This window comes from Canis lupus, chromosome 5, assembly GCF_011100685.1.
Source record: "Canis lupus familiaris isolate Mischka breed German Shepherd chromosome 5, alternate assembly UU_Cfam_GSD_1.0, whole genome shotgun sequence".
Classification (NCBI taxonomy): Eukaryota; Metazoa; Chordata; class Mammalia; order Carnivora; family Canidae; genus Canis; species Canis lupus.
In genome coordinates, this window is record NC_049226.1 from 30,840,122 (window position 1) to 30,958,655 (window position 118,534).

At 56.4% G+C, this 118,534-nt stretch overlaps 4 protein-coding genes and 1 long non-coding RNA gene across 15 annotated transcripts in view; 4 read left to right on the plus strand and 1 right to left on the minus strand.

The window, feature by feature from the left end:
• LOC119871836 overlaps positions 1-4,417 on the plus strand; it is a 9,666-nt gene extending 5,249 nt beyond the window's left edge. The window contains exons 5-6 of one of the 2 annotated variants that reach the window (XR_005359415.1): positions 1,913-2,123; positions 4,152-4,417. This is a non-coding gene — a long non-coding RNA (uncharacterized LOC119871836). The remainder of the gene's footprint in view (positions 1-1,912; positions 2,124-4,151) is intronic. The other variant, XR_005359414.1, reaches the window with a different exon arrangement.
• A 10,035-nt stretch (positions 4,418-14,452) lies between these two features.
• On the plus strand, positions 14,453-36,729 carry SLC13A5 (solute carrier family 13 member 5). Of its 4 annotated transcripts, XM_038536427.1 has the most exons (13): positions 14,453-14,585; positions 15,028-15,133; positions 20,143-20,271; positions 20,452-20,588; positions 22,132-22,319; positions 22,881-23,049; positions 24,037-24,159; positions 25,074-25,289; positions 25,903-26,003; positions 27,005-27,123; positions 29,404-29,565; positions 31,836-31,973; positions 32,703-36,729. In XM_038536427.1, the coding sequence occupies exons 2-13, from the start codon at positions 15,032-15,034 to the stop codon at positions 32,832-32,834; spliced, it is 1,716 nt and encodes a 571-aa protein (XP_038392355.1). In that variant the 5' UTR covers positions 14,453-14,585; positions 15,028-15,031; the 3' UTR covers positions 32,835-36,729. The 4 variants fall into 4 exon arrangements, 3 of the variants coding, with proteins under 3 accessions (XP_038392355.1, XP_038392354.1, XP_038392356.1); XR_005359417.1 differs by lacking the exon at positions 32,703-36,729 and adding an exon at positions 30,213-30,379 and having other exon boundaries at positions 20,143-20,588; positions 31,836-31,970; XM_038536426.1 differs by having other exon boundaries at positions 20,143-20,588.
• Positions 36,730-53,236: 16,507 nt separating this feature from the next.
• MED31 (mediator complex subunit 31) lies at positions 53,237-60,242 on the plus strand. The gene is made up of 4 exons (XM_038536429.1): positions 53,237-53,392; positions 54,091-54,168; positions 54,456-54,552; positions 59,806-60,242. The coding sequence occupies exons 1-4, from the start codon at positions 53,365-53,367 to the stop codon at positions 59,996-59,998; spliced, it is 396 nt and encodes a 131-aa protein (XP_038392357.1). The 5' UTR covers positions 53,237-53,364; the 3' UTR covers positions 59,999-60,242.
• Positions 60,243-61,305: 1,063 nt separating this feature from the next.
• Positions 61,306-63,657, minus strand: TXNDC17 (thioredoxin domain containing 17). The gene is made up of 4 exons (XM_038536430.1): positions 63,411-63,657; positions 62,907-62,988; positions 62,086-62,161; positions 61,306-61,485 (listed from the first exon to the last, which is right to left on the minus strand). Exons 1-4 carry the CDS (start codon positions 63,553-63,555, stop codon positions 61,417-61,419), a joined length of 372 nt encoding a protein of 123 aa, XP_038392358.1. The 5' UTR covers positions 63,556-63,657; the 3' UTR covers positions 61,306-61,416.
• Positions 63,658-64,032: 375 nt separating this feature from the next.
• On the plus strand, positions 64,033-108,781 carry KIAA0753 (protein moonraker). 7 transcript variants are annotated; one of them, XM_038536434.1, is made up of 18 exons: positions 64,033-64,134; positions 68,823-68,985; positions 73,328-73,934; positions 76,446-76,552; positions 77,209-77,271; positions 77,659-77,874; positions 79,342-79,552; positions 87,682-87,905; positions 90,190-90,356; positions 91,714-91,833; positions 92,683-92,772; positions 95,160-95,238; positions 96,064-96,147; positions 99,278-99,388; positions 100,204-100,285; positions 103,787-103,907; positions 104,204-104,428; positions 107,658-108,781. In XM_038536434.1, exons 2-18 carry the CDS (start codon positions 68,893-68,895, stop codon positions 107,773-107,775), a joined length of 2,718 nt encoding a protein of 905 aa, XP_038392362.1. In that variant the 5' UTR covers positions 64,033-64,134; positions 68,823-68,892; the 3' UTR covers positions 107,776-108,781. The 7 variants fall into 7 exon arrangements, with proteins under 7 accessions (XP_038392362.1, XP_038392360.1, XP_038392363.1 ...); XM_038536432.1 differs by having other exon boundaries at positions 64,034-64,138; XM_038536431.1 differs by lacking the exon at positions 64,033-64,134 and adding an exon at positions 67,531-68,079.
• Positions 108,782-118,534: the final 9,753 nt, after the last annotated feature.

Sequence of the window (118,534 nt, forward strand, 5' to 3'; positions counted from 1 at the left end):
AGAAAAAAATGCATGCCCCAGGCATCTCTTAATGACCCAAAATAGGGTGCACCTCGCTTGGGTGAGCAAATGGCAGAGTCGGGCAGGCGGACAGCAGGCCAGGCACCAGGCCCAGCGGGCGGGGTATTATTTCACAAAGGGTGCAGTCGGGGGTGAGCTGCTCATCCCAGTTGGTGTGATGAGATACGCTGGATAGGGGATAGGCCGCTGCCTTTTCCACGTCATGGGGTAACTTATTTGACACTGGGGTGGCCCATACACACCTGCTTCGGGGTTATAGTCCCAAAGAACATCACGTGTCTGCCCTCAGTGCACATGGGCCCCAGGAGTGGAGCCCAAGGGAAGGGATGCACTAGAACTTTGCAAAAACCAAGTTGTAATGTCACTGTAGAGGTGACCGGAGCTGTGGGGGTGGTCAGGTTGGGGTGCCTTTGTGGAGCGGTGAGGCCTGAGGGTGCGTGTGCATGCGTGCGCGTGCTCGTGCTCGTGGGAGGGGAGTCGGGCAGGACACGGGGGGAGACCCCCACCTACCCGGCTGGAGAACGCTGTGGATGAGTGAGGCTCCACAGCCGTGGGCACCTTGCAGGTCAGGTTAAGGGCTGGGAGAGGGGAGCTGGTCCCAGGTGCCGGAGAGGGCCCCCACAGATGCTCCCAGCTGTTCTTTGATGAGACAGGCAGAGGAGGAGACAGGCACATGGTGACCAAGGACAGAGATCCAAAGGTGTCACTGCTGGTGCTGGGAGCAGCCCTGGGGATACGCCAAGCTGCGGCCAGCTCGAGGTGGGGACAGGGGCCCCTAGAGCCCCAGGGAGCAGCTCTGCTCACATTGCTTTGGGGCTCCTTCTTCTTCTTTTTTAAGATTTTATTTATTTATTCATGAGGGACACACAAAGAGAGGCAGAGACACAGGCAGAGGGAGAAGCAGGCTCCATGCAGGGAGTCTGATATGGGACTTGATCCCGGAACTTCGGGGTCACACCCTGAGCCGAAGGCAGATGCTCACCTGCTGAGCCACCCAGATGTCCCCACATTGGGGTCATCTTGGCGCTGGGCTCTGCTGACCATGCTTCTGACTGAGAGGGGGCCCCCACCTGCCAGTTCATACCCGGTGTGGAGCCACTTGGGATTGAACCTCGGGCATCGTGACTGTTATGTGTAGATTCCGGATTCTGTGATAGTGTCTGAAAAGCACCATGTCAGGTTTTGGGGTTTTCTTGCTGTTGTTGTTTTAAGCAGGCAATTAACTGACTGGATACAGATGCAGACTTTGGATCTCAAATCCCAGTTCCCATTTTCATGTGCAGCCGAAGAGTTTATGCACAGAACCAAAGACTCCATTCTGCACGTTGTCATCACTCGGAGACTCCCCGTCACTCTGGTCACCGTGGTTGTTCTCTGGTCCTTGGGGCCAGAAGGACCAGATGTCTTGCGTGTTAAGGTGGCATGCCTGTCCTGAGCACCCTGAAAACAGAAATCGCTCCGGGCTTCTCCTCCCAGAAGTGAAGTGACTTGGGGCTTTATCTGTGGGTTGGGTAGTGCTAGGGCTCCTGTTTTCCCTCCAGTGTCGTTTTGTTCCTTTTTTGTTTTTTTAATCATTTAATTAATTTATTATTATTATTTTTTGGTTTATTTTTATTGATGTAGACTTGCACACAATGTCACCTCAGCGTCAGGGGTCCAGCATTGCAGTTCCACAGGGCCACCTGCCACCACTGACTGTACTCCCTGCACTGTCCCTTTGGCCCCCGCGGCTTAGTGGATCCGTAACAGGGAGCCTGGGCCTCCTCCCCTCCCCTGCACCCATTTTACCACCCCCTCCTCTCCTCCTTTCTGGCATTGGTTTGTTCTCTGTATTTATGGCTCTGTTTCTGTTTTTTTGTTTGTTTGTTCATTTGTTTTTGATTCCACATAGGAGTGAAGTCATGGCATTTGTCTTTCTCTGATTTATTTCACTTGGCATCATACCCTCACGATCCACCTGTGTTGTTGCAAATGGCAAGACCCCATTCCTTTCTATGGTCGAGTTGCATCCCATCCGTCACATCTTCTTTATCCACGAATCTAGCGGTGGACTTTTGGGTCACCTCCATATCTTGCCTGTTGCAGACAAAGCAGCAGTAAACGTAAGGGTGCATCTATTTTTCCAGATTCGTGTTTTCCCTTTCTTTGGGTAAATGCCCAGTAGTGGGATGGCAGGATCACATAGAACTTCTATTTTTAACTTTTTAAAATAAGATTTTATTTATTTATTCATGAGACACACATAGAGAGGCGGAGACACAGGCAGAGGGAGAAGCAGGCTCCCTGTGGGGAGTCGGATGTGGGACTCAATCCCAGGATCCCAGGGTCATGCCCTGGGCCAAAGGGAGACACTCAACCGCTGAACCCCCCAGGCGACCCTATTTTTAGCTTTTGAGGCACCTCTGTGGTATTTTCTGCAGCGGCTGCCCCTGTCTACATTCCCAGCAGCCATGCACAAGGGCTCCTTTCTCCCCGAGTCCCCATCTAAGCATTGTCTTTCTTTGGTGTCCAGGTGTCCAGTCCTCACACCCGTCTGGCCACACTGGCCTCCTTGCTGTTCCATAAACTATGTATTCATGCTTCCCCAACCACAGGCCACTCACTCTGCCTGGAAGCCTCTCACCCGGAATCCACGAGGCCAGCTCCTGCACTTCCCTCAGTGGGGGCTATGTGGGCAGCCCCACAAAGCGTCTCTGCTTTGTCCTGGGATACTTCCTATTCCCCTTCCATCTGGTTTTCCCCTCATTGTGTCATATTTGCTTTTGCCTGTCTTCCATCAAGCAGGCTGTAGCTCTGCAAGGGACGGAAGGGATTTTTGTCTGCTGTTCCCTTCTTCATCCCCAGCCATCAGGGCGTTGCTTCACGTGCGTCAGGCTCCCAGCAGAAGCGTGCAGAGTAAACACTTGCTCTCATCCGCACCCCACACGCAGGCACGTCTGTTTGTGCCCAGTCAGCCCCTTCTCTTCCGTCATTCAAAGCCAGTTTATTTTCTCTTCTCCTCTGCGGTTGGGACTTGTGAGTTCATATTATTATTATTATTATTTTTACCTTATTTCTATCATTTTGTTTTTTTTTTTTTTAAATTTTTTTTTATTATTATTTATTTATGATAGTCACACACAGAGAGAGAGAGAGAGAGAGGCAGAGACACAGGCAGAGGGAGAAGCAGGCTCCATGCACCGGGAGCCCGACGTGGGATTCGATCCCGGGTCTCCAGGATCGCGCCCTGGGCCAAAGGCAGGCGCTAAACCGCTGCGCCACCCAGGGATCCCCTATTTCTATCATTTTGATAGGAGTTGAGGAAGGTACAGAATTAAACACCTGTGAGGGATGCCTGGGTGGCTCAGCAGTTGAGCATCTGCCTTCGGCTCAGGTCGTGACCCCGGGGTCCTGGGATCGAGTCCCACATTGGGCTCCCTGCTAAGCGGAGAGCCTGCTTCCCCCTCTCCGTTCCCTCTGTTTGCGCTCTCTCTCAAATACATAAATAAAGTCTTTTAAAAAAAGAAAAAAAAGAAATACAGAGGTCAGTGCTGGAGGAAAGTGCAGGACGAGACTTATTTTCACCTGGACCGAAGCCTTGGTGATGGGAAGAAATACCAGATGTTCAGAGTGACGGAGAAACCCTGGCCGTGCGGGTCACATGCAACGAGCCCCGCTGTCCTGCTGTCTCTCTGTCCATCCCCACTCCCGGGGTGTCTGCATCATTCCTGGGGCAGCCAGAAAGAACCTCCCATCCACCTCCAAGTCAGGTCCGTACATCCGCCCAGGGGTTGGCGTGCTAGGAAAGCTGCCCCCTGCACATTCCACCTCCCTTTACAATCCCTTCTTGATTGTTTATTGTATGGTTATGTTCAGGGCACTGTCCCTTTTTGTTAAAAATAAGCAAAACTAGATTATTTATTTACTCACATCCTATAAGTGACAAAATGGCAACTGGAGTTCTGTTGATACTTCTCTGCTATCCTTGTATTTTATTATTTTATCTTATTTTATTATTTTATTTTATCTATTTAATTTTAATTTATTTTATTTATTTTTTATTTATTTATTTATTTTTGCTAACTTTTCTAAGCAGAGATGTGACCTTCTGGGTTACCTTTCTATTTTAAATAAAATTTCATCTTTTCTAGGAGGGGCCTGGCCGACTCAGTTGGTGGAACATGTGACTCTTGATCTCAAGGTGATGAGTTCAAGCCCCACGTTAGGCGAAGAGCCTACAAAAAAAGAATATTTGTCCCTCCTGTAAACTTCAAGTTGTTTTTGATTTAATCTCCTCACTTCATATAAATGTAAAAATTATGAATATTTAAAAATGCCAAACAGAAAATCTGTTTACTCACTCCTCAGCTTTAGAATGAAAATATTTTTTTAAAAAAGAAAATATTAGAAACAATAATTGAAGTCTCCTGTTTCCTTGCTCCTCATGTGTTACCTGAATATAACTAGTCTTCTGGACTTATTTATTTTTATTATTATTTTAAAAATATTTAATTTATTTATTCATGAGAGACAGAGAAAGAGAGAGAGAGAGAGAGGCAGAGACACAGGCAGGGAGAGAAGAAGGCTCTGATGTGGAACTTGATCCCAGGACTCCTGAATCACACCCCGGGCCAAAGGCAGGCACCCAACCGCTGAGCCACCCAGGTGTCCCTAGTCTTCTAGATTTAGAGTTTATTATTCCCTTGCATGGCCTTTAGATATGTACTTCATATGCATGGACCCAGAAACTATAATGTATAATGCTATTTTTGCATGTTGCTAATTCTTGCATAAATGAGGTTAGGAATGTATATATTTCTACTGGTTATTTCCCGTTTATCCACATTCACGCAGGCCACCCTGGTTCACTCAGTTTAATTGCCAAAAGACAGCTACTTGTGTGGCTATGTCTCATGCTGTTAATTCATTCTCCTGGGAATTTGGATTTGGGACTTCCCATTATTTTGCACCTGTGGGGGAAACAGTGTCACAATGCAAAGTTTCCAAAAGAATGAGATTTTTGCAAAGACGCTTTATGAAACAAGGAGGGAACGCTATGCAAAAGGCTATTCTGAGAACAAAAACGCATTCTTGGAAATTAAATATGCGACAGCAGAAATAAAATCGACTCAGTAAAAGCCTCGGAAGGTAGAGTTGAGGAAAATGGAAAGGAAGAAACAACCAGAGAAGTGACTTGACTAGAATTTCCTGAATGAAAGAGTGTCAGTTTGCCAAGCTTCCAAGTGCTCCACATGCACACACACATGCAGAGTATGGACCAGAGGACGTCGGATATGACATTTCAGAGCATCAGGGACAACGAGAAGCTCCTGTTGGTTTCCGGAGGGAAACATATGGCAGATTTCCCCAAAATAATCAAGAGCAAGAATGGATGTAGGCTTTCTAATAAAGTTTGATTTTGAAAAGCCTTGGAAATTGAAAAGACAGGAGAAAATTCTTTTACGTTTCTGCAGGAGAGCAGTTTCCGGCACAGAATTCTCCGCTCAGCCGAACTGCTGACTAAGGAGGGGCCTGACACCGAGGCATTTTTGGGGCTTTGCTGGATGGGATTTGGCATCGAGCTATCCAGGGCGTGTGTGCATCCCCCTGGGCGCTGGGCATCTGCCCTTCCTTCTGGACCCGGTGCTGGAGTCAGGCCCACCTCCTGTGTTTTCAGCAGCGACGCCTATGAGATTGGGCTCACGCCTTCATCCCACGTTGGCATGTGTTGGGGAACACGCAGGATGGGTGATGGGCCAACACCCACCTGCGGTGTCTGAGGTCAGAGCGGCCGCCACCTCAGGGGGCAGAGGCTCACCCTCCCCGGAGGGGCCCTAGCCCAGCAGATGACACTGCGACCCAGCAGTCACCCAAGCCAGAAAGCTGGAGTCACATTGGCTGAGGCGTGGAGAGCTCGGTTGACAACGTGGGGGGTGATGGTGGACGGGGCAGCCAGGGCTCTGCTGGAGCTCACCTTCCAATCCAGGAGCTGGGCATCGAAACTAAAGGGGCCGTACCCTGTCTGTTGGGAAGGGTTGTGAAAATAAACGAAGCTCGGCAGGGGGTTGCCAACGGTGCCTGGAGATGCTATCTGAAGGGGGTGCAGGGAGAGGCTGTCCTATCCCGGGGCCTGGAGGAAGTGAGGGAGCCACTCCCGTAAACATGCGCCCGAGAAAGTTTTCCAGGACGAAGGAGCCTGCATTTGCCAAGTGCTGGGGTGGGAGCAGGTGCGCTCTATTGGAGGGACAGCAAGGGGGGGCAGCCAGGGAGCGAGTGAGGCAGAGCAGGGTCAGGGATGGGCCAGAGGAGCCGAGAGCGTTCCCAGGCACGGACGTCCCGGTGAGCAGGGAAGGGTGTTCATCAGAGACGGTCCCTGGGACCATGCGGAGGGTGCCCCCCAAGGAGGGAGGGATGCTGCAGAGTGTGGGGAACACACCCAGGGCTGGGGGCAGGGATGGGCCATGTGGACAGTAAAGCCCGAGGATGCCACCCACGAAGACAGGGACACCTGGAAGGAGTTCAGGGGTCATCTCCATTCATGTGTGGAGTCCCTGAGAGGAGGCCTGGAGGGCTGCTAGGCACCGCTGTGCAGGTGAGTGTGGGGCCAGGAGGAGGGCTGGCTGGTGGTGGGAGGATGGAGAGCCATCAGGTGACCCAGGGCCCAGAGCCCAAGACGTCAGGAGCAACTCAGCCTGTGGCTCCTCACGCTCCCAGCTTCCAAAGAATGATTGGCAGAGCCCAAGGATGAGCCACCAGGGAGGGGGGAGGAGGGCTGGGGAGGGGTGTCCTAGGGGTCCTGTGGGGCAGGGAGCTCAGTACTGGGAGTCCTCAGGGTGTTGTAGGGAAGGGAGCTCAGTACTGGGGGTCCTGGGGATGCTGTAGGGCAGAGCTCAGTAGTGTTAGGTGCTCAGCAGGCCCCCACCCCCCCAGGGCCAAGGACCGGCCTCCAGGACCCATGAGGTAGCTCACTGTCACCCTGTCAGCCTAGTTGTGGTGGTGGTGGGGCTGCACTGGTGTAGGATCGGGAGCAGCAGGGGCAGCTTGGGTGGCGAGTGTAGATGACAGGGCCTGGTGCTGTGTTCCCTGGACACAGGCATGTAGTGTCTGTGTGGGAGGTGGGGACTCGCGGTGACAGGAGAGATGGATCTGCAGACACGGGGGCAGTAAGCACACACGGGACCCCCACAGAGAGGGGCAGGTGTCAGGGCCGAGGTCACAGAGGTCACCACTTGGCGTCCCTCCATCCCGTGCAGAGGCCTCACTGGGGATCCTGAGCACCTGGGAAGAAAGAGAGAGAGTGAGAAACAGCAAGCCCTGTGTGGCATCCTCAGCAATGAAATGCAAGGTGTGATAAAAAACACTCACACTTGGGGCACCTGGGGGGTTCAGCAGGTGAGCATGTGCCTTCGGCTCAGGGCGTGATCCCAGGGTCCTGGGATCGCATCGGGCTCCCCACAGGGAGCCTGCTTCTCCCTCTGCCTGTGTCTCTGCCTCTCTCTGTGTGTCTCTCATGAATCAATAAATACAATCTTTTTTTTTTAATAAATAAAATCTTTCAAAAAAGAGAAATTCCACATTTTCCTGGTGAAAGGCTCTCCCCGCCCCCCGCCCTCCCACCATGTTCCCCGTTGCCAGGCAGCCGTATCTGAGCCAGAGGAAGGAGAAGTTGAAGGAAAAGAATTGCGGGCCTTTCAGCAAGAAGGGAATGGGAAATTATAGCAAAGGGGCACTGTGATCCCTGCAGCCTGGCGGCCAAGGCAGCATCACTATTCCCGGACACAGGACTTTGGACGCAGCACGAGCGTGGAGGACAGATCAGAGTTCACATTTGAACACAGGCGTTGGTGGTGTACACAGCGCAGAAGATAAGCACTGCTGGTCTTGGCTCAGACACACAGCAGGGCTTCTCGGCCCAGTAGGCCCCACGCCCCGACCCAGCCACCCTGGGGTGGGACTTCAGGGCACCAGTGAGATGGTGGCCATCCCAACCTTGTCAGAAATACCACTCCCTTCACCTCCCCGGGAGCCTGGCTCCTGTTTCCCCGTGTACGTGCGCCTGCGGCCCCTTTGGGAAACATCATAAGCATGTATTTTGCCACATTTAAGATATGGGAATGAGGGCAAAGGATGACGTGACTCCGGGACCCAGTGACATCATACCCACCCCTGCCACCTTCCCACCCGTTAATTTTTTCAAAGATTTTATTTATTTATTCATGAGAGACATATATATATATATATGTATATATATATATATATACATATATATATATATTTTTTTAAACGTCCTCTTGCGCGTATGGGGAAGAGAAGGTGCTTTTCTAGGGCAGCGGGCTCTTGACTTCCTGGCTCCTATAGTCCCCAAGATATTCTTGGAAAAATCACGTTTCTCTTCCCACATTGTTAACACCCAGATCTTTTTTGTTTTTTTAAGATTTTATTTATTTATTAATGAGAGAGACAGAGAGAGAGAAAGAGAGAGAGAGAGAGAGAGAGACAGGCCAAGGGAGAAGCAGGCTCCATGCAGGGAGCCTGATGTGGGACTTGATCCCGAAACTCCGGGGTCACGCCCTGAGCCGAAGGCAGATGCTCACCCGCTGAGCCACCCGGACTGCCCAGCACCCAGATCTAAAACTTCTCTATCATAAGCGTCAATGTCGGCTTGAGTCACATGAATTTGCCACATTTGTCTGTTGGAGCCAAATGGTTGAATATTAGTGACTTCATAAGACTTAAGCTCAGTGTCACAAAGGATGTTTCATCTGGTTTATTGTAAATATCATTTAAAAATAAAAGTGCTGCCTCATTTCCACGTTTCCAGATATACCCAGTGAGCTCCAAATATAGTGATTTAATATTTGCTATGATCCAGTTTAAAAATGCTCCAATAAGGGGCACCTAGGGGGCTCAGAGGTTGAGTATCTGCTTTCCACTCAGGGCATGACCCCGGGGTCCTGGGATCGAGTCCCACATCGAGGAGCCTGGGTCTCCCCTGCTTGAGCTCACTGTCTCTCTCATCCTCAAATAAATAAAATCTTAAAAAATAAAAAACTAAGTGTAATCCCCTGGGCTTGATAGTCTTTGTGCCATGTGCACTATTCACACTGCCGCCCTGCGCTGGACCCGGGGTTCATTTCCCACCCCCCAACTTCAGGCTTTGCTGGGCCTGTCTCTGGCACTCGGCCCTTGGGGGTCAGCGGTGTGAGGCTGGTTCCTGCGGAGGTGAAGCCCCCTGGGTTGTGCCCTGTGGCCCAGAGCAGCATGTCCCCGGTGGTGTGTAAGTCCTCAGCCCAGCCTCAGGGTGGGGGGAGCGTGTGGGGCAGACCCCCAGCCAGGCGCACCGTGGTGAGGCCACACACCGCCTGCGGTATGCGGCACTGGAATTAATATTTGTCGTTGCAGGACTGACCTATGGGGAGGGGACCACACTGTATTTTAAGCGGCCACGCCCTGTGGGGCTGACCGGGCTTTTTAGCAACCAAAGCCCAAAGCACGCTCACAAACAAAGCAGTGTCCCTGAGGGACCACGTGGAAACAAGGGACACCCATTCTGTGACCCGGCATGGGAGACGCCCTCCCAGGAGGAAGGTCACGATCCATGCCCGTTGTGTGCAAGCAGGCTCAAGAGGAAATACCCAAAGCCTAAGAAACGCTGCTCCTAGCTCCTTTCCCATCTCACCAGCAGCGCTGGTTCTTTGCTGTAGTGTCAGCCATGCGGCAGGAACGGGGACAGAGTGGATGTGTCCATCCCTAAAGTGTGTTTTTTGTTCACCGCAATTTTTAAAGGATTTTTAAAATGTTGAAAGAGCCTGATTCGTAAGGAGGACTTGCAAAAATAGTCCAGAGGCTTCCCCAACACTGTCCCCCAGACGGGTGCTGCTGAATGTCCTGGGAGCAGGTGTCGCCCTCACGGAGCTCGACGGGCACTGGCTGGCTCGTTCAGCGCCATCGACTTGTGTCTGGCGACCCTGACGCCAGCGTCCGAGGCTGCCGTGACTCTGGGAAACGCACGTCTCCGTTCCCTCTTCGGTTCCTGCAAAGTTGTTTTGACTTTATTAGTGTCACCTCCCAATGTTCCTTTGTGGATTCTCATGATTTACAGTCACCAGGTCAGCCTCGGAAGGTTCTCGGTGACACACGTATGTTTTGGTTATTGATTGTTCCTCTGGGCCGCGAATACCACCCCTTCCCTCCTCTGCCTGTTGGATCTATCACTTGTTCTGGTTTCACACGACCCGCCTGGACTCCCATAGGGTAGGGGAAGCCCTGGCACCAAGGACGGCCTGGTGCTGCCCTGAGATCGCAGCTGTGCTCAGACTTTTCCGCGTGATTTCATAGTGTTTTCTCCAATGGCTTCACGTCAAATTCCCACAGCTCCCTTTCCTTTTGTGTGAGACTCATTGATATTGTAAGATGTTGCTAATTGTACCCAATGATGTCAGTGCAGCCACTGTGCTGTATGCGTCCGACACTGAGATCGCCTAGTTTCAAAAATTTTAAACTTTATTTGATCCATTTGGATTCGGGACAGAGTGGCTGCCATTGGGCCTCCGAGGAAACCCCCTTGTGGTCCCACAGGAGCCATGAGGGTTTGTTTCCTGCTGTAGAATCCGTTTCCCACCCCGGTTGTAAACAGCGTAGACGCTGATGGATAGAGTGAGCAAGCTCTGGAGATCTGGCTTTGAAGTCCCGTGTATTACATTTCAGGCCACAGGGTACTGATATTGTAAACTCCGAAGTGAGCAGGAGAGGCTTGATGAACAGAGCTTCCCGTCTCCTTGGGGTAGAAATCTGTGGTTTGAGATAGATGCCACATGTATACCACCACCATACAGAGTGCATTAGATGCTACACTTTTTTAAAAAAGATTTTATTTATTTATTAATGAGAGACACAGAGAGAGGCAGAGACACAGGCAGAGGGAGAAGCAGGATCCCTGTGGGGAGCCCGATGCGGGACTCAATCCCGGTCACGACCTCACCCGCTGAGCCCCCCAGGTACCTCCACACACTATATTTCTGACGTGTCGTCTGTACACCTTATGAGGCATCCATGTTGTTTAAAAGTCAGGACATAGAGTCCACACATCTCTTGCTCAGTTTCTTTTTTTTTTTAAGTTTTTATTTATTTATTTATGATAGTCACACAGAGAGATAGAGAGAGGCAGAGATACAGGCAGAGAGAGAAGCAGGCTCCATGCACTGGGAGCCCGACGTGGGATCCGATCCCGGGTCTCCAGGATCACGCCCTGGGCCAAAGGCAGGCGCCAAACCGCTGCGCCACCCAGGGATCCCTCTTGCTCAGTTTCTAATTGACTGATAAGGGATTAAACAGTGTAAGTCGAGAGTGTCGGAAATAATCAATTTCTGGCCTATTTATATCTAAATAAATTAAATAAATGCCAATTCTGTGTATTTAACAGCTGCCCTTCTACAAAATGTCAGCTCACAAAGTACATCAGGAACTAAATACAGGTTATTTTCATGGTCCAGCGCTGCGCTCGGTTCAGTAAGGTAAGTTGGTGCCGCCGGCAGACTCGCTGGCCGTGTACACACTGGGCCGCGATGCCAAGGGCCAGCGAGTCATTCAGGCCAGTCTTCGCCGTCCAGGTCGGAGTCCGAGAGGCGAGGCTGTGCAGGATCCTCGTCGGCCCCCGTGGGGAGTGAAGGGGCAGCTCCACTGCGGCATCAGCTTCCCCAGGAATCCAGCTCCGGCGGTGATGGGGGCTTTCCCTGGGAGCAGGAGGTGCCGACAGCGGAGGGCGGGGGCAGGCGCCGGGAACCTGGTGGTGGCCCGGGGGGCACGCAGCGATGCCACCGAAGACAGAGCTGGGCTTGCACCAGAGCGGGGCCTCCCACTTAGGGGGGCTGGAGGGTTGCTCATGCCGAAGCTGTCGGGAGAGCATCTGTAGCAGATTCCGGCTGTTTGCTGGGGCCTCGGCTTGTGTGGCTGAGTCAAGGTGCCAGCGCCTCTTCCTGGAGGACACCCCAGCCAGCGGGCCCGACCCAGACTTCACTCTACCCCCACGGCCTGCACTCTATCCCCCAGCCTCGTCCGCCAGGGCCTCTCCAGCCCTACCTGAGTGGCCTCGTGGCTCAGTGTGTTTTATTTTAGTCGTCCTAGCAGGTGTGCAAATAACGGCCGCTTTGACAAAATTTGCTAATCAGTGACATCTGCCTCTTCCGCCCTGAGTAGAGTGCAGCGGTATCTGCCAAGGAGGCAGATTTTTTTTTTTTAATTAGTTTTTTTTTTTAATTAGTTTCTTTTTAAATTTAAATTCAGTTTGCCAACATATACTATAACACCCAGGGTTTATCTCATAAGGAGGCAGATTTAGTTGAAAAAAAATGAACTTGGCATCAGCGGTGTACCACTATGAATATTTCTTTTTTTTTTAATTTTTTATTCACGAGACACCCAGAAAGGCAGAAACACAGGCAGAGGGAGACGATTCCTAAGAGCATTTCAGGCTACGTACGGAGTGACACTAGTCTGCACGCATTTTCCAGAGCTCACTGTGATGACCCTGTGAAAACGTTGAGCTTGCTTCACATTCTTATTAACATTCTCACTCTTCCTCATAAAAAATTTAACAGGTGTACTTTCAGAAGCTGACTGCTTTGCAAACTGCTTTTGCTCAACAGATGGTTTTGTGAATCAACAACTTTGCTCAAGAGGTAGCGCAGAGGACCCAGTAGGGCACCCGTTTTGCTGTGGTTGTGCCTGGGTTTTGTGGGATTGAAAAACTGTTCCTATAGTTGTATAGTTTCTGGAGTCTGCCTTTATGAGAAATTGCATTGGTGGCCTTAGTGTACCTAACAGAATTCTCACCTCTAGTCTCATCAACATCCCCATTTCAGTTTATTAGAAATTCGCCCATAGGTTGGTGAATTTTCAAAAACTTAAATTGCATACGATACTAATTAACTATGGTCCATAATTCTGTAATGCAACTTTCATCCCCATGTGAATAATTTAATAGAATTTCAATCTTAAAACTGAGGTAGTAGAAGTCTACCTATTGGTATAAAAATTTTTTGATTAGGTGTGTTTCATCAATTTCATCTCAGTTCCAATTTGCAGTTGTTTTTTTCTGATCAGAATTATGACAAAATAGTCCAAGATGATTTTAATTATAATTAAGAACAATTCCAAAATAATTTTAATTTTGTGTATATCAGTAGCATATTTTATTTTAGTAACAACATGTTTTTAGGTAGGGAACTATTTATTGAAGAACTGAACATAAATTCAAGAAATATAATCTAAGGTTTGATTTTGTATTTTGAGGAACATGATTCAAAAGAAAAAAAAAACAAGAAAAAAATACAGAACACATTCTGATGACTGATACTACAAGCAGCCACATCCCAATACAATGTTTGACACCTAATATAATTAATTTTTTGATAAGTTATCAATAAAAGATATAAATTGATACGCTTTTTTCATTACTTTATTTGTTACCATGCAATGTAAGAGGCCAAAAGTACATTACATTCTTTGTAAATGAAAATTTGATAAAAAATATAGAATGTTCTTTTGGTATATATGTTTGCATTCAAAAATCAAACCTTTAGGGGCACCTGGGTGGCTCAGCTGGTGAAGTGTCTGCCTTTGGCTCAGGTCACGATCACAGGGTCTGCATCGGGCTCCCTGCTCAGGGAGGAGTCTGCTTCTCCATCTCCCTCTGCCCCCCCTGCCCTGCTTGTGCTCTCTCTCTGTCTCTCAAACAAATAAATAAAATATTTAAAAATTGAAACTTTATGTTTAGTTTTGGGGAATAAATAAAACTCATGAATAAACAATAAATTTCATTAGTTAGATATTATCATCAAACTGTTCTTATGTATTAACCATATTTTGGGAAGGAAACCTCTCTCCACTGCTAAAAACTACTAGGGTTTAGGCTCTGAGTGGACCAGGCACGGAGGGGGCTACGGCTAGATGAGTCAGGCAGACAGTAGGTAAGAACCACACCAATACATATACGGCTACTGTTGTGCTGAGGTGGGGGAGGGACACGGTGCAGTGGGGAGGAAGGGGCCAGGGGACCTCCTGGGGTCACAGGGAAAGTCATTCAGTTGTTTGGGTCCCCGCAGCACATTCAGGCTGGGAGAGCTGCGGCTCTAGCAGCAGGGCCACCTGGAGACAGGCCGGTCACCACTAAGGGGCAGGCTGGGGTTCACTTACGGCTGGGCAGACTCTCCAAGGGACAGACCCGGCTGAGAACAAGTGCCCAGTACCTGCATGCGACACACCCGGCGCAGCCTGGGGCAGGTCCCTTCCTCTCTGGACGCCCGTTTCCCTCTGCAGGGCGGCCACGGAGCCCAAAGGCGCTTGGGCGGCCCGAGGACCTTGGGCTTGCCCTCCCTCTGCGATGGCTGGAGAGCGCGCGGGGCGCGCGGGGCGGGGGAGGGCGCGCGGGGCGCGCGGGGCGCGCGGGGCGGTTGTTGGGGGGATGCTGGGCCCAGAGCAGCGCCGGGTGACCGACCGGGTGACCGGCAGGAGTAGGGCCTGCGGCGCGGAGGACGCGGGCGCCGTCATCGTCTCTGCCGGACACCCTCCGGGACACGGGAGCGGAGGTAGGGGCGGGAGACACGGCGGGAAGAGAGGGAGAGGCCGGGATTCGTTCTGAGGGACCCAGGGGCCGGCGGAGGGGTCCCGAATGGCCACCGCTGAGCCCAGAGGGCGGCAGGTGCGGACGCGGACGGGGGCGCACGCCAGTGGAGCCCCGCTGACCCGCAGCCCCCGGCGCGCCTCGGTCTAGGTGGAGACTCTGGGAGGTGCCAGGGCCCAGGGCGCGCCCCGAGCGCCTCCCGCAGGCGGATGCCCGGTGGCGGGTGGAGTTGGGGGCAGGCGCGCCCCCCTGACCCCGGGGGTGGCCCCGCCCCGTGGCCGCGGGGAGGCCTCGGCGCGGGGGGCGGAGTTGGCACGGTCCCCCAATCCGCGATGGCTGCGGCCCCGTCTTAAGCCCGCGGAGCTGCGGGCCCCCCTCACTCGCCTGTCCCGCTGGCCTCCCTCCAGCGCTATGGCCTCGGCGCTCAGCTATGTCTCCAAGTTCAAGTCCTTCGTGATCTTGTTCATCACCCCGCTACTGCTGCTGCCACTCGTCATTCTGATGCCCGCCAAGGTCAGTAGGAGCTCCGCGGACCCCGCGCGCCCTATGCCAGCAGCGGCCCCGGCCCCGGCGCGCAGAGGTGGAGCGCTGAGCTGGGCGCACACCGGGAGGTTGGCTGCCAGACGGGAGGTGCCGGCACAGACTTTGGAGGGGCGCGGAGACCCGGGGGTGCACCCCACTGGGGCACACAGATCCCAGGGCACAGGACCCGGAAGGTGGCATCGATCTTGGCCACGCAGCTGTTCGCAGGCTCAGCCCCATCTCAGAATCTCCCGGAAGTGAAGCATCGCATCCCTGACCATCACCCCCAATGTCTCCTGGTGCCCATGGGGAGCCTGGGCACCTGGCTTTCCCTCTGTCTCTCCCTTTAGCAAATGGAGACTTGGCAGCCATGGGTAGCTTCCCAGGCCAGCCGGGGTCCCAAACGGAAAGATCTCCCCCTGAGTGGATCTGGAGTGCTGTCTTTCCACCCCCCACCCTGCCCCCCTCGGGTCTGGTTCCCTATCCAGGATCTGCTTCTTCCCTGCTCCAAAGCCTTGGAGGCCACAGCCCAGCCCAGAGCCTCTCCGGCTGAAAGGAGGTCGGAGTTGGCTGCTGGGCCGAGGTCGGCAGCGGCTGGGTAGGAGGCGGACGAGTTCCCAGGCTCACGCCTTGGGTGGCACGACCCAGGGCTGCAGGGGAAGCCGCATCCGTCGCCTGCGCCCAGCGCTCCCAGGAGGGAGGGAGGCCCGGGATGAATGGCCTTGGCCGCCGGGCGGGGGTGGGCCAGGAGCCCTGGCCGGGGCTGGCTGCGCTGGGCTTCCTGGCTGTGCTGGCTGGTGGAAGCTCCGTTGGCAGAGGCCCGAGCCCTTTGAAGCCTTTTGTGGCTGCTGGCTGCTCCGGCCTCCTTCCCTCTTTCAGCGCCTTCTCTCTGCGCCCGGACAGGAAACCTCCGCTGCCACCCCCACCTCCCACCCCCGGCCAGGTTTGGGGAACAGAGGAGCTCTTCAGGGGATGCTCTGTGGGTAGTCCTGAGGCGGGGCGGTGGGGGGGTGGAGGGTGTCGAGGGCCCACCTGCATGAGGACTGCACTCCCACCACTCACACGTCCCCGTGGATTTAGCCACGACCTTGTCCTTTCTCCACCTTGGTGTGCTCATCTGTACAATGGGTTTGGTTCTGACACTTTTGACTCTGGGTGCCATAAGTCCTAGGGTGGGGGAAGGAGGACCCTTGGGCGGGCTGAGCATGACCCTGGTGGGGCCGAGGACAGCACCTGCCCCCTTGCCCCGTACCGGGGCCGCCCCTTATTTCCATAGACACAGAGGGAGTGAGGTTCCCTGGAGTAATAGTGTCGGCTCCGGCTCCATGGACCTTCTGGCTCACAGAGACCATGACCTAGAGCCCATTCCCGCCCCGACACATGCACACCCATGCACACATGCATGCAGGAGGATCCGTGCTGGGACCCTCAACTCAGGCTGTGTCTGCCGCTCCGCCGCATGCCCTGGGAGTGAAGGTCAGGCCAGGCAGGCCTGGCAGGTCAGGCCACCCTCTGGGAGGATCAGTGATTGGGCGCTGGAGCCCCGTGGTCTTATGTTGGGGTCGCCCCTCCCGAGCTCCCTGCCCCCACAGCTGTGCCGCTGTGTAAGGGAACCCGGGGCTACCGGCAGCGTGGGGGGAACCCGGGGTACCCGCGGCATGAGGCAGAGCCTCTGGGAAGCCAGTAGCACCTGGCAGTGTGGGCGACGGGCTGAGTGGGGCGCAGCAGCTCCTGCGTGGCCATCCTCCACAGCTATGGGGGCCTCCTCCCTGGCTTTCCTCCCATTCCACCTGGTCCCCTCCTGGATTCAGTCCTTTCTCTGGGTCCTTTCTTCAAAAGATGGCTCTTTAACAGACCAAGATGGCTCATGGTATCGGTGGTTTTATTAAAACTACTTGATAGTTCTTATTTCCCTGAAGCAGGAAGGAGAAACGAGAAAGCCCTCAAATACCGTGCTCGGACCCCCACACGGCTGCGCTCCGCTGCCTGCATTTTCCCATTACGCGCTGTGTCCTGGACACCCTTGCCTGTGAATAATTAGATAAATAGAGAGCCATGGGTTGTATTCGGTTGTGCCTTTAACATATAGTTGTTGAGTCATCGCGGGTGCTGGGGTTTGAGTGCTGGGTGCTGCCCTGTCCACCCACTGCCCGCCTGTCTCTGCATTAAGCGCCCTTCCAGACATACTCCTAGCTGGTTACGTTTGGTGCCTCCAGGGACCGTGCTGCCAAGCACTTCCAGTGCCCAGGATGTTAACTCTTGAGGGAGCAGGGCAAGGGAGGACTGGGGCTGCGCGTGGGGCGAGTATTTTGTGGGTGACGTTGTTGGGAATAGCAACAGCACGATGATGATAAAGAGGATTTGTGGACAGTGTTGCTGGGTTTTTTAAAAAATTTATTTATTGGAGACAGAGAGAGAGAGAGGAAGGGGCAGATGGAGAAGGAGACGCAGATGCCCTGCGGAGCAGGGAGCCTGACGTGGACTCGACCCCAGGATCCTGGGATCATGACCCAAGCTGAAGGCAGACGTTTAACCCACTGAGCCACCCAGGTGCCCCTGTTGTTAAATTCTCTGTAAGCCCCCCCCCCTTATTGGCTGTCCCTGGAGGGGATCATTTCTACTTCCCTCCGCCCCCAGCACCAAGGTCCAGGGGCACCTGGGATGCTGAAGATGCAATGGCAGGCAGTGGACATGGGTCAGGTCTGTCTGGTGCCAAAGCCGGGGCTGGTAGCTGCACTGCTGTCCTGCCCGGAGGCCATGGGTCCCACGGGTATGGACACTTGCAGGCCCTGAGCCCTGTGACCTTGGAAAGCCTGGGGGTACTCTGTACGGTTGCAACCAGAGAGGGTTCTCCAGGCGTCCAGTAGGGCAGAGGCCCCATAGGCTGCGCCCTACCCAGTTCCCGCCTGCCCCCCCGCCCCCATGCAGAACCATTGGGGCCAAAATGTCAGGTTTGGACAGTAGGGAGCCGCCCCGGGGTGCCCCTGGGAGGCCCAAGGGAGGTTTCTGCTTTATGACTGATAACAAGTACCGACGAAGAACTTCCAGGGCTTTGTGCAGTGTTCCGTGCACACAGTAGGTGCCCTTCTGAGTGATGGGAGAGTGAGGGGTGCAGGTGCATTGGCTTTCAGGCAAACATCTTGGTACTGCTGGCCCATCCCCCTCATGCACACGTGAGCAGTGTCTGCTGAGCGTCCGGCCCGTGCCAGGACTCCCAGGTTGCTCACTGTTTGGGTGTGTGCTGGGGTAGGGTCAGATGGGGGCAACCCAAGGCGGGAGCTGCCAGGGGCACAGGTGGGTGGAGGGGCACAGGGCTGGGCTTTGGGGAGCTGGGCGTCCAGTGAAGAGAAGAGCCCAGGCTCTGCCACAGCTGGTGGGGTGCGGGGGCTCGGGGTGCCTGTTGGCAGGGAGGGGACAGCACAGGCCTGCAGGACCCGCTCCTCCCAGAGGTTCCCCGAAGCCATACTGAGGCCTCTTGGCTTTGTCCTCAAGGTGGCAGACACAGGGAAATGCCCCCAACAGATTTGTAGGTGGGAAGACGGAGCCCCGTGGTGCTGGACGGGGAGATCAGACTGGGAGGGTCCGGGTGGAAGGTGGACGGGGAGGCCAGATTGGGAAGGTCCAGGTGGGAGGGTGGAAGGGAGGTCAGGTTGGGAGGGTCCAGGTAGAGGGTGGACGGGGTGGAGATGCACAGGGATGGTGCTGGGGAGTGAGAGGAAGGAGCTGCCGGTATTGGTGGCAGATTTGTGGCGGGGCTGGGAGCCAGGAGAGGCCGGACAGGCAGGTGCTAGTGCTGCCTTTGAAAACGCTGGGGACGCACAGAACAGCCCAGGGAGGTGGCCAACATTACCCACACCTCCAGAGGTTCCCAACTCAGGACGAAGACCTCGCATCAGGAACCCAAAGCCCGCCAAGCTAGGAAGCGTCCAGGCATGGGCTTGCACAGGAACCAGGTCGGTCTCCTGGCAAAGCCAAGGTCCCGGGGCTCCTGGTGAAAGGGTGCAGGAGGTGGTTCACCGAGATTAAACACAGGGAACGAAGGTCCAGGCCTGAGTGAATGGAGATGTAAATGAGAACACTGAGTGCCATCTTCCCTGTCCGCCCGTCCTCCCTGTCCCCTCTGTCCCCTCCATCATCGTCATCATCATCGTTGCCGTAAAACCGCTGCTGATGCTCGGGAGCAGCACTTTCTGAATGAGCAGGTTTGTGGCTGCACGTCTGGGAGTGGGATTCCAGGCCGTGTCTGAGCGGCTCAGAGTAGTGAGTGGAGCAGGTGGGGTGACCCAGGGCAGACACAGCACATCCCCCCAGGAGGCCGCGGCAGTGGGGAACCTGTCTATGGAATCAGTGGAGCACATGCTGCTCTAAGAGTGACCCACGTGGGACTAAGAACGGCACAAGTCCTCCTGGATGCCACGGGGGCTGTGTCCCTGTCAACTCACCGCATGTTAACGTATCTAGGCAGAAAATGCACGCAGCATGCGTGCCCTGGGGCGCCTCCCAGACACTCAGGTCATCCTGCAGTGATGCGTCTGCACGAAGGCTATTTGACAGTCAAGCGTCTCCTGTGACTGCTGGAGTCCTGACCCAGGTGGAGGTCAACAAATGGAAGGGCGGGGTGGGTGCTCTTTGCCTGGAGAGCGTGCCGCTGCCCAGCACCATGAGGCCAGCGCACCGCGCAGAGAGCCCGGGGAAAGATCCACACTCAGGATGCCCAGGTGGCTCCTGCTGCACGCAAACCGCTTTGGCGCCACCGGAGGGCGGAAGAACCGCCAAGGGGAGCCTTCAACGTGGGGGCTTCTGTGTTCAAGTCCTCCCGGTCCCCGTGCACACTCTCCTCTCCTCAGGGCTGCACTGGAAGTCGAGGGTCCCTAGTGGGCAGGTCCTGGGCCGCAATGCTGTGCTGACAGGGGCGGGGAGGCGACGGCGCTCCCTCCAACGCTGCGGCCCCTGTGGTGGACACGCCGCCAGCACGCGAGGTCTCAGGGCTGGCTCCTCAGTTTGTCAGGTGCGCCTACGTCATCATCCTCATGGCCATTTACTGGTGCACAGAAGTCATCCCTCTGGCAGTCACCTCCCTCCTGCCCGCCGTGCTCTTCCCGCTCCTGAAGATCCTGGACTCCAAGCAGGTGAGCATCCCCCGCCCCAGCCCCTCTCAGAGCCACCTAGGCCCCAGGGGGGAGACACAGACCACCTGCCTGACCGTCCGTCTCTGCGCTGAGGGGCCCCCATGGGCGACATGTGGTCTTCTCACCTATCCTGTGGTGGGGTGGCCGAGGTGGGCCTCACAGGCCCCATGCTGTCCCCAGGTATGTGTCCAGTACATGAAGGACACCAACATGCTGTTCCTGGGTGGCCTCATCATGGCCGCGGCCGTGGAGCATTGGAATCTGCACAAGAGGATAGCGCTGCGCACGCTCCTCTGGGTGGGAGCCAAGCCTGCACAGTGAGCGCTGTCCTATGTCTCTGTCTCTGTCTCTCTCTCCGTGGGGCCCCAGGGACACAGGCAAGGGCGGGAGACCCCTGGGTGAGCAGTGGTGGGTTCTCTCTGAACGCTGGGGAGGTGGGACAGTGAAGACTGCCCCCACCGGCTCCTTCAGAAGATAGGTTCCCCAGGAAACAGGGTGGACGGAGGCTGGATCAAGCCCTGCCTGACACCCCTGGGGGTTTTGTGGGGAGAGCACAGGGAGTGGCCCAACAAGCCAGCTCAGGGGACACAGGGAGGTCACCCCTCCAAAGCTGCATACCTACCCCCCCACACCCCCATCCCGCTCAAAGGAGCCGCGGCCTCGTCTTCCCCCACGTGGCTCAGCCCGGCCCTGACGTGAGCAAACGCCCTGGTGTGCTGAGCACCCGCGTGCCTGGGTGCTGAGCAAGATGGGGCCGGATGACGTGCTGACGGCTCACAGGCCTGAACCTCTCCCCCCACTGGGTTCTCGGGCTGCTCCTCTCTGGGGGGGTACAGCGAGCTCGCTCAGCGATGGGCCCTGCGCACCTGGACCCCCGTGGACCCCAGATGAAGGGCTCGTGAGTCCTCCTGTGTCGGGGCCCAGATGCTTCACAGGGTCGAGGGCAGAGCCACTGTGCGTCCTGGGACCTCAAGGCCTCAGCAACGTCCTGCCGGGGTCCTGGGAGGGTCTCCGTCCTCTCTGCCACCAGGTCGGCCTCCTTCTGGGGTGTGAGTCCAGGGAGGTCACACACACTCCTCCACTCCCTGTGCCCCGGCTCCTCCTGGGACCCTGCCTGTGGCCGTCCATGGCACTGCCCATCTGGGGCCGGGGGTCTTTACCTGTGCCTTGCGGAGCCCAAATGTGTGTGTCACTCAGTCCTGCGGACCCTGGCTGAGTCCTGGTCTCTGTTCTGACAGGTCCCTGCAGGCCACCCACCCAGGCAGCAGGCTGGCCCCCAGTTCAGCCCTGGGCTCCCCTGCCCCAGGCTGACCAGTGACCCTGAGTGGGTCCCACAAGCACCTTGTGCTCCTGGCCCTGAGCCATGGAGAAGAGTCAGACCCTGCCCCTACCGGGGACACAGCTCCTCTGGATCCAGCCGGGGACAAGTGTCCATCCCAGGGAGGATGGACGGTGGAGGGTGGACGGTGGAGGGTAGACAGTTCAGGGGATGCTCCGCCCTAGCTACCAGGGGCTGGGAGGGAGGCCGTTGGACAGGGAGTAGGTCGGGCGGGTGACAGAGGTGGGCCCTGGGGCCGACTGCCCAGCCCTGGACGGCACTGGGGCCAGCTGTCCCCACCGGGCCGGCACCTTTGGGTTGCTATGTGGTCCTGCCTGGTGGGAGCCCCTGATGGCCATGACTGTGTGGCATCAGGAACATTTGGAGGGGAGAGGCACAGGGGCAGCCCTGCATGGCTTCCCTCCATGACGTCGGGGCAGAACGGGCCCCGGTGCCTGGCATCCCCGCAGGGCCACAGAGTCCACCCCCACTGTTGCTCCCTGCGGGACTCTCTGGCCTCCCTGCCCACCCCTCCTCTGCAGGCTGATGCTGGGCTTCATGGGCGTCACGGCCTTTCTCTCCATGTGGATCAGCAACACGGCCACCACGGCCATGATGGTGCCCATCGTGGAGGCCATGCTGCAGCAGATGCAGGCCACCAGCCCAGCCACAGAGGCCGGCCTGGGGGCCCTGGAGCTGTCGGACAAGAACAAGGCTGGAGAGCTGCCAGGTGAGCCCAGGGGCGCGACCACGAGCCCCCCTCCTCTCTGCAGCCCGAAGCTCTGTGCCTGGAGCCTCCTGAAAACAGGCGTTCAGATAAATGCTCAGAAAGCGCTGTTTCTGTAAGTTGTAGGAACATGACTGTTGCAGAAAAGTTAGATCCTGCAGTAGAGCTTGCGGCGAGGTCCCACGCTCGAGTCCCAGGGTCCTGCCAGCCACAGAAATCGGTGCCTGAGCACCAGATTCCCCACTTGGACCTGCTAGGTGTGCCTCCCGCCGTCCACGCCGCTCCCATTTGGGGGGCCAGCGGCTCTCCGCTTCCGCGGGTGGTGGGGTGGTGTCCCCACCTTGGCTCCCCGACGAGGCCCTGAGCTCAGGGACGGCAGAGAGCAGTCCCTGGGCCGGGTTCCTGCCACAGAGCTGCCGTGGACAGACAGACGGGGACCGTGCAGCCCAGGGGAGCAGTGGTGGGCTGGCCCGTCCCCCAGCAGGGCAGGGCAGGGCAGGGCAGGGTCGGGAGCTGCGGCTGGCGGCCCGCCCCAGCTCAGCCCATGACGTGCTGCCCCCACAGGGAGCCAAGTGACCTTTGAAGGCCCCTCTGAGGTGCAGCAGGCCGACTGCGACAGGAGGCGCATATGCAAGGCCATGACTCTGTGCGTGTGCTACGCGGCCAGCATCGGGGGCACTGCCACGCTGACTGGGACGGGACCCAACATGGTGCTTCTGGGCCAGATGCACGAGTGAGTGGTGGGTGAGCCTTCTGGGGATGGGAGGGGCCCCCGGGGGAAGGGGGCCTGCAGCAAAGCAGCTGTCCAGGACCCCGCAGGGGTGGGAGCTGCTGTGCACGGACCTGGACACTTCTGCCATGGGGCACGTCCAGCCCTTCTTCCCTGGCTCTTGCTCAGACTGGGACCCTATACCCATCACAGAGCTCAGGTCGTGGGAAAGCCTGTGGGGCTGGACGCTGGTCCCGGGTCACTGCTTGCAGAAAACAAACGTCCCTACAGCTGGCTCACTGCCCTTGATAACGGTAGTGCCCCGTGGTGGCCGCTTACTCTCGGTGGACCCTGGCCGGAGCCTCGGGGTGGTCTGCACCCTCCTGCCGGGACCACACAGGGTCACAGGCCTTGGGGGGCGGCTGGGATCATGGGGAGCCACCCCGCCATGGGGCAGCCCTTGCAGAGTCCCTGGTTGAAGGCGGAGGAGCCGGGGCACAGCGGGTGGGGCAGCTGGGGGTGGGCAGGAGCCCAGTCCGCAGACACTTGAGGCCCAACATGCTGGCGGTTTTGATCTTGAGAGGACTCTCCATAATGATAGCCTGCGGTTTTCCCTGACGCTGGCTGGGGCGGTGTGGGGACGGATGTGCCCACATCCACACCCAGGGCTGGGCTGGGCTGTAGCACGAGGGCTGCTCGACCAGCACCAGTGGGGGTCCCCGTCCACCCTGGGGACCTCCACAGGGTCTCTTTCCTGTGACCCCCCAGGTCCCTGGGGTGCGGGCTCTGAAGTGTCTAGGCATCCAGCTCCCGTGTGTAGGAAGGCGTGTTCCTCTGGAGGGAGGGGCCTTGACTTTTGCAAGGCCCTTGGTGGGGTCTGGACCCGTAGGCAGGGTGATTGGCCGCCCCCCAGGCTCGTGGTGTGTGTGTGGGGAGGTCTCTGGGCCGGGCTGCCACTGGGCATCCCCTAGGGGCCGGGCCGGGGAGTCGGACCAGCATCTCCCTCTCTAGGCTATTTCCTGCCAGCAAGGACGTGGTGAACTTTGCCTCATGGTTCAGCTTTGCCTTCCCCAACATGGTGGCAATGCTGCTGCTGGCGTGGCTATGGCTTCAGTGTGTCTACATGAGGTCCAGGTGAGCACTGCCACTGCGCCGCTACCACCCGTCACCCCCGCAGGAGAGCCTCTAGCCCGCCCACTGCTGCCCTTCCCACAGGGGAGTAGGTGTGGGCCAGTGGGTCAGAGCAGCTCAGAGGAAGCCCTGTGCACACATCTCTGCAGGACAGACTTCCACATGGCTGCTGTGCCCGTTGGTCCCCTCAGATCTCCAGCCTCCTGACCTCATATGAACCTAATTACTCTCAAAGGTCCCACTCCTCATGCCAGCACTTGGGGGGGGTTAGGGCATCAGCGGGTGGATGTGGGGGACACAGTCCTATCTTGGGGGGCCCAAGGTGCAGCCAGGGGTCAGGGGCACCAGGTGTGGCCTCTGCTCAGGTGGGCGGCTTCCCCGAAGCCCTGAGGCCCCTGAGCTCCCTGCAGAGCGAGCAGGGGGCGCTGGGCTGGCCCCAAGGTCACAGGGGTCTCACTGTCAGGACCCCCAGCCGTGGCCGCCCAGCCCATGGCCGCTCAGCCCATGGCCATGTTCAGGGCTGCTGTTCACTGATGCTGCCCATCAGGTGCTCCAGCTCAGGGGCCCAGCCAACCCAATGTGGAGCATGGGGGGGGGGTGGGGTAGCCTGGAACAGTGGGGGTGGCCAGGTGTCCTCCGACCCAGATCCTGCCTGCTATGTCCGGGGCCCCAGTAGGTGCTGCCCCTAGGTCTTGTGGATGCCCTCACCGGGGCCAGGGAGGTCATCCTCACTTGGGTCCCTTGTCTGGGCGGTCGTGGAAGCAACGTCAGGGTGGAAAGTACCCTCCTGAGTTCATGGGTGGCCTTGGAGGCCATGTCCGGCCATGGGATCCAGGACCAATGGGACGTCGCTGCTGGCTCACACCTGGCTTTGCTGACCAGCCTGCCCCATTGGCCTCTCACTTGGTCCCCCCTAGTTTTAGGAAGTTCTGGGGCTGCGGGCTGCAGAGCAGGAACCACGAGAAGGTAGCCTATGAGGTGCTGCGGGAGGAGTACCGGAAGCTGGGGTCCTTCTCCTTCGCCGAGGCCAACGTCCTGCTCTGCTTCCTCCTGATGGTCGGCCTGTGGTTCTCCCGGGACCCTGGCTTCATGCCCGGCTGGGTGTCCCTGGCCTGGGAGGACGGCAAGACCAAGTAAGTCGGGGGTGCATCTGTGCTGCCTGAGTCCTGCAGCTCTTTGTCATCTCCCTGTCCCCACAATAAGCCCGTGGACATGTCCCTGCTGGGCAGGCAGGGTGGCTGGGTGGGGATCGGGAGTCAGGAGCTAAGCTGGGAGCCCTGGCTTCCAAACCTCCGTGCTGCCGTCCATCCCCTCCGAAGGCAGACGCCGGGACCCACAGCCTGTGCAGAGACCCGCGGAGAGGCCGCTTCTCGGCAGGTTGGCCACTCTGTGGTCAGAGGGAACGAGGCCCCTCGCCAGGCAGGCGATGCAGGGGTGGGAGGTACCACCCGTTATACCTGTTGCCTTTGATGCACTGCGGGGGTTAGGACCCTGGGGAAGCAGGACCCTGGACAGTCTGATGAGAAGAGGTCAGGACATGCCTATGGAGCCACACAGACCTACGGGGAGGCTGGCGGGTCAGGGTCACCCCGCTGGGGGCAGAGCTGGGCCAGTGAGTGGCTGTCCTGGTGTTGGCTCTCGAGATCCCAGTCCTTGCGCTCTGCCCCACCTGCGGACACAGAGCAGGTGTGTAGACTGGTGGCCCCCAAGCCCAGCTGGGCACGTCCTGCGTGCTGTCCCCTGTAGGTACGCAACTGACGCCACCGTGGCTGCCTTTGTGGCCACCCTACTGTTCATCATGCCTTCCCAGAGGCCCCAGTTCAACTTCCGCAGCCAGACGGAGGAGGGTAAGGTTGGGGGCTGGCCCGGCGCATGTCAGGATGGGACCCCAAGGGAGAGAGCCCCCAGCCTGGGTGGAGAAGCCTGGCTAGGCTGTCAGGTCAGGGCAGGGGTGTCCCTCAGTCCTGGCCTGGGGACTATCTAGAGCCAACCCTCCTCTCCTGTGCTCTGCACACATTGGGAAACTTACCAGTCCTACAACAAGCACAGCAATGCCATCAGTATTTGGTGTCTCTCTTCCCGTTTTTATTTTTTTTGAAAGACTTTATTTATTTATTCATGAGAGACACACAGAGAGAGGCAGAGACACAGGCAGAGGGAGAAGCAGGCTCCATGCAGGGAGCCCGATGTGGGACTCAATCCCGGGACTCCAGCATCACACCCTGGGCCGAAGGCAGGCACTAAACTACTGAGCCACCCAGGGAGCCCCTGTCTTCCTGTCTTTGCAAGGATGCATGTGCGTGTGTGTGTGCATGTGCATGCGTGTGTGACTGACACCCACAGAGCTCAGATTCCTTGTGGGTTTTTGTGTTTTTAGGCTGTGTACCTGTCAAAGACACAGCCTCCAACTCTTATTTTCTCATAAGAGCCTCTTGTCGCATCAACTGGCTGTGCTGTTCTCTTATGGAACATTCTGGCTCTTTTGGATTTTTCATGTTTATAAACGCGTGTTTTCATGAGCACGCTTCTCTGAGAGTGTTTCTTTAGGGTGAGTTTCCAGGAGCAGGGCTGTTGTGTGAGTGTATATGTCTCGACGACTCTCAGATGTGATGTGTTGCCAGATTGCTTCTCAAAGAGATGCTGCTGATGTCTCTGCTACTGGGAGCATGTGTGGGTTTTACCACGTCTTCACCGCAGTGGGGGCAGTGATTGCTTTGAGTTTTGGCTGATTTATGGACGTGAGAGGGGCGCCTGTCGTCCTCACGGCTTTCGTTCCCCCTGATTAGATCTCTCTTGCGTCCTGGTACTGCCCTGGGTTGTGCATGTGCATTCTATGGTTTCTTCTCAGAACGTAAAGCTCCGTTTTATCCTCCTGCACTGCTGACCTGGAAGGTGACCCAGGAGAAGGTGCCCTGGGGCATTGTGCTGCTGCTGGGAGGCGGCTTCGCACTGGCCAAAGGATGTGAGGTAAGACCCCCTCCCCACCGCCTGCTGCAGGCTGCCGGGCCCCTTTTACAGTAGAGGGCATCACAGAGCTGCTTCGTGCCACGCCCCCCTGCCCCCCCCCCCCCCCACCCCGGGCCTGTGTGTTGTGGCTCTGTGTCTGTCTGCTCCAGATAGCTGCCGGTGTCCTGAGGGCAGGGACTCTTGTCACCAAGGAGGAGATGGACGGGTGGATGGACCTGGAATGTAGAAAGTGCTCCTTGAGTGGTTGCAGCAAAGAGTGAATAAGAGACCAAGAGGCTAAGTTAGCCCAGAGATGCAGAGGACGCTGTGAGGTCTCCTCTTGGGTTTGGCGGCAATGATCCCTGCTTTGATTTGTTCTGGGAGGTCTCTTTCTCTACTAGATCTTGTTCTTCTATTTGCTGGACTCTTTGTTGATACAGTTGACATTTAACATTTTTTTCTCTATCTAAAAATATATTTCTAGAGAAAAATATTTCTCTAGGTATATGGCAGCGCAGGAGGAGAGGAACAGCTTTGGGGAAAAACACCCAAAAATGTAACCTTCTTACTCCAGCCCCCCCTTCCTCAATAGCAAAGAAATGAGGCAGAGAGAGGGATGAGCCCACTGGTGCTACGATCCTCCATCCATCCATCTGTCCATCCATCTGTCCATCTACCCATCCTTTCATCCATCCATCCATCCATCCATCCATCCATCCATCTGTCCATCTATCCATCCATCCATCCATCCATCCATCCATCCATCCATCCATTGATCCATCCTTCCATCCATCCACCCATTGATCCATCCATCTGTCCATCCATCCATCCATCCATTGATCCATCCATCCATTGATCCATCCATCCATTGATCCATCCATCTGTCCATCCATCCATCCATCCATCCACCATCCATCCATCCATTGATCCATCTGTCCATCTACCCATCCTTTCATCCGTCCATCCATCTATCCATCCATCCACCATCCATCCATCCTTCCATCCATCTGTCCATCTACCCATCCTTTCATCCATCCATCCATCCATCCATCCATCCATCCATTGATTCATCCATCTGTCCATCTACCCATCCTTTCATCCATCCATCCATCCATCCATCCATCCATCCGTCTACCCATCCGACTTTCCATCATCCATCATCCATCCACCCATCATTCTGTCTGTTGATCCATCCATCCATCCATCCATCCATCCATCCATCTGTCCATCCATTCATCATTCCATCCTTTTGGTCCCTCATTCCATCCACCCATCCATCTATCCATCCATTTTTTCATCCCTTCATCCCTCCATCCAGGAGTAGAATGTCATAGACAGACTTGGTCTATCTTGTTTCTGCTGTTCCTTCTGCATCTAGAATGGAGCCTGATGTATCACAGGGACATGAATATCTTTTGGATGAACAAATTCATCCATCTGGCCACCTCTCCATTCAGTCATTCATCCATCATCTCTCATTCTTTCATTCATGAAATGTTCCTATGTTAGATCAGGCCTGGGAGTTACAGAAGAGGTTGAGAATGTTCCTGCACTTGAGGCCTTTGCAGACTGGAGAGGGGGTCATATCTGGAAGAGTGTCAGCAAGAAGTGACTTCCTTGTGATGGAATAATCGTGCAGTGTCAGGCTCAGGAGCAGAAGATGAAGCTGGTGTGGCTCGAAGAAGCCACTTCACTGAGAGTCAAGATGGGGGCATGGACTTTATTCCAGGGGCAACCACTGGAGGGTTGAGGCCAGATCTGCACTTGGGGAAACACCCTGATGTGTGGAGTAGAGATCCGGGTGGCAGGGGAGGGCTGAGAGAGTCCTGGGGTGCTCTGTACCTTCATCTAACTGAGTCTTAGCATGAGGCTCCGCGAGCCACGCTCTCCTTCCTCAGACTCCCTCTTCCTCTGAATCCTCCATTTCTGGCTCAGATCCCTCTCCTGAGCATCAAGAGCTTCAGGGGGCTGAGAGGAGATGGCGGCAAGGCTCTTGGGGTGCCTCGGTGGCTGAGTGGGCATACAGGCACACAGGGTGACACCCAGGTCCCAGGTTGGAAGGCAAATGGATGGGGAGCCCCAGGAAGCAGGTTCTGGGCCAAAATTCTGTCACTAGACCATCCAGGCTGGAAACAGATCAAGGAAACAGCAGGGTAAGGATGGAGCTTGAGTCTGGGATGTGGCAGAGAGAGGGTCATGGGTACAGGAGGGGCTGAGTTCCCTGGAGAAGGACCAGGGCCGTCTCCCGCCCCGGAGATGCAGGCCCGCCACCCTTGGTGACTGCCCTCCTGTGCTTCCCAGGCCTCGGGGCTATCAGAATGGATGGGGAAGCAGATGGAGCCCTTGCACTCTGTGCCCCCCGCAGCCATCACCCTGATCCTGTCCCTGCTCGTCGCTGCGTTCACCGAGTGCACAAGCAACGTGGCCACCACCACCTTGTTCCTGCCCATCTTTGCCTCCATGGTAAGTGACCTGCCAGCGAGATAACCCCTAGCCATCAGGTCACAGGAAGCGGTCAACCTGTGACCCTATCCCATGGTCCCCTGGAGGGACCATGAGTTGGGGGCCAGAGCCTGACCACTCTTCTGAGGTCCTTCTTTGTACCCCGCTTGCTCCCCAAGGTCCAGGCAAGAACCGGGCACTTAGCATTCACTTTTAAAGGTGGCTGATTATTTCTCGAGCCAAGCAGACGGGATTCGCAGTGAGGAGGGGTGGGCCAGCACCGTGGGGGTGATAGAGGGCCTGGAGTGCATGGGGTGCAAGGCACGATGGCCGGAGCCCACCCGGAGGCGTACTGGGGAGCCAGGTCTCCAGGGTGGTGAGAGGCGGAGATGTCCAGGGGATGGAGCCGCCCAGGGCTCCGGGTGGTGGTGGTGGAGTGGTTGGCACTGGGGGCCAGGCTGGCATGTATCTGAGGTGGAACAGAGCCGAGAGCGGCTTTAGCAGAGGAGCAGCTGTGACCTTTCCTTGCACTTGCTTCCATCACTCGCTGTGGGGTGTTCCGACCTCGGGGGGGGGGTGCAGCCAGAGCTCTGGGCGGGGGGTCAGAGGACCTGAGTGTGAGCTGTGGGGTCCTCGAACATGTCGCCTCGGTTCTCACTTGTCCTCAGGGTCCAGTGAGGGACAAGGGGCCGTGGAAATCCCCATGAGCGACAGCACGGGCCTGGGAGGGAGCCCGACGCACAGTGGTCTTGGCTCAGGGTTCAAGTTGCCAGATTTCTGTGCAGCTGCCCCACGTTCATGCATGTGGACGTAAAACCTTCTGTTCTCGGTGAAGGTAAAAGCATTGGCTCCCTCCGTCCTAAGCAGCCCCCGCCCACCCCACCCCCCAGAGCCACACAGATGGGGCTTCACCTGAGGCTGTGGCCAGGCCCTTTGAAAGCAGACTTTTCTAGAAGTAGACCTCACAGTTACTGCCCCGGCCCCCCTGGAGCCCCTGCCCCAGCGTCCGCCTGCGGGAGGGGACGGGAGCCAGCTGCCTGGCTGGGTCACAGAGGTACACAGGGCATGCTCACTGGGCACACCCCGGACCAGGGCAAATGGGGTGGGCAGGAAGCAGACGGAGACCCTGCCCGGGCCTCTCCACTGCTGCCAGACGGCATGCGTTTGGGAGCAGCCTTTCCAGAGGGTGGTCATAACCCGGAGCCGCTCATGCTCGCCCACCCGGACTCAGCAGTTTCATGTCTGGGGATGTACCTCAGGAAGCTGGTCGGCGGTGCTCACAGGCATATATTATAGGATTGGTGGTTGTGGACTTGCATTCACAGCTGCGGGTGTGGGCGGGAGGGGACACAGTCATACGCTGCAGTAGTATCAAGGGTTGAGGGCAACACAGGTTTTTTAAAAAATATTTTATTTATTTATTCACGAGAGACACAGAGAGAGGCAGAGACACAGGCAGAGGGAAAGGCAGGCTCCCTGCGGGGAGCCCGATGCGGGACTCGATCCCAGGACCCCAGGGTCATGCCCTAAACCAAAGGCAGATGCTTAACCACTGAGCCCCCCAGGTGTCCACATGTTCTTTATCAACAGTGTCATTCTGTGGTCCTGCTCTGCACCTGAGTGTCATTCTCCTTGAAGTGTCTGTTGTGCTAGCACATAGGACACCGCTGTTTGTACACGCGTGTCTCACCTGACCGCCTGCCTCCGTAGTAGTTGCTACACTGAGGAATCTGTCCCCGGGGGTCTTGCTGCTGTAATGTCACACGGGCATCTGTCCTCACATGTGCAAATCCGCACGGCGGGCTGTTGATTCCGACAGAGACGGGAACGCATTGTGAATCACATCGCTCGCTCACTGAATGAATGCGTCGTGCATGTCTGGTCTGCACCCGGCGCTGCTGGGTGTGGCTGGAGGGTAGAAAGGTTAGGCACCGCATTCCCCAGGGCGTGGATGCACCCATACAGGCAGGGGTAAGTGGGCTCTGGAGGCCTGTGGCAGGGCGGGCAGGCGTGAGCACATGGTGGCTGTGGGAACAGGTCCGGTGTGGTCCCAGCACAGCGTGGTCTGTGGCACATGGCTAGCAGCTGAGTGAACAGGGCGTTCGGAAGTGCCTCCCCAGGGAGGTGGCTCTGAGGTTCAGCCCTGGGAGGCTGGCATGGTTATTGTTCAGACCCAGAGCGGAGAGTCCAGGGGCCTGTGGGGCAAAGGCATGGGGCCGGGATGCACGCAGGGCACAGGGGAGTGTCTGCCTGTGGTGCCTGTGACCTCGCAGCCCTGTGTGTCTCCCCAGTCACGGTCCATCGGCCTCAACCCGCTGTACGTTATGCTGCCCTGCACTCTGAGCGCATCCTTTGCCTTCATGCTGCCCGTGGCCACCCCACCCAACGCCATTGTCTTCACCTACGGACACCTCAAGGTTTCTGACATGGTAAATGCAGCCCCTCCGCCTGCGCTGGGGCTGGATGGCCGTTTACTACGGACGTGGGATGTTGGGTCCCGTGCTCTCGATGGGCATCTATGCACAGCTTCACTTCTCTGTTGATGCTGTCTCAAGATCTGCAGATGGTGGCGTCTCCCAGAGCTGAGAGGCGGGCTCTGGAGGCTGTCACCTTGGGGAGCCCTTGATGAGCCCCCGGGAAGGCATGAGGGCAGGGGGCCCCTGGGGGCTGGGATGGGTGTTGCAAACTAACGAGGACCCATGAGACGGGTCCAGGGCAGGTAATGGCGGAGACGCAGGAGCAGGGATAGGGACAGGGGCCCTGCTGGGAGCAAGGGATGTCTTAGAACAGATGCAGACAGAGGAAGACCCACCCCCTCCTGCTGTGGCTCCATCACCTGTCACCACCAGTCACCACCTGTCACCGGAGGGGGAGGGGGAGGGAGGAGGGGGGCATGTTTGGGGATCCCAGGGGCTCTGGGGGTTGTCTCACCCCACCTCCTGTGGGCTGTTAGCGGTGCTCATGGGGGCTCAGGGGACCCACCTGTGCTGCCCATTTCCCAGGGGCGCTGGTGGCACCTGCTCTGCCTGGGGGTAGGGTGAACACGAAGCCAGCCAGGCCCAGGACGGGCTCCCTTCCCTGAGGGCAGCGGCTCCCCATCCCATTCCGACAGCCCGGCTGCCCAGGGGGTCCTGACGCTGACCCTGGTTCTTCCCCAGATGAAGACAGGACTCATCATGAACGTAATCGGAGTCTTCTGTGCCTTTCTGGCCATCAACACCTGGGGACGGGTCATATTTGACCTGGACCGTTTCCCTGCCTGGGCCAACGTGACGAATATCGAGACCTAGGGAAGAGCCCTGTGACCGCCGAGTATAGCGCCCCCGCCCTCCAAGGAGCCCCACACCTTCCCGCACACCTTGCAGCAGAGTCTTGGGGTCCACTCCCCAGAGTGGCCCAGTGATGCCCACACCCCCACGGAGACTGAACCCAATGGGCCGCCTCCTCCTGCAGGCCCATGCCCAGCATGGGGAGTGGGGGATGGGCGGCGGCTGGGCAGAAGAGCAGGGAGCCCCTTGGGATGCTGGGGGGATGTCTGCTTTTCCCCAGGGTTGGGAGGGGGGCTCCTGCCAGCCCCAAGCTGGGCTCTGCTGTCCACCCACCGAGGCCCACAGTCGTCGGTGGAGTGGGGGTTGGATCCCAGCTCAGGAAGCAAGAGAACAGCGGCCACCGAGAGCCTGTGCCTCCCCCAGCTCTCTGTGGCCCCATCCCATCTCTCTCATTACTTGACAGGGGACACCCCCCCCAAGGGGCAGGCTGTCTGGTCCCAGGCAGCTTCCCACTGCTGGGGTCCGAGCCTCCTGGAGCCGCAGGGAGCACAGTGCTACCCTCGAAGGCTGACACTGGGGCTGCTGACTTCTGGATGCTGCGGCCCACAGCTCCACGCCGGCTGACATGCTCTGTTGTGAGGGACGACATGTACCCCTCCACTGTCGGGGCCATCGGGTGGCCATCGGGGCTGTCGGCTCCTGCCTGGGGCCCTCCAGCGCCCTTACTTCCCCCAAGTGGCTGGGCTGGGGTCACATTCCTTGTGTGGGCAGTGATGGCTGCTCTGGGGCCCCCCAGCGGCAGGTGCAGAGTGGACACAGCTGTGCATGGCAGAGCCAGAGCGGGGCCGCCAGAGCTGGTCGTGCTGGGGCTCGGGCTCCCCTCATTGCCAGGCTTTGGCAGCCATGCCTGGCGGTAACATGGCTTCGCCGAGAACGAGCCGCGCTCGGCGGCCCCCGGGCAGTGTGGCTGCGGGGACGCCCGCCCCTGCCTACCAATGCCTTACCTGTCCTCCTGGGGCTGCTCTGAAGGCCACGCAGGAGCAGGAACACATCAGGTTCATTGGTGGCACTTGTCAGGGCCGGAGGACATCGGGGCTCAAGGAAAGGCCCCCCGAGGACTAGGGTGGGATGGTTCCCCTGGCCCATGGGACACACTGGGCCTGGCTCTCTGCCGTGCAGCAGGCAGTGGCAGGTGCCTGAGCGAACACGTGCTCAGGGCCCACCTCCTATCCATGCTGCTCCCCCTGGTCCTCACAGCAGCCCCATGATGTGGGCTCATGCTCTGAGGACACAGAGGCCCCAACAGGCTGAGCTGTTACAGGATCGTTGTTGCCCTCACACCCATGGGTTTTGGTCGCGGCCATCTGGGAGTGAAAACGTGGGGAGGGGAGGGGAGTGGGCAGCAGGGCAGGCATCCTGGGTGATGACACGAGGCCCCTGGGGATGGAGGGAACCTGAGCACGTGGCCCCCTCGGCATTCAGGGTTTTAGAAGCTCCTTTGAGGAGCTGTCTGGGGCCGTCCAAGAGTGGGCCCCGTGGATCAGCCACTGAGTGTGCTCGTTGGGCCCCTGATCACACTCCTATGTCCCCAGCGGGGGCCTCTCCGTGTGCAGATGGCCTCTGGGCCAACCTCTGGACACTGACCCCTCCATTCCTAACACTGACCCTCACATCACAGCTCGTTGTTTAGCTTCAGGGACGTCTTGGCAAAGTTGCTCCCGCAGAGGCCATGAGATGGGATGCTGCTGTGGTGTCGTCTGCACCGTCCAGTTCCCTGTGTCCTCGGGGGGACCCTGGCCCTGGTGACCCGTGTGTCCTTTTAACACCTAACCAAGTCATGTGTCCAGACTTGTACATTAAGTGAGTGGCTGTGACAACTCCAAGTAGACTTTCCACCCTCGCACCCGCTGCTCCTTGTGTACCCACCAAGGGCCTTGTGCACAGGCTGGCGAGGGGCCATGATCCCACCTACCCCAAGGCCTGTGTGCTCAGGGAGGAGCCCCTGCAGATGTGGGCTCGGGGACTGTGGGCATCTGGCCCTCCCCTCGGAGGAGCCGGCCCGCTCCCGCTGTGGATGTCTGTCAGTGCCCGAGGACCCGTGCTGCCTACCTCTCTGGGGCGGGGATGCCAGCTAACCCCGAGTGGCCCACAGCGGGTGTGCAGGGAACAGGACTGAGCCATCACTGTGGTCGTGAGTGAGGTCATGATGGCCACCATCCAGGGTGCTGGCAGAGGGTGGGGGGGTCCGGAGAGCAGACTGCCAGCCCAAGGACTCGGACCACAGGCTCTTTCCAAACAGCTTCTCCTAAAGCCACTGCTGCTCTGACCGTTATGGCAGATGGGGACGGTGTGTGGCTGCAGGTGATGGCGGTGCGAGCGTCTGGGTGTTCACGGTCAGCGGGACAGGGAGTCTGAGGTCCGCAGGGTCCTGAGGGCACTGAGCTCGAGCTGTGTGCACATGCAGATCTACACCAGAGGCAGCCGGAAGGGTTCCCTCCTTTCAGGACAGCAAACGCCTTCTCTGGAGGCCAACTGTCTGCCCTGTGTGTGTATCTGGCCAGTACTTTGTCCTTAGCCACTGGCTGGCTGGTGGTGCGCAAGAGGTGATCCCAGCACTATTGCCACGGGCCCATCAGGATGCATCTCCTGGGCTCGGCGAGTTGGCCTGTCTGTTGAAACCAGGAAACATTCTACCCCCAAACCTAGAGAAATGTGGGGGTGCTGCTGGGTGGGCAATGTGCAAGGCACGGGCTCCTGGCGGGGCCTCAGCTTCTATCAGGAAGGGTCCCCAGGCTGGCCTGGTGTGGAGTCAGTTCCCTGGCCTCTATCTGGGCTCAGTTGTTTGCCGGAAGCCCTCCCACACCTTCTCCCCCGTTGATGTTGTGCCTCTAATGTCTTGGAAGGAGGTTGTGCCCAAGACCCCGTCCTCTCCTCTGAGCACCTGGCTCAGGTGGCTGAGGTCAGCTAGGGTCGTGATCCTGTGACCAGGACTACTCTCCAAGCTGCGCTGCCAGTGATAGAGGAACCCCACCAGGGTCACAAGTGATGCCAGAAATCCTCATCCTCGGCCCTGGAACTGGGTGTCTCGCTGACGTTCTGAGCCCAGACCCTCCTTAGGGGAGGATCCAGGTTCTTGCTTCCCTGGCCAGCCTGCCCAGATGGCCACGTCCACCCCGGAGACACAGGCTGCCCCCGGCTGCCTGCCACCCGCCAGCGCTGACGGCCCAGGGCAGACGAACATCGGGACTCAGCTTCTGAGACATGGCGAGTTTTTATATTTAAAAAGTGAACACTGTTAACCCAGCATGAGAAATTCCATGGGCACAAAGCCACTTCAAGAGGCCCCCAGCGGTTCCAGAATGGGATTTGCTGGCAGCATCTTTCTTGTCCTTCCAGAAACAGCCCGTCTGCACGAGCTTCTCCTGTAGACATGCATCCTCTCCATCACACAGGGGCTGCGTCCTGCACGAAGCACCCATCCATGTTTCCGCCCCTCCCCTTAATTTATTTGGAGAATGTTCCATTTCAGGACATGTGAATTTTGACTCTTTTCTCATCCAATAGCCTGTTTTATTTTTAAATTGAGGTAACGTGAAAATCCAGCCAACTGCGCGGGTTGTGAGCACACTGTTCCATGCATCGCTCACAACTGTGTGCAGCTTGTGAGCGACACCCACCCCCGCCTGTCCCCCGTCCCCATCTCCTCCTCCCTCCCTGTGCTCCCCCCCCCCCTCTGGCCACCACTGTTCCCCTAAACCTCTGCATCTGCTGAACAAAATGCTTGTGATGTTTGTTCCTTCGCAATTGTTGCTAAGCGGCTCCTAGGGCACGGCCGCGGTCTGGCCGCTCCCCCTGGGTGGCCTTGAGGGGTGTTCCGGTCTGGGGCTGGCCTGAATAAAGCTGTGTTCTCTCTGCAGGAATGTGTTCGTGAGCTCGTGCTTGCGTTTCTCCGGGTGAGGGCACCCCCAGGGTTAGAGGCCCCAGGTAGTTTGAAAGCTACATCGTATTCCAGGGAGAGCGCAACCCGGCAAAGACACAAGCCCTGGGGACGGGCAGCCGGTCAGTGCTGGCCACGCCAGGCTTCTGCTAACACTGCAGTGACTGAGTCGATGAGTCTCCCTGAACCCGTGTGAGGAGAGTGCTTTCCAGAATGGCAGGCTGGATGATGGGGTGTGTGCATTTAAACCTGGGGCAGGAGCACCTGGGGAGTCAGCAGCATCTGCCTTTGTCTTAGGGCGTGACCCTGGGGTCCCGGGGTCAACTCCTGCATTGGGCTCCCCACAGGGAGCCTGCTTCTTCCTCTGCCTGTGTCTCTGCCTCTCTCTCTGTGTCCCATGAATAAATAAAATCTTAAAAAATAATAATAATTAAAAAATAAGCCTGGGTCAGATACTGACCCTCTGCTACCCAAGGGAGTGGTGCCACCATTTATTATCAAAAACTGCACACAATGCCTTATTCTTGCACATCTTAGCAACATTGTGTACCATCAAACTTCTCAATCTTAACTTGAAAAATACTAAGTAGTTGAAAAATATTATCTCATGATTTTCATTCCATTTATTTAAATTACGTGGAACAAGAAGCATCAAAAAATTTTTTTTCAGATATTTATAATTTGTTTGTGTCTCTTTTTGGTGAACTCCGTTTTCTCCATTTTTCCTCCCCCAGAGGTCTTTTCTTACTCATTTGTAAGAACTCTTTATATATTAAGGAAACTAGTCAGTGAGCAGAGGACTAGTGAGAGTGTCTATTAAGATCTGGTGAAGATGGTTACTCTCTGTTTATTGTTTATAACCTACCCTCCCCCCTGGCAATTCTCACAAACTTTTCATAAGAATTTCTGAATCAGCTTCTCCAGTTCCAAAAACAACGTGGTCAGCATGCACCTCTCGGGCCATCTCTCCTACGCCTCTCCCTCCCTCTGTAGGGTTTCCTGGCCTCTGCGCTGGGGGTGTCTGGGGCCAGGATCATTCTTTCTGTGGGGAGCTGTACTGTGCGCTGTGGGATGTCCAGCAGCGTCTTGACCTCTATTCACCAGATGCCAAGAGCAGCCTCCATCCGCACCCCCTGGCTGCGATGATTAATACTCATTGCCAAGTGTCTGGGAACCATGGACTCAGCCTGACCTGGCAGCACGGGACAACTTGCTGCTCCCAGTGCCTATGGGGGGTGCTGTCCCACCTCTACCAGCCCCAAGCTGCCCTAACCAGCCTTGAGATGCTGTAACCGGCCCGAGCTCCCCTAACCAACCCTGGGCTCCCCTAACCTGCCCCAAGCTCCCCTAATCAGCCCTGAGCTCCCTGTACCAGCCCTGAGCTCTCCTAACCCGCCCTGAGCTCCCCTAACTTGCCTCGTGCTCCCCTAACCCACCCCGTGCTCTCCTAACCCACTCCGTTCTCTCCCAACCGGCCCCGAGCTCCCCTAACCCACCTGGAGCTCCCCTAACCTGCCCCAAGCTTCCCTAACCCACCCTGAGCTCCCCTAACTTGCCCTGTGCTCTCCTAACTCACCCTGTTCTCCCCTAACCGGCCCCTAGCTCCCCTAACCCACCTGGAGCTCCCTAACCTGCCTCGTGCTCCCCTAACCCACCCAGTGCTCTCCTAACCTACCCTGTTCTTCCCTAACTGGCCCCAAGCTCCCCTAACCCACCCGGAGCTCCCCTAACCTGCCCCAAGCTCCCCTAACTTGCTCTGTGCTCCCCTAACCTGTCCCGTGCTCCTCTAACTGGCCCTGAGCTCTCCTAACTTTCCCTGTGCTCCCTTAACCTGCCCTGAATTCCCCTAACTTGCCCCGTGCTCCCCTAACCCACCCCGAGCTTCCCTAACCACTCTTCCTTTCTCCCTGTGGCTCTGTCCACCATCCAGCTAGGACATAATTTACTCCCGACATCCTTCCTCTGTCTCTCCCCCGCCTTCAAGAGTGGAAGGTCTTACTCCCACGTCCTCTGCACCTAGAGCACACCTGGTACATACATAGTATAGGCTGACTCTTTGGGTTTTTCCCATTTAATAGTTTTGTCTTTAAATTGGATAAATGAGGGATCCCTGGGTGGTGCAGCGGTTTAGCGCCTGCCTTTGGCCCAGGGCGCAATCCTGGAGACCCGGGATCGAATCCCACGTCGGGCTCCCAGTGCATGGAGCCTGCTTCTCCCTCTGCCTGTATCTCTGCCTCTCTCTCTCTCTCTCTCTGTGTGTGTGTGTGTGTGTGACTATCATAAATAAATTAAAAAAAATAAATTGGATAAATGAGGCTCACCTGCATGGCTCAGTGGATGAGTATCTGCCCTCAGCTCAGGTCATGATCCCGGGGTCCTAGGATCGAGTCCTGTGCCGGGCTCCCTGCTCAGCAGGGAGCCTGCCTCTCCCTGCCCCTCTGTGCTCTCTTGCTCTCAAATAAATTAAATCTTTAGACATTTGGATAAATGAATAGATCAGAGCAGGCTCATAGATTAGGTTAGATGAGAAATGACTACTGATTCATTCTGCACGAAAAGATGGTATTTTCCCTCATATTAAAGTGTCCTCTTCTGCCCTCCTGCAAAGTGGGCAGTCCATTGTAAATAAGAAATACTGAATGATTTTTATAGTAAATGTCTTGTCCAGCCTGTTTTTTTTTTTTTTTTAATTTCCCCTAAAATTTCCCCTATTCCCTATTTCCCCTTCCCCTTGGGAAGCTTGGGAAGCACCGTCTGCTCATGGGCTGTGGGGCCAGGCCTCAGCGATGTCCCGAGCCCTGACCCTGGACCTGGCGTCATGTGTCTGGGAGCTCTAGCTGTGTCTCTCCCCAGCTCTCCCTCAAGTCTGGGGGGGTGGGGGCACGTGTGTCCACCGTCCTTCCTGAGGGCCTCCAGCCGACGGCCATGCTTAGGCCCCCATGTGGCTTCTCCAGAGAACTGGGGCTCATCTCTGAGCTCCCTGGGGGGCAGGTGACAGACCGGAGAGTGATCTTTGCTTTCTTGGTCAGTTCCCGAGCCTAATGGCAGGGGCTTGTGCCAGGGACAGACTGTCGGGGGTCAGGGTATTACAGGAGGGCAGGGCCCTGCCTCCCATCTCTCTGTTTTCCCCACACCTTCTGGACAGGCCTGTCCCCCACCTGATCTGCAGGGTGGGAGTGGGGGGAGGCCGGGCACGGCCACTGCAGAGCTCTGGCTCTCCTTCCGTCATCGCTGCCTCTGCTGGGGCCTCCTGTTCGGCTGCTCCTGGGAGGATGCCTGTCAGGGCCACATGGGCCCCGGGTCCACCCGAGGTCACCCTGAGTGTGCACGAGGTGGCCTCCAGATGGGTCTGAAGCTGTTACCTGGCACCTCTCCGGGCAAAGAGAAGGCCCACAGAAGCACAAAGCTCCAGAAATATTACATAAAACAAGCTGATACTTGGTGGGGGTGGGGTGGGGGGTGGGGAGCTGCAGGGGGGCTGCTGGGCAGAGGCCCTGACCATGGGCACACCGAGTGCCCGCCAGCGTACTGTCCATCCTGCCCCCAGCCGGGCTTTACCCAGGCCCTCCCTCCAGGGCCCCAGCAGCCTGGACAGAGCCCAAGCTGGGAGGCCGGCTTCCAAAGGCGGGGGGCTCCTGCCCACGGTGGGCTCTGCGGTGTCCGTGGTTGGCCACTTGACATTTATAGCTCCAGTGCTTCTCAGCTTACTGTCCCTGCGGTGGGGTCTGGCTCTCGGGACAGCACCGCTGCGGTGAGCCTGCTGCTGGCCCCAGCCCAAGCCTGAGCTGGGAGGGAGGCCTGGTTCCTGCCGCTGGTTGCCCGGGGCCCTTTCCAGAACCTGGCTGGCTGCTGGAAAGCTGCCGGGATGCTGAGGGGCCCCTGGGACCCCTGGCCCAACAGGATCTCCCCCTGGCCTGTGTGGCACTCTGGACCAAGGCATGCTAGTACAGGGGTGAAGGAGCAGGAAGACCAAAGAAGGGCTTGGGGCAGGGCTGGATGGCCAGGGGCAGGGGTCTCTGTTGGGGGCAGGGGTCTCCGTTGGGGGCAGGGGACTTGAGGAGCACACAGGAAGCCCCCGTGTGTGTGCCACTCCCCACTTGCAGGGTGGCCTACACAGCCCTTCGGGCAGCCAGGACACTCTCCCTGCTGCCTAGTGTGACCCTCTCTCACGCGAGGGAGGGCTTCTCCGTCCAGGGGTCTGAGCTAGGAGGGACTGAGGAGGTGGGCCGGGTGTCCCCAAACGCTGCAGCCCCAGTGCAGCCAACCCGGAAGGGATGCTGACTCCAAAGGCCCACACTTCACTGTGCCATGTGGATTGGGGGTGTCTGAGGAGGGAAGGGGTGGGTGCTGCTGCCCCACAGAGACCCGGGAGGGGCCGGGCCTGGCTCCTGGCACCCATTGTCCACTCTGCTCTGCTATGACTCAGGGAAGGGGCCACCGTGTCACAGACCAACTCCCTGCCCTCCTGTCCCCCCACCCCCTCCCCCAAACCCAAGGCCTGACTCTGGCCTGCTCTCTGTGACCTCTGGGATTGGAAGATCACGTTGTGGAGGGAGGGAGGGAGGGAATGAAGGAGGGAGGGAGAGAGGGTCAGGCACGAGACAGGCCTCGGGTGTCTGGAACTCACACCCTACAATCCAGGGAAACCCCAAAGAGCAATCAGGGCAGAGGATGGGGGCAGGTGAGCCCTGATTATGGGGTGGGGTGTGGAGGGGGCTGTGGGAGGGCAGGGCCCGTCTTGGGGAGGTGAGGACAGCTACCTAAAAATGGAGCTGATTTTCATATAAATAGAACACCTTTTGGGCGTGTTTCTTTTTTAAAGTCAGGATTTATTTCAGTGCCCCCGTCCTAGCAAATACCCCGTGATGGGCCAGCCCGTGGTGGTTTCAGCCTGATGACATGGATAGCTTCTTCCTGGGCTGCCCTCAAGGATAAGCCGGTTCTGTCCCACAGTGAGGGCTCAATGCCTGGTGCAGGCTGAGAGATGGGTCACGGGGGTGGGCTCCAGTCAGTCCTCCAGAGCGCATGAACCCGAGGAGACAACCTGTGGCAGCTTGTGTGGACTGGCTCCTTCACTCAGGGTGTGTGAACCCACAAAGCTTCCGCCACTGATTTGAAGCAGTTATGAAAGATGAATAATTTTGCAGGTTCTCCTTCCTTCTTTCTGTTTTTTTTTTTTTAAGATTTTATTTATTTATTCATGAGAGACACAGAGAGAGGCAAAGACACAGATAGAGGGAGAAGCAGGCTCCCTGCGGGGAGCCCGATGTGGAACTCGATCCCAGGACCCGGGGATGACACCCTGAGCCGGAGGCTCAACCACTGAGCCCCTTGGATGTCCCTTCTTTCTTTTTTTTCTTTAACACACAGTAAGCACTTGCTAAGAGACGAAGAGATAGACACTGATCCTGCCCGTAGAATTCCTCCAGCAGAGTCAGGAGCATGTGCAAGAGGAGACTGGCCAAAGGTGGGGCGGGGGGCATCCAGGCCACAGGGGGCTGGTCCTGGGGCTTGGCTGAGGGAGGGGAGCTGTGTACGGCTGGACAGGTGTGCAGAGGAGCAGGTACTGGTGTCAGGCTCAGGCCCAAGTGCTGGTGAGGAGGCCCAGCTATGGGACCCCCGAGTGGCAGCCGGGGGTGGGGGTGGGGAGGGCGGGGAGGGCTGGTGGTTTCAGGCCAGCTGCCTGTGGGGTGGGGGTGGGGAAGGCTGGGGCAACCTACAGGAAGCCTGGGGGCCTGTCTGGGCTGCGAGGATTATGTCTGAAGTGGGAATCACAATAACACAAGTTCCCACCAGGCGGGGTGATGTGACTGAGCCGGGTATGCACACCAAGGGCCAGTCCTTTCGTGTCTGGCAAGGCTACGGGTCACAGGACGGTGTGGGGGGCCTTGGGGAGGAAGCAGCAGTGCAGCTGCAGGTTGGCCAGCAGAGGCCCAATCTCTTGTTCGTTCCCTCGGGCAGGGGAGTATCCGTGGGGCTGACAAGTGCTCTCCCCTAGTGGGTCTGGGGACAGAGAGGGACCTAGGGGCCGTGTGTGTTAACTTGGCCCCTTTAGCCCAGCTTGTCTGTTGACGATGGTCCCTAGAGGCCAGCACTTGACCTGACTCCAGGACCCCGCTCAGGGCCAGAGGTAGTGCAGCAATCGGGAACCTTCTGGAAGGCAAAGGCTGAGATCACCCCGACCAAGGGCAGCTCGCCTGCTCCACAGACAGGGCTCCCATCAGCTGTCCAGGCTCCTGGCTCGGGCCCCAGGCTGAAGCCCATTGGCTCCTAGGAGCCAGTGGTCTCCACTGAAGCCGGTGCTGACTTGGCTTCGAACGGGCTGCCTGGGAGGAGCTCCAGCAAGCCTGGCCCTGCGAAAAGGCCCGTTACCTGCCAGAGCTTGGCGTTCAAAATAGAATCTTGAGGAGCAGCAAACCCTTTAATTCAATGTGTCCCAACAGTGGGTCGGTGTGGGGATAACTATGATCCAGCCAGGCCCGGGCTATAATCACGGAGTCAGAATGAAAAATTATAGGCATTGTGTGGGCTTGTTTTAAATATAACGTAATCCATACTGCCCTCCCTCTTATTTGCTGGATTTGAAGTGGACTCCTTGGCAGTTGGCACAGATTTTGCCTGACGTGTAGCACATAAAAATGGCCCTTGCGCAGTGAAAGGGGCGTGGCAGGAGGCCTCCCCAGCCCCACGATGGTCCCTCCTGCCTGAGGCTCACGGCCCGTGGCCACCTGCATGGTCAGTGCAGGCACAGGCTCGGACCCCATGCTCCCACGGCTACCAAGCCATGTATGAGCCCCGGCAGGTCACAGGTGTGTGGGTGGTCACCAGGAGGAGGCCGCACGTCCCAGGGCCACCCCGATGTGCCCCTTGCCCTCAGCTGACCCTGTACGAGGAAGCCGAGGACAGACAGCGTTTCACACCCAACCAAGGTTCCCCGACGTTCTGTGCCTCGGCGCTGCTGTGCATGGTGAGGCCGTATGTCGGTCCTGCCTTTCTGGAAAGCCAAATAATACATATCCCTCTGGTGGGAACCTAACCTAAGGGAGGGATCACATCGTGGACAAAAGTTGGTACTTAAAATATGTTGACTTTGGTGTGTTCTTCTACTCTTGGGAGGCAGTGAGATTTCGCAGTGTGTCCCACGGAGCCATTTCACACAGTCACTGAAGGTGTTAACGAAGGAAAATGCTCGCTAGAGAGTGGACACGGCGGACACAGAGCCGTGTGAGCCGCAGGCTTGAGAGGAGAACATAGAAGAGGGGCACGTGAGGACAGGTCACAGTGATGATAGCTGTTGCACTTATAGGATCCCATCTCATTTCTGGAGTCTCCCACAGTTTCCAAATATCTCATATTGAGCATGACTTTAACCTCCAAAGAGCTGAGCATGGAGAGTGTTAAATATGATGAGAGGGTGGGCCTTGCTGTCTCGGCTCCTGTCTGGGTTAGCGGCCATCCGCAGGGTCTGCAAGGTGACCACAGGGATTTGCTGACCGGAGGGCTCTGCCGAAGGCATCCGGGAAGGTGAGCTTTCTGAAATCTTTCCATGAGCCCCGGCATGGGCATGGCTGCCAGCCCTGCTCTGGCCCAGCCACCCCATGAGGGCCCATGACCCCCTGCCCAGCTGGGGCCAAGTGGGCTCTCTGTGGGCAAGGAGCTCATCAGAGCAGGAAGACAGGCTAATAGCCCCTCTGCTGTCCCCATGTCTGGGCTCTGGGGACCCCATTCATGGGCCCTGTTAGATCACACACCCCCAGCTGCTGGACACTGTCGGGTGAGGGTGGGGAGCCTGCAGAGCCTTGCTGGCAAGGGTCACGGAGGGACAGCCTGGTCTCTCCCAGCCGGTTCTCAGGAGGTCAACCCAGCTAAGGCCACCTGCAGAGATGAGATGGGGAGGGAGGCCGTAGAGGCCAGTGGCCAGCGTCCAGGTCTAGCGGGCAGCTGGTCAGGGCTTGTGCAGGACTTCCATGAACCAGCCACGTGCCTGCCCCATTAGCCACTGCGGGAAGACGGGACTCAGGAACTGAAAGGCTGGACAGATGGACGCAGTGCTTGTGAGATGGAAGATGCCTCTGCCAGGGGACACGGGGGGGCTAATTCAGCTCAGGTCTTAACCCCAGGGTCCTGGGATGGAGTTCCACATCGGGCTCCCCGCAGGGAGCCTGCTTCTCCCTCTGCCTGCGTCTCTGCCTCTCTCTCTTGTCTCATGAATAAATAAGTAAAATTGTTAAAAAAAAAAAAAAAAAGGCAGCCCCTGCCAAGAGTGGGTGACAGCATGTAGGCCGGCAGTGGACGTGCTAACTCATCCTGGCTGTAACAGGGAACTACTTGGGCGAGCCTCCCACTGTGCCATTTTGCACCTCCCCAATTAGCACACGCTGAGGAAATTAGAACATTTCAGAGGCGTGGTAAAACCCTTCGACACCCCACCAGGAGGGAGCTCTGTCAATCAGCTCAGCCTTTTAGGGAAGAAACAGGGCAACACGGCTCTGGCTCCAGAGCTCCTAAAATGTTCATGCCACCCTTAGGCGGTCATTGCACCTCTGGGGACCTGGTGGATGGAAGTCACTAGCACAACGGAGATGCCACAGGTTTGTCTGTAAAAGACAACTCATGCTGTGTGATCCCTTATGTCCAAGGCACTGTGGCGTGGCTGCCGTGGAGACTTAAAAACAGGGACTCTGAGAACGACAGTATGTGCAAACAGGCAGAAAATGAAACCACCTACATAAGAAAATTAATAAGTACGCACAACAGCTGCCTGAATGTGTGGACGGCTCCACCCGTGCTGGCGAACCGTGGCCCTGACGCCCTGCTGGGCACACAGACGTTCCTGTCTCCCCCGGCATCTGCCCTGCCGCTCCCTGTCTGCGGTGCCCCGACCCTGAAGCCTGAGCCACAGACCTCAGCCTGGTGGGGACGCGGTCCCGGCCGAGCCTGCCCACCTGGCCAGCCTGGGTGAGGCCTGCTGACTCATGCTACAGTCACACCTCAAGCAGCGGAGCCAGAACAGATAGGGCGGAGCTGGGAGTCGGGCTGAAAAGAGGGATGCAGTGATCGTGAAGGCCCCGGAGAGGCTGGCTGTGTGCGAGCGCAGCAATCTGTGCAAGCCCGCTGATGCCTGCCCTCCCTGGCGGAGTGTCATGGGGCTGGGGGCTGGTCAGGTATTGCAGGCTAGACTGCCCCTCCCAATCCGAGTCCCCATCTCATGGCCCTGGCTTCCCCAGTTCCTGGTGACCAACTGTCATGGAAGCCAGTGCTGCATGGGGACTCGGTAGGTGCTGGAGAGCCGGGCAGGGAGGAGAGAGCATGCGGCATGTGAATGAACACGTGGCCTCAAACAGTTCTGTCTTTATTCAGGGTCTGTCTATTCTTCCCAAGAGTGCACGTCCTGGTGCTGGGGAGATGCTGCACCCCTGCATGCCCTACTGCACAGGGCCAAGACGCTGGGTGACTGCGCCTGTGTCCAGACAAACTGGACCTTGTTCATGGTCCCTTTTGGCCTTCTGGACACAAAAGGGCTTTATGATGATCCCTGCCCTTCATGAGCTTTTGGTCTCACGGGAGACACGGCAGCCGACAATGAAGCATCGTCTGAGGGCGGTCACACAGGTGTCATCAGAGGTGGCAGTGGGGCATGGGAACACCCAGGAGGTGGGCTGGGGGTCAAGTGAGGCCGGCGCCAGACACGGAGCGGGGCCCTGGGGACAGGCTGCAGGTCACCTGGTAGAAGGCGCATCGGGGCCCCAGGGTCCACGGAGGCCTCCCTACCCCTATCCCCAGGGAGCAGCAGACACTTATGGGGACGTGGCACAGAGGTTGCTGCCCTCCACAATGCCAGACCCTGCGGTTTCACTGAGCCCCGTGCCCCTGTGTCCTTCCCTGGAGGAACCATGGGTCACCAGAGGGTGCATGGCGGCCAGGAGTGAGTGCAGTGCCCGGCGGGACCTGATGGCGGAAAGCTGCAGGCCAGGCTAGATATCCTGCAGAAGGCAGGAGGAGGGGGAACAAGAGCGTGAACTGCTTTAGAAACACAGCCTGGGGGTTCCTGGGGGGCTCAGAGGTGGAGCATCTGCCTTTGGCTCAGGGATGACCCCAGAGTCTGGGGATCGAGTTCTGCATTGGGCGCCCTGCAGGGAGCCTACTTCTCCCTCTGCCTGTGTCTCTGCCTCTCTGTCTCTGTGTCTGTCATGAATAAATGAATAAAGTCTTTAAGGAAAGAAGAAAAGAAACAGCCCAAGCGGGGAGGGTACCTCTGCACCAGGGCAGCTGCTGGGCTGGCCAGATGCAGGGATGGGCGCACTTGCATGAGGTGCTCAATGTGGGGAGGAAGTCAGGTGACAGGGATGCAGCAGGACCAGCAGGTGGAGGAGTGTAGGAAACAGACCCGAGGTGATGGTGGGAAGTCGAGGGGCAGGGGGACCAGTTCTGTTGGAAAGAAGTCGTGGATCTAGGCTACCAAGGACAGGAAGTCCTGGCGCTCGGGAGGGTCCAGGTGGAGGGTGGTCAAGCCAGGCGGCAGTGAGGGCCAGCGGTAGAGCGTGCAAATGAGGAAGGAGTTCTGGGGACCTGAAGTCTGGGGTAGAGGAGGGACAGGACACAGAGACCAGAGGAGGGATATCTGTGGGGGCGCATGGCCCTCAGGGTCAGATGCTACGCACAGGTCAGGGAGGGTGGGCTGTAGGCCTGGCAGGGGGCAGCAGGGAGAGCTCTGGGAGGAGCAGCCAGGCCCTTGGGTCGGGCAGCTCTGCAGCAAGCGCACGCAGCTCTGGCTTAGGGTGGGGCAGGTGCGAACCGGACAGATGGACAGACGGGACATCTTTATGGATCTGAGGGAAGGAGAAGGAGGAGAGGGACCAGGCCCCACACACTTGTCGTCTCCTCGCCCTCAAGCCTTGGGCCCTCCTGGCCAGCAGGACTCTCTTCCCCAGGGCTGGTCCAGCCTCACATCCGTCAGTCCTTCTGTCTGTCAGTCCGTGATCCGCGAGGAGGAGCTCACGGCCGGCACAAGTAGGCAGCCTAGCCCATCGCGGACGGCCCAGCAGTGTGGGGATTTCAGTGGAGCCGTCTTCTGTTTGTCTGTAGATTTTTTTTTTAAGATTTTATTATTTATGTATTTATTTATTTAACTTTTTAAAAAGATTTTATTTATTTATTCATGATAGACAGAGAGAGAGAGGCAGAGGGAGAAGCAGGCTCCATGCCGGGAGCCCGATGCGGGACTCTATCCTGGAACTCCAGGATCGCGCCCTGGACCAAAGGCAGGCACCAAACCGCTGAGCCACCCAGGGATCCCCTAAAGATTTTATTTAAAGAAATAAAATGTATTTGCTTCCCCGGGGAAGTCACCTCACCTCTCAGCACCGTGTCCTGACCTCCCTGGTTCGTGGTAGGGGCGGGCAGTGCTCTGACCGTGGACGGGGGAGGGAGTGCTCGGCGCATGTCCAGTCCCATTGGGATACACGTGGCTCCTTCTGGGAGAGAATGGGGAGCAGGGTCGTTCCCCCCACCCAATCGTGCGGGCATGACGTGAAAAGATGCTCTGATTTTCCAAGATGAATATGGCGGCAGTGGCGGTGGCAGTGGCGAGGGCCCCAACCTACATCTGGGGACCTCGGCCCGAGTGCAACTAGACCAGGGTGTCTTGGGTCCCGAGACAAGAGTCCAGCGTGGGGTGGACAGCTGGGAGTGGCTGTGCCTCACTGCAGGGGGACTGGTGCCTTGGAGGTCGTGGGGTCCCCGGGGAGGAGTCGCTCAAAGGCAGTTGGCCAGGATCACGGGCAGGCCTGGCCAGCCCAGGCTTCCCCAGCTGAGGATGGGCCTCACCGCTGCGCAGGGATCCACTGACCTCTGCTGTCCACTGCCCGTCATGGCACTTCCCCAGGGCACCGCAGCGGGAGGGGGCAGACCGCAGACGCCCACTTCCTCCACAGTGACTCCCCCTCAGAACATATTTGACGCTGTGACAGCTCATGAAGTTTTGCGTGCACACTCAGGTCCATTCCACATTTCTCTGTGTTTATTCCATTAGTAAGAAAAAGGCTGGTTTACAATCCACAGCATGCATGTCACAGTCCCAAGATTTTCTTCTGATGTTCAGAAAACACTCACTGAGTGTGCTTTCTTGTTTAAATCAATTCACCAGAATGTGTTTATTTTTATTTTATTCATTTATTCATTTTTAAAGATTTTATTTATTCATGAGAGACACACAGAGAGAGAGGCAGAGACACAGGCAGAGGGAAAAGCAGGCTCCCAGTGGGGAGCCCGATGTGGGACTAGATGCCAGGACCCCGGGATCGCTCAACCGCTGAGCCCCTCAGGCATCCCAACAATGGGCCAACTTAGCAAGAAGACACCGTGAGGCTTCTGTCCCTAAGAACACCTTTGAAACCATAATGAGACATTTCCCGAGTCCCGGGAATGTTATTCCTGTCTTTCCTTCTTTTCTGTTTTTTATTCTTGTCCACGGTGTTCCCCATAAGTGAAACGTAGGGACCCCGTTGCTCACCTTGACTTGGTGACCAAGAGTTCTGGAGGTTCTGGGAGGCCGTGAGCAGCGGTTGCAAGAACCTCTGCTCCTTGCCAAACGGTGTTTGGCTGCCTCAGACTGCAGTTTTTCCATCTGTGCCATGAAGATCAACTGTGATGGGATATTTGAGGGCGGGGGAGAGACAGAGACTCTCCAGCAGGGTCCATGCCCAGCGTCTAGCTGGTGGTGCAGGGCTCCACCTCACAACCCTGAGACCACCACCCAAGCTGGAGTCAAGACGCAGATGCCTAACTGACCAAGCTACCCAGGCGCCTCCCTCCTCTTCCCCTCAAAAGTGACATCTTTGTCCAGGCTACCGTGCGTGGAAGCCCCTAGAAGCTGGATCAAGTGTCCGGAGCAGGTACTTGTTGGGCTGCCCTGGGATGGCAGGGGCAGCAGCAGCAGAGTGCTAGGAATCTGGGGCATGTACGTGATGGCCAGAGCTGGATCCTCGGTGGTTCTTCCCATGGCTTGCAGGATCGGAGGTGCTCTTCCACTTCTAGTACTTTCAGCACACATGCTGAATTTTGAAAGCTGTTCTCTGCTTGCACATAAATAGATGGATCATGAGGATGACAAGTGCTGACCTTAGCGCCACACTAACCGGGTTGGCAAGCACTGAAGGCAAGTCCTGGCTCTTCGCAGGCTCGGGGGTTCTGAGGGATGAGTCCATGGAGCCATTAATTGAGTCGCTGGCAGGGGCCACTCTGCACTTTGCTTTCTGGAGGCCATGATGGGCTTGGCCTTGGACACCACATCACAGGTACAGAAGCCCCCGGGCTCCTTTGGAGCTTCCAAAGCACCTGCACAGGCTGCTGCAGGTACATCACAAGTCACGGCAGAGAGAAACTTCCCTAACACGCAGGGTCACGTGAGCGGAGGCTGTGGAATCTGACATGCAACACAGTATAGGTGACAAATATCTCGTGACACCCTTTTCCTTCCTGACGCTTGTCTTTTTTTTTTTTTTTTAATTTTTTTTTGGATACTTTCTTGCTCTGTGTGGATTTCAGCTTTGAAACAGATAAATGAACTTGGAAGGGACAAACCTACACAAAACCATTCATATGGAATATGTGTAACAAAACAGAAGGAAGGTGCCAGAAGCCTCTATCCTTTCAAGAGAATCGGTCAAAAAAAAAAAGGGGGGGGTGGATCCCTGGGTGGCGCAGCGGTTTGGTGCCTGCCTTTGGCCCAGGGCGTAATCCTGGAGACCCGGGATCGAATCCCACGTCAGGCTCCCAGTGCATGGAGCCTGATTCTCCCTCTGCCTGTGTCTCTGCCCCTCTCTCTCTCTGTGTGTGACTATCATTAATAAATAAAAATTAAAAAAAAAAAAAGAGAGAGAGAGAGAATCGATGGTCTAGCAAGCCAGCTTTTGGCTTTTCCACAGTGACCTTCCAGCCAGTCTTCCAGAGCCTACTAGAAAGGGGGAGAGAAGCAGTGAATGCAGAAAGGTCTGGAAGGGTATTACTATCAGCACCAGACTGATATTAATGAATTAATGAAATAATTAACCTCAGCACCAGGCTGCTGACACTAATTATCCCCATGGGATTGCAATGGAAAGGAATGATGACAAATTAATAAATTTCCCTTTACATATTTTTCAATAATTTCATGTTACATTGAATGCATATCACCTTTGTGATGAAAGCATTAAGTAGAAACCCTGTCAGAGAAAACCAACTATTTCGTTCGTCAAAAAAACAAACACAATTAAGAGAAGGTCTGTATGTAATGCACGTGGTCTGTCATGTTAAAACAATGAGTAAGCTCACCAAAGCCTAATGATTAGTTTATAGCACAAGTTTTCTGAGTCAGAAGACTTAACAGTGGCCTTTGGGGTTTTATAGCACCCCTTGGCCTGAGACGCTATTCCACTGGCAGCCCAGGGCACTGCCTGGTCACTAAATGAAGTTGCGTGAGGGGTGCATGGGTGAAGTTGCATGGGTGGCTCAGTAGTTGAGCATCTGCGTCTGGCTCAGGGTGTGACCTTGGGGTCCTGGGATCGAGTCCCACATCGGGCTCCCCACAGGGAGCCTGCTTCTCCCTGCCTCTCTCTGTGTGTCTTTCAGGAATAAATAAATATAAAATCTTAAAAAAATAAAAGTTGCATGAGCAATGACTTAGCACTGTGTCTGGCTGTAGCAGGTGCTCCCCCTGGCAACGAGGTCCTGCAGAATCAAGGTCACTAACACCCTAAGCTAGGGACCACCTGTCTTTCCTCAGGGACAAATATCACAGAAGTCATTGGCAGCAGGGAGGTAAGGTCTCCTTGAAACCAACATCTCCTTCTTGAGAGTCCCTGTCTTGACCTTTGACAGAGGTCACTACCTCTAATTCTCTCCCTCAGCAAATCCTGCTACAAAGTGGGGTGCTTTCCCCTCACAGCTGGAGGACTATGCTCTAGTCCTCTACAGCTGCTAGAATCTTCACAATTTTCAACCTTGGTACTGCTGATATTTGGGGCTGAGTGATCCTTTGTTGTCGGGGGTGGGGTGGGAGGGAGACCTTCACATTGTAGGAGGTTTAGGGCATCCCTGGGCTCCACTACATTAGGCACCAGGAGTCACCACCACCCCTCAATTTGCCACAAAAATGCCTCCAGAGAGAGCCAGATGTCTCCCTGGGGGGCACAATCACCCCTGGTCAAGAGCCCCGATCCTACATCCTCCACACAGAAGCCAAGATATTTCTAAAAATGGGATTGCATCACGCAACTCCCCTGCTGAAAACACTGCGGTGTCTTCCCATTGACCTTAGAATAAAACCCAAGCCCCTTTCTATGGCTTCCAAGACCCTTTGTGAACTTGCTGCTGCTTCTTTCGCTAACGTCCTCTCTCCTGTACCACGCTTGTCCCTCGCATAGCTCCAACAACGCTGGTCTTCTTTCTGTTCCAGAACATTCCAAGATTGCTCCCGTCCAGCCCTTGCGTTGCTGTCCCAGACCCCTGCACGGCTCACTGTCCACCCACACAAGCCTCAGATCCAAGTCCCCTAACCAAGGCCTTCCCTGACACTTCTGAGTGAGGAACCCCTCCCATTACCTGTTTCCTTCAGTTACTCATTGCGATAGAAAATGGTCTTTTCATCATTTGCCGTGTGCCCCTTCACCAGTGTGAGCTCCTGAGAGCCTGGGTCCTGCCTACCTTGTCCAAGTGCCCACAGAGGAGAGGCTCCATAAATAGTACTGCCCTCCCCGCCCTCTGCGAGACCCGGGCCGGGTTCCCTTCCGAGATCACGCCTCATGGTAGATGTTGACTTTTATCTAGTCTGACCTGTATGGAAATGTGTGTGACTGGGGGTGCCCGTACAGGGCACAGGGCTTAGCATAAACAAAATACCTGCTTGGTTTGAAACACAAAGGCCAACTGGTTAATTAATGGAGGTCTGTTTCTTGCCCCTCGGTTTCCGGCCGCGGTGTGATCCTCCCAGTGGTCACGGTTTGGGTTTGCTCCCTGTCCCCGAAGTCTGGATCGTGAGGGTGGTTGGAACAACAGCCTCCCTATCCATCAGCCCATCAGGCTGGCGGAGCGTCGCGGGCCTGCGGACCTCCAGTGCTGGCTTGCTGCAAGGGGGCTCCCGGGGTCAACGGTGCGGCCACCCGGCCGACGCGCGGCGGAGGGGGCTGGCCCAGTGCCGACCCCGCACCTGCCGCACCTGCCGCACCTGCCGCACCTGCCGCACCTGCCGCACCTGCCGCACCTGCCGCACCTGCGCTCGGGTCAAGGGGGGGGTCCCTGTGGGTTGGAACGGCCGCTGGGCGTTCTCCCGGCTGAGGACTGCCCCCGCGGGAGACCCCACCGAGGGGATGTAGGCGCTCCCGGAGGCGCTCGGGACCCCCGCGGCTACGTCACTGGGCGAGCAGAGAGGCGGGGACAGGACCCCTCCCGCGCTCGGAGCGCCCCAGCTCCGCCCCTCGCCCCTTGCGAGTCTGCGCGAGGCCGGTGGGCGGGGCCCGAGAGGACCGCCCCGCCCCGCATCCCACACTGCCCCGCGACAGGAAGTGGGGCCGCAGCTTCCGGGACCTCCGGGAAGCTGCTCGTCGTGCTGGTGACGTCTCGGCGCTTTTGCTGGCGATGGCCGCGGCCGTCGCTATGGAGACAGGTAGGTAGCGGCCGGAGCCCTGGCAAACACAGCTACAGCCGGCTGGCCTCCTCCTCCAGCTTCCCCCGGGACTCCTGTGTGGCGTGACTTCGGCGGGGCTCCTGTCCGCGGCTACCTCCTCCTCGCTTGCCGCGCAGACGCCGACCACCCCTCAGCCTCAACCCCTCCCGGGCCCCGACCCCGCGGCCTCCCGACCCATCCCAGGTCCTGGCCCTCCCAGCCTCCGGGCTCTGACACCCCCCTCCCCCGGGCCTCCCAAATCCTGCCGCCCCGAACCAGTCCCCCCTCCCCGCCAGGCCCTAGCGGGAGCACACTCGCCCCCTCCTCTTGCTTAGCTTGCAGCCCTCCGCCACTGGTCACCCTGGAGGTCCTGGGGAGTGGCTGCCAGAGGGTGAACATCCTGCCCAGGGGGCGCCCGCTTCCTCGGACTTCTCCTTAAGGAGTTACTGGTCTCATTAATCAGGGCCCTGCTCTCTAGACTTGGGAGGAAACGGCCCTCTCTTCCCACATCCAGCTTAGGACAGTCATCCCTGCCTTATGCCTTCAGAGATACTCTCAGCAATACTCAGAACACTCCACTGCTGTTTTCTTTCTACAAACCAGCACTTTAGATAGTCACCTTTATTTTGTTTTTTATTTATTTTATTTATTTTTTAGTCACCTTTACTTTGGATGATTTTTGCTCACTTCCCTCCTAGATGATGCCGGGAATCGACTTCGGTTTCAGTTGGAGCTGGAATTTGTGCAGTGCCTAGCCAACCCCAATTATCTTAACTGTAAGTCCTTGAGCTCTTACTGACTTGAGTAGCTGTTAGTGATCTCTGGCAGAAGAACTGCAGTTCCTAATGATACCTATTTTTATATGTTCTCAATCCAGTGGAATTAACTGCTACGCTTATACTGGTGTGTGTGAGAACAAATTGGGACTTATGTTCAGCATTTAGTGTGTGTTGGTGGTGGGGAAGTTATATAAGTAGATGCTTTATGTGAGGGGTCACAAATCAGTAGTCCGAGGATTGGTTTGCTCTACAGATTTTTTTGTTTGTTTGTTTATGCCTTTCAGTTCTTGCCCAAAGAGGTTACTTCAAAGACAAAGCTTTTGTTAATTATCTTAAGTACTTGCTTTACTGGAAAGAACCAGAATATGCCAAGTATCTAAAGTAAGTTTAATTTTTATAGTCCTAAATATGTGTATAGTTATTACATTAAAAATACTGATATTTGACAGATTTTCTCATTTCCCATTGGAAAAAAGTATATTTTGAATCTCTCCACTTCTTTCAGTTGCCTCCACCTTAATACAGAGCCACCCCCTCTCCAGCTTGGATTATTGCGGTGTCCACCCCCCTGCTTCTCCCTGCTTGTGCTCTTACCTTCCTTCTGTGTCCTCCCTCCCGCAAGCCAAACCAAGCAAAACAGTTTTCCACAGGGAAGCCAACTTGATCTTTCAAAAATGTAAATTATGACGTGGTATTTTCTTGCTTAAAACCTCCCAGTGGTTTCCCATTGCATGTGAAACAAAATCCTCTCTCTTTTCTCAGGTCTCTCTTTATCTATCTACCACTCACCCCATCTCACTGAATTTCTGACCCTAATGAACCCACAGTCTGTAGATGCAGTGGTATTACCTGAGGCTGAAGATTAAAGAACATCAGGTACTTGGAAGGTTTTCTGGAGGAGGTGACCTTACCTGACTCTTAATATAGGCATTCCTTGGATACTGTTGATGTGGTTCCAGGCCACTGCAATGTGGTGAATATTGCAATAAAGTGACCCAAGTTTTTGGGTTCTCTAGTGCGTATAAGGGTTGTTAACACTATAGCATTAAGTCAAGAAAGAGGTACATACCTTAATTTAAAAATATTGTTAAAAAACACTGTCATCTGAGGTTTTATGGAGTCTGATCACAGATCACCCTAACAAATACAATGATAAAGAAAAGTTTGAAATGTGAGAATTATCAAATAATGACAGACATAAAGTGAGCAAATGTAGTTGGAAAAATGGTACCCATAGACTTGCTTGCTGATGGGTTGCCACACGCCTTTAATTTTTAAACAAAAAGTCCAAAAAACAAACCCAAACCAGTGTGTCTATAGCTGCTGTGCCTCCTCTGTGCCAAGCATCACACTTGTTTCAACCTTGAACCCATCCCTCTTCTTTGTCTTCACTAGGTAGTCAGAAAGCAATAGTTGAACTTCTTGTCTTTCTTTTTTTTTTTTTTTTTTTTTTTCTTGTCTTTCTTTTAAACAAACACGTTTGATAGGAAAATGATTCAGACTTGTACTTTATCCAAGTCACTTTTTATTTTTTGTATTTTTATTTTTTTTCCAAGTCACTTTTTTGATTTGTGTCAACTGATTCACAAAACCCACATCCTTCTCCCTGCAGGACCCTGTACACCCTGACTGCTCCTTTATGAACAGCCACTTATTCATTGAATAATCCGGAGAAAAGCTTTTTCATTAGCTGTTGTGTGCATGTGTAGACTTGGAGACTCCATTTGGACCTGGAGACACAGGCAAGGTCTAGTTCAGGGCTGGCCGTCTACACTCTGCATGGGTCCAGTGAGCACCTGTTCTCCATTTAGGGACAGTTGCACCATTAGCTGGGTGCTGGAAAGTTTTTCCTTATTTTGGGATATAATAGATCTCTGTGTAGCTTCAACCCATTTTTCCAGTTTTGTTCCTGAATTAACCCTGAACCAGTCTGTGCCCTCTGGAGGCACCTGCCTGGAGGCTCACATTTGGGAAGGGTCACAAGTTGACCCCTATGGGCGTTCAGTCGGCACAGGGTTTGTTTGTTTCATAGTCACCAACATTTGAAGATCGTCAGGTCTCCTACAATGATCCACATTCTGGAGGAGCTGATAGCTGCAGGTCCTTGTGCTTCCAGGTCAGTTCCTAGCTGAGATGAGCCGCCTCGCAGGCCTGCACCACCTGACCTGCTTCAGCAGGAGCCAGCACCTGCACCGATGGTGGGCTCCTCACATCCGTGCTTCTCACCACCTTCAGCCACTTCTCAGCGCCCTCCTTTGGCTATTTGGCAGTTGTGCCTTTCACTGCGCAGCCAAGATCTAAACACGGGCCTTTAGATGTGGTTAGGGTACGCTGCAGCAGATACATTTCTTCACGTGGGCATGGCCCTGGAGTTGATGTTACTGTGCTTGGGCGGGGGAGAGGGGAGGATGCCTTTGCTGGCTTGTTGGGAACTCCTTGTCCCCTCGGGCCCTTCACTTTCAGTTCTTCTTTTTCTTTGTCGGTGCTATTAGCCGAGTTCTCCATTTATGTCTTACTTTTTAAAAATCTAAGTGTAGAACTTCCTTTTTGTATCTTTTATTTTCTCTTATTGGTTAATGCTGTAATTGTAGCTCATAAAAATACCTATTCTCATACTGTTATTTAATGTACTCTGAGCATTGTTTTTTGCAGGTTTGAGATATGATCACTGCTTGTTTAAATTCCATTTATTGACTAAATGCCACTTGAGACCATTCTCTTGGTTGTCACATTAGTTTATTTTCCAGATGAGGAAGCTAAACCTGAGAGAGGTTGGGGACCTTCTATGAGGTCCCCCATCTGGTGAGTGGCAGAGGTGGTCTTCAAACCCAGGTCTCTCTCTCTTTCCTTTCTTTCTTTCTTTTTCGTTCTTTTTTTTTTTTTTTTTTTTTTTTTTTTTGAGAGAGAGAGGAGTGGGGGAGGGATGAGCAGAGGGAGAGGGGGAATCTGAAGCAGACTCTATGCCCAGTGCAGAGCCCAACAGGGGCTCAATCCCCCGACCCTGAGGTCACGACTTGAGCTGAAATCCAGTCAGATGCTTCACCGACTGAGCCCGCCAGGCACCCTTCAAACCTGGATCTTCTTAACTACCAATGCTTGCATGGAAAGGGAAGAGCCAGGTTAGGTGTGAGCAGGGGCATTTCAGGCGTAGCTGCCAACAGCTACAAGCAATTGTACCTTTGGAGTGTAGACAGTGTACTTTTTTAGAAGGACCCCATACCTCACTGGTGTGGTCCTCAGAGCAGCAACATTGTTGTCACTTGGGAGCCTGTTTAGAAATGCAGAGCTTAGGCCCCACCCCGACCTACCTGATCAGTCAGAATCTGCACTTAAGGGGATCCCTGGGTGGCTCAGCGGTTTGGCGCCTGCCTTCAGCCCAGGGCCTGATCCTGGACACCCGGGATCGAGTTCCACATCCTGCCCCCTGCATGGAGCTTGCTTCTCCCTCTGCCTGTGTCTCTGCCTCTCTCTCTCTTTCTCTGTCTCATGAATAAATACAATCTTTAAAAAAAAAAATCTGCACTTAAGAAATGATTCATATGCTCATTAAAATTTGAGAATCCCTAGTAATATACTGTTTTCACACTTCAGCCATTTGTATACTGCTTGCACAGTTACGCCTCTGTGTGTTCTCTGTAGAAGTTATCTTGGGCAGCCCTGGTGGCTTAGTGGTTTAGTGCTGCCTTTGGCCCAGGGCATGATCCTGGAGACCCGGGATCAAGTCCCACGTCAGGCTCCCTGCATGGAGCTTGCTTCTCCCTCTGCCTGTGTCTCTGCCTTTCTTTCTCTCTGTGTCTCTCATGAATAAATAAATAAAATCTTTAAAAAAAAAGTTTTCTTAATGGACTCACTTAGATTTTGTATCTTTTCTATTTGAAATAATGTCACGTACAAAATAGCTGGAAAAAAATAGTAAAGAGAATTCCTGTATATTCTTCACCCAGATATTGTAAATGTTAACATCTTCCTGAGAACATTGATGTTAATATATTCTGTAGTCTGCAGACCATTCTGATTTTTTTTTTAAGATTTTATTTATTTATTCATGAAAGAGAGAGGCAGAGACACAGGCAGAGGGAGAAGCAGGTTCCATGCAGGGAGCCTGAGGTGGGACTCGATGTGTCCCCCCATTCTGATTTTGTCGGCTGTCTCATTAATGTGCTGTGTCTGAGGCAGTACCCGGTCTAGGCTTCTAGGTGACATTTTGTCTCTGGGTCTTCTTAGTCTTAACCTGAGTTTCCTGGTACTATTTCCCTTATACCTGTGACCCCAAAGTGATACTGTAAGCTTCTTGGTATATCCCACCAGGGTTCCTAGGAAGTCAACCTGACCTACTACTTGTGATGTTAATTTTGATCCCTTGGTTGAGGTGGTGGCTGCCAGGTTTCTCCATGTCAAGTTACTAGTTTTCCTTTGTTTTTAGTAAGTATCTTGTGAGGAAATTTTTTGAGACTATGTAAACACTTTGTTTCACGTCATCCTTCTACCCCCTAATTTTGGCTCTATGGAACAATTTTTACTGCTCTATGGAACGATTTTTACTGTGATTTTCTATAATTTTTTCTACTTTTTTTGTTGTAGTTCAGGCATAAGGAAGGAACATTCTCTTATTCCCTGTTTATTTAAAAGTTATATCCGTGTGGGCTCTTGGATTCTATTTATCTCTTGGATTGTAATCATGTGTTTTCTTGGTGCAGATTTGGCCTGTAGGAGCCCCTTCAGGTTGGCTCCTGAGTACCTGGGACATATGCCCTTAGTGTTTGGAGTACTTGGCTTTCTGGTACTACATAAATGTCCCCAGCTCATCTTATGCCTTAGCCCTGGAATCAGCCATTTCCCCCATTGAACGCTGGAAGATGCTGTTGGAAATGTATGATCTGGGCGCTGAGTGTGCTTGTTGGTACCACAGGGTCCTTGTTTCTAGGCCATCTTTGGAAGGTGTGTGTGTGTGTGTGTGTGTGTGTGTGTATTATTGTGTCTACTTCTAATCTTGAAAAGCGATCATGCTGATGTTTTCAACTGCTGCTCCATAACATAGGTCCATCCTAGCCTCCCGCCTTTCCCGGTAACTCCTTTTCTCATAGTCGGAAACTTGGCTTTTGTTATCTATGGTTTATTATTCACTTACTTGGCTGCTCAGGTTTAGAGTGTATGTGAAGTAATTCCAGAATTGTTCTATCCTCATGGGACTCTAGAACACAATGTTCGTACATAGTTCTTTGTGAAATGGACTCACTTTTGAATAAAAGTTGTCTTTATCACTATTGATGGAAAACCAGTAGTTATCAATTAAACAGATAATTACTAAAATAGAGTGTTCATCTTCCTCACCTTGGATGCCATTAGAATAGAGTAGCTTGGTTTGCCCTCAAAGCTGGATTCTGCCTACCAGTTATTGTGTGGTCTTGGGCAGATTGTTGAATCTTTCTGAACTTGTTTTTTTACTTTTTGAAAATTTTGCATCTTGCTGGCTCTTGCTGCCTGGCTTCTCTGCATTAGCAGGGAAAGAGAAGTGACCTGAGTCAATGTTCTAGAAACGGCTGGTTCCAAGATCACTTTGAGTGAGTGACTGGACTGCAGCTTGGTGCTGTTGACCAGATCACGTGGATGACTAACTTATGCCCTTAAATCCAGGTACCCTCAGTGTCTGCACATGTTAGAGCTGCTTCAGTATGAACACTTCCGCAAGGAGCTGGTGAATGCTCAGTGCGCCAAGTTCATTGACGAACAGCAGATTCTGCATTGGCAGCACTACTCGCGGAAGCGGATGCGCCTTCAGCAAGCCCTGGCAGAGCAGCAGCAGCAGAATCACGCGGCGGGAAAATGAAACCCTGGGGCCACCCCGGTCCTGACGTGTACATGCTGCTTTTGTACCATGAACACACAGACTCTCTAGCTGCCTTGGTGGGGGTAGCACCTAGAAGCTTTAGTGTACTGTTTCATCCAAATAACTTTCTCTTGTTAATAGATTACTTCTGTCAACCAGCGTTGTTCTACTTTGGTTTCCTTGTGAATTTGTAAGTTACTAGTACCTAACCAACTGAATAAAAACAAACGTTAGGTGATTTAAACCAGCCCAAGGATGCAGTGAGGGATGGGGTAAGGTGGGGGGGGGGGGGCACCAAACGTCCCGAATTCTGAGCCGAGCTCTGTTCCCCACATACAGTGGGGCCTGGGCAAGTCCACTGCCTCTGACCTTCCTGTCTCCTTGTCTACAGAATAAGAGGAACAGAGTCAGTGATTTCCTTAAATGAGAGCAGGATCTGCAAGAAGGAGTTACTGCTGTGCGAGAGGGCTTCAAGAAACAGTTGTTGGCAGTCACTGACCTACTGATGGTGGGGAGATAGATCAGTGGCTAACTTCTAATTGGACTCTTGACTTTGGACTAGAATAAGGAGGAGAAGCCTCAAATATGTGCGATCATCCAACCGCTAACATTTATGTGGCATGTGCTTCATTTGTTCACGGTTCACCTGCAGAACCAGGCTTGTCTGCGGTTACACAGCTCAGAACTGCTCATCAGTGTCACTGATGCATGAATTGGGGCTCTTGCCACCATGAGGTTATATAACAGTCTCCAAGCTCTCTCTGCCACCCACCTCATCCAGCATAGTAAAAGCAAAGTGCCTGCAGTGAGTAGAGGCTGGATTAAGTGTGCTCTGCTCTCCACTGGTTAGGTTCAGTTCTACTTTCTAGAGCCAAAGAAGATGCTTTAGGAGTAACAGTTCTTTATAAATTTGTAGCATTTATGGTAAAAGATGCTAACTCCTTTTGAGATTTGGAATTTGTTTTCTGTACTGGTAGAGACTTTTAGACATTTCTGTCACCTCCATAATCCATTCCCTTGTGCTATTACTGTCACCCTTGAAGACTTGACTTACCTACATCTTAAAGATTCCCATATATTACAAGCAAATTGAGAGTTTATGAGCATTTTAATAACACTTAAAAAAGATTTTATTTGACAGAGAGAACACAAGCAGGGGGAAGGGCAGAGGGAGAAGCAGACTCCAGGCTGAGCAGGGAGCCCGATGTGGAGCTTCCAGGACCCTGAGATCATGACCTGAGCTGAAGGCAGACGCTCAACCAACTGAGCCACCCAGACGTCCCTTAATGGCACTTTTTAGACATAAATCACTTTTTTACATCATTTATTTATTGCTAACATAAATTCAAAGCAAGTGTGCAATTGCCTTTATACTAGAGCAAATCAGGAAATCAAGACACAATTGCTATCATCAAATCTTAATCTTCAGAGAACAACATCTCCACGAGATTGGCCTGAAGACACTCAGATTCCACCAGTTTTTGAGGCTGTAAGAGAAGAACAGTCTAATCTTACCTGACAGCTACAAAACTGGGAGGGAATGTGGCAGGGAATGTGGTGTTCCACCTGGAGTGACACAAATCTCACAGCAGAGAACTTAATCGCCTTTCAAAAACTATCAACTAGTTGTAACAAGTCTTATGAAATAGTTAAGTTACTTGGCTCTGCATACTAAGACAAGAGACAGCAAGCCCAGTGCCATTCCCTCCCCTCAGCTCTTTAATTTAGAATGCCAGGGCCATGGCTAAACTTTCAATGAGGATTCTGGGTGAAATGGGAAACAAGTACTGTGCTAGTGTAAGAAATGAGGTGTTAACCACCATTCTGAGCAGTGAGTGGCACTTAGAGAATTTTAAAATGGAGTGCCTTTTACAAAGCATGAAGATCTAACGTTTAGATATTTGCATTATTAATAGTCTATTGGAATTAGCCCCAGGGATGGACAGCCAGTCTGTGTATTTTTAATGCACTCTGAACACCAATGTGATATTTGGGATGAAACGCCAAGATCTTTTCAAATTTGAATCCAGAACAAAGAGTTCTGATGTGAATTGTAGCCCCAGCATGATGAAAACAAAGACACTTACTGTTCCATATTTAAGTAGTGTAGGCACTGCTGTTACTTTCAGGTTTTTTCTGAAGTCATTATTTGGATCTTTCCAACTGTTTTGAAAAGAAAAAGTGATCATGGTTTCTTGTAGGTTACTTAATATTTGATATATTCCCACATTTAGTCTTTTAGTAATCACTGTTTTTGTTGTAAACATCAAACCTTGAGGGTTATGACTTTGGGACTATGCAGTTTTTTTTTTTCCTTTTTTTAAAGATTTATTCATGAGAAACAGAGAGGCAGAGACAGGCAGAGGGAGAAGCGGGCTCCTCGCAGGAGCCCAAGGATCACGACCCCAGCAGAAGGCAGACGCTCAACTGCTGAGCCACCCAGGTGTCCTCACGTCTTTTAAAGCGTGACTATGAACTAAAATAAACGTAGGGGATCCCTGGGTGGCGCAGCGGTTTGGCACCTGCCTTTGGCCCAGGGCGCGATCCTGGAGACCCGGGATCGAATCCCACATCGGGCTCCCTGTGCATGGAGCCTGCTTCTCCCTCTGCCTGTGTCTCTGCGCCTCTCTCTCTCTCTGTGACTATCATAAATAAATAAAAATTAAAAAAAAAATTAAAAAAAAAATAAACGTAGACTGCTAAGTTCTGAACTAATACTAAGCCAAATTCATTGACATCACCTGTAACATAAGCAGCTAAATGCTCAAAATTTGTAGATTCACTTCTAATGGCACGACTTTTCCCCACTCCTGAGGACGGAGAACCTGAGTCCCGAGGCCCCTCCCGCCTAAGTCTGCAAAGGTCCAGAGCCATGTCTGGGAAGTAAAGGGAAGGCACACACACTTACTAAGGTCTCTCTCCCACTTGGCAGTAAATGAACACACATCCTTCACTAATATGCTTCAGCCCCTCTCGCACGACAGGCTCAGCTTGAAAAACAAAAAAGGTATAAATAATTACATATGAGCTGTGGAAGGTCGCACAGAGAAATGACATCTGGGTGAGTAGGCAGGCTTGCACCTGCCCTGAGAGCAGCGGTACCCGAGCCTCGAGCGTCCTGAGCGCCCTGGAGAGGCAGGATGGCTGATTCACAGGCATGGAGTGCCGGGGGGGGGGGGGGGGGGGGGGGGGGGGGCGACCAGCAGGGCTAGGGACCCGAGGAGCTGGATGGGCTGAAGCCGGGGGGTTGGGGGGCACAGCAGGGCTAGGGGCCGGGGTGCTGGACGGGGTGTTGGGGTGGAGCGGGAAGGCGCGGGGGTGTGGGGAGCAGGGCTAGGGGCCGGGGTGCTGGACGGGCTGGAGCGGGGGGAGCAGGAGGACTAGCCACGGGCGCCCCCGCCCCCCGCCTCACCCTGCACGCAGTCGGGGCACCAGCTCCTGCCCCCGGCGTCTTTGGAGCCGGTGAAGTAGGCGAAGATGGTCTTGCCGTGGTGCTGCTCCACCGCCCGGCTGAACTCCTCGAAGCCCGACACGCTCACCTCCTCGCAGCCCGCCATCTGGACAGCGCGCCGCGCTGGGCTGGCCGGGACCCCGAGAGGCTGGGGCTCCGGGCGGGACAGCCTGCCGGGCGGGGCGCGGCTGCTTCCGGCGGGGTCGGCAGCAGGGGCGGGGCTGGCAGCAGGGGCGGGGGGGCCGACAGCAGGGGCGGGGGGGCCGGCGGGGGCGGGGCCGACGGCAGGGGCGGGGGGGCCGGCAGCAGCGGCGGGGCCGGCAGCAGGGGCGGGGGGGCCGGCAGCAGGGGCGGGGCCGACGGCAGGGGCGGTCCGCGGCGCTACGGAGACCTCAGGCGGCCATACGGCGTCGGTGTTGCCCCTGTGCGCCCGTCTCTCCGCGCCCCCGGCGCCGGCCCTCCGCTGATAGCCGAGTCTCTGCCCCAGCCGCCCCGGCCCCGGCCCCGGCCCCATGAGCGGTGGCTGCCCGGCCCGCCGCCACGCCGCCCGGGGACCCCTGGCTGGCTCGAGAGCCCTAACGGCTCCCAGGCCGCCCCGCGCCCGTTGCTATGGCGACCGGGCGAGCGGCCGGAAGCTCGGCCTAGCCGGCTCCCAGGCGGCCTCCCGGTAGCCGCCGCGCCGCAGGCAGGTGGGCTCGGGCCGGGACTGGGGGGTTCCGGGAGGTCGCGCCGGGAGCCGCGCCCCGGCGCTGGGGACGCCGAGCCGCCCGAGCACCGCGCTCCTGCGGCGTGTGGGGGTCCCCGGGGCGGGGTCGGGGCGGCGGCGGCGGGCTGCGTGCGCGCGTGCGGCCGGGAAGGCGGTGGGGGAGCGCGCGGGCCTGCGGCCATGAGCGGGGCGGCCGGCCGCTGCGTGGGGCCCAGCCGGCCGGGGCGGGGGCGCGGGCAGCCGTGGGGGAGGCGGTGCCCCGCGGGGACGCCGCGAGGCCGGGGAGCGGGCCGTCGAGCCCGGGGCGCCGCGTGGGAGGCGCGCTGCGTGAGCGCGGACGGGCCCCCCGGCTTCGGGCAGCCGCCGGGGACGGGGGCCGCGGCGGGGGCGGCGGGGGCCGGGGGGCCGGAGGCGGCGGGGAGCCCTGGCGCCGCAGCCCCCGTAGCGAGGGCCCCGGGGGTCGTGTGGGTGGACGGCGCGGTTGGGGAGCCCCAGGTGGTGGGGCCGGTGGGGTCGGTGTGGGTGACCGGGGCCGGGCGGGAGGCGGAGAGGGAGGGGGCGGCGGGCCCGAGCCCCCGGGGCTGCGAGAGGAAGGGGCGGCCGGGCTCCGCGGGCCACGAGAGCATCCTGGAACTGTGGCTAAAGGTGCAGGCCGTGCGGGCGGCCTCGGGGTGCGGGGCGGGCAGCAGGGTGCAGCTCCACCCGGTGCCGGTGGAGGGCCCGCTCGAAAGGGGCATCCCGGGCCGGGCTTCCTGGGTGGAGACAAGCCGCGCTGGCCTCACGGGGCCCTGGGTGAAGGGGCAGGACGGGGTGGCCCCCCGGGCACCAGGACGGTCCGCCGCCCCTGGGCCAGGGGCTGGCTGGTGCGGGCAGCAGCAGGCTGTGGGGCTGCACCCCGGGGGTGTGCCCACCACCCTGGCCACCAGTTGTGGGCTTGTCCCCCACATGCTGGGGAGGGGGCAGGCTGTGGGGGTGCCCCGGGCCCCGGGGTGGCCTGAGGCCATGCAGAGAGAGGTGGGCTGTCCATGGGACAGGGGGCAGTCGGCGCTGGTGCCCAGGGCGTTAGCTGGAGAGGCAGTCTGCGGGGACACCCCAGGCCTGTGGGGAAGTGGACAGGCTGCAAGGGTGCCTCATGCCGTGGGGGCACCCAGAGGCTTGGAAGGGGAAGCCACCCTTGCGGGTGCTCTGGACATGTGGCGGAGGATGCAGGCTGCGGAAGAGATGGGCTCCGGGGTTGTTCCCGGCATATGGGGCACTGGACAACCAGTTGGGGTGCCTTGTGCTACGGCGGAGGAAACCAGATGTGGGGGTGACCCAGGATTCAGGGACAGAGAACAGACTGTGTGGGTAGAGACAGGCTCTGGAGGTGATCCAGGGCCCTGGGCAGCCATGCATGCCGCAGAGATGTGTGGTCATGCCACACAGGAGGTGGGCTCTGGGGGCGCTCCGGGCCCATGGGGGGTAGGGCCGGGAATGGGGAAGGACACCGGCTGTGGGAGCGTGCCAGGTCTGTGGGGGGCTGAGCAGCCGGTGGGGGTGTCCCAGGCTGTGCTGCTGCCAGGAGCTCTGGGGGAACAGGCAGGCTACGGGGGCACCACAGGCCCGTGGGAGAGGCAGCAGGCCCTGGGGGTGCCTCCGGCTGACGCGGTGCCCGGGGTCCCCCAGGGGGACACAGGCAACGGGAACGTGGGCCTGTGGGAAAGGAGGCAGGCTGTGGGGGAGCAGGACGCCCTGGCCACGGCTTTGGAGGTACCCGGGGCTGAGGATCAGGAGGCTGGCTGTGGCGACATGTCCTGTCTGTGCAGGAGGAGACAGGTTGTGGGCTCGTCTGGTCCCCAGGGGATGCCCGAGGCCGCAGTTTTGCCCAAGCACAGGTGTGCCTTGGCTGGGGTACCTGCAGCGGTAGGTGTGCCTGGGCCTGGCAGGGGGCCTGCCGCCGTGTGGGTGTCTGGCCCTGCGTGTCGGGAAGACAGCTCCAGTGAGGTCTGGAACCTGTGGTCAAAGGTTCATGACGCCGCGGGACCCGTGGCCCCCGGGGGACTGTGGTCTGTGGGTGAGGATGCTGGTTCTGCAGCTTTTCCCAGGCCATGGGGAAGGAGGCAGGCTCTTGGGGTCCCTGCAGCGCCAGGACTGGTTGGGGAGGAGACAGGCTCCGGGGATGTCCCGAGATCCTGGGCAAGGAGGCCGAGCACCAGGGCTCCTGGGGCTGCTGAGCCGCCTGCGGCTGCCGGGGAACCTGATCTTCTAGGGGTGGAGGCCGGCTCCGGGGCATTCTCAGGCCTGCCTGAGCGGAGGCTGACTGCGGGGGTGTCCGCAGCAGGCGGGGTGCCCGTGGCCCCCAGGACACTGAGGCCTGCCTGGGAGGAGTGCACTTCCGCAGGTGTTGCAGGCCTGTGGGGGCAGAGGGAGGCAGTGCCAGGACACACAGACACCTGGGCTCCCACAGGGCAGGGGGTGCCCAGCACCATCAGGATGCCAGGGCCCAGGGGGGACAGGCTGGGCCCAGGGGTTCCCTCAGGCTTATTAGGGAGACAGGCTGCTGAGGTGCCTGTGATGCTGGCCGATGCTGGCTCTAGGGACGCCTCAGGGGCGTGGGGACAGAGAGGGGTGACGGAGGTGGCTGCTACTGTGGGGGCTGCAGGACCCGTGGACGGAACGGTCAGCGCCGAAAGCCTGTGGAGGAGAGCCAGCGGGTCAGCCACTGAGGCTGCGCAGGTGCCCGTGTCTCTGGGGGTGCTCGCGGCTGTAGGGGTTCCCACAATGGGGCGTGTGCCTGCCGCCGTGTGGGTGACAGGGTGTGTGGAGGAAGAAGGGGCCTCGGGGGAAGAGGCTGGGGCCCCGAGTCTGGAGCCCCCTGGGGAGAGCCAGGCAGCGGGGTTGTCTCCAGCCCGCAGCTACAGAACTGGGTCATGGAACAGTGGGAGGCCTGACCGGGGAGAGCCGGAGCTGGAGAGTGTGGGTACCGGGTCAGGGCCTGGGACCATACCGAGGGTGGCCCCGGGTTTGAGGCTGGAGGGAGGCCGTGGCCGATTGAGGGATCACCCGCAGCAGGGTGGTGGTGGGGCCTCTGGAAGAGAGCCGTGTGGGGGAGGACAGGTTGAGGGAGGCCTCCCAGTAGTGTAGGGAACAGGTGGGGGGGCCTGGGCTCTGGGGGAGGGGGCTTTGGGGGGAGGTGTGGCCTGGCTCATGGACGAGGGCACAGGCTACAGGGGCATCCCTGGGATGGGAGAGGTGTTTCACAGAGATGTCCTGGGACTGTCAGTCACAAACGGGGAGGTGTCCTGGCGCCCAGGGGAGGGGACAGGCTGCAAAGAGGGGTGTCTCCCACATTTGTACAGGGGGCCGCGTGGGGGTGGGTGTCCCTGAACCATGTGCACGTGTGTATGTGTGGTGTCACTCGAGGTCTCCTGAGGCGGGGTCACCGGGCGTGTCCTAGTAGATAGTTGGTTATGAGGCCTTGGGCTCCAGGGGACGACCTGCAGATGCCCTGGCCCACTCCATGCCCTCTCTGCGCTGCCGTCTCCGCTCACGGTCACCCTGTCGCCTGGCCTGCCCGCCTTCCCGGCATCAGGGCCCGAGGCGAAGGGAGTCTTGAACGGCCGTCCTCATGTTCCAGCATGTGTTTCTGTCTCGAAGCAAATCCAGTCTGCAAACCTTGGGTTTATTCAAGCTGAAGTGAGGCATTTATCTCTAAGATCTGGCTGTTCCCCGTTGACTTACTGTAGGATTGTTTGACAGAACAAATACTCCCGTACATTTAAAACTAATCAGTTTGTGGAAAACCAGCTGAATTCAACAAGTGTTGAGTTAAAGCGTCTGCCATGCTCAAAATATCAGAGGAGAGCAAGACAGGCCCTTACCGCCCACGAGCCTTGTCTAGCCGGGACGATGGCACTTATCCCCGTTACCTGGGTAGGTGACCAGGTGAGGCGAGAAAGTGACCTGCATGTGCTGACTGCACGGGTGACTTGGTGTCTGGGGGGGCCCTGGTGTGAGCATAGAAGGCCCGCCGTCCCTCAGCCCGTGGTGCGCGGGGCCTCTAGCTAGTTAGTGGCTCCCCCACCCTGCGGGCCTAGGCGAGTGGGCATGCTGAGCCCGCAGGCTGGAACCTGGGCTACCCGCTCCACCTGGCAGTTAGGGCTCGTGACCTCCATTAGGGCTTGTGGACTCGGACCCCTGCCCTCCCGGGGCCCTTGAGATCTGGGAATTGGAGCGACCCAACATGGGGTCGTTAGACTGGCATGCCCCAGTTCTCAGAAAGGAGGATTTCTTTTTTTTTTTTTTTTTTTTTTTTTTTTTTTTTAATTTTTTTTTTTAATTTTTATTTATTTATGATAGTCACAGAGAGAGAGAGAGAGAGGCAGAGACACAGGCAGAGGGAGAAGCAGGCTCCATGCACCGGGAGCCCGATGTGGGATTCGATCTCGGGTCTCCAGGATCGCGCCCTGGGCCAAAGGCAGGCGCCAAACCGCTGCGCCACCCAGGGATCCCAGAAAGGAGGATTTCTAAAGCGAGGGCTCTTCTGTAGGTGGAGGACGCTGCCCTGGACCTGTCCTGGGGCCCTCGCTGCTTGGCAGGAGGCTGCCGCACGCGCTCGCCACTCTGTCCCCATCTCTCCCCCCCGCACTGGAACGTGTTGTCCTGACGGCCACTTTCTCTCATTTCAGGCGATGACTGTGGGAGAGCAGTGCTGGCCGCCAGCGAGGCTCCCAGCAGCGGCCCCTGCGCCCTGACGGGATGGGCCCGGGCAGGCCGGCCTCAGCCTGTGCCCACCTGGTGCCCAGCATCCAGGTGGACGGGAGCACTGAGCCCCACATGCGGCAGACCCAGGTACTTCTGTTTGTGTCTTTGCATTTTTCTCATGAGATGTCTTGAACAAAAGCTGGAACAAGAGAACAGTGAACACCTATGAAACTAGCTTTGAGTGGTAGCAGTTGTCAGCGGTCTGTCCCGCTTTCCTCTCAGGTGTTTGCAGGACCACATCCTGATCTCTGGGGTCGACGTTTCAGAGCCCTCGGTGCTTTACCGTAGTCCCGAGAGTAAACTCTGCTACATAACCATTTCTATACCTAGCGAAAAGGACAAAATTAGTTCCCTGATATTACCCGGAGGCCAGTTTTCCTTTGGTGGCGCCCTGTTGCTGCCCAAGTGTGTTTTTCCCCAGCACCAAATTTATGACAATGTCGGTACATCAGTGTTGAGTTCCATGTGAACTCCAAGATCCTGCCACGAGCTCCCGGTGTTTGCTTCACTGTGTGTCTGACCCTGAGCCCAACGTCGGGGGCAGACACGAGCCCCCTGCCCACCTCACATGCACGTCTCCTGTTAGATTCTGGTCTTGGAGCTCATTCTTAGGCTATGTCAGGATGTACACATGTGGTCGTGTTTGCTGAGTTTATACACACGTATGCACATGTGTCACTCATTCCTATATCAGGGCAGAGGTCTTGTCTGTTGCTCTAGAAAGTTCTCCCATGCCTCTTCCTACCTTTCAGAGGCCAGCGTCATCGTGGTTTCCCCGCCATGCATTGATTTTGTGTGTTCCCAGCGCTCCTGTGGGTGCTACCACACCCAGCTGCTCTCCTGGGTCAGGCCTCGTTCGGTGGGCGTAACGTGCTACCGCTCTGCCCGTGCTGATCTCTGGCGAGGGGCACTGTCCCCTGGTGGAGCCGGGATGGCTGGTGTGTTCTTGGTCGCTGTGATGCAGCTGCCCAGAGGCCCTGGTACACCTTTGGGTAATCGTGAAGTGGAGTCGCTGGGTCATGGGTGGGTGTGTGTTCAGGCTTCAGCGAGCCTGTGGGTGTTTTTCCTGGGGCCCTGCAGATGGTGAGCCAGCATAGCACTTGTTCGCTGCTCTGCCAGCCTGGGGTCTTTGCTCTTTTTCTTTTTTTTTTTTTTTTTTTTTTTTTAAAGATTTTATTCATGAGAGACAGAGAGAGGCAGAGACATAGGCAGAGGGAGAAGCAGGCTCTATGCAGGGAGCCCGATGCGGGACTCGATCCCAGGACCCCGGGGTCATGCCCTGAGCCAAAGGCAGACACTCAACCACTGAGCTCCCCAGGCGTTCCTAGAAATAATTTTTGACATGGTTTGAGATGGACATGAAAGCACAGCAGCGTTGCCCCGAGCTCCTGGGTGCGCGTCTCTCCCCTGTGTGTCTCCATGTGCGCTCACATGCACACCCCTGCACATGCACATGCACGGTCTAACCGGGAAGCTGTAACTTGCAGGCGTGATGCCTCTGTGCTGCTGAGCACACGGTATCTTGTACCAGAAGCACTTCTGTGACATGACCCTAACGACGGGAGCCGGCGAGTCCCTGTTGAGGTGGCGCCACCATGGCTGTGCGGGCCTCACTCAGATGTCCTGGGGTGTACCAACATGTCCTATACGGGAAAGGGATCCCAGGTCACCTCGAGGCGAGCTGTGTGTTTGTTTCGTTCAATCGGAGACTCTGACATTCTTGAAACATACGGGCGGGTATTTCACGGGTTCTGTCAGTCTGGGCTTCCTGAGGTGTCTCACGTACCCCTGACAAGAAAACTGCACGGAGCAATGCTGAGCCCTTCTTGTGCGTCAGGAGGTGCCCGCTGCGGCCCTTGTTCCACTCTCAGCAGGACAGCCCTCCCCCCCCACCCACAGACTCCCCTGCACACTTGCTGACGCTTCTCCCCTTCTGGCTGCAAGTGTCCATCCTCCTGATCCTGTTACCGTGCTGACCAACTGATGGACTAAATGAGCGTTCGTGGATAATGGATTTAACATTTATTAGAGAGAGAGAGAGAGAGAGAGAGAAAACACGACAGGGGGAGGCAGAGGGAGAAGCAGGCCCCCTGCTGAGCTGGGAGCCCCATGCCAGACTGGATCCCAGGACCCTGAGGTCATGACCTGAGATGAAGGCAGACGCTTCACCGATGGAGCTCCTCCAGGCATCCCTTCATTTGTGGATAATTTTTGCCTGAATCAGTTTTCTGTTCTGCTGGGGCACCGCTGGCCCCCTACCCCCACCCCCGACACACCCCAGCCCCCACACCCCTGCCCCTCTGCACACCCCCATGCACCCCCATTCCCTGCATCCCCCCACCCCCACATACCCACCTCCCACATGCCCCCCCGCACCCCACATGCCCTTGCCCCCGTCCCCCCATCCCTTGCACCCCCCCCCACACACACACCTAGTCTTGCCGTCTCTGGTGTCCTTGGTTTCTTTTGCATGAGTGATGAGATGCCACGAGTGATGAGATGCCGTGTGCTCTCCCAGGAGAAATCCCTCCCTCTTTCCAAGGCCGGTACCTCACACATTCTGTCTGCACTTGGGCTTCTCCTCACAGGGGTTTGTTCCAGAAACCCCCACAGGTCACAGAGGTGCCCATGGAGGTCTACCTTGTGGAGGGCTCCTGGGGGCATGCAGCTTGGCTGCTCAGCCGCTCCCACGGGGCCTGCAGGTTCCTTCTGGAGCATGAGGACCCTGGGGATGCCCCAGGATGTGCTGCCTGTAGCCCCCACCCCAGCCTCACCAGCAGCGTGGCCATGCCTGTACTTGATGCCGGCCTGGTGCTGGGCAGGGCGTATGTAATTTGTATGTTTACAAGATTGACCAATGTTCCATATGTTAAAGGGCCACATTTCTATCTTTTTTGTAAACAGTCTACTTATGTATTTTCCCATTTTCTATTGAGTTTTGGTCTCTTTTCATGTTGATTTTAAACATTTCTTTATATAGAGAGCTGTTTGTATTTACAAATTTTTTTCCAAATTTCTTTGGCTTTGTTTATGGTGTTTCTAATCATGGAAAAAAAAAAAAAAAACCCACCACAGGCCTGTTGATTTTAAAATTTGTGTTTTAGGGGTACCTGGGTGGCTTACTTAGGCATCTGCCTTCGGCTCAGATCATGATCTCTGGGTCCTGGAATGGAGTCGCGCACCGGGCTCCCTGCTCAGCACAGAGTTTGCTCCGCTCCTGCTCCTCTCCCCCTGCTTGTATGTGCACATGTATGCTCTCTCTCTTTCTCTCTTTCTGTCTGAAATTTAAAAAAAAAAAAAAAATTCATATTTTAATGGAGCAAAATTTATCACTCTCTAGTTTCATTGCAAATGGATTTTGAGTTGGAGTTAGAAAGCCTTTCTATAGCTGGGCTGAAGAGGAATCCTCCCGTACATGATTTTTCCACTGCTTATATCACCCCCTCAGGTATTTTGGTTATTTTTACTTTTGGAGGATAAACCTTTTCCCAGTAAAGCTGGGAGTCTCGTCCTGCCTGTAAGTCTGTGCCCTTCAGATGGCATTGCTTCCAGTGAGGTTTTTGACTTCTTTGTTTCTGAAATACCTTCCTGAAGTTTTACCACAGTGTCTCATTTTAAACTGACCCTTTGTCCTATGACCTAGAGCACCTTTGTCCTGAGGGTAGGAGGCTGTCCTGGGGGTTAGGGCGGGTGACCATGGGCTGGCTGTGGGGCCTACAGGTGTAAACTCCTTTGTTCCCTTGCCATAGTCATCCCACAACAGGTACTTCATCTTAAAGAAAGACTCTAAAGAGAAAAACGCTGAAGACTTGAAGGTATTAATTGAAGTAATATTTCTATTAGTGGAAAACTGGAACCATCTAAATGTTTAACGAGGTTATCGCCAGGCTCAGCATGAAAAGGCTATTGGTGGGATTTTGGGAAATGCCACTGTGAAAATGATAGACTCTGAAACATGCTTCTGTTCCCTGAGAAAAAACAAACCAAACCTCCTATCTTTCATGATTGAAACTGACGAACCTGAGGCCTGAATGGGAAAGTGATGGACTGTGGGCACAGGGCGCAGGGTGTGGTGCCGCCGGCAGGTGCACAGCCTGGTCGCCGGCGGGTCCTGTGTGGTGGGGCTGGGGGCAGCATCGGCAGAGCTTCTGGCAGGCCGCGCTGTCCCTGCCACCGCCCGACGGCGTGAGCCAGTGCAGTTGGTAATGGGGATGAGGTGCCCACGGGTTACTGCAGGCAGGAGGGTGGGATGGGGCCTGGTGATGTGAGGGGAGCCGGGGCATGTGACTGGCTGCCTCTGTCCGTGTGAATCAGGAGCAAGTGTTAGCCCTGACGGTGGGGCAGCAGGGTTGGGAGCTTGGCCGTAGGCATCTGCCATTGTGCAGCGTGTTCTCGTTCTAACGTGCTCTTTTGTTTTTTTAATTTAAAGAACCAGCTGCAGTTTAATCGGAGTGTTCCCACGCATCCCAGCAACTTGGCAGTCCGCTATTCTTGCCCACATGCGATCAGAATTGAAAAACTGAGGCACTCGTACACCGAGTCGCACCATCATCAGGATCTGGGTTTTAGGGACGGTCCTGATGTCAGCGGCTCTGCTTCCTTCTCCATCATCTCAGAGGAGAGGCTCAGCTTTGCCGTCCACCTGGCCAAGAGAGATGTGAAGCGCAGGCACTTTGAGGAGCATGTGAAGCAGCACCATCTCAGCAGGGAGCCGCAGGTCTCCCAGGCATGGGGACCCCACAAGCACAGCATGCCTGAGCATAGGACGCAGAGGAAGGAGTTGAGTAGCCGGGAGACGTGTCTGTGCGGCTGCCAGCCATCCCCGGTGGGAGCTTCATGCTCAGGCGCTAAGGTGTACCTGCACACGCCTCGTCCCACACTGTCCTGGCCAGCCGAGCTGCACTCGCCCCCCACCTGTGACCCAGGGCTGGAGCCACACGCCAGGACAGGCAGCCACCATGGCCTGCTGGAGGTCCAGCGACTCCAGAAGGAACTGAACACCTGTATCCAGAAAATGGAAAAAGTAGCTCAGAGAGGTGAGACACACTGGATTCCTTACTTGGAAGAGCTGCCTGGGGAGTGGCATAGTTCCAGCACATTCCTTTGGGACCCCGCCCACTCCAGTCCCATGCGCACTATAATGGGGTGAGCTCACAATCCACGAGGCAGGAGGACTTTGACTCTGCCTGGAGTCTGTCTTCCTGAGGAGCCAGCCCCGCCCTGGCCCCCGAGTCGGCAGAGGCACCTGACATAGTCGCGTCCTATAGGTTGGGGCGCTGGTTGGTGAGGCCTGGTGGCCAGGTACCTGCTATCCGAACCTCTGGTCTTGTAGGTCCTGATGGCATATTATTCTGTAATGTTTCCTGTTTTATTTAGTTCTTCTGGCAAAATTATTTTTAATTTGCTCCAAAAAGAGCATAACATGTGCATGTTCAGGTAATGCCAGTAACGTGGTGGCGTTTGCCTGGAGCTGGGGGCATAGGGGGACGTCTGACCCCCAGGCACAGAGGAGGTGCTTGGTCATCCCATATGGGCCCCCATGGGTGCTCTGGAGGCCCTGTACTGCTCTGAGAGTAGAGAACCCACCTTGTGGGGAGTCTGGGGCTAGACCAGCAGGTGGGGGGACAGAGGAGCCCAGCTTCCCGATTGGGGAGTGGGGGAGCCACGGCTGGGATGACACGGGGTCCGTCATGTGCCTCTGCACTTGGGGTATGTGGGGCAAAGTGTTTGTGGCACCCTACAGAGCTAGCCGTGGTTGGATGACGTAGAACAGAAGCAGGTTGGTGAGGCTGTGGTGGCCCGGGAAACAGGACTTGTCCTGAGCTTCCAAGCAGCCAGCGGAAGGGGGACCTGCGATGGGGGTGGAATTCACCATGTGTATGACAAAGCTGTACGTATGGAACGCCCCTCTACGTGGCTGCCCTGATGAGTGTGCTGTGTGGCACCATGGGCGTCACAGTGAGGGCACGGCTGCTTGGGATGGTCGCTGTGTGTCCCCGGCGCCCCTGATGAAGCCTTGCTGTCAGGAGCTGTGCCCCGAGGATGGGTCCTGATGCAGGGTATAGGGAGCTCGCGGTTAGGTGCCCTATCGTTTATTTTATTCTTTAAGATTTTGTGTATTTATCTTAGCAAGCAGGTGTGCACCTGCGGAGGAGGGGGTGGGGTGGAGGGAGCTCAACAGACCCCCTCCCGAGTTCGGAGCTCCCTCCCACGGCCCTGAGATCAGGACCCGAGCTGAAATCAGGAGTCAGACACTTAGAATGACCTACCCCAGTGCCCCTTGTGTGTTTATTTTTTAGTTTAAAATTTCGTTTTGTCAGAAATCCATACTTCTAACCTATAGCAGAAATGTTGCAAACCCACCGCCATAGCGCCGGGCACTTTGCTGCGGCCCCTCTGCGGACGTGCCCCCTGCGCTCTCAGGTGCTGCTCTGTAGATGGCTCGTCGCAGAACCACCAGCAGGGTCCTTAGTGGAACCCTGCCCGAGCCAGCATCCCACATGACCCACGTGTGTGGCGCCAGAGTGTGTCAATGCCGTGCAGCCCCAGCGAGACAGAAGCTGTGTGGTTTGTGGGCGCCCATGAGGGGGTGTGTGTAGACACAACTCAGATTTCAGAGTTTTGCTTTTCTCAAAATTCTTTTCATCATTTGGCCTCTAAATGAGTAAATATTAAATATTTGAATCATAAAATATACTTGCATTAACAAAACATGGCTTTTGTCTGACTTGCATTCTCGGGTTTTATGTAGGAGCTTGTTTTGGATAAAGGTATTTGAAAACCACTCCCCCAGGAATGGATGCCCGCGCGCCCCTCAGACTCTCCCAGAAACAATTTCTTTGCGTGTTTTGAAAACGTGGAGCACCCATGTATACACGCGTGTGCTTCCTGGCAGACATAGGAAGGCTTTGCACACTCAAGCAGTCTTAATGTATAAGAAAGAATTACTTTTTTGGATTCAAGATAAGAAAGTATCAAAGAAACCTCCCAGAATATAAAATAGGCCAGTAAAAGGTTTTTGAAAAAATAGAGAGCATTACAGGTTTTGGCTCAATATAAAGAATTTTAGGGGCATCTGGATGGCTTTGTCGGTGAAGCATCTGCCTGTGTCTCAGGTCATGATCTTGGGGCCATGGGGTGGAGTCCCTTGTCGGGCTCCCTGCTCTGCGGAGCATCTGCTTCTCCCTCTGTGGCTCCCCCCACTCATGCTCGCTCTCTCTATCAAATAAATAAATAAAACCTTTGAGATATATGGATTTCAGTGGTAAGGTGCTTCTCGGTGGTGTGGGCCGACTGCTGGGGACTGGTTCTGGGACTCCACCCATGGTGGGAGCATAGCCTGAGGTTCTTGCATCTCTTCCGTCCGTGAGCCACACATGGGCCTGTTCCTTCCTTGTTTCGTGGCTCGTGGAAGTTTTTTTTTGTGGGAGCCCCAATTTTTTTTTTAAATAAAACTAGAGATCTTCCACTGTGTTATGTCTTGCAATGACTGATTTTTTCATGTGATTATGTGGCACCTAATCCACTTTTGGGGAAACACTTTTCAGATAGAACGGAAGAAGCTTTGGATCCAGATGAGGAGCGGCGCGTCCGCATCAGGAGGCAGGAGCAAGCTGTGCGCTCTGCCCGGATGCTGTATGTGCTGCAGCAGCAGGTATGGGGGTGGGGACCAAGGGCGGGGGCGGGGCAGCGGTATGGGTGGGGACGGCACAGAACCTCAGTGTCCCCTGTCTCAGCCTCGCGACCCACTGTGTCCTATGTGTCTTGTGTTCATGAGGCTGCATTTCCCGAACACGAGCACAGGTGGTTCTTTTCTTCCTGTCATCTGCCTTTGTGGTGTTTGTGACCCATTTCATGGCTGACTCGCATTCTTTAGTTGCAGAGATGCTTGTAAATGTGCATTTGAACTGCGATGCCTCCTCCTGAGTTGGCCTCTGACTCCCTTCCCGTCACCTGAGTCACATGTCGACTTTGTTGCTTGAACTGAAAACTCAACATTTTTGTCTCAAAGAAGGTGCCTGCGTTAGCTGTAGCTCTGTTCTCGTAGGGGGTGTTTCCATCCTCGCTCCACATTGTGGCCGTGGAGGGGGTTCTGGAACATGCCCTCGCGTGCCTGGGGAGCGTTGTGCTCTGTCACCACCTTGACCCTGAAGTTGGGGACTGTTTTGGGTGCATGAGGGGACAGCCTGATCTCTTTTCAGGTGACTTGACTTAAATAGTGTTGTGCTTGGACAAGACATGCTGTGTCCTTTCCTATGGAGAAGATAGTGGACGGGCTGAAGTCTCCACTTTTTCCTCTTTACCACACAGGTGAAGGAGATCCAGGAGGAGTTGGATAAGTTGAGCCCACAGAAGATCAGACACACCAAGAAGGTAGGACGCGGTTCAGTTTGTCATAAGCTGCCCTTGCGGTGTTTGTGGGACATGTGCACGGGTTCTCTGCTCCACCATGTGCTCAGGGCACATGGATGTGTGTCCCTGGTGCATGTGCACGGTGAACGTCCTTAATGGGGGGGGGGGGGTCGCCCTCCAGGGAACGGTAGATTCTGCTGCTGCTGCTGGTGTGAGAAGTGGGCGGGAGGGAGGGAAGGACCATTTGTCACCAGAAAGCTGTTACGCACTCGCATTCCCTCATCGTGAGGCGGTTTCATGGTGGAGCACTGTCCAGGAAGAAGACAGGCTGCGAGTGCCCGTGGGGGGCTCATGTGCAGAAGTTCTGACTGTGGAATGACCCCCCCCCCCCCCCCCCGTTCTTTCCAGTCGTGGGCGATGTCACGGCTGGCCGCTGCCCACCGAGGAGCTATCCGGGCCTTACAGGTGCTGGTCACCCAGCTTACCGACCGTGGGGAGCACCCCGTCCCTGCGCGGTGCAGGGAGCTGGGAAGCCTCATCCGCCAGCTCTCACTCTGCTCCGCCAGGCTGGACACAGACCCCTCTGTGCCCGACGTGGTTGTGGACATCTTGCGGCAAATTGAGGTACGAACTGGACACCAGGTTTCATTAAACGTGCCTTGTTTCCAAGCAGAGAAGTGATGTTTGCTGTCTGGTTCGCTGGGATCTGTGAGGAAGACAGGACAGCGTGGCTGCCTGGTGATGCGAGCTCCATGGAGGATGGAAGAAGTGCTCTGTTTTTCACTTGCTGCTTTTGTAGTCTAGTCTGTAACGCTGCACGTCAAGTGGTGTGAGAACGGGCGGCTTGGGAATGGAATGGGTGTTGACCCCTGGCCGGGTCCGCAGGAATGGTGCTGGCCAGGACACTCCACTCCCTGGCCGTGCCCGTGAGGGTTCACAGGAAGGCAGCAGCACCCTCTGCGGGTAGCGCCTTGATGGGCGCGCGCTCCAGGTGGAGTTTTGGGAAGAGGTGCTTGGAGACTTAGGACAGCTTGTAGCTTTGTGCTGTGGGCCGGCAGGTACTGGCCTGGACCAGACGGCAGGAGCAGGATGCCCCACTCTGCCCTTCTGCCACCCTGCGGTGCCATCACATTGTCCTCCTGCTCTCCCATTGCCCCCTCCCCAGAGTTGGCTCCCTCCACCCATCCACAGGGACTCCGGAGGACAGTATGCTGGGGGATACCTCAGGGTGACTGTACCGTTAAGCAGCCTTGGTGGCCCCCACGGCCCCTCCACCTTGAGTATCGCCGGCCTGATGGGTGTGGTTTGTGGGGGCACCGGGCATGGGAAACTCACCACAGGAGAGCTGTGGGGGTGCACACCTTCCGACAGCGTGGCTGGTCATGCAGTGCTTTTTAAACTTTTTTGTCAGACACGTTTTGGGCATGGGGATCTGTTCAGAGGATGCGTCTTCGCCGTCCTGGGGAGGCCCCGGGGGCTTCCGGTCCCTTCCCAGATCTGAGCAGGAGCACCGGAATGTGACACTTCTTCACGTGTCTGTCTGCCCCACTTTGGAAAACACTCAGTAACCCTGGACGCTCCTTGAGTCCTGCTGACGAGCTTCCTGTCCCACAGCTTGATGTCCTTCCGCTGCACTGCCACCCCGAGAGCCCCTCGGGCCGCGTTCAGTCGTCTTCAGCAAGTGTGGAGCGGCTGCAGGCCAGGCCCTCAGTGCGCGGATGAGTGAGGGGCCATGCAGGGAGGAAGTGACCACAGCCCTAGAGATGTTTGCTACATGTGAACCTTGTGCTTGAGCTTATGAGATTTTTTTACTGAGAGTTAAGATGCTTGTGAAGCCTATGGGATCAGGTTCCGAAGACCGTGTGAGTTATAACATGCGGTGGATTTGGATGCCTGTGAAGTACTTCTGCTCTTCATCTCCGTGCCCCTGGCTTCAGTGAGCGGGCTGCAGGACAAAGTGTGCAGGATTCCGTTCAGTGGGTAGATGCCCTAAATAAGGGTTTCAGGCTGAATGACACGCCGCTGGCTGTTGGATGACGCAGCTGTGTGACCACATATTCACGTGGGGCCTGGTTTCTGGGTTTCGAGCAGGCTCTGGAATCCCTCCTGGAAAAGAAGGTGTCGCCAAAGAAGGTAAAGACATGTTCAGCGGACCTGCGGCGCAAGTTTCCTGTGGGCAGCCATGGGGCCTCGGAGAGACGGCACAGCCCTTCGCCGCAGAGCCAGAGGAGGCCCCTTGTGGCGAAGGAGACACTTCCACAGGAAGCCACGGGGTCTTTGGGCACCAGGAAGCTCTCCACTGGTAGGTACCCGGATGGTCCGAGGCAGGAGCTGGGTTCTCACGTTCGCTGCACTGAGGGGGCAGGGCCTAAGCCCAGCCCATAGCAGGTGCACTGGAGCCCAGAGAAGCCAGTGGCAACCAAAATGTGTCCTGGGGTGGGTAGGTGGAGGGTCCCCTACAGAGGAGGGCGGGTGATGTCAGGTTCTTTCTTCTCCCGTCATGGTGTTGAGGTCACCCAGGAGAGATTTCCTCAAGGGCTGGTGGTTAGAACTCTGCCTCTGAAGGCTCTGTATGTAGATGTCAGTGCCAGGTGCACATGCAGACACACGGGAGCACACACAGGGGCACACAGAGATAAATGGGCATGTGTGTTTCCCTGGCATGGGGAGTAGGTAATCTCTTGTTCCCCCAGAACTGGAGGGTTGGCCGCTGTACGTTTAAATAGTCCCCCGCTCCCGTGCCCCCTGTCTTCTCCCCATACCCTCATGGGTGTTTGGGCTCCCCCTGTACTCTGGACCTCTTCCGCATCTGCGTTTATTGCAGGTATTTCATCATTTGCTCCAGAAACCACGGGCAGATCCCTATGGTTTCCTCTTAACGTTGTACTTGAGTGTATAGAGGTTTTTTACTGAGAGTTAAGACACTTGTGAAGCCTGTGGGATCAGGTTCTGTTTCAGGAGGTTGCTGTTCTTTTTGTTCTTCTTTTTCAAACTTCTGCTGATGGCGATTGCTGATCTTCAGAGGAATTTAGAAGGAGTTTCTCAGGTTCCGGGTCAGGTGCGATGGGGGTGAGCCAGGCCTCCTGAGTTCACAGGCTGGACAGGGGAGGGTGGGGGGACCGCACTGTGCCCACCGCGGTCCCGTGCTGTTTCCCACTGCAGGTGAAGGGACAGCACTCGGCGTAGAATTCCTGACTCTCAGATACTAGGTCTGAGACCCCCGGTCTGGTTCTGCTCCATGTTTCTCATGTCATGGTTTTCATTGCGGCCTGAAGGGGATCTTCTCTTTATCGCGTGTGGCAGTGGGTTAGAGCTCCTTCCAGTGTAGCCATGGTCCTGGCCCAGATCCCAGGTGGTGCCCACAGTCCTTCCCTTGGTTCTGAGACTGGGGTGTGCTGCTATGTTGCTGAGATCTTACATTTAATTGGCAGTATTTTAAAATCTCCTGTTGGTGCATAAATAAAGATAGGTCTTGGTGTTTTGGATTTGATGAAATAATGAGATTTTGTTTGTTCTTGTGTTTTTCCAGATAGATGAGATCACCCACAAATAAGTTCTGCTTCCTCTCTTTGCAGTTCTGTACCTTTTCTTTTTTCTTTCTTCTTTGCTGATGTGGTTCAGAGTAACACTGGCCGACAGCTGTGGTGAGGGCATCACTCCCACCAAATGTAATAGATCCGTTTATATGCAACACCTGCTCTTGGGAGGGGCATATCCGAGTGCAGAGTCGGAAATGTTCTTGTGTCGTCTCCTAATTTTTTAGATTTTCTTTTCGTCTGCTTTTTCCTTTCTTTTTTGTTAAAGTGATTGAGATGTGTGTTGTAAGTGACTTGAAATTGTTTTTAAAATTTTAATATTGGACTTCTAATGTGCCAATGGTGTTGGGGTGGATGAATCTAGTAACCTAATGTTCCTTTTTCATTTTTTTTAAAAAGATGTTATTTATTTATTCATGGGAAACACGGAGAGAGAGGCAGAGACACACGCGGAGGGAGAAGCAGGCTCCCTGCAGGGAGCCCGATGCAGGACTCCATCCCTGTGACTCCAGGATCACACCCTGGGCCAAAGGTGACGCTAAACCGCTGAGCCACCTGAGCTGCCCTAACATTCCTTTTTCAGCTGGAGTAGAACATAGAGGTGGAAAGTGTGCACAATGTAAGTTGAGAGCTCAGGCTGTCATCAGAAGATGACATCTGTGAAACCACTACGTAGGTCGAGAGGTAGAGCATTAGAAGCTCCCAGAAATCCCCTCTTCCCATCTCCCTGCCTCACCTCCATCCCCAGATTAATGGTTATTCTGATTGTTTATGCCGTACTTTGGTTTTTGCCAGATTTAAGACTTCACTAAGCTTTATAAAACTAGAATTGCATATGATGTACTGCTTTGGGACTGGCCACTTTCACCTCCTGTTCTGTGGGAGGTGTGTTTGTGGAGCCGTTCATTGCCACATTCCACTGTATGAAACTACACCGGTTCTGGCATCTTCATGAGCGGGTTTTTCCCGCTTTGGGGCAATGGCAGACAAAGCCTCGGTTTTCACCGTGTCTCTGGCCGGCGTGAGTCGAGTCATAGTGGATGCGTTTGTTCAGCTGTAGCAGGTACAGACTTTTCGAAGTGGTCTGACTGGTTAGATGCCGACCAGCAGTGGACGTGAGCCTCCACCACACATCCTTGCTGGCACTTGCCGTTACCAGTCTTAGGGAGTTTGGCTGCCTGCTCAGTGTGTAAACTATCATTCTGGTTAGTTTTTGTTTTTTTTAAGATTCATTTATTTACTTTAGAGGGAGAGAGCGAGAGGAGGCAGGAGGGAGCAGGGGAAGGGTAGGGAATCCAGGAAGACTGCACTGAGCATGGACACAACATGGGGTTGGATCCTGCGACTCTGAGGCCATGACCTGAGCCGGAACCAAGGGTCGGATGCTTACCTGAGGGGCCGCCCAGGTGCCCTGATTGTTGCTCTGGCTTCCTTTCACGTCTGTGCTTGTGTAACGGGGTATTTGCAGGTGTTTATAGGCCAGTACTTGCCACCTTTTGGAAAGTGCTCGCTCCAGTCTCCTGCCCTCTCACCCACCTCTTTCACATTCTCCTCCTTGTCCTTCTTTTTTTCCTTCCTCTCTCTTTTTTAAAAAATTGGTTAGCAGTTCTTCTTTGGGGGGGGTTTTGTGCGTGTGGACCTAGTCAGTGTGTGTGCTGGAAACCGTCAAGTGAGATGGCGCTGGTTAGATGTTGCCGTGGGATCTCCAGGGAAGCAGAGGGGTGGTTTCACCATGCCCCACATTACCATCTTTTCCCGGAAGTGTCCCTGCGTCTCTCCTTATGTCCGGTTTAAGCCTTTCCCAGTGCCAAAGTTAGTAAAACGTGCTCCCGTGTGTTTCCTTGAGGACTTGCATCTGAAATGATAATTATTTCCCCAAACTGACAACGTGTGCTGCTCCCGCCGTACATGGCGTGTCCGCAGTCGGGGTCAGTTTCCAGGCCCAGGTTCTCTGCTGCTAGTCTCCGCTGGGCCGGGGTGCATGCGCCGTCGTTACTCTGACTCTTGACTGGGACGCTTGGCCCCTGGTTCTTCCAGAATGCCTTTGTTGACCTTGACCCTTGGCACGTCCACAGAAATTTTAGGATCAGGATGTGATTCCCACCAGCAGCCCCCACCCACCCCCGAGACGACAGACGACATGGTGGGTCGCGACGAGGAGCTGACATCTCCAATGCCAGGTGTCGCCGTACGCAGGGGCTGACCATACGTCCTCTTGTAGGTGCAGACTGCATGCATTAATGCTGGTTCCTCTTCCCCTCAGCTCCTTCCTCTGTGGGGCTGTGCTCAGAGCTCTTGCACATGACATCCTCTAAGACATGCGCCACTTGCACAGACATCCGACTGGCTCTAGGCGTCGTCTTGTGCCAGTGGCTCCACTGTGTGCATGGTCGTACCGTCTGTGGGGAACCACAGGTTCGTTTCCAGCTCCTGTTGCTTTTCCTCCTATCGTGCTCTGGTTTGAGTTATGGAATCAGCAGCCGGCTGACATGATGGTGTGCGCATGTCTCCTGGGATTTCTGCATCGTGGGCCTGAGCTTGTGCTGTGAGCTGCCCAGAGCTCTGGCTGTGACCTGTTCCTGGCAGTTCTCTGTGATGCTATTGCTGGGCACCATGGAGCCAGGTCTGCTGAGCCTGTGTGACGCTTGCCTCGATCTGCATTCCCACCCTGGGCTTCACGCTCCGCTGACCTTCTGGGAGCTTCTGTGAGGAGCTGGCAGTGGGTGTTCTTCCCTCGGCTGAGAGGTTATGTTTCTCCCACTCAGGTTCCTTGGGACTAAGGACGCACCTGAACTTTGAACCTCGTTCATGAGTCTCCTTGGCCAGGGCTTTCTGTGCTGTGCTTTACTATGTGCATCAAGGTCTCATGTCTTGCTGTTTCCTCTGTTGAGTTGAAAGTTAGTAATCAGGCCCGGTCTGTCCCTGCCACCGATGCTGAGGCGCCACCTCTGCCGTGGAGGTCACAACCCCGTGTGCTGGCTGTGGTTCCCCGTTGCCCTCACAGTGGGCAGTAGAGCTGGGACAGTGTCTTCCCCTTGCCTGGAGTTAGCCTCCTGTCCCTTGGGGCACCTGCCGTGTCCCTGATCCAGTGATCGGGGGCAGCGCATCAGGAGGAAGAGGCCTCCTAGTGGCAGGCCACGGTGTCTTCGATTCTGGGTGTTGAGGGCTCACGGTCCTTGGGGGCACAGCCTGCGCACTGGACTGTGGACTGCCCAGGAGAGCAGCGCCCAGGGGAGCAGCCACACGACTGCACTGTGACCGCAGCCGAGGATGTTCTATGTCTGAGCGGCACTGCGTCATCATGGGGTGTGGATCCTCGTCCTTGTCCCACAGCAGGCTCAGGTGTCAGTGGTGCTCTGGATAGTCACCAAGTGCTGTAAAAATGCGGGTGTGTTTGGTTCCTGAGGACAGTCAGACGACAAGGGGACGTTGGATTGTGTCAGGCACCTTGTAGCTGAGGAAACCGATCTCTGGTGGCCACTTGAGGATGAGTTCTGTCACTTTTCAAATCCTAAAGCTGTTATATCGTGGAAGTAAGCAGGCTGGCATCCGTGGCAGGTGTTTCTGCTGGTCGTTGCAGCCTCCCTGATGGTGGAGGACCCAAGGTCAAGATGCGTCCACCCAGTGGTCTGTCTCTCGGTTTGGCCTGCCCGTCGTGGGTTCCATGGGCACCGTGGGAGGGCATGGGTGCAAGTGTGGATGCTGGCCCGAGACAGGACCGTGCTGCTCAGCCTTGTCTTGGCTCCTGTGGACCGAGGAGCGGGCGAAGCCACTTTGCAAGTTCAGCGTGTTTGTCATTTGGCATTTGGCTGGGGGGGGGGGGCTCTTACCTTTATTTGTTTGGTTAATGTTTCCCGTGTCCTCGCAGCCCGGGTGCAGGATCCCCCCTCCACATCTGTGCCGCGGCTCTTGCGACCTGGTCCCCCACGTGCATGTCCTGCGGTCTCCTCCCCCTGGCTGCCCTCTCCACATGGGATATTTGTGTGACCCAACTTGATCTCGTGGCTGACGTAATTGTTGGCTGGTGCGGTTCTTCAGCAGCTTCTGGAATGTTCTTGCGGTGTGTCTGTACAGCTGGTCAGGGAAGGGTGGTGGCACTGTCCCACTATCAGCCAGGCCCTCAGGCTGTGCGGCCCCATCTCCTGCGTTGGCAGCTGGTTCCTGCAAACCCAAAACAGGCTTCAGGACCTGCAGGTCAGGTGTGGGGTCTGCTCGCGGTGTGTTAACCGGTCCTGGCCCGCAGTCATGTTCCTTCTGCCCATGTTAGGTTTCCGGCTGTGCAGCTGCCTCTGGCCCAGAGAGGTACTGGGTTGGAGGTCCAGGCCCTGATGCTGGCAGGAGTCTGATGCAGTTTTCCTCATAGCATGAAATATTTAGAACATACAAAAAAAGAATGAAAATTACAGATACTTGTGTACTCTCCAGGCTTAAGAGATTTTAACTTTTTTGCTTTATTTGCTTTAGTGTTTTTTTTTTAATTTTTATTTATTTTTTAAAGATTTTATTTATTTATTCATGAGAGACACACAGAGAGAGGCAGAGACACAGGCCCAGGGAGAAGCAGGCTCCATGCAGGGAGCCTGATGTGGGACTTGATGCCCGGACTCCAGGATCACGCCCTGGGCTGAAGGCAGACACCCAGCCACTGAGCCCCCCTAGGGATCCCTGTGTTTTGTTTTTAGACGTAAAATAGAACAGGTGCAATTTGGCTCTTCTTTTTTTTTGTTGTTTTTAAGTAAACTCTACGCCCATGTGGGACTCGAACTCACGACCCGGGATCCAGCGTGCCTCCCCTGAGCCGGCTGGGCACCCCCCAACCCTTTCATGTTTCCTGTCCCCTCCCTCCCTCCCCTAAGGTCCTCCTGTGTTGATTATCAGGTGGGCCTGCCTGCCGGTGCCGCTGGGTATCCATCTGTAGATGCGCTGTTGTTTGCTGCCATCTGGACCTGGCACCCGCATCGTCCTTCTGCAGTCAGCTCCTCAGGCTCGTCCGTGCTGATGCGTGAGCTCTGACTCAGGAGATTCACGGCTGCATAGTTTCCCTGTGGGAGCACCGGGGCTGTCAGCGTGTGCTCATGGGCATGAGTTTGGCTGTGTAAACACCGACAGGATGGGAGCCTTTCTAGGCCAAGCATGGGCCCAGGGGTGAGGCTGCAGTGTGGACAAGCCTCAGGCTTCATTAGAGCTCCCGAGTTGCCCTGCATTGTGGGCTGGTTCACGCCTGCAGCCCCCGGTGTTTCCCCAGTGCTCCCCTCAATGCTACCCCAGTGTTCCCGTCGGTGCTCCCCTGGTGCTCCCTCAGTGCTCTCTGGACACCGTTGTCCATCCTCGCCCCTGTCATCCCTGGGATCGCCTTGGGATCGTCATGTTAAGCCTCTCCCCCAGTCTCAGATGTGAAACGGTACTTTGTTGTTTCAGTTTGGATTTTTCTGATAACTGGGGACCATCTCATGTTTTTATTGACACTTCAGATTTTTCTCCCTGAATTGTCTATTTGTATTCTTTGCCTGTTTTTCTGTTAGATTATTGATTTTTCTTACAGATTTCTAGATGTTTTTACTATCTCCTGGATATTAGCCGCATGTCTGTTGCATGCATCACAGACCCCTACTTCAGACTGGCCTTTCTGTTGAGTTTACCACACCTTCTTGTCCGGAGGAAGTTGCAGCTGCTGTAGTTAATTCAGGTGTATTGGGGATGTTCTTAAGAATGGCTCCTGCACCCCAACATCTTCATCCTATCTCCTGTACTTTTTTCTGAAACCTTTAAAGTTTTCCTGTCACATTTATGTCTTCATTTAATTTAAACATGAGCAATCCTGAGCGTAGGGCGAGGCCCGTGTTTGTTTTGTCCCCATGGACGCTGGGCACTCTGCGTTGTGCTGTGTGCCATGCCCTGCACTTCACCAGGCATGGGGACCTCTGGGGGTCCATCCCCATGCACCCCTGCCTGGTTGTGCTTCTCCGGAACCATCTGGGCTGTCATGGGATTGTAGTCTTATGAAGAACATTGGGACCAGCCTATTTTGATCCACAAAAACATCTGCTTAGATTTTAATTGAATTTGAATTTGAAAGGATAGGCTACTTGGAAGAGGACTGACAACTTCACCGTGTTCTTTCCATTCATGAAAACAACTTACTCAGATCTTCCTTCATGTCCTTTAAAATGCCTTTGAACATTTTCTGTGAGTCTTATACATCTTTTCTTACATTTGTTTCTAAGTGTCTTATAGTTTTTGTTGCCAATGCTAACAGGATAAATTTCTCTTATATTTTCTCTTATTTTTGATACATGAGAATGATACTAACTTTCGTATATTTTTCTTTTATCCAGAAACCCTCTTCCTCATTTAACTTATGTGTAGATTGCCTGGGATTTTCTATGTAGAAAATATCGTCTCATCTTCAAATACAGATGTTTTATTTCTTTTCCTGTTGCAAGATGAACAACATCACAGATGGAGCTCAGAGTGCATTCTGTATCAGATTGGGGGCCAGTGCAAGTTATGAGAAGTGACACTTAAAATGCTTACATCGTAGGAAAAACACATCTGGTAGCCAGGTGGGGTGACCAGGGACAACAAAGGGGTCGGTCAGGAGATGCTGATACTATAGTCGCGGGTCTGCCCTGGGAGCTAGCAGGACAGCAGGAGGGGCAGGCAGGGCTGGGCCGAGGGGCCAGGAAGGAGCACGCTTGGGCAGTGAGCCCCAGTGTTAGCCACAGCCCCTGGGTTTCTGTGTGTGGGTCCATGTGAGAGTCACAGAGCAATCAATGACTCTGGCAGCAGCGCGCCTCGGTGTTTATGGGCTGGGCGGGATGTCTGCAGGCTAGAAATCCTTGTCACCCACTTGAGTAGCATTTCCCTCTGTTTGTCCTTCTGAAATGTCCTACAGAGAAGTGTCTCCCTGGGGCAGTGCCCGCAGTGACCCAGAGCTCGGAGGATGCGATGGATGCGGAGATCCTTCTGGAAGAAGCGCTGCCTGCTCCAGACCCCAGTGCCAGCCTCTTGGCAGAGCCACTGGTCCTGGCGAGGGCCAGAGCAGCGGTAGTGAGGCCCGTGGCCGGGAGCACAGCGCTCAGAAAGAAGGAGGCCCAGGTGTCGGTGAGGCTGCCACAGGTATGAGGCGGCCCCCTCCATGGCCATGTCCATGCTCAGTGGCTGCTTGGTGGTGGCTCCGGGTAGTTTTTGCTTTTTTAACAAAAAATAACAGTTTCTAATGCTGCTCCCAGACCGGGCATTCTCTCTTGTCCTGGTTTGCTGAGACCCAAATTGATACCAAGGTCATGACTGGGCAGGTTATTTGAAAATTCAGTTTCTTCTGCTTCTGCTTTGGAAGATGTGAACTGGGAGGGGACAGAGATTCGCTTCCCACTGAAGGTAGGTCCTGACACATCACCAAGCGACCACGTGGCACAAAGGCAGCCTGAGGTCAGCACCTGCTGTGTGGAGCCAGCTGGCTTGAAGTTACCTCAGGTCTTAAGCATAGCTAAGTGGTGAACAGGCCGGAGGACGCCTCCTGAGCTAAAGCCCTGATGTAGTTACTGCCACCGGACAGGCCGTGTGTGGGCTTCCCCAGCCACACGAGTCTCGGCAGGTGGCCCTGGGGGTGGTGCTGGACCCTTGTCACCAGGGACTGATGGGTCCTGCTTGGATCAGGTCTGTTTCCGTCCTGGACAGCTCCTTGGGGGTGCCATCGGCAGTGAAGACCGGCCCTTCCCAGTGTTGTGGGTGCTCTTGGCCAGATAGCCCCATGCTTCTCCTCCATGAGATCACAGAGTATTCTAGAAACACAGGAAGAAACTAGCTCCTCTTCTGCAGATGAGAATGTCATGAAATTTATCTTTTTTCTTTGTTTAGGAAAAAACATACATATGTATAAAATACATATATGTAAAACATGTATATATATAAAACATACAGTTACATGTATACATGTATATATAATTTTTTATACATATATGTATGTATATACATACATAAAGATGGCAAATGCAGGGTGTCCAGCTTCAGTCCTCACCCCACACCGCCCCTGGCCCGGGAGGGAATACGGTGTGTACATTCAGTGTGAGTGCGCTCCGTGTATGGGCATGCTCCTTGTATGAGGTGCACTGTGTGAGTGCACTCTGAGTAAGGTATGTGAGTGCATTCTGTGTGTGAGTGCACTCATAGGTGAGGTGTGCTCCGTGTGTGAGGTGCGTTCTGTGTGTGAGTACACTCTGTGTATGAGGTGTGTTCTGTGTGTGAGGTGTGTTCCATGTATGAGTGTGCCCCTTGTGTGAGGTGCTTTCTGTGTGTGAGTAGGTGCGTTCCGTGTGTGAGCTGTTTTCCATGTGTGAGTACACTCTGTATGAGGTACGTTCCGTGTGTGAGTGCACTCCATGTGTGAGGTGCATTCTGTGTGTGAGGTGTGTTCCATGTATGAATGTGCTCCTTGGGTGAGTGCACTCCTTGTGTGAGCTACGTACCGTGCATGAGTGCACTCTGGGTGAGTGTACTCTGCGTGTGAGGTACAATCCATGTGTGAGTGTGCTCCTTGTGTGAGGCGCACTCTGTGTGTGAGATGCATTCCATGTGCAAGTGCACTCTGTGAAGTGCATTCCGTATGGAGTGTGCTCCTTGTGTGAAGTGCTTTCCGTGTGTTAGTACACTCTGTGAGGTACGTTCCATGTGTGCCTGCACTCCATGTGTGAGGTGCATTCCATGTGTGAGTATACTCTGTGAGGTGCGTTCCGTGTGTGTGCATTCCCATGTGTGAGATACATTCCATGTGTGAGTGTGCTCCTTGTGTAAGGTGCGTTCTGTGTGTGAGATGTGTTCTGTGTGGAGTGTGCTCCTTGTGTGAGTGTGTGCCTCGTGTGAGGTGCTTTCCGTGTGTGAGTACACTCTGTGTGAGGTGCGTTCCGTGTGTGAGTGCAATTGCAATCCATGTGTGAGTGTGCTCCTTGTGTGTGTTCCTTGTGTGAGGCGCGTTCCGTGTGTGAGTGCACTCCATGTGTGAGATGTGTTCCGTGTGAGGTGTGTTCCATGTGTGAGTGCACTCCGTGTGTGAGGTGTGTTCTGTGTGTGAGTGTGCCCCTTGTGTGAATGCGTTCCGTGTGTGAGTGCGCTACTTGTGCGAGGTGCATTCTGTGTGTGAGTGCGTTCCTTGTGTGAGTGCGTTCCGTGTATGAGGTGTGCTCTGTGTGTGAGGTGCGTTCCGTGGGTGAGGTGTTCTCTGTGTGAGGTGTGCTACGTGTGTGAGTGTGCTCCATATGTGACTGTGCTCCATGTGAGGAACGCCTGCCCCCAGGTTTCTGCCTCAGTGATTTCCACACAGGGTTCTGGTACAGCGTGGGGACCCCAAAGCTTCTGTCCACCGGAGGTTAAAACGAGCTCCTTTGAGTCCGTTTCTGTCTCTCAGGGCCCCCACAGAGCCGAGAGAAGTAGACCCCCTGCATCCCAGAGCAGAAGCCGCTTGCAACGCACGACGGTGTCATCCAGACTGAAAGTGAGCCAGCAGCCCATGAGGGAGCACAGAGCCCCGTGGGTGCCTCCGAATCCCACATCCCCACCGGCGTCTCCTAAGTGGTAGGTGCTGGTGCTTGTGCTCTGCGGGGCCGAAGCCACCTGGCTGCCCATCACTTAGAGCTGACAAAGCAGCAGCCTTAGTGTCCTTGAGGAGAGAAGCTATTTGAGTGAGAAATAAGTGAGAGGAGCTTGTCTAGGAGCCTGTTGGTTCCCTTTTCCTTCTCGACCCCTGTGGACGCCCCTGTGTCCACACAATAGATTCTAGTGCCTTCCTCATAGCTGAGTGTCCAGGAGCTGGTGTGGGGCCTCCGCCCTCACGGATCGTCGTAGGCGTGAGCAGATCTTGGCTGAACAGATGAGGATTTAAAAATAATCTTGATTTCAAGACAAGGTTTAGAATCACAGACCCCTGTGGGTCTCATGCTGTGGGGTCAGTGAGAATGGTGGCGATATCATTGTGTGTCTCCATGGTCGCCACATGGCAGTGATGACGCCCTATTCCACAGAGGTAGGGCAGGCAGGTCCTCGGCAGCAGCGGCCAGTAGGTGGAACTGGATGAGATAAAGAGGCGTCTTTACCATGGGTCAGGAGCTGTGGAAAGCGCAGGGGAAGGGCAGGGGGAGGCGCCAGGGAGACAGTGGGGCCCTCGGGCCGCCTTTCCTGAGGCCGGCAAGGTGGCGAGGAGCAGCCAGGCCGGGTGGGCACCTCTGAGACTCAGTGGACACGCTTGCCCATCCACGCTCACTTTATGGTTGAAGAAGCAGCGTCTAGAGGATATAATGCCTCATGTACGCAGCACAGCTGGATCTCAAGTCTGTGTCCTGCCGTGCGTTGTGTTCGTTGGTTCTAAATTCTGTTTCTTTTTTTTTTTTTTTTTTAAGATTTTATTTATTTATTCATGGAGACACAGAGAGAGGGAGAGGCAGAGACACAGGCAGAGGGAGAAGCAGGCTCCATGCAGGGAGCCCGATGTGGGACTCGATCCGGGTCTCCAGGATCATACCCGGGACTGCAGGTGGTGCTAAACCGCTGCGCCACCGGCGCTGCCCAAATTCTATGTTTCTATGGGTGTGTTTGTGTGGATTCAGGCAGACGCTCATTAAAACCTCAGTCGGTGAACACGTATGCCGCCCACCCAGGAGCCCATGCCTGTGGCTGGCGTGCGCGGGGAGGGCAGCGGTGATGGTGCCTGGATGGCCTCCAGGGCATCCAAGGGGAGAGAACTTAGCGACACAGGTGTCTATTACAGCGGGCCTGCTGCTCCCTGTCCGCTGACCTAGTGGTGGTGCGTGTGGGGCGGGAGACCGTGTCCCCAGGCACCGGGCTGGGCTCTGTCCAGGCCCTGCCAAGGACCGCCAGCTGCGCAGGCGCCGGGGGTGGCACGCGAGGTCCCAGTGGCGCTTCCCGCGTTTTGCAGTGCTGCCTGGCTGAAGGTGAAGCCGAGCCCCAGAGGTGCCACACGGGAACCGTCGGTCCCGCAAGCCAAGGCTCAGGTGCAGAGTCCGTCGAGGGGCGCTGTTGTGCAGGAAGCTGCAAGGTTTGTGCTGCTGGTTTTCCGGGGCCCCAGGGAGCCAGCTCTGGGGGGCTCCATGCTCTTGCTTGGGGATACAGCTCTTTATGTCAACCATCAACCCCCAGGCTCTGCTCTCAGGGGCGCGGCGCGGACAGTAAACTCCTGCACTTCTTGCTTCCTTCACTGTATCCCATGGGCGCCTGTTGTCCGCCAGCTGCTTGTCTGTCTGTTGCGGCCATGAGCTCCATGAAGACTTCTAGAAATGGGGCAAAAAGACTCCTGGCCCCTGTGACCTATGGTCATATAAGGGGTGTTTATGACTGTGATGTGAGGCAGAGCCGAAGGGTGAAAAACGGGGGTAGGAGGGGGCGGGAAGGGGACAGAGAGATTTGTGGGCCTGGGAACAGGCTCCCATTGGGGGGTGGGGAGAACGTTCTGGAGGGAGCAGTGCCGACGGGCTCTGTGCTTGTGTGGCCGACGTGTTTGTATTGCGGGAAAGTGAAAACGAGTGTCCGCTGTTAGGTAATTGGACTTGGAGTTAGCTTTTCCCTTCTGACCTCACGTGATGGAGCCATGCCTGGGCCCTGAGCTGAAGATACAGCAGCAGTGTTTTTTGCGGTCAGGCCAGGAGTTGTAAGGACAGCATGGCTCGCTTTCCTGAAGATGTTTGTGGTCGTTTTGGCGCCATCCCGGGGTGTGTGCATGTCAGCGTGTGCACGGGGCCTCACGTGGGGAGCTCCCCCGTTAGCTGTGTCTCCATGGAGTGCCCACTGGTCCCACAGTAGTGTCCTGGGAGCCCTCACCCTGGCCAGCCTGGGGGGCTGCGGCCTGCCAGGCAAGGTGCATTGGTCTGACTCGGTTTCCCTCCGCCAGACTCGCTTGGCTTGATGCTGAAGCTTGTAAGACATTGAAGGAGCTGGAGGAGCTAAAGGCGGAGGGCTCAGACCAGACGCAGCAGCAGAGGTGAGTCCCCGCAGCCAGGGAGGAGGAGGCATCCTCCTGTGGAGCACACATTGGTGGAGGCAGGGTCGCTGAGAGGTCGGCGTGCGCTGCCACTGCCCACCCCCTGCCAAGCTCCTGGTGGCAGAGGTGGATACAGTCAGGTGGGGAGCACGAGGCAGGTTATGGCTCCTTTGTGGACTTGAATGCAGACCTGATGCCCAGTGGGTGCTGAAGCATGAGATTTCAGCACGCTGGTGCCATCACGGGCCGTCCTCTCACTCCCATCATAACGCCCTGCAGCCGGGAGGCCAGGGCAGTCCTCCGTACAGTGTGTGCTCTGTTGGCGTCATTCCCTGCCATGACCCAGCAGCTTCCCTGTGTGGTTGCCATGTCAAGCTGCACGATGTCTGGGACACCTGGGGGTGCGGTCAGCTGAGTGCCCGACTCTTGGTTTTGGCTCAGGTCGTGCTCTCAGGGTCCCAGGGTTGAGGTCATGTCGGGTCTGTGCTCAGCAGGGTGTCTGCCAGAGTCTCCCTCTGCCCTCCTCACCCCCTCCCTGCTTGCCTGCTCTAAAAAAATAAATTTTAAATAAACAGAACAGCTGCACGATCATGGAGCTTCACAGTTGGGAGGTTGGTGGTATTTGCAATGGGACGGTCCCCAGTGAGGCTGTCTGTTGCCTTAGAGGGGGCCCTGGGACCCCTCCCCACTGCCGTTCGTCCAGATAGCAGGATGGTCGCCCGGGTGTCCTGCCGTCCCCGTGGGTGGTCATACGTGATAAATGCAGGTGCACAGCCCAGGATACCACGCAGGGAACAGGTGTCACCGACTGTCTCCCCACCTCCCCACCCCGGTGGGAACCCGGTTCCTTCTCCCCCAGGGCGACCCACCATCCTGATCCACAGATGTGTCCCCTGCGGATGGGTCCCTGACACTTTGCTGTGCATGCTGGAAACCCAAGAAGCAAGCACAGAGCAGGAACAGGTGGTGCTTTCACTGTGACGGGAGGAGCCCGCGCTCCCCTGGGACCCGTGTGTCCATGCAGGAGGAAACAGCAGGTCAGGGGCGAGTCCTTGTGTTCGGAGGGCGTGTGGACGAGCCGGGTCCCGTGGACCTGTGGGGAGAGTGCGGGGCCTCACCCTGTTTGTTTCCCGACTGTGCTGACACTGGTGGCATCCCTAACATTAGACACTGCTGAGACTGGCGGAGCCTCGTGGTTCGAGTTTGCACTTCCTTGCCATTGACCAGGGATGCGAGCCTTCCTGGTGGCTCACTGTGAAGCGTCTGTCTAGGTCCTTTGCCCGTGTATTATTTTTATTGTTTTAATTACTGATTTCTGAGGCTGTTTGGTGTGGGCAGCTGGCAGGCAGACGTGGAGCAGCGTGGCTCACCTGTGCACTTCCTTGTGGTGGCTTCTGAAGGAGGAGCTTCGAGTTTTGAGTAGGATCCGTATGTTGATGTTTTCCTGTGCAGTTGATTTTGTTCTGTGACTGGTCTCAGAAGGTTTTGCCATGCTGGGGCCCCCAGACATTGTGTGCTCTTCTGAGTGTAGTGGCCATAGTCGTAGCCCAATGAGTTCCTGGCTGTCACACCAGGGGCTGCCTGGCCTCGCGGCCTGTGGAGGTGTGCTGTCCGGGCGCCACTGTGAGTCCTTCCCTTTGTGTGGGTCAGGACATCTAGAGCAGGTGGTCTGGTGCCTGGGGTGTGAGCAGCTGGCTGCTAGTGTCCCGGGAGTGCCCGGCACGCCTGCAGGTCTCCCATTTCCAGGACTCGTTCCACCCCCTGGTCAGAGGGCTCTGGGGAGGAGTGGCCAGACCTCTGTCCAGTCAGAGGGGCCTAGGATGCAGCGTCTTCCATGTGCAGGCGCCTTGGCCCAGAGTCCTGGTCCAGCAGCCCTGGGCCCATTGGCGTCCATGGGGCATGTGCGTGGGTTCTCCATTTCCCCCGTTACTGGCCTTGAGTTCGGCTTTGTCAGCTGGCTGCGGTGGGTTACATGTTGTCCTGTCATCCAGTACTTTCCCCTTCGTCTCTGGGTGTGTGTCCAACTGCATCATGTGGACTTTGGGGAGGGAATAGATAAGTGAGATGTGTCCCATCTTTCGCCTTTAGTTGTTTAAATGTAGCTATTATTCCTTTGAAGCGTACAGAGAGCCTGATGCAGCTGTTGGAACATCCAGAAGCGTCCCCAGTGGGTCGGGACTGGTGGTGGCACAGCACCTGGGCTCTTGTTGGAAAGGCTGCAACCTCTGCTCTCTCACAGGCCCAGGGGCTCACTTGGCCCTTGGGATCAGGGAAGCTCCATACTTTGGTCATCGTTCAATTTCCCTCCGCCTGGAGTCGTACCTGAATATACAAAATGGCATATTTTCTTGCTTTTGATTTTAATCCTTGGTTTTATTTCTACATAGTGTCTCTGCCGCCCAGTTAGCAGAAAAGGTGGAGGTGGCAGTTCTGGAGCATCTGCAGCCTCTCCTGCTCAAGGCCCAGGTAATGCACTTGCTTCCCTTTGGACGTTCTCAAAACGGTTGGCATCCGTTGCTGAGAGGCCACCTGGCCCTCCCCTGCGCACTGTGGCCGGGTCCTCCAATGCACACAAGACACAGACACGGGGCAGAGAGGAAGCTCCACTTTTGAGAAAAGGGAGATTTTAGTTTAGGGAATGAGTTCAGGTTCTGATTTCCATCCTCAATGAAGTAGATGTGGTGGTGGTGGTGTTCGCCTGGTCCTGGCCCACACCCTACAGTTTGCAACAATGGGCACACTTTTCTGCGGGCGGTGCTGGTGCACACGCGGTCCCTCCTGGAGGAGGAAGTAACAGATGCAGGCACCGTCCACCGTGGGCCGGAAGCTAGCAGCCTGTCCGGACCCTGTGGGTCCACCGGTTATGGGAGTCGTCTGGTCTGTGTGAACAGACGAGCTGAGGGCCCATCACGTGTACATGGCATGTGGTGTCCTGGTCCCTGAACAGGCCACCGGAGACAGGTATGCTCCGTGTATGGTATGTGCTGCCATCACGGAGGCTTGGGCGTGGAGAAGATGGGGGCTCCCGGCCACCCACTGGGGTGGCCTCCTTGTTCGGCACACAGGTGTAGGCTCTTTGGGTGGAGACACAGCTGCCCCGACCGAGTTCCTGAGGGGAGGGAAGGAAAGGACAGACACCAGGACAAACGTGCACCTCTGCACATGGCCCTGAACAGAAGATTCCTGCAGATCCTGACGTGGCCCAAGCTGGGAGCAGCTCCACGCAGCAGTTCCCTAGTCCTGACACGGGCTGTAGGTCCTCATGATGCACAGACATGCTTGTCTCAACAGAGAGTCAACTCCTCCCTGGAGGCAGATGCTAACCCGAGGGACCAGCCACCCACAGACACGGCAACGGCACAGCCTGTGCAGGAGGTGCGTGTGGGTGTCCAGAGGACGTCTGGGGGCCGGGGGGTTCTGCCTGGGTGGTGGGAGCTGACGGTTCCTCTGTGGCTGGTGGAGTCTTTGCACCCACGTCAGGAGCCGCTCACCGAAGCATCTGGACCCCGGGGCTCTGTTCGGGCCTCTCCTCTCCCGAGGACAGACTGTGGCCACGGTGCTCAGGGCCTCCGTGGCCTGGTTTCCTCCTCACCCCGGGCCTCATGTCGGCGTTCGGTAGGCATGTGCCCAGCTGGGTAACAAGTGGGATCTGGCCTGGCACAGAGAATGCCAGGATTGGAGAGGACTCGTACTGGGCTCGTGTGAGACTGAACTTTCCCGTTCGTGGAGCTCAGGTTGTGGGGCGGGGGCCACAGGCAGTGCCCGGGACCTGCTGGGGTCCGGAAACAGTTGCGGCCGCCCGTGTAGAGCAGACACGGGCAAAGCAGGTCTGTGGGCTTGGGGCAGTGGAGCAAAGCTGCCCATGGGCTTGGAGTGGGGGTGGGGGTGGGTCTGGGGAGCACGTCTGCCGGGCCGAGGCCTCACTGTCCCAGCACACCATGGCAGAGTTGGGTCAGAAGGCTCCTGTGCTGGAACCCAGAGCCTACCATCCGCACGCAGCCGGTCTCAGCAATCCCGTCCTGGCCGTGTCCCCGTGCCGTCACTGTGTTTGGGGGTTACCAGCCTCACTCCTGAGAATTACTCTGTGAGCATACATGGGTGTGAGGAGACCCCGCTGCCAGCAGCTCGCGTCCCGGTTACATTGGCCCATGGCTGAGGTCCCAGGTGGCACTTGACAGCATGTTCATAAATAACTGAATAAACGGAGGGAGACCCCAGGTGTTGACTTGTGTGCCTTGCTCACAGTGTCCCAGGACTTGTCTCCAGGAGGTTGGGGGCATTTGGTCTCCTCGTGAACCACAGTTCTCTGTGGCCTCACCATCTCTGATGCCCAGAGGGAGCTTGGGGAGGTTTGGGGATGACGTGTTGCTCTGGCCATGCATAGACCCCTGCAGTGTGTCTTTCCAAAATGCAGGAGTGTTTTTTTTTTTTTTTTTAAGCTTTTATTTATTTATTCATGAGAGACACAGAGAGAGGCAGAGACACAGGCAGAGGGAGAAGCAGGCTCCCTGCGCAGAGCCGGATGTGGGACTCAATTCCAGGACCCTGGGGTCATGCCCTGAGCCAAAGGCAGGCACTCAACCACTGAGCCACCAGGGATCCTCACATGCATGTTTTTAAGATTAAAAGTGACATGCACATGGCTAAAAATTCAAATAGCTCAGCTAAGTGTGATGTGACCAGCTAACCCATACTACCAAGAGCAGCTACATGGTGTGGGACCTCGCTTCTCAGTTCATACGGCTGTGATGCCGTCAGCGTGGGCTTGCTTCCTCTCTGCGATGGCGCTGGGGTCCTTGACATTCTATTCCTGGCCGATGGGAAATCTTAAACATGAACATAAGTCTTCATTCACTAGACCCGTGTGCCTGGGTTTGCATTCTCTAGATTTTTCTGTAATTTTATTCTGATTTTTCAGCTGATTTTTTTTCATTAAAGATTTTATTTATTTATTCATGATAGACATAGTGAGAGAGGCAGAGACACAGGCAGAAGGAGAAGCAGGCTCCATGGTGGGAACCAGACATGGGACTAGATCCCAGGTCTCCAGGATCATGCCCTGGACCAAAGGCAGCACTAAACTGCTGAGCCACTTGGGCTGCTCTGGAGATTTCTTTTAAGAAGGATCGGCTATTCTTTTTGAAGTGAATTTTGACACTTTGTGTCTTGGGGGAATTTATACATTTCATTTTTTAAAAAGATTTTATTTATTCATAGAGAGAGGCAGAGACACAGGCAGAGGGAGCAGCAGGCTCCATGCCGGGAGCCTGACGCGGGACTCGATCCCGGGACTCCAGGATTACGCCCTGGGCCTAAGGCAGGTGCTAAACCGCTGAGCCACCCAAGGATCCCCTTTCAGCTGATTTTTATTTAGAGTTGTTCATTTCTTTATATTTTTAGTGGCCATTTTTATTTTTTTCTGTGATAGGATAGAAGGTTTTTTTTAAGTTGCCATGGCAGGAGCTGTTCACGGCTGTCTCCACACGCATGGGCTCATGCAGCCCTTTCAGCTCTGAGGCAGGACTGTTCCCATCCCACAGTGGGGTGAGCACATGGCACAGTGGGCAGAGCCAGGATTCCGCGCCTTGCACGTGCCCCGTTCTAGAGCCTGATGCCCTCACTGCCCAGCAGGTGTTCTCTGAGGGCCTCCCTCAGGCTAGATGGTAGACGTATCTTAGGATCTGAAGAAACGAAGCACATATGGCCATGTCTACAAAGCATAAAGCACATAGTGAGTGTAAGAAATATAAGATCAGGAAACGCTAGTAGAGGCCTCCAGGGTCATGGGTACAGAGAGTGAGGACGGGGAGCCTGGTGGCATCAGGAGCAGATGCTTTACAGAAGCCTGGAACACACCTGTCGCTGCAGTGTCACACGCCCGCCAGTGGACTGTCCTGGGCACAGCCCAAGACAGCACCGCCCTACCGCACAGGAGGCCACTGTGCTCTGGGCTTGCTGAGGGGATGGGCGCCAGGCTTCCTGGGGGTCCCTGGGCTACTTGGCCAGCGTCCCTTCAGGTCTTTGACTGCCTTTTCCGCCCTCACTTCTCTCTGCTCTCTCTGCCCTCTCCCCTCCACCCTTCCGCCCTCTCCTTGCCCCGCCCTCTCTCTCTTCTTCCCCTCCCTCCTCTCCCTCCCCCACCTCGCCCTCTCCCTTCTCTCCCTCCTCCTCCCTGCCCCTCTGTCCCCTCCTTCCCCTCCTTCCCCTCCTTCCCCTCCACCCTCTCCCTCCCCTCCCTCCCTTCTGCCTTCCCCTATCCCCCTCCACCCTCTCCCTCCCCTCCCTCCCCTCTGGTCTCTCCTTCTCCCTCCCTTTCCTCCCCCCCCTCCCTCCCCTCCCTCCCATCTCTCCACCCTCTCCCTCTCCTCCCTCCCCTCCCTCCACCTTTTCCCTCTCCTCCTTCCCCCCCTTCTACCCTCTCCCTCTCCTCTCTTCCCTCCTTCCACTCTCTCCATCCCCTCCCACCCCTCCCTCCCCTGCCTCCTCTCCCTCACTTGCTTTGTAGGCTGCTGTCCTGGACCCACTGAGGGACCATTTGGAAGCCTCAGCTCTCGTTGGGGGCGGCAGGGACAGCCCGTACCTGGAGACACTGATGCTGCGGATGGAGGAAATAGAGGTGAGGTCTGGGGCCGCCCCCAACACTTCTGCTGCCCAGGTCTGGAGAGTCATGCGGTCCTGGGCCACAGCACAGCCTGACTGCAGCCATGTGGGGCCTGGGGACAGTCACTTATCCTCCCCAATGGTCAGGTGTCCTTGAGGCTAAGGTGAGGAGGTATCCGTGGAACCCAAGGGTGGCCATTCTCCCTTGACGTCTTTGGTAGGTGATGACTGGAGCCAGGACCATCAACATCCCTCCTGGTGTGGGGTCCCAGCAGGTCCCAGACCCTCTTACCTTCTTGGGTTCCCACGATTCACAAGGCTTTTATCACACGTTTAGACCTCAGATCTGCCGCGGCGTGGCCCTGGATTGTTCAACGCAGGGACATGAGACACAGCGAGGGGATGGGGTGTGGCCGGGGTCCCAGAGCTGGGGTTGCTGTGAAGGAGACACATCGGGAAGACAGTCTTCTGTTGGTGTTTGAAAGAGACGTGTGGTTTGCTGTGGTGCTGCCACGGGGTCCCCTCTCAGGGCAGCCGTCGGGGCCTGCACCATCTGGCGTGAAACACACGGCTCACGTGGGACGTGGTCAGTACTTGGCACATGGCACAGTCCTCTTGTCAGCAAGTTCTGGGGGATGGTGCTGTTCTCCGTTACACGCGTTACAGCAGTTGCTTCGCTGGTTTTAGACTTTGCCTCGTGAGCTCCCATCCTGGCCTGGCAGCTGCCCATCTAGTTTGGGTCTCATGTGTGGAGCTGCTGTGTCCTGAGCAGTTACAGTTTGTAATGAAACTGATCTTTTCTCATAAATTAAACTTTTTTTTTTTTTTAAGAACTACCAGGAGACTGTTCGCCAAAGATACAATAAAATCGTATATGCTGACCCTCATCATTGGATGCAGGAAGGAAAAACGGGTGAGTGTCCCCCACGTGGGTCCCCTCACCTCAAACACAGGAAAGCTGCAAACCTTTGGCCATGGACACACGTGGATCCACTCGGCCTCTGTCCACCTGCCAGTCACGCTGTTTGGATGCCTGCCTTGGTTGCAGGTTCTGTGTGTGGGACCCTGGGCACAGCAACAGGTATCAGAAACGTGTTACGTTTCTTTATGGCTTTTTTTTTTTTTTTGAGATAAAATTTACATGTGATAAAAAGCACGAATATTAATTGTGTTGTTAGATGGGTTTTGGCAAATGGGTCCGCTTTGCAGCTCCTGTCATCAGTCAGATGTCACCTCAGAAAAGTCCCTGCGCTCGTCCCCCATCGGGGGCCCCACCAGCCCGGCTCCATTGTGCGGCTTGCGGGCTAGGACGGCACACGCACTATGTCGCACGGCCTTGTCCCTCACTGGTGGGAGCACCCTTTCCTGCGTCCCGCGGGCTGCAAGCATGAGGCGAGCCTCCACAGGCCAACACGGAGGGGCTGGCAGGGCCGGACGCCCACCTTCCCTGGCTCGTGGCCCCGTCCCTCCAGACACTGCTTCCTTGTCACCCATCCCTCCCCGCTGTGGCGGTCAGGACCCTGGCCTTTCTAACAGGAGGACACTTGGGCCCGCCTGATAGTTCAGGATGCTCTCCCCATCCCAGCGTCCCCAACATCAAGTCCCCATTGCTGTAGGGGATGCTCGCAGTGTCCAGGACCATTGGCAGGCATGTTGGGGGCCGCTGCCCTGTTGCCACGCTCGGGTCAGTGCTTACCGCGGGCTTCTCCTGGCAGGCACGCCCTGTTCATCATCTGCCTATGATCTATGCTCGGTTACGTCTGGCTTGGACTGTTGGGGGTACGTGTGCTGTGAACACAGTCGCATATAGTCGTGTGTGGACGTCGGCTTCTGTTTCTTTTGGATAAACACCGGAGCAGGCTTGCCAGGTTGCAGCATGGGGGTGTAACTTGGTCATGGACTGCTGGGCCTCCCTGCGGAGTGGCATTGCCCACTGAGGCCGGTGGTCAGTGATTGCAGCCGTGGCGATGGGCGTGGACCATGTCCCCTCAGTTTTAATTTCATTTTATTGATGAATAAGGACGTTTAGGGTGTTTTCCTGTGATTATTAGCCAGTGTTGTGTGTCTTCACAAGGCATCCAGATACTTTGTATATTTTTAAAAATTGGGTTGTTTTTTGTGCATTACATACGTTGTTTTAATACCAGCTTTTCTGGGATGGGATTCAGGTTGTGTAGGATTTACCCATTGGGAGCGCAGCTCCGTCTGTTGTGTGCTTGCAGAGTGTGCAGACCTCACCCCGTCCGACTCCAGCATGCGTCCCCCCGGAAGGAAGCCCTGTGCGTGCAGCCGCCTTGCCTTGGCAGTCATGAGTCTCCTGGCAAACATCTGCCAACATCTTGCCCGGTTTTCTCAGATGTGTTTTGTTGGAAGCAGACATTTTTAATATCGAAAAGTCTTATGTCAATTTTTTCTTAGATTCCCGTGTTTGACCTAAGAAATTGTTGCATGCCACCAGGTTGAGAAGGGGGTCTGTTGTTTTCTTGGAGGAACTTTGAGGTCTGGTTCTTGTGTGTGGGTTCATGGTCTGTTCCCAACAATGGTTTGCCTGTGACCTGAGGTAGAGATGAAGGTTCATTTTTCTGTTTTCTTCCTAAAAGAAGGCCCTTTGTTCTTGCCCCGTTTGTTGAAAAGACGTGCGCGTTTCTCCTTGTTTCATGAGGGGCAGATGCAAGCCTGTGAAGCTCCAGCAGGAGGCCCGTTTCTGGGGCTGGATGGTTGCTCATCAGCGGCCACTCTGTGGATGCGGGGAGGTGCTGGAGGTGTGCACAGAGCAGGTGCGCAAGCATCGGGGGTGGGAGGCTGCAATGCTGCCCAGGTCCAGGCGGGGGTTGGGGGTGTCGGGATGCACCCACCACACTGCACTTTCACAGGAGGGTGAGCCAGGTGAACACAGAGCTCATCTGGGCCTGTTGTGTTTTCTGTGATTCCCAAGCCCCTGGTCTCTCTGCGGCTCATGCAGCCAGCTATGGAGCAGCTCTGGGAGGCAGGTCAGATGGCCCCACCTATGGGGGCTCCCCCATCCCCCTCTGGAGCTGGGCCCCCCTCCCTCTTTTCCTCCCTCCCCGCCAGCTCCCACCCACCTGTCATGACCACCGTATGTCAGAGTCGCTGCTGGAGGGTCTCCTGTCCCCCTAAGCTGCAGGTTCCTGAGCCAGTGTGTACCCTCCTCCGTTGCGTGTCCTACGATGCGTAGCATGGGCTTCCTGGCCTGGGAATCCGTGGCTTCCAGCATCTGTTGGTATGGGAGCCAGGTGCTGGGGTGGGTCACTCTGAGAGCCGTTTGGCCCCTGGCCACAGAGTGGGCAGCCTCATGCAGAAGCCCATCTTACCCAGGACTCCCAGTGGGCATCCCCTTTTCCAGGCCAGTTTAGAGGTCTAGTGGCTGCTGATGACTGTGTGGAGGCCAGCGCACCCTGGGGAGGCGTCCTGCAGACCCCGAGAGCTGATGCTCCCACCTTGGAAGTCCTAGTGGGCATCCTGTTGCCCTTGCTCTGGGTATGAGCTCATTGGCATCACAAAACCTCACAGAGGGTGATTTTTTTTTATTTGTGCGGCATTCCATCTGTACCTTCCTCTCCTTGGGTGAAAAACTGAAAACTTCTCAGTAGTATTTTTACAGAAATGGACGCAGGCAGCATCTCTACCGTGTGGGAAATCATGGTTGTATCACTGGGGCAGGCCCGCGGTGCCACTTACCTCAGGGAAGGACATGCTTCCTTCTACGCTTGGAACACATTTAACGTGATGAGTAACCCGAAGCCCAGAAGAGCTGCTGAGCTGCGAGGTCTAGTCAGTCAGTGCTGACTGTGCTTGTGCAGGTTCCCAGCAAGGCTGAGAGATGAGCAGGATCAGCTCATTAGTGTTGAGATGTGAGCGCTTTTCCTTCCCCAGTCACAAGACCATTTAAAGGTCAAACGCTCGAGACTCCCCAGCAGGTGGCTGGTCCTCACTGAGCCAGAGCCCAGGGCTTTGCACACACTGGTTCGCAGCACGTCCTTAGGGTTCACTGGTCGTCTCACTGCTTTCTTATGGTGACTTTAAATTTGTCTTTTCTTGGGACACCTGGGTGGCTCAGTGGTTGAGCATCTGCCTTCAGCCCCGGGCATGATCCTGGGGTCCTGGGATCGAGTCCTGCGTCGGGCTCCCCGCAGGGAGCCTGCTTCTCCCTCTGCCTGTGTCTGCCTCTCTGTGTGTCTCTCAGGAATAAATAAATAAAATCTTAAAATAAATAATAATGATAAAATAAATTTGCCTTTGCTTTGAAAACCAGAGCGTTTTTGCACTGCTGGCTGCCCCGTCAGGCTTGAGAGATGATGGTGCGGCCTCCTGAGGGGCCTGGGCACTAGGACGGCGCTGGGAAGCTTGCCGGCCTCTCTGTATGTGCGGTCACTGTTTGCCTCTCCTCTTCTAGAGCAAACACTCGCAGCAGTAAGTGAAAGGCCTCTCTCTCCTCATCCAATCAGGATCACCAAGACCGCCGCTCGCAAAAACCCAGACGTGAACATCGTGCTGGAAAGGCCCCAGACTGGCAAGTAAGTGGGCTAGGGTGGCTGTGTGTGCTGGCTGGCCCGTGGTGTTGGCACACGCGGGGCCCCGATCCCCCAGCCGGGCCTCGCCACGCTCTTGGGCAGGTGCCAGTGCCACCTGGCTTGTCTTTCCAGGGCAGTGTTACAGGGCTTCTGCCTCCAGCACTGCCTACAGGATGGGGACCCCTTTGCGGTTGGGCGGTCAAGGTGGGTGGGGGCCTTGGGTTTGTTCAGGTGGAAGGAAGACAGGCCTTGCGATCTGGGATCCCAACATCTCTGTGCCCATTTCTTCTTTGTGTCAGTTCCTTGGATGAAAGCATGGGGCCCGACAAGGGGTCTGACAAGAGAGGGGTTCCCCTGCTGCCCCTTCCAGAGGAGTATCCGCGGAAGGAAGGCCAGGCCGCCCTGCGGGTGCCTCCGGGCCTGCGGCATAGCATCAGCGACTACTGCAGCCGCTTCGAACAGTACCTCCGCCTGGTTGGGCATGAGGCCGTGGGCACCTTCAACCCCTGGCTGCTGGCTGAGAGGTCAGTATTGTGTTTCAGCCGCACCTGAGAGCCAGGTGCCCAGTGCTCACCTACGGAAGGCTGCCGGGGAGACTGGGCTGTGTCTGGGCCCATCTGCAGGCTTTGTCTGCCAGCTGCCACTTTGGGCAGGGGAGCTAGAGGGACAGGTGTGTGATCCTGCGTGAGGAGTGCTGGGCGGCCTGCTGTCAGGTCTGGGACAGGATATACGACACCATAGGGTGCAGCGGGCAGGTGGGAGGTGGCCACCTGGGTCCTTTCACTCCTGGATGAGGCCCTTCCTGTGCATACATGGTGCTGTGACAGACACGTGTACATCCAGTCCTTTACCTGCGCCAGATGCAAATCCTGTGGGGGGCGGCACCTGACACTGGAGCTGCAAACCACAGCCCCTCCCCAGCTCTCCGCCCCCCCCCTCCCGCCCCTAATGGTGACCAGCCCCTCCACAGCTCAGGCCAGGGGCAGGATGGAGGATGGGATCACCTCTTTCAGTGGCTGATTCTTTTAAATGCTTCTGCCCCTTCCACGCGGCCTCCTGTACACCGACCCCCACAGCCCGACAGGCCCCCTAGTCCGTCTCTGGCTTCTGCCCCCAGTTTTCTCTGAGACCCTCTCGCCTTCCACCCAGATCAACTGGTGGCTTGCATTCTGGGTGTCCCTTCACCACCACCTACACATCTGGAACCCCCCCCCACCCCCAACCAAGGGCCTCCACCTGGGGCTTCTCTCTGGTTTGCAGTGCACACCTTGCTCTGTGTGGGGAAGACGCTCCCAACACGTCAGGTTCTCATGCTCCCTCCGTGATCCACACATCCATGTGGCTTCCTTCTTTCGCAGGAGAGGGCAGGTGGAGGCCTCATTCCCTGGCCTTCACCTGGGTCCCCCCCCAACTCCCCTGCCATCCACTGCCTGCATTCCCTGTGCCTGGGGGGCCTCAGGTTTCTCCTCCCTTGGAGCTGCTAGTCTGTTTGGATCCCACCTCCCGACCCCCCTTCCTTCTGAGTCTGGGTCATTTTTCATTGGGTCCTGTCCCCTCGTGGCTGAGGCACATCTGTTTCCTTCTGTGGTGGGATCGTGTGTGGTCCCTCGGCTGACCCTGAGCCTTCCTCTTGTGGAGTGTCTGGGGCCCAATCTGGTTGAGCCGCACATGTATTTTCTAGAAGGGGAAGGGGACGGGGAAACCCGACGGGCTCCTTGTGGTCACTTGCACACCATCCCCAAACTGACCGGTTGTGGGTCACCTGGCATGTTGGAAAATCCAGAAAAGGCCGAGGAAGACGGTTCTCTGAGGGTCCTTCGCGTGATTCTGCCATCCTGCAGACGTAGGAAGCACTCAGCCCATGAGGAGCACACAGCGTATGGGCACCTGGTCCCTCCAGTGACAGTTCCCACATATCACAGCTGCGGGTTTTCCCTCCCCGCCTCTCATTCCTTGTGTGCATGTGCTGTAGGTCGGGGCTGCAAGGACTGGATCTTGGAAGAGCAGACAGGGAGCGGCATCATCCCAGAGCCGTGGGCATGAGAGGGCAGTGGGTGTCTCAGTGCCTCCTTCCCCCCAGGAGAAGCGCTGCTCCTATTGGAGAGCAGCAGACGTTGTACACGGGCAGAGGTGGGAGCGCTGGCGGCCCAGGCAGTGACATGTTTGTGGGAGCAGACTCGCCAGGCGTCTGGGACACTTGTGATCAGAAAGGGCAGGCGGAAGCTGCATGTTTATCTGTCCACCCTGAATCCCTACCTCGGTCGTGTCCCCAGTGGCTACGTAAAGCATGAAGCCATAGGTGACGGCAGGCAGATGAGCAGTACAGGGTGGAAGGCAGCATGCAGCCAGACGGGGGCGGAAGGCCCGGCAGACAGGAGAGCCAGTGCCAGCCAGGGTGCCGCCGGGGCCGTGGAGACCGGGGATGAGGGGGCCAGACACCCACACTTGAGCACAGCCGATGGGCCAGGCCGGGTGCCACAGCAGGTGGACCCAGAGAAGCAGGGAAAGCCCCAAACCAACTTGGAGTCAAGGACACAGTCACCCCAGGAACTGAGCCCGGGATACAGCAAGAAAGGGGGAAGTTCTTAAAAATTAGAGGCATGATGGCCACAGTAGCTCACTGGGGAGCTTAGCGTGAGAAGCCAAGTCTCCCATTAGGAGAGGAATGGACCCGAAAACAATAGGGTGTGTGTGCGGGGAGCTGGTATGCATGTAGGGCTGGGAGTGCGTGGGGCTGGTGTGTGCAGAGCTGGTGTGCGCAGAGCTGGTGTGCATGCGGGGCTGGGTGTGTGTGCGGGGAGCTAGGTGTGCGGGGCTGGGTGTCCACAGAGCTGGTGTGTGTGTGTGCATGAGGACACCCACTGCCTTGAGGCAGGAGCAACATAAGCAGCTGCTCCCAGGGGCTCTGGGCTCATCGGGGCACGTGCTGACAATGTCTGTGGTCAGGCTGAGGTCAGTGCTCACGGGAATGCAGGGCGGCCGCTAACGCAAGAGCGGAGAGTCAGGGTCCAGGTTGCGGCACGAAGATCATCACAGAACCTCACGACACCCGGAGGTGGGAGAAAAAAGGCAGAAGATACCCCACATTTTCTTAGCAGGAGCTGAGATGTAGCAGAGTCGCATTACCTGGAAGAGACCATGCATGTCAGCGGGACGGGGGGTGGGCAGCTCAGCGGCGGCACCAGACGTCCAGGTGGGGCTGTGTCCGTCTGTGGGAGTCACACGTCCCTTTGACCCATGCGAACGGGCCCCTCGCCCTCCGCAGACCAGTGTGGATGGGGCCCTAAGTTGGACCAAGTGGAAATGTGCACCTCCTGGTATTTCCCATAAATAAAGTGATCTCGGGGAAAGGGCGGCAGCCGGTGGTGGGAGCAGCATGGACCCTGAGTGCGCCCTCGGTAGAGGCATAGCATAACCGCGGCTGCGCAGTAGCTTCCACTGTGTGGGCGTCTCCGGCCGGGGGCTGCCAGCTGTGCACACCTGCTGTGCGGGAACTCGGTCCTGCTGCAGAGCGGACGCCACGCAGACACTGGCGGACGTGAGCGCACGTCGGTCAGTGGGCAGCCTTGGGTTCCTGACTGTCGTGGTCCTTCTCGTGACGTGCCCGAGGGGAGCATTGCGGGCAGGGGTGGGCTGTGGGGCCCAGGCACTGCCTTCTGCTCTGGGAAGCGGGGCCTCTCGCCTCCCCGCCGCCCCCTGGGTGAGTCCCACTCAGCGGCCCCTCCACTTGCAGCCCTGCCATTTGTCTTCCAGCTTCTCCGAGGAGCTGGTGGACGAGGCGCTTGGGGCCGTGGCCGCGGAGCTGGAAGATGCCTGCGAGGACTATGCGGAGGCTGTGTTCACCTCGGAGTTCCTGGAGCCCGCGACCTGAAGGTGCCCCCTCGGGGCTGGGGTCTTGCCCGTGGCTGTGCCTCTGCATCTCCTTGTCGTGGTGACGGCTCTGGTGGTTGATGATGGAGGCAAGGTGCTTCCTGGGGCCCAGGAATCGTGAACGATGACAATATAATATTTTCTCAATGTGTGATTTTCCTACTGAAGTAACTGTGTTCGTCCCGCTGCTGAGTTTGGGGACATGAGCGTTTGGACAGGTGCCGGCAGGTGTCCTTCCCTGGGGCCACCAATCCCTGGAGGCAGCCAATCCCTGGGGCTGCCAAAGACTCCTGTGGTTTGGGCCCGCAGCTCACGTGCAGACGGAGCCTGGTGCCCCCTGCTTGGTCACGGCCCTCAGCCTGCTTCTGCCCCACAGATGAACTATGACGTCCAGACTATGGGGTCGTAGCTCTGTCAGGGTCCTCAAGAGGGTCCTCGAGAGGGTCCTAGGCTCCGTCCCTGCATCCCGGGCTGGTGCTGCCTATGTGTGTGACCCATGGAGGAGCCGGGGCAGGAGGAAAGGCCCGGCAGATGCGGGGAAGCCCTGGTCCTGGAGAGGAAGACACGTGGGGCCACGGTAGCTGGGTCCTCACGCCCCCGCCCAGTGGTGCTTTTCCAGGAAAGCCTCTGATTTTCCAGAAAAAGAAAAGGAATGTGCATAGAAATAAGGCCACTTCCTGGAAGTTTCCTTCCATCGGCAGCCTGAGGTGTGTATGTGCCACGAATGGCAGGTGGCATGAGGCTCCCCCAGGGGCAGGGGGAATCCTTGTGGTGCCTGCGGTGTGGATGCATGTTTGGGTGACCACGTGAGCTGCTGGGTCACACTGACTCCTGCAGAACCGGGCTGCATGTGATGCAGGGGATCAGCAAGGCTCTGGGGTCAGAGGTCTTCACCAGGAGGGGACGTGGGCACAGGGGTCGGCGGGCAGTGGCTCCAGGAGCTCCAAGTGGCTTGTGGGGCAGTTTGTAGTGTGCGGATTCTTTAAATAAACTCAGGATTTTACATCTGTGCGTGTCTGCCTGAAATCATTCCGCCTCCCTTCTCCCCAAACACAGGACTGTGACTTAGACGCCCCGCCGACACCTGGAGGGCGCACCAGGGCCTCTGCTGCCTGTCCACCCCTTACCCCCGCCGGAGAAACGTGTTCATGGAGCCTTCCCTGGACGGGACGCTCATGGCACTGCATTCCTGCTTCCAGGGGAGACAGGGCCCGGCCATCTGACCCTGACGCACCTGCTCCTGTGTGGAGCTCCGCTCCGGGGCACCCTCCTGCCTCATGGGCCACAGGCAGTGACCCCACGCTCCTTACCCCCCGCCCTGCTGGGAGGGCTCCACAGGCCCAGGGCTCCAGGTTTCCCTGCTCCAGGTTTCCCTTGAAGAAGGGAAGGGCCGTGGCCGTGCTGCCCACCCCACAGCCAGGGTCCCCTGGGCCCGGGCTGACGACCCAGCGGGTCCCTGAGACGCCTGTTCTGAGGCTGGAGGCCAAGGCTGGGTGAGGGGCCGCCCTCTACCCGCCTCCCCTGCTGTACACCTCTGTGTCCATCCTGCCTGGTATGCTGGGTGGGGTGGGGTGGGGTGGGATAGAGAGCCGAGATTCCCCCCGGGACATTGGTCACCGGAGGATGAAGGAGAGGACCCACGCCAGCATCTCCGTGGATGTTGGCTGTTAGCTTTGCCCCAGGAGCCTCCCCGTCCTCCACCCTCCTCTGGGCCTTCCTGCCCATGACCCCAGCTTCCCCCTGCCTCACTGTCGAGCCCAGCATGTGGTCCCCACACACCTTCATCACTCGTGGCCCCGGACAGTCTCCCGGGAGCTGCCAGGACTTTGCAGTCCGGGCCACATCCTGAGGCAGGGGCCGCAGAGCCAGTAGGGGTAAGCCTGGGGTTGTACAGACTCTGGGACGGGGCGTGCCCCCTGCGGCCTGTGCTTCGGTCCCGTGAATGCCTGTCAGGTAGACAAGCTGGGGTGGCTGACAGATCATGGGGGACATAATTTGCAGCATGGCGTCCAGCCTGAAGTGTTCACGGTGCCCCTGCTCTCCTGTGACTTCAGGGGCCCCAGCCCTGCCCTGGCCTCCACCTCACCTCCTAGGGGCATCCTTCCAAGCAGCAGGGGCCCCCACCTGGTGACACACTACACACCCAGCGCCCTGGCCCCACAGTCCCTGGGGGCCCCTCCCTGGCCTGTAACAGGTCCATCCTGACCTCACCCCAGGTCACGTGCTCCCCGCAGCCACGCCGACAGACCAGGCAGGGATGGGAGGGCAGCTTCGCTTCGAGGGCAGCCAGGGCACCTGCCGGGGGGCGCCTCCAGAGCCACTTGTCTTCCGAGGCTGGGCAGCCTGTGCTCCGCTTGTGGAAGGTTGGCTGCCTGCCATGGAGACGCAGGGACAGCAGAGGCCATTCCCTCCTCCAGGGGCCTGAGCACGGAGGCGAGAGAATGAGAGAATGGGAGCTGCGGTTGGGGCCGAGGGGCTGACTCCTCTTTCCTGAGCCAGGGCTGTGTTGGTGGTGGTCTTCATGGGGGAGGTGGCATTTAAAAGGGGTCTTGAAAGATGGGCAGGGCTGCGGCAAGGGCAGAGGGACCTGAAGGCAGAGGGGACGGCCCGGAGGGAAGGCCACAGGTGGAACATGATATGGTTAGGTGCAGGCGACAGGGCGGGATGGCCCCCCAGTCCCACAGGTGGCCCCAGGCATGCAGCTCCCCGGCTGTGTCCACCCTCCCTGGGAAGCAGGATCCACCCCAGTCTGGGTCCCGGCCTTTCCTCCGTGTCTACACGGGGGAGCCCCGGCCACGCGCCCAGCCGTGTCTGGTCCAGCCTCACAAAACCCAGCCTGGGACAGGTGTGTGAGGATCTGGACGCTGCCCCCAACAACGAAATGGGGCACAGGGGGACCCGTGAGGCCCGTGGGAGGCCGGCAAATCCTGGGGCCGAGCCTGCAGGAGGCTGAGGGCCCACGGGCAGCCTCTCGGTGGCTGGCTCCATCCATGGTGGCCTCCTCACATGTCTGCTCCTGGTGACAGATTTTGCATCTGCTCAGTGTGATGGGGACCTGCAGGACATCCTGGTGCCTTGCTGCTGACATTTACTCCGGGATCACGAGAGAATCCCAGCGGCAGGCCCACAGGGAACAGTGCAGTCCTCCCCGTGAATGTGGGCCCCACCATCTTGGCATCTGGAGGGAGGTGGAGGGGTGCCAACGCGGCAGGAGGCGTCTGGGGGATACCGTGAGCCCTCCCAGCGTCCTCATGAACTCAGTGGTTCTAGCCTCAGGCGAGATCCCGGCCCCCACCCCGGCCCTGACCCGGGGCCTGTTCCCAGCTGCACAAGTGGCTTAACCAGTGGTCAGGGTCTTGATGTTTGGAAGGGTCGTCTCTGAAAGTCTGGTACAAGCTATAGAAAACATGCAGACACATGTACATGCATACAGGCATGTGCACACTTGTGTACATATACACACATGTGCACCACCTGCATGTACAGACCTATGCACACATACAGAACACACTGTACACATATGCACATGCACACTACCAATGTGTACACAGTGCACATGTGCTCATATATACACACAATCATGTACACCCATGCACACAAACATGACATCCACGGTGCACTGTTATGTGCACACATACATGTGCATAGTGCACAGACAAAACAATGCAAACATTTACACGGGCATGAGCACATGTATGCACACGTACACACATGTAACACACACAGCTGCACTTTCGGGGGCTCACGGAAGGCCCCCTCCCAAGTGCTCCGCAGCGTGCCCGTGTGCTCAGCAGGGCCCCGCTGGAGGTGTGTTCTGACCACACTCTGGGTGGACGAAGGAGGGTCCATTGCCCCCCGTCCTGCAGAGCCAGGGTGGGCCAGCAGCGCTGAGCCAGAGGTCCCATGTCTGGTGTCCCCAGATTTGCAGTAACCTCGGGGGAGGCAGAGACCTGCCCAGGCTGGTGGCATTGGAGGCCCAGCGGCTTTCACCAAGTTTATTTCCTGCAGGTCAAAGCGGAGTTTGAGTGCCAATGATCACAGGTGTCGTTATTCCCCAGGTGTGAATGCTCAAGACGCTAGAGACCACGCGGGCCACAGCAGCCCCTGCAGGGCAGCGGTGCTTGGGGGCTGCAGGGGTGCCACCAACCCAGGACCTGGCGCGTGGAGGGGCGGCAGGCACTGGTGACCCTGGCTCCCCTGACACAGCCACTGGAGGCTCCGGGCGCCAGTAACTCTGGCCTCAGGACCAAGCGCTGGGGATGGCGAGTTCCCGAGCATCTGATCTGGGTTCACGGTGCAGCCTCCCCTCAGAAGCCTGTGCACCCTCACCTTAGAGTGGAGTTGGGGTGAGGCCGGATGTGCCCAGGGTCTCCGGCATGGTCAGCCTGGCCTAAGGAGCAGCGCAGAGATGCGGCCCCTCAGCCCAGCGGGCGACCGTGGTGGAGGCTGCGCAGTGTTGGGCTTGGGCGGCTGGGTTCCTGCTGGCTTCCCAGGGCGTCCACGCAGTCCCCTGGGGTCTCCCAGGCCCTGGCACACTCCACTTTTGCTTGAGACCCCGGGTGTGTGCGTATTGCCACAGGATGTGCCGCACCATGTGCACACTGTCTATGCTGAGAGCTGCGGGTCGGTGGACACTCGCTGCTGCCCCTGGCAGTGGGGGCAGGACCACAGGACAGGGATGGGGTGGAAGGACTCCTACTAGACAGCGATCACCCCTCCTCGGGGCACCGGGAGCCCCATCTGACCCCCAGAACTGGGGGCCCCCCGCATCCCCACCTGCGCAGCAAAGTGCCGGCTGGCAGGGGGAGCTGGCCTCAAGTGGGAGGCTCTGGTGGGGGGGGTGGTCCCTCCTCGCCTGCCTCACAGGCAGAGACGATGTCAGCATCTTGGGGTTCCCTCCCGGGACCCCAGATCTGAAAATGTAGTGCAGTGTGTGCCCTTCCCAGCTCCTGGCCACTGCACCCCTTCCTTCTGTGAGCACAGGTGGTCTTCAGCCTTTGGAAGCGGGTTTACACCCAAAGGGGATTTGTGCTCCATCTGTGAATCCCCCTCAGCCCTCCCAGCCCAGAGGGTTTCCGTGATCCTCCGTGCTCCTTCCATGGCTCATCTCATTGGCACCTGCTCAGGGAGGTGTCTCCCGCCAGGGACATGGCTGCGCTGCCCACATCCCCGAGGTGCTTGGCACTCTGCGAGAAATCCAGTATAACCTTAATAGGTGGATTCAACTCAGTTCCAAACACTTGTAAAATTCAGCATCTTGGTCATTAGTCCGCAGCCCTACAGCAGTGGCCGGAGGCCTCCCAGGCCAGGCCGCTGTGCCCCTGTGGGCAGGGTGTGGGCCTGGGGTGGGGGCAGCAGGAGGGCGGCCAGGTGAGGGTGGGCCGGGAACGGGGGACCGGGGAGGGGGGTACTGGGTGGGGGAGGGCAGGGAGTGGGGGACCGGGGAGGGGTGGTACAGGGGTGGGGGGGTAGGGAGGCAGGGAGAGGGGGAGTGGGGGGTTTGGGTTCCGGGGGTCCTGGCAGGCGGTCCTCCAAGGCTGCACCTGCGCAGATGGGCTGAGCCCCTGCTTACGGCTGCCCTGCTCCATCCCTGGCCCTGTCTCCCCGCTGGAGGCAAGGGGATCGTGGGTGGCAGTGGCTGCGGTTGGACGCCCAGTCCAGCTTCTGTGTCCTTGTCTGTGACATGGGAGCATCTGATGGGCTGCTGTCCGCAGTCACTGAAGTACCGAACACCCGCTGGAGCATGGTGGGTCTTGGGGGGCACCGGGTACTGCAGTTCCAGGGGGAGGGACAGCAGACAGGAGGCAGAGCTCCTGGCCTGATAGGGGCCCCAGTTCCCGGCAAAGCCTGGGGACAGGGGGTGGACACCATGGCCCTTCGTGTGGGTCCCCACCCCCAGGCCCGTTTTGGCATATCATCCGCTGCCAGAGCCCCGTGCCACAGGCTCTCCTGGTAGCCGCTGCACCCAGGGTGGACTGTGCCTCATGGCTGCTGCAGAACCCCGCCCCCCTTTCCCCGCCCCCAAACCCCGTTCCCTTTCCCCTGCCCCCGACCTGCAGACCTGGAGCTGAACTGTGTACCACAGTCGTGCCGAGGGACCCCAGGGGGCGGAGGACAGTTCCAGGCCGTGGGCCCCGGCAGGAAGTCAGGTTCTTGCATGGGCCAGTCGTACCACGTGTCCAAGAGCAGTTTGCAATGCCATGTTTAGGGAAAGCATGTCCCTGTCAGCCCCGCCATGCCCATGCTGTGTGTGCCCGGAGTCTCCCGGCTGGGGGCACAGGCACACACAGCGAGGTCCACAGGCAAGAAGCCGTCAGGTCCACGCGGCCCCTGAGGGCTACAAGAACGAGACGCCGTGTTCTTACACTGAAATGCTCCGCAGGAGGAAGTGAAGAGGCCAAATCTACTGCTGTAGGCGTGGACGCAGCTCAGAACCACAGCAATGCTTTCCGTGCTGCCAGCAGCTGCGTGGAGTCTATGCACGCTCACCCAGGACAGGGAGGCTGCACCCGTCCTGCTCTGTGCCATCATGTGCCCCGCAGAGGTGAGGCTCCTGCAGAGGAAGGGACCCGAGGCCGGCACACCAGGGCCAGTGCAGGCGTGGAGCGGGGACGCAGACACCCGTGCATGTGGTGGGACTTGGTCTCCTGTCCTGTTGCGCAGCTGCAGGTGTGATCGGGAACTGCTGGGGTCCTTGTCACTCATGCCCACGTGTGGTTGTGTGTCCTGGAATCTGCGCCAACCATGCGAGAGTGTGGGGCCGGGATATAGTGGAGGCTCAGCTGACGGGTGAGCGGACAGTGAGTCCTCCTGCTGTACGTGGTGTGAGTGTGAGGTGCACACAGTGGCCTTGCTGGGGCCCCACACTCAGTAGCCCTGATGGCAAGTGCAGCTCGCCATAGTGGGAGGCGGCGGGGGGAGAGGAGAGGGACCTACTGGGCCACACAGCACAGTACAGCGGCTCCATCCCACTGTGCCGTCCCTGGAAACCCAGCCCGCAGCCCCACAGGCGTCCTGTGCTCAGCAACGCAAAGCAGGCCGGGGAGCACCGTGCCCCTCCATGACCTTGGCAGGCAAGTTCTGCGAGACGTCACCCCCACGTCCTCAGACAACACCGAGGATGCGTTTGCAGGGCTGTCTAGATGCTGCATCCGTGCTCGGAGGCACCCAGCAGGAATGCGGAGCATTCAGTGTGGCCTGCGGGGCAGGGCTGCTCCAGCGGGGGGTCCTCACACCAGGTCTGAGGCTCGCACGAGGGGGCACTAGCTCATCTTCAGGGATCTTCTTGCCTCTTCTGGAGATCGCAAGTGAGCACACGGGCCACCCGGCACCTCCTTTACTGACTCTGCCGTGCAGGGCTGCACTGGTCCAGCTCCAGGGGTGGAAGGTAGATGCAAAGGCCAGATAGGCCACAGCTGCCAGCCAGGGAAGGGCGCGGGGACCCTGGGTCTCCTGTGGCGGGGCAGGAGTTGGGGCAGCTCCACGTCAGGGAGGAGCCTCTGAGGCTGAGTCTGTGAACTGAGTGGCCCCAACGGCAACAGACAACACCCGGAACTTCCTGGTGTGGGAGCTGGGGAACAGGGGCCAGGGAGGTGCCTCCAGAGGTTCGGGTAGGGCCAGAGGTGAGGCCAATGAGGCCGCAGGCCCTGCCCCAGGCCCTCCCTTAATGTGAACCAGCAGCAGGCAGGGATGAGCAGCCGTGCCAGGCCTGGTGGGCACCGCAGGACCTTCCCCGCCAGCCAGCGTGTCCAGAAAGGAAATGAGTGTAGCCGGGCGTGAGTGCCTTTCTGTGGGGCTGTGTGGGCTCCTGGTGACGGTCACTTACCTTTCCAAGTGCCCGGACACCAGCTGTCCTGACCCAGTCCAGGCCAGCCCCTGCCTCCTGGTGCCCAGGGCTCTGTGATGGGTCCATTCTGTACACACGTCCTTGGGCCCGGGAGCTGCCCCAGCGGGGACACCGGACACAGAGCAGGGCGCCCAGGAAGTGTCCTCCCTCAGACAGCCCAGGGCGGTGCCTCTAAATGGTTGGTTAGTTCTTCTTCAGGTAAGAATGACCTCTGTGATGCAGAAAGTTCCCCGCCCACCCCGTTAATCTGAGGGTGTTTGGTCCCGTGTCTGCTCTGCCTGGAGGCAGGGCCAGAACTTCCTTGGCAGCTGGTGATGTCACCCGCCGTGCACCTTCCTTGAGCAGGATGTGTTTGTGTGTGTTTGCATGTGCATGTGCACACATGCATATGCACACAAGCATGTACATATCTGCACACCACACACAGGCCCATACACACACATATGCGTGTGCTGCACGTGCATATATACACACCAACACATACATTCATATACATCCCACACATACATGCACATCCATACAAACCCACACACCACACATGCATATATACACCCACATATACATGCACACATGCCCATATACACATGAACACACATGCATATACACCCATACACATCTTACACATGCACACACATCTATACACATCTACATGTACATGCCTCTAGACACATGTACACATGCATATGCATGCACACATACACACCTATACACATCTACACACAAGCATACATTCACATGCACACACCTCCATATACATATACCCACATACATGCACACACATACCCACACACATGCATGTACACGCGTATACAATACATGCACAGCAACACATATACCCACCCATATGCCCAAATACACATCCATATACACACATGCACACACATACATACACATGCACACACATCTGTACACATCCATACATCAGGCATGCATATATACACAGCCACATACATATGTACACACACATGCATATACACACATGCACACACATATATATCTAGACACATTTATACCCACAAATGCCTATTCACACATGCACACACATACCCATATACACATGCATATATGGACATACACCCATATACACATCTACACCCATGCCACACACATGCCTATACACACTTGCATATACCTACAAATCCACAGATACACACACGTGCCTATGCACACTTATACGTATACATGCACACACATCTATACACATCCACACATCACACATGCATATACACAGTCACATACACATGCACACATATGCATTTAAACCCACAATCCCGTATACACATGTACACATACAGACACACATGTATACATGCATATACACACATGCAGACACATATATGTGCACGCACAATATACACCCACATACATGCATACACTGGCACACACACACACACACGAGGAGGTGCCAGGAAGTAGCAGGGCCCCTGCCAAGCCGCAGCCACTGTGAGTCAAAGGGCCCAGGGAGGTGCTCAGGCCCAGGTGTGCCCCACCACAGGCAGGCCTGTTGCTCCCCAGCCATCCCCATGCCCACAGCCCAGGCAGGCAGGCCTCTCACTGCCCCACCTGCAGGGGAAGGTGAGGACAGTCAGGTACCACGTACAGAGCACAGGCTTGCCATCCAAACCTGCATGACCACCAACTGCAGTCTCTCAGCTTCGTTTTCTTCTGCATGAACCGGGGATGGCACAGCACACCGAGGGTACCTTCAGCTTCCAGGAGCCACAGCCGTGGAGCCGCAAGCAAATGCCTGTCCACCCAGTCCCCGTGGCCACACCCATGCCCACTGCACCCAGGTACTGGGGAGCAGCTGCTGGCCAGCTGCGGTTCCCCACCTTGGCACTTCTGAAATTCTCTCTACTGGAGTTAGCGCCGAGGTCTGGTTCCAGGACCCAGAGCTCTGGGGACTGACAGACGTTCAGTCTCTGGCAAACCAGGACGGTTGGTCCTCCGAGGTGAAGCCACACTAGAGCATTTGGACAGAGGGGCCTGGGAAGCCTTGGTTTTGTTAGCTGGGGCACTACTCAGGAGCCACACGTGGGTCATATAAGATGTGGATGGCCGCTTTAATGAAAACATTCCCATGGGCAGCACCATCCAAGGATGGAAGAGCTCTTGCCTCGGGTACTGAGTTTCCTGTCCTTAGATGTAATCAACCAGGAGGTGCAGGCCACTTGCGGAGGATCTGGCAGATGGAGTCAAAGCCCCAAGAGGTTGGTGGACTCGATGCTCCCCGAGGCCCTCCGTAGCCTAGGGGAGCCAAGGACTCCCCAGGACCTAGGGGGACCTTGCAGTGAGGACTGGGGCTGGCCCAGGGGACAATTCTCCAATGGACCTTTCCCCCAGGAGGTGGGGGTGGGCTGGGGCAGGTGGGACACCGCCTGCAGATGGTGCCTGAGCTTAGCCCTTGCCAATTCTGCAGCGGGGCAGGGCCTGTGGCAGTTCCCCCTGCAGCAGCAGGGGGTCAGGCGGGGCTGGCTGGCAGGTGTGGGGAGCCCATGGGCCTGGAGGCCCAGCCTGGCTCCCGCCCAAGCACCAGGAGCAACCCTGAGCCCTGGCCAGCTCCCAGCCGTGTTGAGCTGCACCCCACAGAAGCCTCCTTCCAGCCTGCTCCCGGGGTTGTCTGCAGTCAGGTCTACCAAGTGTGTGGGCCACTACTGGGTCGCTGGGCTCCCTAAACTCCGCTCCCCCCACACCTCGAAATCTCAGATGGGATGCACGCGTTCCTGCACAGTTAAGGGCACCGAGGCCCCTTCCCGGCTGAGGCTAGGTCAGGGCCTGGAAGGTCCCGGACCCGGGCGCGGGGGCTCTGGGAGGGAGGGCCTTGTCTCCCCGGCGACCATCCGGGGCTCCCCCTCTTCCCCTCCCGCCGCTCCGTGTCTCTCCCGCGCCAGGCCCTGGGTCTCAGCCTCCTCTG

Coding starts and splice junctions, on each gene's coding strand:
- SLC13A5 (XM_038536426.1), top strand. CDS start 15,032: ATGGCCTCGGCGCTCAGCTATGTCTCCAAGTTCAAGTCCTTCGTGATC. Junction 23,050..24,036: donor CTTCTGGGCCAGATGCACGA/GTGAGTGGTGGG, acceptor CTCCCTCTCTAG/GCTATTTCCTGCCAGCAAGG. Junction 24,160..25,073: donor TGTGTCTACATGAGGTCCAG/GTGAGCACTGCC, acceptor GGTCCCCCCTAG/TTTTAGGAAGTTCTGGGGCT.
- TXNDC17 (XM_038536430.1), bottom strand. CDS start 63,555: ATGGCGGGCTGCGAGGAGGTGAGCGTGTCGGGCTTCGAGGAGTTCAGC. Junction 62,989..63,410: donor GTGCCCCGACTGCGTGCAGG/GTGAGGCGGGGG, acceptor TTGTTTTTCAAG/CTGAGCCTGTCGTGCGAGAG. Junction 61,486..62,085: donor CACTACTTAAATATGGAACA/GTAAGTGTCTTT, acceptor CTTCTCTTACAG/CCTCAAAAACTGGTGGAATC.
- MED31 (XM_038536429.1), top strand. CDS start 53,365: ATGGCCGCGGCCGTCGCTATGGAGACAG. Junction 54,169..54,455: donor CAACCCCAATTATCTTAACT/GTAAGTCCTTGA, acceptor TATGCCTTTCAG/TTCTTGCCCAAAGAGGTTAC. Junction 54,553..59,805: donor GAATATGCCAAGTATCTAAA/GTAAGTTTAATT, acceptor CCTTAAATCCAG/GTACCCTCAGTGTCTGCACA.
- KIAA0753 (XM_038536434.1), top strand. CDS start 68,893: ATGGGCCCGGGCAGGCCGGCCTCAGCCTGTGCCCACCTGGTGCCCAGC. Junction 76,553..77,208: donor TGTATGTGCTGCAGCAGCAG/GTATGGGGGTGG, acceptor TTTACCACACAG/GTGAAGGAGATCCAGGAGGA. Junction 96,148..99,277: donor CGGCACAGCCTGTGCAGGAG/GTGCGTGTGGGT, acceptor CTTGCTTTGTAG/GCTGCTGTCCTGGACCCACT.